Source organism: Martes martes, assembly GCF_963455335.1.
Source record: "Martes martes genome assembly, chromosome: 6".
Lineage (NCBI taxonomy): Eukaryota > Metazoa > Chordata > Mammalia > Carnivora > Mustelidae > Martes > Martes martes.
Window position 1 is genome coordinate 73119627 of NC_137893.1, and position 144179 is coordinate 73263805.

At 37.3% G+C, this 144179-nt stretch overlaps 2 protein-coding genes and 1 long non-coding RNA gene across 9 annotated transcripts; 1 reads left to right on the plus strand and 2 right to left on the minus strand.

Annotated features, from left to right (window-relative positions):
• Positions 1–8632: 8632 nt before the first annotated feature.
• On the minus strand, positions 8633–22907 carry LOC308345207. Its single transcript, XR_013967042.1, has 3 exons — positions 22361–22907; positions 18804–18963; positions 8633–9434 (listed from the first exon to the last, which is right to left on the minus strand). It is a non-coding gene; the product is annotated as an uncharacterized lncRNA (long non-coding RNA).
• Positions 22908–22911: 4 nt separating this feature from the next.
• On the plus strand, positions 22912–90838 carry ECHDC1 (ethylmalonyl-CoA decarboxylase 1). 3 transcript variants are annotated; one of them, XM_080807161.1, is made up of 6 exons: positions 22912–23004; positions 42366–42590; positions 46406–46548; positions 53261–53313; positions 54868–54948; positions 89832–90838. In XM_080807161.1, exons 2-6 carry the CDS (start codon positions 42368–42370, stop codon positions 90238–90240), a joined length of 909 nt encoding a protein of 302 aa, XP_080663287.1. In that variant the 5' UTR covers positions 22912–23004; positions 42366–42367; the 3' UTR covers positions 90241–90838. The 3 variants fall into 3 exon arrangements, with proteins under 3 accessions (XP_080663287.1, XP_080663285.1, XP_080663286.1); XM_080807159.1 differs by having other exon boundaries at positions 22985–23351; XM_080807160.1 differs by lacking the exon at positions 22912–23004 and adding an exon at positions 24005–24104.
• Positions 90839–91907: 1069 nt separating this feature from the next.
• Positions 91908–109954, minus strand: RNF146 (ring finger protein 146). Of its 5 annotated transcripts, XM_080807162.1 has the most exons (4): positions 108832–108928; positions 102618–103809; positions 99765–99872; positions 91908–93686 (listed from the first exon to the last, which is right to left on the minus strand). In XM_080807162.1, coding segments are annotated over exons 3-4 (1083 nt in total). In that variant the 5' UTR covers positions 99767–99872; positions 102618–103809; positions 108832–108928; the 3' UTR covers positions 91908–92605. The 5 variants fall into 5 exon arrangements, with proteins under 5 accessions (XP_080663288.1, XP_080663292.1, XP_080663291.1 ...); XM_080807166.1 differs by lacking the exons at positions 102618–103809; positions 108832–108928 and adding an exon at positions 109884–109954; XM_080807165.1 differs by lacking the exons at positions 102618–103809; positions 108832–108928 and adding an exon at positions 109872–109942 and having other exon boundaries at positions 99765–99867.
• Positions 109955–144179: the final 34225 nt, after the last annotated feature.

Genomic DNA, 144179 nt, shown 5'->3' on the forward strand with positions numbered 1-144179 from the left:
ATGTTCCCTCCTCTGAGTTTGTGCAGTATTTTGTCCATCCCTCTTCTCAAGTGTGTGTAATATCCTTTTTCAAAAAAGTATTCTATTTTTAAGTAATCCCTCTACCCAGCGTGGAGCTCAAATTAACAACCCTGAGATCAAAAGTCACCTGCTCTACCTACTGAGCCAGCCAGGTGCCCCAAGAGCATGTACTATCACGATGGCTATTTCTCCCAACAGAGCTGGCATCTTGAGGACTGAATAAATATTTGTCACATAAATAAAAGAGCTGTTTCAAAATTCACTTTTTTCCAGACTAACCAACTTTTTTTTTTTTAAAGATTTTATTTATTTATTTGACAGACAGAGGTCACAAGTAGGCAGAGAGGGAGGCAGAGAGAGAGGAGGAAGCAGGCTCCCCGCTGAGCAGAGAGCCCTATGAGGGTCTCGATCCCAGGATCCCAGGATCATGCCCTGAGCAGAAGGCAGAGGCTTTAACCCACTGAGCCACCCAGGCTCCCCCAGACTAACCAACTTTGATGCCCACAGCCAAAATGAATAGCATTTAGTAATTTAGTAATTTAGTAATTTCACCAACTCTTGACTACACATTTTGTTTTCTTTAAAAATTTTGCTATGCTAGATATAAGCAAAAATGTGTTTGCTTGTACAGTCCTTGGACTTGAGGAACTACAAATGCACTGAAGGAATTAGAGTTATAATGACAAATTACCCCAAAGTAGGAAATCATGGAACACTTAAAACTGGGGTAACATGTGAGTCTGAGTCTTAAAGGGAAGTAGTACTTTACTAGGCTAAAGTGTGGAGAAAAAGGCATTTCCAATAAGGAAGAGGATGTGCAAAGATATGGAAGGATCCAGTAGTACGGTTCATGCAAAGCATTAGAAATGAAGCTCTTCAGCGGAAGCAGGGAGAATTACAGGACTCGTTAATGCCCACTGAGCTGCCTGCCTTTCTCCATTTTTCTTGATTGCAGTTGTTGAGGATTTTAGAGGGTGATAGATTGAATTACTGACCCTATTCTTTATTTCTCCCTGTACCCACCCCTTTGCTATCTGCTTTTAAAAACTTATTCAAAAGCAATGCCTTTCCCAGCTCCTTCACCTTGTCCAGTGAGGTAAGAGTAGATGTAAACCAGGCAGGAACTTGAAATGCACTTGAGAAGGAGGGTTTGCCTTTTTGAAATTTTGCTCTTCTACCCTTACTATGGTGAGAGCTTCCTGTGGGTAGCTGCTGCCTCTTGCCTGGATTTCAAAATGAACACTCAGCAGAGCCACACCATGTGACCGATGGATCCAAGAGTGAAATCTGTGCTGATTGCTATATGCCCCTGAGATTTTGTGGTTCTTTTTATGCAATATTGTTGCAGTACTTAGTTGGCCCGGAGCATATTAATACCTCTTTTCACAGCCTAATTTCAGAATCAATTGAGAAAGAAGGAAGGCAGGAAGAAGAGTAGGCGAGAGGCAGGGTGTGAGAGAGGCAGGGGGGCAGGGAAAGAGCAAAGGAGCAGATAGAGAGCAAATATCTCCTTTATTATGAAAATCCTACCTTGAAGGATGAGGCTTAGGGGTATTTGAACACTGGGTTCATGATACAGACCCTAGAATCACACAGCTCTCCTGCTCCAGCTGCAGCACATTGTGCACACAGAGACTGAGCCTTTTCCTTGAAACTCCGCCAGGCCAAGAAAAGCAGAGTGGCTGTATTTGGCAGGCAGATCCCAAAGGCAGAAGGATGGGAAGGGTGAAATACCCCTATCTAGAGCCCAGTCTCAGGTTAACCCACAAGATAATTTCTATCAGTAAAAGTGCCTGATGAACGCCGCTTCTCAGCATTCTGTGAGAGTTAAATTTTAAAAAATAAATAAACAAAGCACCAATAGAGTGCCTGATTTAGACTGCTCAGCAAACTTACTTGCCCACGTTCTTTCCCTACCCTCTCCTGCCTGTATATCTATTTTCTCCCTCTTCCTTTTGATTGTCTTCCTGTCCCTCCATCTTTCCAGTTCAACTCTAAATTAATGATATATACGGTGTTGTATTTTACCAACTACATGTTCCTCAATTTACAGACTTAATGTATGAAGCATTTATTTCCTTCTATAGACATAGATCAAACTAAATTAAATTCCTTTCAAAAATGGGTTTGGGTATTCAATTGATCTTCATTATGGGGCCTTTTGCTCTTAACTATAAAAACTTCCATCCCCTCAATATGTTACTGTCAGATTTCTTACAGGTCTTCTATTTTTCACTTGTGGTTTTGTTTTTATAAAGAACACACTTATCCTAATTTAATATGTGTCTGAGCTTATCATGCTTTCAGTTTCAAATTTTTTCAGATTACATACCGGAACAATGTGGAGGCGCTAAACAACACTGTTGTGTTTCCATTTTCAATGCTCATTATTTTTTGGGGGGGTGGGGGGGTGGGGGGGAACTTAAACACTGATGTTGAGAAATTGACATGAGAGAAATATTAAAAAGCTCAGCATTGGACCTAGGTGATATAGTTAGTAGCAAGTAGGAAAGGAGGGGAGAGGAGAGGAGAGGAGATGAAAGGAAAGGAAAGGGAGGAAGAAAGGAAGAAGAAAAAAAAGGAATAAATTTAAAAGCTGTTACTTGCCAGGGTAATGTATGCATGAAAGAAGTGAATAAAGACTGTTATGAGAAAACAAAGAGGCAACAGTCCCACTTGCCTCAGAACCATGAGAGAGAAACAGGAGCACAGGTAAGAACAGCCTACAATGTGATGGGAGTGGGGTACAAAAACGTTTGAGGGGCGCCTGGGTGGCTCAGTGGGTTAGGCCTCTGTCTTCGGCTCGGGTCATGATCTTGGGGTCCTGGGATCGAGCCCCACATCGGGCTCTCTGCTCAGTGGGGAGTCTGCTTCCCCCTCTCTCTCTGCCTGTCTCTCTGCCTACTTGTGATCTCTCTCTGTCAAATAAATAAATAATGTCTTAAAAAAAAATTGAGTCCACTAACTAGGCAGTCTATGTGTGAAGATAACAAATAAAAAACTTCTGTAGAAGTCACAAGTTTAAAACCTTACATACCAAAATGGTTTAGGAAGACAAAACACACAGTATGAAGTTTTCAGTCTATCATCAACACAGATTTTGAAAGCTCTTTATTAAGGCCAAATATTTCCTAAGATTTGAGGAAAGTATTTTTGTTTTATAGATTAGTTTTTTTGGACATTCAATAGATCTAGCTTTTTTTTTTTTTCCTTTTGCACATAACTCCCCTGCGAAGGCCTGCAGCACCCTAAGCATTAGAAAAGGGAAAGGCAGAGCTGTTCCTCCTTCAAAAGCAATAACACTTGCTTCTTTTAAGGACCTGCTTCTCTGATCTCCCCATATTTAGTAAAGCAAGGAATAACAGGAAGATACATTAATAACACTGGCAGGTTTATGTAGCAATACCCAAAGGTGAAAAATAAAGAAATTTGGATACAGTGTGCAATTTGGAGGAAACTTTCTAGATGTTTTTTCTGGACTATTTAGGTATTTTTTAAAAAAATATACTCCTGACAGTAGTGAATATTAATTTCCATAGTATGGGACTTGTAAATTGATCTGTCTCTGATCCGTGTGGCAGGCTTGGGTTTATTCTGGCATCCTCAAATGGCTTCAGATCATGGGGTAAACATTTTTCTTGCCCCTCTCTTGAGCACTGTGGATGGAGGGAAGGAGGTGTGCACTGCTTTATTTCAATGAAGTACATGCCTTACATTTCCTCTTGTTTGAGTAGAAAGACTTGGAGCCATCATGCCAGAGTATCCAGGTGGGATTTAGAAGGGAACTCAGAGAAGCTCACCTCCTAGCCCGGAGCCAGATAACTCAACAATATCGTTGTAGTGGATAACTGATGCCCTTTGGAGTTTTGATCAGTTTTTCTAGCTGTTCTTGGTTAAGAAGGTTAGTCTATAATAAAATACTTTGCCAATACCAGAAAATGGAATACTAAATAGATACTAATAAATATGGACAAAAAATAACTTTTTATTGTGATGAGTCTTTCAGCAGGAATGGATTTTGAGCTTTATTGAATTTTGTTTTGGTTTCTAGTGAGATAATTATATATTTTGGCTTTGACTTATTGATTGAGTTAATTAAATGAATATATATTCTAATATAAAACTATTCTAGTATTTCTTAATTAGAGTCACTTAAAATAAGTGTATTACTTTCGGCATATGACTGAATTAATTTTGCTTAATTTTTATTTAGAGATTTAAGAATGTATGTTTATAAAGACTCACTTTAATTTTTAAGTGCAAGTTTGATTTCTTTTTTTTTTTAAAGAGTTTATTTATTTGACAGACAGAGATCACAAGTAGGCAGAGAAGCAGGCAGAGAGAGAGAGAGGGGGAAGTAGGCTCCCTGCTGAGCAGAGAGTCCTATGTGGAGCTCAATTCCAGGATCCCGGGATCATGACCTGAGCGGAAGGCAGAGGCTTTAACTCACTGAGCCACCCAGGCGCACTACAAGTTTGATTTCTTCAGGAATGAAAATGTGATGAAATCCCTTTGAGTTTTAAATGATTTTTTTTGTTCATACTTTTATTATTACATTGGTTTTATTGCGTTATATTCAGAGATGATGCCTATGCCACTTATGTTTTTTGTAATTTGAAACTTCCTTTGTGGCTCAATGATCAATCTTTGTAAATTTTCCATTGTTATTAAGAAATAAGTTGTAAAAAAAAAAAAAAAAGAAAGAAGTTGTATTGTTTATAGGGCACAAATTTGGGGAAATTAATATATTTTATTAATTATATCATCAGATTATCTGGAGATACAATTTCTGCCTACTTTATCTATCAAGGACTGAGAAAAGTATGTTATTTTCTATTAAAATAGAGTTTTGGGTGCTTTTCCTCTCAGTTAGAATAGTTTTGAGGTTTTGTTGTTTATTTGTATTGGGGGGGATGCCTGGGTGGCTCAGTCCGTTAAGTGTCTGCCTTCGGCTAAGGTCATGATCTCAGAGTCTTGGGATTGAGTTCTGTGTTGAGCTGTCTACTCAGCGAAGAGTCTGTTTCTCCCTCTCCCTCTGCTGCTCCCCTTGCTTGTGCTCTCTGTCTCTCTGTCAAATAAATAAATAAAATCCTTCACAGACCTGTACCCCTGAAACAAATAATACATTATATGTTAATTTAAAATAAATAAATAAATAAAATCTTATAAAAATAGTTTTGATATCATATATTTCAATGCAATATTTTTTAATACATGCAGATTACTCCTTAACCAATAAACACACATGCTGTTCCTTGTGAATTTTATCAATAAAAAAATGACTGCCTTCATCCTATTAAATGCAATTTCCTTGAATTCTTTCCTCCCTGCTAATTATATCATCAATTCTGTTTTTAAAATTATATCCATCTAGTATATTGTTTATGAACAACCCTGTTTTAGGAGTTCATAAAAAAAAATTTGGAAAAAACTCTGATGTAGATTCTTTGTAGCTTAAGCTTCTTTCTATTCAGTAGGAATTAAAGTATTTTTTATTAGACTTGTAATGCTCATTCCTACATTTTGAAACTGGAACACCAAAAGTTAGGTGATATATTGATGAACAAATTTGAAATCTGTATCTAAGAAGAATATCTTTATGATGAACTCAGTAAACTATGTGGTGACTCTGAACATGTAGATGTTTACAGGATGATCTTTATTAAAAGATAAAGAGTTCAGAGCAATAATTTTAGGTTACTTTAAAATTGCAATAAAATATAAAAAATCTCTGATTACCTCTACTTGGATTTAAACTGAATTAAGTATAGTAACATTAGTTGGGTTTTCTAGCAAATTAAACTGATGACCTTAAGTGGAAGAGAAAAAAAGAAAATAAAACTTAAACAAACAAGGAGTGATAAGATTTCCTGGTAGTGGGACACCCGGGTGGCTCAGTGGGTTGGGTATCCGCCTCAGGTTCAGGTCATGATTCTGGGGCCCCAGGATTGAGTACCCCATCAGGCTCCTTGCTCAGCAGGGATCCTGCTTCTCCCTCTGCCTGTCATTCCCCTGCTTGTGCTCTATCTCTCTGACAAATGGATAAGTAAAATCTTTAAAAAAAAAAATTTCCTGGCAACACAAGTGTGGTATTTATCGTGTTTTCTTTTGATTAATCACAAATGACTCTTCCAAAATGCAAAATAACAGAGAGTACACTATTTACAAGATTCATGATGTTGGTTTCTGCATATGTTGTACCTTGTACCAGTACCAGTTAGGATTCTTGTTCTCCAAAGTCATAGTACAAATAAGCACTTCTACCACCAGCATATTGGGGTTCCTATTTATTCACATCCTTGCCAACACTTTATATTATCAACTTCTAACTTTTATCTGTCTCATAGGTGTGAAAAGTTTAAGCATCATTGATGTGTTTATGGCCCCTTCATCTCCTTTGTGTGAACTCTCTGGATTCTTTCCCCATTTCCAAAATTTTTTCTTTTGTTGATTTGTAGGAAAACATTTTATATTCTGGATATTAACCATTTATCAATCATGCATTGTCAGGAGCTCAACAGAGCTGGGAGAGTGAGTTGAGCTATCGTGTATCATAGAAGCCTATTAAAACAAGAACCCCCAAACGAGAAAGATGGGCATTTAATGACTTACTCCCATGATATGAGCAGGAGGCTACAACTGGAGAAAGCACTGACTCCTCACTTCCCTTCTATTTCTCCCCATGGAAAGGTGCATCAGTTAAGGGCCAGGTAAATCAGCCCAGACATGGAAGTCATCTTCCTGTGGAGGGAGAACCAAACGAAATGCTCCATCAGTTTTATGAACCTTCGATGGGCAGAGGCTTAGGGGGAAAGGCTGGGAGTAGGAATGTACAGGCAGGTGGAGACAAGTGTCTTCTCTCTTCCCCTTCTCTCCCCCACAAGGTGGTCTCACCAGAGGTACCTGAAGAAGGCCTCTACCAGAGGCCTCAGATACAGAAACTTAGGAATTTAAGGCAAATATTCGAAGAGCACCACCCCATGAGGCCTGAGTGCTTGACGGCAGCTCCCTCGAAGACACCGAGGCCACCATGTGCAGGCTGCACACATCCAGTATGGGGAAGGCAGTTTCCTCCACGAGGCCTGTTGGGCAAAGCCTTTGTAATCGCCTGTGATCAGAGCTGAAAAATCGCACATAGCGTTTTAGCCAGGAGCTGGACTCCTCTTCTGCTACAGATGTCTTGTCCCTGTATGTGGTTTATTTTTTAACTCCTTAGCGAAGTCAAACTTCTTTATTCTTTTTTTGTCCCAAAGTCATAATTCTTACACATTTCCTTATCATATCTAGGAGTTTTAATCTGATAATTATTTTTGTGTATAATATAACATATGGAATAGCTTATTTTTCCATATGTATAGCCAATGATTTAACACCATTTATTAAATTGTCCATATTGTCTCTGTTGGTTAGCAATGACATGTGTCATATAAGAGCTTTCTGTTTATGTGTGCTTCTGTTTTTAGGCTTACTATTCTGCTCCTCTGGTCTTTTTTTAATTAATTTTTTTTAATTTTTTATACACATATAATATATTTTTATCCCCAGGGGTACAGGTCTGTGAATTGCCAGGTTTACACACTTCACAGCACTCACCATAGCACATACCCTCCCCAATGTCCATAACCCCACCACCCTCTCCCTACCCCCCTCCCCTCGGTCACCCTCAGTTTGTTTTGTGAGCTTAAGAGTCTCTTATGGTTTGTCTCCCTCCCGATCCCATCTTGTTTCATTTATTCCTTTCCTACCCCCCAAACCCCCCACGTTGCATCTCTACTTCCTCATATCAGGGAGATCATATGATAGTTGTCTTTCTCGGATTGACTTATTTTGCTAAGCATAATACCCCCTAGTTCCATCCATGTCGTCGCAAATGGCAAGATTTCATTTCTTTTGATGGCTGCATAGTATTCCATTGTGTATATATACCACTTCTTCTTTATCCATTCATCTGTTGATGGACATCTAGGTTCTTTCCACAGTTTGGCTATTGTGGACACTGCTGCTATAAACATTCGGGTGCACGTGCCCCTTTGGATCACTACATTTGTATCTTTAGGGTAAATACCCAGTAGTGCAATTGCTGGGTCATAGGGTAGCTCTATTTTCAACTTTTTGAGGAACCTCCATGCTGTTTTCCAGAGTGATTGCACCAGCTTTCATTCCCACCAACAGTGTAGGAGGGATCCCCTTCCTCCGCATCCTCGCCACTTTTGTTGTTATTTTACCTTGTTATTTCAGGGTGAGAATAAGTGAGGAGATGACAGATACTTTGAAGAGAGAAAAAAATGTATGCCACATCTTACTTATCCATTTATTTGTTCAACAAATAAGTATTAAACACCTCTCACCTGGCAATTACTACAGTACAGGGGTGAAGGAGACAGGCCTGGTCTCTGCCCTCATGAAACACAGAGGTTGGCTAAGAAGATATTTATTAAATATACACTCACAAGTGCACAGAGTATATATATTAAATGTATACTTATTAAATATACCATCAAAAGTGCATGGGTCTTTATAAGGAAGTATAAGGTATTTGGGGGTAAGTGTCAAGGTCCAATCAGGAAAACAAAAACTACCTGAATTCTTTTTTTTTTTTTTTTTTAAATTGAAATAGAGTTGACACACAATGTTTCATCAGGTTCGGGTGTATAATATAGTGATTAAACAACTCTCTCTGTTATGCTATGCTCACCCCAAGTGTAGTAGCTACCATCAGTTACCATACAATAATACTATTATAACACCATGGACTATATTATACAACTATATTATAATACCATGGACTATATTATAATACTGTGGACTACGCTGTGCATTTTAGCCCCTTGCCTTACTCATCCCGTAACTGGAAGACTGTATCTTCCACTCCCCTTCCTCTTTGCCCACCATCAGCTGGTTCTCTAGATTTACGAGTCTGTTTTTGCTTTTTCTTTGTTTATTCGTTTGCTTGTTTTTTTAGGTTCCACATAAAAACGGTATCATATGAAAAACCACCTGAGTCTTTAAAACAGCAGGACTGGGTGCCTGGGTGGCTCAGTTGATTATGCAACTGCCTTCAGCTCACGTCATGATCCCAGAGTCCCAGGAGGGAGACCCATATCAGGCTTCCAGCTCCACGGGGAGTCTGCTTCTACCTCTGACCCTCTCCCTTCTCATGCTCTCTCTCACTCTCTCTCTCTCAAATAAATAAATAAAATCTTAAAAAAAATACATACATAAAAATAAAACAGAGGGCTTTATTGCAGGGGAATGGTTACACAGGAGATGAGAAACTGAGAAGCCCAAGAGGACACCCTTCAGTTTCTCTCCGCAGTCCCACACTGGCAATACGCCAACTGGCAGTGAAGTTCATTCTTTTGCGAAATAGACCCAGACCAAGAAAGGAATTAGAGGACAAGTTGGTTCAGGTCCTGCACGGGGAATATAAAACAGGAATTAAGAATATTGAACCTAATGCTGGGAATATCAGTTTTGAATGCTCTACTCACTCCCTATCTCTACGTCAGCCTGGCTGTGTAATCACGCAGCCAGAAATGTTTGCGGGCAGTCTTTTTTTTTTTTTTTAAATCTTTTTATTTATTTGACAGAGAGAGAGAGAGAGAGAGAGATATCACAAGTAGGCAGGCAGGGGGCGGGGGTGGGGGGGGGGAAGCAGGCTCCCTGCTGAGCAGAGAGCCCGATGCGGGGCTGGATCTGTAGGCAGTCTTAAAATACCCTTTCTTTTTACTCAGACATAAATCTGAGTAAAGAAAAAAATGAGGTAGAAGAAGCTCTAAAAATGTATAAGAAACCAAAGGAGGAAGGGATTTTTAAAAAAATATTCAGTATATTCAGCATGCAGTATAGATATAAAAGAGAAACATAACAATTATTGAAGCACCGTAAAGAAAACAACCCACAAGATTTGGGTTCGAGTTATAACTTTTGCATTTAGAAGCTGTGAGGCCTTTGGCAATTTATTTAACCACCTCATCTCAGTTTCCCTATCGATAAAATGAAATCAGTGACACCTCCCTTGAGATGTGTTGTAAGGATTTCCATACAGTGGAGACTCACAAGTAGGCAGAGCAGCAGGCAGAGAGAGAGGGGGAAGCAGGCTCCCCACTGAGCAGAGAGCCCAACGACTTGGGGCTCGATCCCAGGACCCTGAGATCATGATCTGAGCTGAAGGCAGAGGCTTAACCCACTGAACCACCCAGGTGCCCCTATTAATTTATTTTTAAAGATTTTATTCATTTTTATTTATTTGACAGAACAAGCAAGAGGAGTAGCATGCAAAGGGAGAGGGAGAAGCCGGCCTGTTACCCAGGTGCCCCTCTTTTTATAACTTTAATACTAGGTCAAGGATTTTCTTCCTCTTTTGAACCCTTGCCATTACACACATAAATGACTCATGAGAGAGCTTTGTCTCATAATTTCTCAAGCTCCATATTTCTAAAACCTTTTGTCTCCACTTCAGTCAGTCTCACCGCTCTGAATTCTCCACTTTGAAGATTAAATCTCAAGGCTCTACCTCTTTCTAGATTCTTTGTGCCAGATCTGTTTCCTCCCATATTTCTTGCACTTAAGCTTTGCCATCAGATAGCCTCTGATTTCCCCTCCCCTTCTGGAGTCTCAGTACATTAGGGTGTCTTTTGTCTTCCCTTACCTCTCTATTTAGCCTAATCCCATGCTCATTTCAGTTCTGCTCTTCTTTCTGGCATCTTTGAGTCCCCAGTCTCTTTAACCTTACACTAACTTATATCAACCCATAAATCTTGATTACTGTTCCACTCACACTCTTCGCTTCTGTTCCTTTTAACATCTAATGTTACCATATGTCAAGATAGTGCTGACTGGATCTTTTAAAATTCTTGCAATTTTCATCTCGATTTCAGGAAACTTAGGTCCTTTTTGTGGACTCAATCATATTCACTGAAGAAATTTCAAAAAGTGTTTTTCTCTCCCCCCCACCCACCCAGTCTCTCAGTGGTCTTATTCAGTCCCAGTGGAAACTTTGTCTCATTTGACTTCTGTCTTATTTGACTTCTTTAACTAATATGCTGAGGCTATTAAATCCTGGGGCATCTTGATGACATGTTTATACACACCTTTTCTCAATAGTTGTAATCAGAATTCAAGGGTAATCAGAATTCAGGGTAGTGGTTGAGGAAAGAGAAGAGTACAGGCAAGTGGGTTTGAAAAACTCCCTTGTGTAGTAGGCACTGTTGATGCATTGTCCCTAATTTCCATGCATACCAGCATAATTTGCCACATTTAAGAGGCGCCTGGGTGGCTCAGTGGGTTAAGCCTCTGCCTTCAGCTCAGGTCATGATCTCAGGGTCCTGGGATCGAGCCCCGCATCGGACTCTCTGCTCGGCAGGGAGCCTGCTTCCCCCCTCTCTCTGCCTGCCTCTCTGCCTACTTGTGACCTCTCTCTGCCAAATAAATAAAATCCTCTAAAAAAAAAATTTGCCACATTTAGTTCTTGCATCTTTGTCAAAGAGCTACCTTTAGGCTACCAGGATCCACTTTGCTGAAGCTGACATCAGGCCAAAATGGTCAGAAATTGATACCCCCAGAGACACTTACCAGTGACTCACTAGTGTGAGGATATATAGCTGTCCTCCTTCCTTGGAAGGGAGAATTCTTGTACATGTCTTTTGCATTATTTTCCAGAGCTTCCCAGGGATTAGGCTCTACTTTCCCACTGTGGTAGCGTCATTAATGACACCTCCTTCTCTTCCCTCTTCACTTCATCTCATCTGTGTACCTGGTTACTTTCAATAATCTGCTAGCACTGAGCCCTTAGATTAGGTCTGCTTCTGAGGGAGGCAAAAAAAGGCACTGGAAAATTCTACTGTGCAATTCCCTTGCACATACATGAGAATCAATGCTTTAGCAAGATCAAAGCCAGATTTCATAACTTCTTTAAGTTTCCTGTCTTTCATCTCAAGACATGCTATTATACCTTTTTTTTTAATCAAAAGATATACAATGGCTTTTCCAATTAATCTTTCCTTCCATGTTTACTCAAGGGAAATCTTTAAAAAACAAAACAAAACAAAACAAAAGACCTCTCCACCCCTGTACTTCTCTATACTTTTAGAGCTACCCTACCTTGCATCAAAACTTCTAAAAGAGTAGTTTATAGCCTTTGCCTTCACTTCACCACTACCATTTGAGTTCTTAATCATTTTTGTTCTCTCTTCCCAATGTAATTAAAGTTACTCTCTCAAAAGTAACCAATTTTAGGAGTCCCATTTCTGGAATGGCAGCACTAGGAGCTTTATGGATTCATTCTACAGCCAAATAAGCATAATTGGTAATAATTATTCCAAAAGCCACAACTACTTATTTATCTATGTTTAAAGATTTTGTCCATTTATTTGAGAGGAGGAGAGAGACAGAGAGAGAGCACAGAAATCAGGGCACAGGCAGAAGCAGACTCCCCACTAAGCAGGGAGCCCAATGAGGGGCTCCATCCTAGGACCCTGAGAAGATGACCTGAGCTGAAGGCAGAGGCTTAACCCACTGAGCCACCCAGGTGCCCTAAAAAGCCACAACCATTTAATGTATATAGAAATTGGCATAAGGGCCTACAATAAATAAATATACATTTATTCAAGAAAATCTAAAACTCAGTAAGAATAATGAGAATCTGGAGCATTTGAATCACAATCTGTTCCCATCCTTTAGATTCCAGGTGACTTCATGAGAAGTAATAGTCTCCTGTTTGACCTAGCCCCTATTCATAGGATAGAGGCTCTAACATAAGTGTGTATGTTAGACTGACACCTTGATTTCTTTCACACCAGCTCTTCTGTAGGGTGAAAGTTCCATCAAGGGAGAGGAAGCCAAGAGGGCCAGAAGTGACTGCCTATACTCAGTACCTCTTCCTAAAGGAAGGGTACCATACATAGAGAAGTCTCTACCCCAGTTCCACAGCTCAGAGTTTTTTTTTTCTTAGAAGAAAAAGGTAGGTCTTTGAATAGAGAATTCTGTAGGTCTGCCAAAGGAAGTAACTTTATTTAAAAGACAGCACGAGAAAGCTCAAATCTAAAGGTGCTCTTAAAAACAATAAAAGTGTGTATCCAAAAAAATGGTGAGGATGTGAAGAAAGGAGAACCCTCTTATACTGCTGATGGGAATGCAAATTGGTGGAGTAACTCTGGAAAACAGTACGGTGGTTCCTCAAAAAAGTTAAAAACCCAACAATTGAATTACTAGGTATTTACCCAAAGGATACAAAAACATAGATTTGAAGCGGTACATGCACCCCAATGTTTATAGCAACATTATCAACAATAGCTAAACTATGAGAAGAGTCCAAATGTCCAACACTGATGAATCGGTAAAGATGATGTGGTATACATGCACACACACCACACACACACACACACACACACTAGATTACTCAGCCATCAAAAAGAATGGAGTCTTGGGGTGCCTGGGTGGCTCAGTGGGTTAAAGCCTCTGCCTTCGGCTCAGGTCATGATCTCAGGGTCCTGGGATCGAGCCCCGCATCGGGCTCTCTGCTCAGTGGGGAGGCTGCTTCCCCTTACGCTCCTCTCTCTGCCTGTCTCTCTGACTACTTGTGATCTCTGTCTGTCAAATAAATAAATAAAATCTTAAAAAAAAAAAAAAAGAACGGAGTCTTACCATTTGCAATCATGTGGTTGGAGCTAGTGTATTATGCTAAGCAAAATAAGTCAGCCAGAGAAGACAAATACCGTATGATTTCACTCATATGTGGAATTTAAGAAACAAAACAGATGACCATATAGGAGGGGGGAAGAAAAAGAGAGAAAGAAGGAAACAAACCATAAGAGACTCTTAAAAATAGAGAACAAACTGAGGGGTGATGGAGGGAAGTGGGTGGAGGATGAGCTGATGTGTGATGGATACCAAGGAAGGCACTTGTTATGACAAGCATTGGGTGTTGTATGTAAGTGATGTATCACTGAATTCTAGTCCTAAAACCAATATTGTTCTGTATGTTAACTAACTAGAGTATAAATAAAATTTTTTTTTTAAAATCTTCAAGAACAAAAAGAATGAAGGAAAAATGGACAGAGCCTCAGAGTATGTATGACACATTAATCCCACCAACATACCTACAATGGAATAACCAGGAGAGGGGAGAGGAAGAAAAAAGTAAACAAATAAATAAAACCACAAAAAACTTATTCAAAGAAGTAATACCCAAATTTCCCATATCTGATTAAAAAATTAATCAGCACACCCAAGAGGTTCAACAAACTCCAAGTAGGAAAAACACAAAGGGTTATACAGAGAAACACCATCGTCAAATGTTGAAGGATTTTTATCTAAAGACATCTTTATCTAAAGAGGAAATCTGGAAGTAGCACAATGAAGCTGAAATATAAAGACAATGTCAAATAAACAAAAATTAAAAGATTTCACTGTAAGAGAACCCAACTATCAAGAAATACTAAAAAAAACCACACCAAAAAAACTTCAGGCTGAAAGAAGTGACCTCAGAAAGTAACTGGAAATCATATGACAAATAGCAAAGAAAAAGAGCACTGGTAAAACAATTGTGTAATTATAAGACATCCTATAAATGTATACTATTTCCCCTTTCTTCTCTTAATTGATTTTAAAAGCATCTACATAAAACTACATACATATAAGTGTATTGTTAGGTTTATAACATAGAGAAATGTAATATACTTGCTAATAACAGCAAAGAGGAGATTGGTGGGAACAAAGTTGTATTGAAGTAATGATATGACCCCACATGGACCCCATAACTCCAATGTATGGGATAAATGAAGGGAACCATGAGTGATAAATAAGAAGGTTAATATAATAAACACTATAAATATATACTTGCTCTCCTTTCTTCTCTCAGCTTCTTTCAAAGTCTTACAATTATATACATCAACACTTACAACAATGTACTATTGTGATTGTAACATTTACAGATATAATATGTATAAAAATAATGGCACCAAAAGGCAGAAAAAATAACTCTAAAAAAGTAACATTTCTGTATGTTACTGGAATTAAGTTAGTATAAATCTGAAGTAGACCTTGATATGTTAAAATGTATATGGCAAGACCTACAGCAGCCACTAAGAAAATAACCACAAAACAATGAAAAAAGGAAATAAAATGTAATACTAGAAAGTATTCATTAACGGAAAGCTAAGAAGTAAAGAAAAAATAAAGGAATAAAAATTATGTGACAGAAAGCAGAAAGTAAAATGGCAGATTGTTATTTTACAATAAACAACACTCAACTACATCCATAACATGAAATGTGAGTGAATTAAACAGTCTGATAAAAAGGCAGATTGTCACACTGGATGAAAAAAAACAAGAACAAAGTGTATGCTCCCTAGGGTAGACACCTTTAGATTTATAGACACAAATAGGTTGAAGGTAAAATGATGGAAAAGATATATCATGTAAACAATAAGAAGAAAGCAGGAATGCCTATACCAATGTAAGACAAATTGGTCTTTTAAAAAATGTTACAAGAGATAAAGAGAGAATTTTAAGAATGGTAATAGTGTCATCCTTAGGAAGATATAACACTCATAACCATATATTTACCTATAATTAAAGCCATAAAATACATGAAGAAAAAATTAACAAAATTGGGAAAAGAAATAAACTTAGAGAAATAGAAATTCAGCAGTAATAGTTGAAGATGTCTTTATGTCACTTTTTCTTTTTTCCTCCCTAGCTTCATGGAGATATAATTGGCAAATAAAATTTTATAAAGTATACCATGTGATACTTTAATATGCATCTATGTTGTGAAATGATGATCACAATGAAACTAATTACGTATCCATCATTTTACATAGCTATCTTTTGTGTGTGTGGTGAGAACACTTAAGATCTACTCTCCGCAAATTTCAAGTATACAACATAGTATTGTTAACTATAGTCACTATGCTGTACATTAAATCTCCAGAATTTATTCATCTTACATAACTGAAATTTTGTACTTTTTGACCAGTTTCTCCCCCACTTTCCTCATCCACAAGACCCTGGTAACCATCTTTCTAATCTGTCTCTGTAAGTTTGGATTTTTTTTTAGATTCCACATGTAAGTGATATACAACATTGATCTGTCTCTAACTTATTTCACTTAGCATAATGCCCTCATGATCCATCCATCATGTTGCAAACAGCAGGATTTCCTTCTTTTTCATAGCTCAATGATATCCCATTGTGTGTATGTATGTATGTATACGCTATGTAGATGTGGTATGTGTATATATTCTTTCTCCATTTATCCACTGATGAACATTTATATTGTTTCAATATCTTTGTTAATGGGAATAATGCTGAAATGAACAAGGCAGTGCAGATATCTCTTCAGGGTCCTATTTTCATTTCCTTTGGATATATACACAGAAGCGGATCACTGGATCATATGATAGTTCTATTTTGAAATTTTTAAGGAACCTTCCTACTGTTTTCCGGTGGCCGTGCCAGTTTACATTCCCACCAACAATGCACAAGATTAATTAATTAATTAATTAATTATTCCAGTTTTATTGAGAAATAATTGACATACATCACTGTGTGTTCAAGGAGTATAACATGATGATTTGATTTACATATATTTTGAAATGAAATGATTACTACAATAGGTTCAGCTAACATCCAGCTTCTCATACAGACAGAATAAAAAGAAGAAAAAAGAGGAAAAAAATTTCCTTGTGATGACAGGTCTTAGGATTTACTTTCTTAACTTTTTTCTATATCATATAACAGTATTAGCTGTAATCATCATGTTGGACATTAGATCCCTAGTACCCACTTACCTTATAACTTAAGTTTGTATCTCTTTTTTAAAAGATTTTATTTGAGAGAGACAGTGATAGAGATAGAGCCTGAGGAGCTGGGAGGAGGCAGAGGGAGAGCTGATGCGGGGCTCTATCCCAGGACCCTGAGATCATGACCTGAGCCAAGGCAGATGCTTAATTGGTTGAACCACCCAGGTGCCCCAAGATTTTATTTTTTTAAAGTAATCTCTCCACTCAATGTGGGGCTCAAATTCACAATCCTGAGATCAAGAGTTGTGGGCTCTACTGACAGAGCCAGCCAGGCAAGCTGGCAGTTTGTACCTTTTGACTACCTTCTTCCAATTTTCTCCTTCCCCCATCTTCTACTTCTGGTAACCACAAGTATCTTTTTCTGAGTTTGGTTTATTTTTAGGATACACATATAAATGAGATCATGCAGTCTTTGTCCTTTGTTGTCTAATTTCACCTTGCATAATGTCTTTAGGGGCCATCCATGTTGTCACAAATGGTAGGATTTCCTTTTTTATGACTGGATAATATTCCATTATATATGTATTATCTATATTCACAACTTCTCTATCCATCTATCCATCAGTGCATAGTTAGGTCATTTCCTAATATTGCCTTGAATATTATAAATAATTTTGATATGAACATGGGGGTGCAAATATCTTTTTGAGTTAATGTTTTTGTTTCCTTTGGATGTATTCCCAGAAGTGAAATTGCTGAATCAAATGGTAGTTACATTTTTAATTTTTTGAGGACCTCCACATTATTTCCATAGTGGTACATGTTTTCCCCAAGTATGCAAAATCCTTCTTCTAGCTCCTAGTGTATCCTTCTCTGCTATTAAACCATTTGTCAATAGCTTATCGGCTTTCCTTGTCTGTAAGTTTTTGTTTCTGTTTTTTCACACAAAAGACACCACAAAGCCTGGCTCATTTGTCCACCCCAAAGTGGATAATAATGGGCAATTGTGGTGACCACATAACCACCAAGAAATGAACAGAGAGTATGGAGGCAACATTCCTGTTAGTATTATAGGAGAGTTTTAGGGTCCGCCATATATTGACATCTTATTAGGAGAAGTCTCCAAAACACTTAGTAAAATTGTATTAAGCTTTTTTTGTTGAACATCTCCTTGAAAAGAAATATCTGCACTTTAGCTGAAGTATCTTGCAAAGCATATGGCTCTCAAATATCCTACTCTAGAGCTAAGTGAATCTAGGAATGAAACCATACTTCCAAAAGGGCCTTTTCCATAACAGCTGAGAAACAATTAAGTGCCTTCAAATTTCAGATGTGGTTAAGTTCATACATAATGATTTAGTTGGTCAGTATACTTTCTGGGTTCTGACTATTAGGTTCAAAGAACCTATTAGAACCTATTGAACCTATTAGGTTCAAAGAACAAAGTGAATTGCTACTAGGCATTCTGTCTAGTTGGGTAGTCTTGTTGTATCTAGAGGGCATAGTTTCACTCTGGCCATGAATTTTTGGACTATGTTGGGCCAAGAACTATGCAGACCATCCAGGGTAATCTTTCTATCTCAGGATTCTAAACTTAGTTATTTACAAAGTCTGTTTTGCCTGCCAAGATAATTTATTCAGTTTCTAGGGATTAGAAATGAATGGACTTGAGTGTTGCCATTATTCTGCTTACCACACAAGCACTATCTGCTAAAGAGTAAATACAACTTAGTAAAAATGTTTTCCGTTTCCCTATCATTTGAAATATTCATAGTTGGAGATTAAAACTGATTTCAAAAAAGTAACCAAATCAAATACTGATATTGCCATTTTAATGGAGTTCAAAAATTTTATGTATTTTAAATATTCTGAAATTAATCTCAGAGTAAAGAGTATATATTATATGAGTGTAAATGATTTAAACTCCCCTAAAAGGTAAAAACTCTTAGATTGAATTAAATGCTGCTTATAAAAGGCACATCTTTAAAAAGTGAGAGAACATTAACAAATCATTAAACATCAATTTAAAATACTTACCAAGGGGTGCCTGGGTGGCTCAGTGGGTTAGGGCTTCTGCCTTCAGCTCAGGTCATGATCTCAGGGTCCTGGGATTGAGCCCCGCATCGGGCTCTCTGCTTGGCAGGGAGCCTGCTTCCTCCCCTCTCTGCCTGCCTCTCTGCCTACTTCTGATCTCTGTCTGTCAAATAAATAAATAAAATCTTTAAAAAAATAAAATACTTACAATGTGGAGAAATCTTTATGTATTTTATTTTGCTAAATATTACAGATTTTATAGGTATATACATACATATATGAATGTGGACATATATATAACTAGATACACATTCCCATAGATAGAATATATCAATCTATATTTTAAAAATATTCTCAAATATTAGCAGTTATATCTATGTGATAGGTTTTTTTCCTAATGCCAACCTTCTTTTAAAAATAGCTGGGAGGATACCAGGGAGTAGCTCTTACTATTCAGGAAGTGAGGCAAGCAAAAATAGTATTCAGCATTGGTTTTGCAGCAAGTTATTGTAGAGGAAGCCTGCACCCTGAGCAACAAGAGTGGCACTGCCATCTCCTTCCCTGGGAATTATACTCCGCATCTCAGCATCAAGCTGCCTTATCTTTGAACTGTATTTGTGAACATCTGTGATGATGTGGGGCCATGAGCAAATGGTCAAGATAGAATTCTTTTTTTTTTTTTTTAAGATTTTTATTTATCTGAGACACGGAGAGAGAGAAAGAGAGAGAGAGAGAGTGAGCGTGAGCCAACTGGGGGAGGGGCAGAGGGAGAAACAGACTCCCTGCAGAGCAGGGAGCCCAAGGTGGGACTTGATCCCAGGATCCTGGGATCACGACCTGAGTTGAAGGCAGACGTTTAACCAACTAAGCCACCCAGGCGCTCTCAAGATAGAATTCTTGACATTTTCCATGCAAAAGGTAGTTTTATTATGGCATGGGGACAGGACCCATGGGCACAAAGAGATGTAGTTTTGTTGTATGAAGCTGATGGTTATATGCTTAGTGCTCAAGAAGCAGGGGACATGCAGGGAGTTTATTAGATCATAAAATGTCTTCCTCCAATTTCTAATCATAAAACTACTTTTGTAGGATTTCTCTGGTGCTTATCACTCAGTTTGATTTTTAACTATCAGTGAGATGTTCAGGCAGTCATAAGGGCCTTTAAGAATGGAGCAACCAGTAAATATTTGATCCTTATGAGAACTATGCAGGCTATAGGTCAACCTTCTGGACTAAAGGTGAACATTTTTCTGCTTCTATCCCTCATGATGTGCTTTATCTCAATTTATATTGTGCATCTGTTAACAAGATGTGTTTTAAGTATCAAAAAAGCCTACAAGAGGTTCTATTTTGGGCCTGGGGTTGCTCAAACATTTTTCCATAAATTAATAGTAATTTCTTCTTTGCTTTATGCCATTTTGCCTTAGGAAAGGTTTAATGGTAACTTTTAGATAGTGGATGATCTCTGTATTGAAAGTTTTAACTATAAAACATGATATGGAGTAAAAGGAAGAAAGCAGTTTAACAGTCAAGTGAAGGAAGGGGAAAATACCTGGATATGTATTTCATAAAAAAGCAAATGATTAAAGAAATTGTCATCCAATATTTGCTTATTGAGCCAGTAGTTAAAAAATAACTCAGTACGACCTGCTAATATTACAGTGCATTACCTTTTAGTTTGTGGTGTGGCACACCATTATTAGAGTAAAATGTATTTTGACACTAGGTTGTATGTGCAAGTACACTGAAATGCTATACATACAGATGAACAATCAGAATGCTACTGGAAAAGAAAAAAAGTTAGAAAGACTAAGTCTTGAAGTAGAAAACCTTTCCCTTTTTCTACAGGATATGGGAAGCAAGTACCAGATATTTTGGTCTCAGCCCTCCCAGCTCCCATCTGCTTGTACTTACCAACCTTTGTTAAATTCTTTTTTTGTGTGTTTTAACCTCAAAATAGGTTCCAATTTATGGGCTTGACACCAAGACCTGGACTTTGGTGCCCACTCGTTTATACTTGCTAACTTTTGTCTTATATTTTCCCCTAAGCTCTTCTTTCCAGCTTTCTTTTTGACTCAGGCAAAGGAATCTCTCCCCAGGGGATGGGGATTGTCCAGACAAGACCTCCTGCCACCCCACCTGCCCAGTCCACCCACACCATTTAAGCTAAATATGATTTATGCCTACACAGATGGACCACAGAGTGACCTCTAGAATGACCTACAATGATCTTTACCTTATTATAATACTAATCTACACCCAAGAATGAGCCTCAGCCTTATCTGCATAACACATAATGTATGTATAGACATGTTTCCTTAGGCTCATACATGACCTTATGACTGCCTATACATAGGATGACAAGGCTTCCCTATCTAAATATTCATCCTAACCCTAAACAAAAGGAATCCATTTACCCTCTTTCAGGGAATCAATGGCTTTGGAAGCCATTCAACACGATCTCATTTGCTGCAAATAAGTTTTCTTTGTGTGACAATTCAACCTGTGCAGTTTCTATTACACTACCCAACACCACCAGACACCTCACTGCAAATTCCCATTCCCTCCTATTACACTTGTACACCTGTGGGTAAAAAGACACTACTTAAGCACTATTGAAAAAAGAAATGCTGTTATATCTGTTAGCATATTAGTGATAGGACTGAAAATGCATAAATGCCCTCTTTTTGGGCCACCTTCCTTGAATTTTCACTAGTTGCCAACCTCCTTTGTCTCTTCCAAATCCCTAAGGTGCTTTGGACCTCTTTTGATAGTGTGTGTATTCTAAAAACTTTTAAAACATTGTATCTCCTCAGCTTGTTGGTAAATTCTCACAACTAGCAACTAGCAACTGAATGCTGGCAAAAGGACAAGGCATGAGATAGTTATCATCCCTAAAGAAATACTTTGTTTGAACTTAAGAAAGACACCATCAGGGAATCTAGCCAAAAAATGTTAAAGGTCAAACCTCTTAGCCATGGCTGCCATCCTTGGAAAGCTGCAGTCCCATACACCTATATAAAGAACTTGTGCAGTACCATATATCCACATACAAATTAATGGCAAAAACAATACATCTAGGGGCACCTGGGTGGCTCAGTGGGTTAAGCCTCTGCCTTCGGCTCAGGTCGTGATCCCAGGGTCCTGGGATCGAGCCCCACATCGGGCTCTCTGCTCAGCAGGGAGCCTGCTTCTCCCTTCCTATCTGCCTGCCTCTCTGCCTGCTTGTGATTTCTCTCTCTGTCAAATAAAAAATTAAAAAAAAAAAAAAACAAAAAAAAAAACAATACATCTAGTTACCCCCACTCTACAAACTAATTCTCCCAAATCACCATTTAATCAAGTGGATTTCCTGCTCCAAGGTGTAATGGCTGCTCATTTCATATTAAACTGAAATGAAATACTTTCAATATTTGGACTTCTTCCCGTCGGTCCAAACTTGGTTCTCATTTCTTCCCTACTATCCACTTCTCCATACCTTAAAACTTGCTTATCATCTCCTCTTCTTGGCACTTTCTGTTCCTCCCACCAGATGTTCCCTAATTTAGTAAGATCTATACCTTCCGAAACTCCTTTTGACGATCCTAATCCTAGGGGAAAATGGCCTTCCTTTGCAGCTGTCTTCCAAAGACAGTCCTGTTTGCTCCATAGGATAGGTATTGGCACAGAATTCTAGGCCTTCTGAGCCTTCCAAAAATCGTATCACACGCAGAGCATATGTTGAGTAATCGTTAAAAAAAAAAAAAAATTAAAAAGAAGAAGAAGAAGACGACGACGACGACGACGACGACAAATACTTCCCCCGTTCAGCAACGCAGAAAAAATGTTCAAGAAGTAAAAGCTTTTGGTACTTTCCTCTCCCCTTCTGTTTCAAAATGCCCCAACCTAGCTTTCTTCTCCCTCCACTCTTCCCACGTATACAGGAAGCCTGAAAAATAAATGGAGTCTGCAGGCTTTGCGGGACCAGCCCTTAACTCTGTGTCACAGAACCGAAAACGCGAAGCGGGTCCATTAACCCCAGGTTCGCTCACGACCCAAGGGAGGGTCTACACAGGCCCGCCGCAGCACGGCAGAATGGGCCCTCGGCGGCGGGGCCGGATTTCCGGGATCAGGCGAGCCGGATGGACAACGGAAAAGGACTCTGGGAAAGGAGGGGTGCGGGCGAGGTAAAGAGGCTGCGAAAAGGGACCAGGACTCGAGACAGGTGAACGCACGCGGCGGAACGAAGGGAGGCCGGGCAAGGGGAGAGAGTCTGGGGGAACGGAAGAAGGGAGCGGAAAGCGGAAGAAGGTCTGGGGGGAGAGGAAGGGGTCGCTGTCCGCCCTGCGGCGTGCAGGACTGAGTGGCCGCAGGACCGTACTTGAAATGTCATGCGAGAGAGGACTCTAGCTTGTCGCTGTGTAGTGGACTTTAGCGCTTCTCCACACGAATTCCAAACAGAGACCCGTCCCGGGCTCAGCGGCATGTTCCGTGTGAGGCTATCGCAGAGGCCCTCTGCCCTCTGCTGGGCGTGGGGACGCAGTGCCCAGAGCCGGGCGTGGACTTTGAGAGGTGAATGAGGGCGGCGGGAAAGGGACTAAAACTGTTCTAAGGAACGGGGCCAACCGCCAAGATGAATGTGTTCAGAATAGGGAGGCGTGATTGCAGCACACTAATTTAAATTCTAAATACTTGCCAGGTCATGTGCTGGGTGGGTGAGGTCTCCTAGGACTTCTGAATTTGTCCTCTCTGTGTATTACTTTGCCTAATTAACACTTACATTATTTGTTTGGTGCATTCGATTTTTCTACAACAAAAAATGTCCAGATCATTTTTTGGTGTGGGCTCTTTACTTCCTGAAATTCTTCAGAGCCTCGATAAGATAGTCCTTAATGCTCCACACACCCACACATGGGTCACAAATACAGGGGATTAAAACCACAGAGAATTTAAATTACTTGTTGAAAGGTTTGATAAGGAACTTGAAGAAAACAACCTGTATCGACCCCCTTCCCTCCTCCTTTCCCTTCTCCGCTTTTATCCGAGAACGGCATGTTTACCAGCTGTTGCTGTACGTGCTGGAGGTAGAGAGATAAACTGGACATTGGCAAGTTTAACAGAGGATCCCCTCAGGGAATCACTCTATTGGAGGAAATAACAGGGGGGTGGGATGTAATTATGAAATCTTCTGGGAGTGGGAGGAGTGGTAAATCGGCTGATCCTTTCCTGACATCCTGTTGCCTGACGTGAAGGATAAATAGGTAACAGTAGGTTCCATTCTGGGAAGAGAAACCAGCTTGCAGGGAGCGGTGGAATCGAAACAGGGTGAGTGATGGGAGTAAGAAATAGGGTAGGTGGAGAGTTGGTTTGTGGACAGAGTCTCAAGCCTCCTGTGGCATTATGAATTCTTAATACTTGTATGCCAGATTATTATTGATTTATATTTTTTGTCAGGCACTGCTCTAGGCATTGTAAAGACCTTCTTACTTTGCAAAATGCAATGGGGATGTTCAGTTAAAAATTTATTACATGAGGCTTAATAAAAAAACTGTGCAAGCAGACAGTATTTTTATGCAGTCCAAAGAATTAAAGGAGATGAGGTGGAGTTACTGTGAGGAAAAGTGTAACAGGTGAGGAATCACAATTATATAGGTGATGAATGAGGAGCAAAAACCTGAAGGATTTGAGAAACTAGAAAGTTCATTTTGGCTATATGAAGAAGAGGGGTGTGTATGATGGCATGTAAATGAAGCTTGAAAAGTTGGTTATATGATGACGGTCTAAAATGAAAGCAAAACTTGAAAAACAAGTCATGTAGTGACAATCTAGAATATTTCTGACTTTTGTTGTTTACCACCTCCCTCAGGTTAATAGTTTTCTTGTTAAGTATGCATCTGTTTTAATTTTCTGGATTTAGTAATTCTGACTTATGGTAAAACAGATTGCGTATGGCTTTCATGAGAAACCTAGCTTATTCCCCGTGCAAGGAGGGGAACTCTTTAAAACCTTTGCAGAACTTTAACAAAAATGGAAGAGAGTAACACATGTAGTCTTAGATGTCCATAGGGCTCTCCTCTTTCCCTTTTCCCGTGGTGTGGTTAAGAGCTTATTCAGCTGATGAGACTGTGGCAGAACAGCAAAGCATCCTGCATGACAAAATTTAAACATATGCTTTGTCCTGAAGAATATTTATAAAAGGTAATTCCTCAGAACTTTTTCATTGCCTTATGATTCTGGAAGAGTCCAGAATGCTGATTGTTTAACCACATGCTTACACAGAACCTGAATCTCAACCTTGTTTGTTCACGTATACTTTCAGATACTATAGTAGTTTATTAGTGGCTGATATTTTTGTCATCTCCTTAGCACTGAACTCTTGTCTGATTTGGTCTTTGAATTTAGAATTGAGATGAAAGTATACATAAATAGGTGATAATCAAATTTCTAGAACTGGATTTGTAAACTTGAGGTCAGCAAACCTAGGAGGCTTAAGCAGTGCCCTCAAGTTTTTGTGGTACTCTTCTGTGGCATAGACAAGGGAACATGAGGAGAGGAGAGAAAAGAAGGGTGAGTTAGTAGTGGAAGGGGGATAGGAATGAGGAAGAAGAGAAAAAAATGGAATTAACAGAAGGATATGTAAAATATTTATTATAAGATTTACTTGGGAAATCAGCATATCAAAGATGTCTAGTGAGGCAAAAATATTAGTTACATGTATATTTAATTTTGTAATGATTTAAAGATAAGGAAATAATAGATCTGATGGCATTATACTAACTGCCCTTCTGTTGTTGGATATTGGAGAGGTAATATATGAGGACAGAACAGGCTCCTTACAAGAGAGAAGATATATTGTTCATCGATTTTGTTTTTCCACAGTAATTAAAAATGCTAATGATTTTGTAAGTCTTATTCCTTATTTTCTAGTTTATTTTCTAGTTTCTTTGTTCTTTTCCCTAAACAAAATACTGTGGAAAACAGCCAAATTTAGTTTTTGAAAATAGCCATCAAAGTCCTTATTAAGTTTATTTTGGCACCTTTTTTAATGTTGAAGGCATGGTAAATATAGAGAAGATCAGGACCTCTGCCTCAGTTGAATTTTCCATTGAGTTTCTATTCTGTGTCTGATATCTCCAGGGACACAACATGCTTAGAGAATATCCAGGCAAGAGCTTGGATGTATTACCTTTGGCTCTGGCTCTGTATATATACCTTTCAGTTTTGTGAACTGACCTGATTAAGTGATCTTGAGAGCTTATTTCCCTAGACTGGAAGCTGGTATAAGGAACCCTGAGCCCTACTCTATTTGATCTTCTTTAAATGGAATAAGATAAAGGCAGCTCCAGATTTCTTTTACCACATAAGCCTCTAGAGAGACAGACAGACAGACATAGAGACAAAAAGGAGAACAGAACTAAGAAAATCCAAAAAGCAGTAGTTCCAGGGCAGATAGTTTCACTTTGTTGCTTAGTACACAAAGCCACACACTGAATTACTTGTTTTTGGCTCAAAACCCCTATCCTCCTTTGGAAGGTGAAGAAGAGAAAGTGAGGCAAAGTAGGTCAAATCTCAGGTTCCCTCTTTAAGTTTGCCACTAACAGTTACTAGATGTTAACGTCAGTACCACTGGGTAAATTGTCTCTCATCCCAAGAAAATTAGAGAATGTAACAGGCTAGACCTGACCTAAGATTCCTCTTGTGAGAGAAATTTTACATAAAGAACAAAGAATATTACTAATCAGATCCTTGTAAAATATGTATTGCCAACTACACATATTATAGATAGCTAGAATGATGTCTTATTATTTATTACTTCACTTCTTAAAAAGTATTGGTATTTTTATTAATGAGACAATAGAGATTGTGTTGTATGCAAAGCCATTTTGTAAACATGAAAAGAAAATCATACCCTTGCACATTCGTAGCTACATATCCTGGACTTAGATTTCATAGAAACCCAACAGTGAAATAAATTTTTCTGTTTTGCAAATAGAGATCTTACATTTAGTTTAGAAAATGATGGGTAGGTACTGTCGTGCCTACACAGTAATAACCATTTAAGGTTCATTTAGTTCCACAAATATTAAATGTGAAACTGTCTGCTAAAGGCTGTGAATAAAATGCAGTCCTGCCCTTAAAAATTTTTTAATGTACTGGAGGGAGGAGCTTCATTTCTAATTCTCTAACGTACTTCAGTAAGGACTCTTTAGTAGTTGTCAGACCTGCCAGAGTACGTGGGCACTGTATTCTTTGTTTAGTATCTTTATGGCTGTGTGTTCTTTGTTTGCTATCTTCAATGTAAAGAAATAGAGTATTTAGGAAACTAGTTTTGAAAATGGCCATTTAGAAGATTGGGAGAGATTACTGGTAAAGGCAGAGGCAGCCCCCAAAGTTTGGAATGATATTCTTCAGTTAAAAAAAAAAATTGAGAAATGTTGTATACATACATATAGTGAAAAATGCATAAGAGGGATTTAAAGAACAATAACAAAGAAACAACAAAGAAAATAACTGTGTATCCCTTACCTAACTTAAGGAAAAAAAAAAAAAAAACGTGTTTTCTGAAACCTAACTTTTTAAGTATGTGTTAGGTGACTCAGGCAATAGCTTTCTTCATTTTTTAATATCTTCATTTATTTTCATGCTGGCCAGCTGACCTGAGTTTCAAATCAGGAAATAAAAATAATAATACTTTCTGGAAGTAGTATATGAACAATAGTATTGTATAGTTTTATAACCATCTCATAAATACTTTGATTTAATCAGATAGCCTATGTACAAAATATTTTCTTGTCCGTTCAAAAGCCTTATGGTTCTAGCTGTGGAGTTACATGGAATTATGTCTAAAGTTTTAAAGGTTTTTATAAATTGATAAGTTATTTAAAAATAAGTATTTATTTTGGGGCGCCTGGGTGGCTCAGTGGGTTAAGCCGCTGCCTTCGGCTCGGGTCATGGTCTCAGGGTCCTGGGATCGAGTCCCTCATCGGGCTTTCTGCTCGGCGGGGAGCCTGCTTCCCTCTCTCTCTCTCTGCCTGCCTCTCTGCCTACCTGTGATCTCTGTCTGTCAAATAAATAAATAAAATCTTAAAAAAAAATAAGTATTTATTTCAAGAAAAAGAGTGAGAACTTTGGTTGAGAGCATTTTTGTTGTTTTAAAATTTGACAGAAGGTAAGCTTTAATTGTGAAAAGGAAATGTGGGCTTTATTTTTTTTTTTTCTTCTAGATTTGTTTCATGGAGGGGAGTGGAACTATACAATTTTCATGCTAATAGATGAGCAGTAACATAATCTTCTGAAGAAATGACACTCTGAAAATATGTAAGATGAGAGTATTTAAGGGTAGCTCCCTCTGCCAATATTTTGGCTATAAGGCACTACAAAGAAAAGCAAGCCTGAGTTTATGTTTTCTTTTGGTTACTGTCCAGGGGACCTGGAATATTGCCTGATTTTTGTTGTGGTTCTTCTTAGAATTTTAAACCTTGGAAAGAATGAAGACAAATAAAATACCATAACTTTTTGCAGGTGATTTAATGTCTTTGGATCCTTTTTTGCCTATAGAAAATCCTTAGATTTCTTTTTCTTAGATTTTATTTATTTGAGAGAAAGAGAGAGTATGAGCAGGGAAGGAGCAGATGGAGAGGGAGAAGCAGACTCCCCACTGAGCAGGGAGCCTGGTGTGGGACTTGATCCCAGAACTCTGGAGTCATGACCTGACCTGAAGGTAGATGCTTAACCACCTGAGCCACCCAGGTGCCCTGAAAATGCTTAGATTTCATGATGGAAGTTTACTGATGAAGGAAAAAAAAATTCTTTTATGATGTCAAGACTATATTTTAAGTATGCTGTAAATCTCTAATAGAGCTTAATAAAAGGAGGAACTTTATTCTGGTTTTGATTAGATAGTTGAAGTATATTTGCTTTTTGTGTGCATATTTTGTTTCCTCGATAAAACTAAAAAAAATTTTAGGGTAAGTTACTTTTTTTTCTCCTTGAAACAGTTAGCAAAGGGGAGATAGCTAATCAGAACTCAATAAATAGCCATTTAATTGTTACCAATTATATCTTACCAAATGCTTTTATCATATGTATGTGTGTTTATGCACTAGGATCCCAGTCTGTGAATTTCTTGGCCATCAAAACCTGTACATAGGTGTCATTTCCATGCAAAGAAACTATTCAACCTTTTATTTTTATTTTTATTTTTTTTAAAGTAGGCTCCATGCCCATTGTGGGGCTTGAACTCATAACCCTGAGATTGAGAGTCACATGCTCTACCAGTTGAGCCAGACAGGCACCCCTCAAGCCCTTTTTTATTTCTTAGAATGGAATTATTGCCTATTTTAAATAATTTGACAAAGAATACTATCCTGTTTTAAAATAATTACTAATATTGTCAAAATTTGTACTTAGAAAAGCAAAGAAGGTGTTACAGCTCTTTTTTTTTTTTAACAGTCTTGAGAATTTTAAATTTTTCTTACACATCATGCCAAGAATTCATAAGGAATAGGTTCCAACAGCTCAGGCTCCTGTCCATTGGTTCTTTCAAAATGTGCTTTTCTGGGTGGAGCAGGCTGATGCTTCAGTTGAACCCAAATGCCTTTCTCTTTGGCTTCCTTCTTTTTCTGATCAGTTTCCTTCACATTCTTCAGGAAGCTATTTTGGCTCTTTGAATGCTTAATGTGCTCAATACATGAATTCTCATGGCAAGAATCTTACTCTTGTTTGTTTACAGCAGTGCCAACAGCATGTTGGATAACGTTGTAGACTCTTCCAATTTTGCCATGTAACATCTGTGGGGGCTTTCCTGTTTGAACAGTGGTCATCCCCTTGATGTCTACCATATCACCTTTCTTGGAGATTTGCATGTATGTGGCCAAAGGCAACTCCAGGTTTTCTAAAAGCCTAGGGAATGTACTGTGGCTGTCTTTCCTTTTTTCCTTTGGCAATTTTGGCAAATTACTGGAAGATGGCTGCTACCATTACAACTCATTTTGAATGGTACATTTTGGTATATTTCACTATTTTTCCCATGGACTTTGACTCCTGAACTTGTGTCTAAGGGTAATGAAAGGGGAGTGAAAAAAACCAGTGGTTGGTTTGCATGGTGGTGGAGCATAATGGTCAAAAAAGAATTCTTGAGCCGTGTACGGTACAACTTACTTTAAGTAGCACAGACTCGGGACCCTTGGGCAGAAAGAGCTACTACACTTTTACTCTATGAAGCTGGTGGTTATATGCTTAGTACTCAAGCAGGTGTATTAGATCATAAATGTCTTCTTTGAATTTCTGCTTATAGTCATAAAACTACTGTTGCAAGGTTTCTCTGGTGCTTATCATTAAATTCAATATTAACTATCAGTGAGAGATCTGGGCAGTCTTGAGACACTCTAAGAATGTAGCTACCAGTGCAGATTTTATCCTTATCACAACTATGAGGGCTATAGGTTAACTTTCTGGGCTAAAGATGAACATTTTTCTGCTTCTATCCCTCATCTGTTGGAGATGAGAAAATTATTCACATGGCTGGAGCTTATGAACATGAATACATCTTGTCATGAAGATACTGGTTTTGTTAAATTTGTTTCAAGCCCCAATGCTTGTCATTCTCAATAAATCCTGAGATTTTTAGTGTAGGCTTCTTTTGCCAGCTCAAGAGATCTTGAGGCAACTTGATATTTACATATGGGTGATAATCTAGGAAGCCTCCAAATCCTTGTGTTTTTTTCATAACCACTTCATACTTAGTAATAACATTTTATTTTTGAGTTTTTCCTCTCCAGTCCCACTTCCCATAGACCTAAATTTTCTGCCTTTATTACTTTATTTCTTCTTCAGTTTCATGCTCAAGTCATGAGAAGCCACCTTATTTTAAATTTTTTTCAATCTCTTTGAAAATGTGTACATAGATTTATGCTTCTGTGGGTGTACATTTGAGGTATACAATTCATTTATTATTAAAAATAAATGAAAATATCTTGAAATTAATTGAAATATTTAACAGTGCTGTTCTATGTACTTGAGATCAAGCATACTTTCAACAAAAGGATTTGCTCTTGTCCAGGACAGTTTTGCTTTCAGTTAAAGATTATTAGTTCATTTGACCAAAATAGCTCATTTTTAGTGATGCTAGATAACTAATGACCATAATTATAGAGGCACTTCCTTTCCTTAGACAGAGCTTTTACTCTCCTTTGGAAAAGCAGGCACCTATGCCTTTGAATCAGGCATAAGTTTTGAGAACTGGGGCTATGCAAAGGAAAGAAATAAGGTAGATATGGGCAATAACATGCAGTAATATTTGCAGGAAAATTATTTATTTCAAATGAATCATTGTTTACAGCGATGCCAATAGCATGTAATAGTAATTGTCAACATTTAGAGATTGCCTCATTTTCTTCAGTTTTACAGTATCATGTAATTTTCCTATCTGCCCAATAATTTTATGTAGTACCAATAAAGTACCTTTTATTGCACTAATACAGGGAGTGGGAACATCTATAATATAACTTTATTCTGCATTTGTTCTGTGTCATTACATATTTCTCTGTTATAATTGGATTCTTTTGTTCATTTTGAAATTTATTTCAGAAATCTTGCAATATCTCCTAAGTTAACTGAAAATTTCCTTTAATGTTACAGAATTATGTTTGATAAGCATTCCTTTTAGGTTTCAAGATCTTCAAGAGGCTTTAGATGCCTTAAAACTAATTCATACCATAGAATCTGTCATCTTAATTATATCATTTTCTAATCTGTTAGGACTGGTGGTGGGATGGGAGAATGGTATAGAAGTAAGCATATTACATGAGTTTTGGAAAAGGAATATAAAATTGGCACCAGGTGAAGGTATTAAAGGTCATTTTAAGTACTTGGATATTTTATTTTGCAACTTGTAACTTTTGACTACTTTGCTTGGTTGCTTATTAGGTCTGTTTTGTCACTTTGACTCAGACCGGTATTACTCATAGTCCATAAGTGGGCCCCTTTTGCTTTTATTATTCTTTACTGATAGGTTAATGTTAATAACTATAGCCACAGACAAATAGTGACTTTTTGGGCAGGAGAGGAAAGGAGCATGGGCATGTCTGGGTTTTTTTGAGAGAGAAGGAGAGGGAGGGAGAGAGAGCATGAGGAAGAAAGTGAGGGGAGGGGCAGAGGGATAGAATCTTTCAAGGGGACTCCCTGCTCCCAACCTGGGACTCCATCCCACAACCCAGGAGATCATGAGATCATGTGATCATGAAATCATGACTTGAGCCAAAACCAAAACTGGGATGCTTAACTGACTGAACCACCCAGACGCCCTGGACATGTTCTATTCTAAATAAACACTTGTCTGCTTATTGCCATGCATATGAGCACTTCGCATCCTTTCCACTTATCCTGCTTATTTTCTTTTTAATTTCTAGTCATTTTAATTCCAGAATGCAGAGACAGTGCCTAGATCTACTACAGCCTAAACTACAATAAGTAGAGCCTCTTTTCCTGGTCCTCTTTTCCTATACGTTTTAGGAATGAATTGATAAAAATCTAAAAGAATTTGATTCTGGTTACAATCCTTGAAATCTTAACCCTGTTAGGAATAACCCCAGCAGTTGTTAGAAATAATTTTGAAAGCTTTTACATGGATAGATGAATGTCCAAGTTGAATATAGGTGAGGGTTTCTAAGAAAAATTTTAGTAGGTTCCAGAGTGCTAACTTCCACTTCTAGGTTAAGTAACGTCTGGGTTCAAAGAACTTGTTATAGTTAAGGTGCTCTTTTTTTTTTTGAAAGATCTTATTTATTTATTTTAGAGAGAGAGAGAGAATGAGAGGATAGAGGTCAGCGGGAGAAGCAGACTTCCCGCCGAGCAGGGAGCCTGATGCAGGACTCGATACCAGGACTCCAGGATCATGACCGAGCCAAAGGCAGTCACTCAACCAACTGAGCCACCCAGGTGCCCCAGTTAAGGTGCTCTTAATGTCTTTTAGGGAGTGCTTTAGAGGGCTTCTTTTTTTTTTTTTTTTAAAGATTTTATTTATTTATTTGACAGACAGAAATCACAAGTAGGCAGAGAGGCAGGCAGAGAGAGAGGAGGAAGCAGGCTCCCTGCTGAGCAGAGAGCCCGATGCGGGGCTCGATCCCAGGACCCTGGGATCATGACCTGAGCCGAAGGCAGAGGCTTTAACCCGCTGAGCCACCCAGGCGCCCCTTCAGAGGGCTTCTTACTTAGATTGCCAGTGGTCTAAGATCTCAGCTTTTGTGTTAAGACATTTGAAAGTTATCCTGTAAATTTTCTTTAAAATACTCAGGGGAAGCAGAAGTGGGACATATGTGTCATATGTGAGATGGCTGAAGAAATCACTTATAAGAGCAAATTTAGGAATTTAGGCTTTAAAGATGATTAGGTACTTACCAGGTCAGTGAGGAAGGAAAGACATTATATGGGGATGTAATAATATAAAATAGCAAGGTAAATTTGTGGAATTCTAGTTGTTTGGTATCCATATAGACTATGTATAGAGATGTTATGAGAGACTTAAGATACCAATAAGGGCCCAATCAAAGTGAGCTTTGGACTTGATCCTTTTGTTAGTAGAAAGCTACTAAACAACCCTACGTTTGGAATAACTTGACCAGATTACAGAGATAGCTCTGATTTTAAGGAATAGTGTGAAACTAATTGGTGACATGTATGTTATATAGTGAGGTTTGAACTATGTTGATAGTAGAATAAAGGATGGGAAAGATAAGAAAAAAGACATTTTACAGGTAGGTTGCATATGGGAAATGAAGGAGGGGAAGGAGATTTGGTTTTCTGTGGCCTACAGGGTTGGTGATATTATAGATATTTAAGGGAACGAATAAAGAAGGAGCTGGAGAAGTATGACTTCAGGTTTTGACGATGATTTTTGAGAAGCCTGTGGTACAGCTAGAGGTGAGGAGTAAGGAGATATCTGTTTGAGTTAGGAGTACGCAGGTATAAGGTTTCTACTGGAGATGGTAATGTGGGATTTGTTGTTTTATGTGTTTTAATAAATGCTACAGACTAAAGAACTCCAATAAATCAATCATAAAAAGGCAAATAATAGAAAAAATGGGCAAAAAGCTTTAATAGACACTTCAGAAAATATATGCAAGTAACCAGTAAGCATATGAAAATGGAGCTTGCCTTCATTAGTCATCGTAGAAATGCAAAGTGAAGGCACAATGACATATTACTCTTTAGAATGCCTAAAATAAAAAAAAAAAGATAGAAAAAGATGTTAGCAGGTGATGGTAAGATTGTGAAACAACTAGAACATTCACTAGCTGTGGAAATACCGGTTTATATTGGTACAACCATTTTGGAAAACTCTTTGGTATCTTTTCAAGTTGAACAAATGAACACATTGAATAATGGGAATCCAGCTGTGGGTGTGGGTGTGTGTGTATGTAGGTGAGAGAGAGAGAGAGAGAGAGAAAGGAAGAGAGGAAAGAGGGGAGAGAGACAGGTGAATATTGATATGTAAAGTTTGCTGATACTCCCACCATGCTCAATTTCAAGCCCCCAATGGTTTAAAAAACCAACTTGCAAAATTCTTTAATGTTTAACAATCAATATGTCAGCTGCAGCCCAACAAAATAATTCAATTTTTAGGTATAGCAAACAGAAATATATCTATCTATTAGAATAGATAAATTGTGATATATTCATATAATAAAACACAACAATGGGAGGAATAGAATATTTAGACTGTAATTACACATAATAACCATAACGGATGTCACAAACACAGTTGAAACCAGGCACAGAAGAATATATACTATTCAATTTGTATAAAATCCAAAAACAACAAACTAATCTAGGGTATTAGAAGTTAGGGTAATTATTATCCTTATAAGGAGTTGTGACTGAGAGAGGACACAACAGACCTTTGAGCTTTGTATTGTTTTGTTTCGCTTTTACGTTCTGTTTCTTGATCTGGGTGTTATTGACTTGAGTGTATTTACCTTGTGAAATTCATTGAGCAATTAACTTATGATTTGTATACTGTTTTGAAAGTATGTTTTATGTCAACAAAAATGCTTACAGAGGGCAGAGATGAGATTATCTGGGATGTATATATACAGTGAGAAGAGAAGAGTGACAAAATGCTGGGGAATGCAAGAAATCATGAATATGTTCCTATTTCTTTACCCATATTCCTTAGGTTTCCTATTAAAGTATTGCAGAAGGTAAGAATAATGCTGAGAATGAAATTTCTATTAGAGAGTAGGATTGCTCCTGTAGCATTCCTGCATAGAGACTGTTTCCAAGGGGACATTGGACTGAATTTATTCTTTGATTTTGCAAAAGCTAAAGAGTTGGAGGAAGAAGAGCTTCTATCATGAGAAAGACTTGCCAGGTGGCAAGAGATGGTGCTAAACACAGAACAGCAACATTTTTGTAAACCTTCCCAGTGTATTGGATTCCAGTAATACACCATAACTACATTATCATCTCTCAGAATAGACTGAAATTGTATACTTTGTGAGTTATTTGGTTTGGGAAGGAGGGGAAAGGGAAGGATTTCCATACCCACCGTCTCCTCAGAGTGCTTTTAAGAAGTAGGGAAGTAGGGGAGGAGTCAAGATGGCAAGGAGTAGCAGGCTGAGATGACATCAGGAAGTAGGAGTTCAGTTAGATAGTTATCAAACCATTCCGAACACCTACAAATCCAACAGGAGATCGAAGAGAAGAGCCACAATTCTAGAACCAGAAAATCGACCACTCTCTGAAAGGTAGAACCTATGGAGAAGTGAATGCGACGCCATGGGAAGGAAGATAGACCACAAGGGGAGAGGCCAGTTCCCGGCAAGCGGTGGAGCAATGGAGCACAAAATCAGAACTTTAAAAGTCTGCTCCACTGAGGGACATCGCTCCAGAGGCTAAGCGGGGGTGGAGCCCTTGCGGCAACAGTGTGGTCTCTGGTCCCACGGGGTCACAGAAGGATCGGGGGTGTCTGTAGCAAAGCTTGCAGGTATTAGAGTGGGGAAGCTGGCTACAGAGATGGAGCCGAGGAGTGAGCTCTCAGCTCGAGATTACCTTAAACTGTGGTCCATGGCACAGTGGGGCCACTGCTTTTTGAGCAGAGACCCCACAAGTGACAGATTTGGGAAGACTCACCTTCCTTCTCTGGAGGTAGGAATCTGCTGGGTTTGTAGACTCCAAATGGGACTGTGTGCCAGAGACAGAAACGCTTAGTCACAGGCTTGGTGAGCTCCAAGCGTGGCCAGAGACCAGGGAGATGGGGGTGATTGAGTGCTTTTCTCCAAGGGCACACTGAGGAGTGGGGCCCCGAGCTCTTGGCTCCTCTGGGCTGGAGACTGGGAGGCTGCCATTTTTATTCCCATCCTCCAGAGCTCTATGGAAAGCATTCAGGGAACAAAATCTCCCAAGAGTAAACCCGAGCAGATTACTTAGCCCAGCCACTGGCAAGAGCAGTGCATTCTGCCTTGGGCAAAGACACTTGAGAATCACTACAACAGGCCCCTGCCCCAGAAGATCAGCAAGAACATCCAGCCAAGACCAAACTCACTGATCAAGGAGAACAGTGGAATTCCAGAGGAGGGGAAAGCAAAGCACAGAATTCATGGCTTTCTCCCCATGATTCTTTAGTCTTGCAAAGTTAATTAATTTTTTAATTTAATTTTTTATTCTAATTTTTTTAACTTTTACTCTTTCCTCTTTTAATGTTTTTTTAACTAGTTTATCTTAATAATACCTTTCTTATTAAAAAAAATCTTTTTGAACCTTCATTATTCTAGTCATATTTTATCCTTCATTGTATCTAACTTTATTTTTTGTAAACATATAGGGTTTTTTTCTTCTAAAAAAATTTGGGATACAACTTCTGATAGATCAAAATATACCCGAAATCTAGCACAGGGCTTTGGTCTAATCTCCAGCCTGAGCAAATTCTCTCCATTTCTTTTTCTTTCTTTTCCCAACCAACTTATCTTCTCAACTCATTTTTTAGAATTTTTTTTTTAATTTTCATTTTTACAGTCATTCCATCCCTTCATTGTGTTTATCCGTGTGTGTGTGTTTCTTTCTTTAAAATTTTCGGAGGTAGTTTCTTCTAAGAGACCAAAATATACCCCAAATCAAGTAAGTGGCTCTGTTCCATTCGCCAGTCAAATATATATATACATATATATACACACACACATATATATTTTTTTTTAATTAAAAAAATTTTTTTGAACTTCTTTTTACCCCCTTTCTTCTCCCCACAATTTGGGATCTCTTCTGATTTGCTGATTTGGTTAACACACATTTTTCGGGGGTCTTTGCCACCCTTTTAGTATTTTATTCTCTCGTTCACATATTCTTATCTGGATAAAATGACAAGGTGGAAAAACTCACCTCAGGAAAAAAAAAAAAACAAAAAACAAAAAACCAAGAGGCAGTACCAAAGGCTAGGGACCTAATCAGTATGGACATTGGTAATATGTCAGATCTAGAGTTCAGAATGATGATTCTCAGGGTGCTAGCCAGGCTTGAAAAAGGCATGGAAGAAACCGTGTCTGGGGAAATAAAAGCCCTTTCTGAAGAAATAAAAGAACTAAAATCTAACCAAGATGAAATCAAAAAAGCTATTAATGAGGTGCAATAAAAAATGGAGGCTCTTACTGCTAGGATAAGTGAGGGAGAAGAGAGAATTAGTGATATAGAAGACCAATGGTGGAGAATAAAGAAGCTGAGCAAAAGTGAGACAAACAACTACTGGACCACAAGGGGAGAATTTGAGAGACAAGTGATACTATAACACGAAACAATATTATAATAATTAGGATTCCAGAAGAAGAAAAAAGAGAGGGGGGCAGAAGGTATATTGGAGTGAATTATTGTAGAGAATTTCCCTAATATGGTAAAGGGAACAAGCATCAAAATCCAGCAGGTGCAGAGAATCCCCCCTCAAAATCAGTAATAAGTCCACACCCCATCATCTAATAGTAAAACTTAAAAGTCTTAGTGACAAAGAGAAAATCCTGAAAGCAGCCCGGGACAAGAAGTCTGTAACATACAACGGTAAAAATATTAGATTTGCAGCGGACTTATCCACAGAGACCTGGCAGGCCAGAAAGAACTGGCATGATATATTCAGAGCACTAAATGAGAAAAACATGCAGCCAAGAATACTATATCCAGCTAGGCTGTCATTGGAAATAGAAGGAGAGATAAAAAGCTTCCAGGGCAAACAAAAACTGAAAGAATTTATAAACACCAAACCAGTTTTACAGGAAATTTTGAAAGGGGTCCTCTAAGCAAAGAGAGAGTCTAAAAGTAGTAGACTGCAAAGGACAGAGACAACATCCAGTAACAGTCACCTTACAGGCAATACAGTAGCACTAAATTCATATCTCTCAATAGTACTCTGAATGTAAATGGGCTAAATGCCCCAATCAAAAGACACAGGGTATCAGAATGGATAAAAACAAAAAACAAAAAAACAAAAAAACAACAACAAAAAAACCCATCAATATGCTGTCTACAAGAAACTCATTTTAGACCCAAAGACACCTCCAGATTTAAAGTGAGGGGGTGGAAAACAATTTACCATGCTAATGGACATCAGAAGAAAGCTGGGGTGGCAATCCTTATATCAGATCGATTAGATTTTAAACCAAAGACTATAATAAGAGATGAGGAAGGACACTGTATTATACTCAAAGGGTCTGTCCAACAAGAAGATCTAACAATTTTAAATATCTATGCCCCTAACATGGGAGCTGCCAACTACATAAACCAATTAAAAACAAAATCAAAGAAACACATCGACAATAATACAATAATAGGGACTTTAACAGCCCCCTCCCTGAAATGGACAGATCATCCAAGCAAAAGATCAACAAGGAAATAAAGGCCTTAAATGACACACTGGACCAGATGGACATTGCAGATATATTCAGAACATTCCATCCGAAAGCAACAGAATACACATTCTTCTCTAGTGCACATGGAACATTCTTCAGAATAGATCACATCCTGGGTCACAAATCAGGTCTCAACCAGTACCAAAAGATTGGGATCATTCCCTGCATATTTACAGACCACAGTGCTCTGAAGCTAGAACTTAATCACCAGAGGAAATTGGGAAAGAACCCAAATACATGGAGGCTAAAGAGCATCCTACTAAAGAATGAATGGGTCAACCAGGAAATGAAAGAAGAATTGAAAAAAATCATGGAAACAAATGATAATGAAAACACAATGGTTCAAAATCTGTGGGACACAGCAAAGGCAGTCCTGAGAGGAAAATATATAGCGATGCAAGTCTTTCTCAAGAAACAAGAAAGGTCTCAAATACACAATACCCTACACCTAAAGGAGCTGGAGAAAGAACAGCAAAGAAAGCCTAAACCCTGCAGGAGAAGAGAAATAATGAAGATCAGAGCAGAAATCAATGAAATAGAAACAAACAAACAAACAAAAAACGATAGAACAAATCAATGAAATTAGGAGCTGGTTCTTTGAAAGAATTAATAAGATTGATAAACCCCTGGCCAGAGTTATCAAAAAGAAAAGAGAAAGGACACAAATAAATAAAATCATAAGTGAAAGAGGAGAGATTACAACCAACACCAAAGAAATACAAACAATTATAGGAACATATTATGAGCAACTGTACACCAGCAAATTTGACAATCTGGAAGATGGATGCATTCCTAGAGACATATAAACAACCAAAACTGAACCAGGAAGAAATAGAAAACCTGAACAGACCCATAACAGTAAGGAGATTGAAGCAGTCATCCAAAATCTCCCAACAAACAAGAGCCCAGGGCCAGATGGCTTCCCAGGGGAATTCTGCCTAGCATTTAAAGAAGAATTAATTCCTATTCTCCTGAAACTGTGCCAAAAAAATAGAAATGAAAGGAAAACTTCCAAACTCATTTTATGAGGCCAGCATCATCTTGATACCAAAACCAAAGACCCCGTCAAAAAAGATAATTACAGACCGATATCCTTGATGAACACAGATGTGAATATTCTCACCAAAATACTAGCCAACAGGATCCAATAATACATTAAAAGGATTATTCACCACGACCAAGTGGAATTTATTCCAGGGCCACAAGGTTGGTTCACCTTCCACAAATCAGTGTGATACAATACATTAATAAAAGAAAATAAAAGAAAGAACCATATGATACTCTCAATAGATGCTGAAAAAGCATTTGACAAAGTATGACATCCTTTCTTGATCAAAACTCTTCAAAGTGTAGGGATAGAGGGTACATACCTCAATATCATCAAAGCCATCAATGGAAAGCCACAGTGAATATCATTCTCAGTGGAGAAAAACTGAGAGCTTTTCCACTAAGGTCAAGAACATGGCAGGGATGTCCATTATCACCACTGCTATTCAACATAGTACTAGAAGTCCTAGTCTCAGCAACCAAACAACAAAAAGAAATTAAAGGCATCTGAATCAGCAAAGAAGAAGTCAAACTATCACTCTTTGCAGATGATATGATACTATATGTGGAAAACCCAAAGGACACCACTCCAGATCTGTTAGAACTTGTACAGGAATTCAGTAAGTGTCAGGATATAAAATCAATGCACAGAAATCAGTTGCATTTCTATACATCAACAACAGGACAGAAGAAAGAGAAATTAAGGAGTCAGCCCCATTTACAGTTGCACCCAAAACCATAAGATACCTAGGAATAAACTTAACCAGAGAGGCAAAGAATCTGTACTCTGAAAACTGTAAAGTACTCATGAAAGAAATTGAGGAAGACACAAAGAAATGGAAAAATATTCCATGCTCATGGATTGGAAAAACAAATATTGTAAAAATATATCTCTGTTACCTAAAGCAATCTACACGTTTAATGCCATCCCTATCAAAATGCCATCCATTTTTTTTTCAAAGAAATGGAACAAATAATCCTAAAATTTATATGGAACCAGAAAAGACCTCAAATAGCCGGAGGAACGTTGAAAAAGAAAGCCAAAGTTGGTGGCATCACAATTCCAGACTTCAAGCTCAATTGCAAAGCTGTTGTCATTTGGACAGTATGGTACTGGAGCAAAAACAGACACATAGATCAGTGGATCAGAATAGAGAGCCCAGAAATAGGCCCTCAACTCTACAGTCAACGACTCTTTGACAAAGCAAGAAAGAATGTCCAGTGGGAAAAAGACAGTCTCTTCAACAAATGGTGTTGGGAAAATTGAACAGCCAGATGCAGAAAAATGAAACTGGACCATGTCCTTACACCACACATGAAAATAGACTCCAAATGGATGAAAGACCTCAATGCGAGAAAGAAATCTATCAAAATCCTTGAGGAGAACACAGGCAGCAACCTCTTTGACCTCAGCCACAGCAACTTCTTCCTAAAAACATCACCAAAGGCAAGGGAAGCAAGGACAAAAATGAACTGTTGGGACTTCATCAAGATCAAAAGCGTTTGCACAGCAAAGGAAACAGTCAACAAAACCAAAAGACAACTGACAGAATGGGAGAAGATATTTGCAAACGACATATCAGTTAAAGGGCTAGTATCCAACATCTATAAAGAACTTACCAAAGTCAACACCCAAAGAACAAATAATCCATTCAAGAAATGGGCAGAGGACATGAACAGACATTTCTGCAAAGAGGACATCCAGATGGCCAACAGACACATGAGAAAGTGCTCCACATCACTCAGCATCAGGGAAATACAAATCAAAACCACAATGAGATACCACCTCATGCCAGTCAGAATGGCTAAAATTAACAAGTCAGGAAACAACAAATGCTGGCAAGGATGCGGAGAAAGGTGAACCCTCCTACACTGTTGGTGGGAATGCAAGCTGGTGCAGCCACTCTGGAAAACAGCATGGAGGTTCCTCAAAAAATTGAAAATAGAGCTACCCTGTGACCCAGCAATTGCACCACTGGGTATTTACCCTAAAGGTACAAGCGTAGTGATCCGAAGGGGCACGTGCACCTCAATGTTTATATCAGCAATGTCCGCAATAGCCAAACTATGGAAAGAACCTAGATGTCCATCAACAGATGAATGGATAAAGACGATGTGGTATATGTGTGAATACACACACACACACACACACACACACACACACACACACACACACAATGGAATACTATGCAGCCATCAAATGAAATCTTGCCATTTGTGATGATGTAGATGGAAATAGATAGTATTATGCAGAGTAAAATAAGTCAATCAGAGAAAGACAATTATCATTTGATCTCCCTGATATGAGGAATTTGAGAGGCAAATTGGGGGGTAGGGAAGGAAAATCGTAAACAAGATGGGATGGGGAGGGAGAAAAACCATAAGAGATCTTAATCCCACAAAACAAACTGAGGGTTGCTCGGGGGAGGGAGAGGGTGGTTGGATTATGGACCTTGGGGAAGGTATGTGCTCTGGTGAGTACTGTGAAGTGTGTAAACTTGGCGATTCACAGACCTGTACCCCGGGGCTAATAATACATTATATGTTAATAAAAAATAAAAAAATTTAAAAGAAAAGTGAGGAAGGTAGTCCCAATTAAATATAATATTAGAAAAGTGTTCACTTTGACTATTGCATATTTTTCTCTATTTTCCAGAAATGGCTGGAAATCTTTTGAAGACATCATCTTTGACTGTAAGGACAAATTTACTGCATCAAATGGGAGGAATATCACTTTATAATACATCTCATGGGTTCCATGTGGAAGAATTAGAAAAAAAACTTCGGCAGTTTCCTGGTGGATCCGTTGACCTTCAGAAGGAAGACAGTGGTATTGGCATTCTTACTCTGAATAATCCAAGTAAAAAGAATGCCCTCTCAGGTATAGAGATCCTTCTTTTGCTAAAGAATGACACTAAATCTAAGCTGCTATCATATGATTTTTGTCTCTACTCTGGTGACAGAATTCTTCAAAGTTGTGATACTGTTACAATATGCATACTCACACACAATACCCAAAACTGTCACATGAACCAGGAACATTTTTACTAATTGTATTTTAATCCTTTTTTAAAAATCCATCAATATGGATGTTGATAGAAAGGAAACTTTCAAATTAATCTTGATTATTTTTTCCCTTGACTTTTACTGACTGGGTAATGACTTCATTTGTTTATGTTTAGCTAATGTCCCTGGGAGACAAGGGGAAGGAGCTTTCAAAGATTTTTGAAAACAGAAGAGAGAAACCTATACATGAAAAAAGAAATTACTTTTAGTTAAAATGTTTTTTTTCTGTGACTTGAAATAAGACTGTCATTTTAACCATGTAATTCCAATAATCAGTGAAAACACTGCTTGCCTATGTGTTACCTCATTCCTGACACTTAGATACTGGTAAATACCTTCTATTTGCTAGGTAGCATTCTTGGGCATGCATGAATTTCCTATTTAAGGGACCCAAAAGTCCAGGACATGTGGTACTTTGTTAATAAACACCAAAGTTCAAATTTTAATTACACTATGTTATGAAAGAGCTAATGACTAACACTGCTGACTGTCTAGCGCTCCTACTTTTTTCAAGGTGATTTTGGCAGTCTCTATTTGTCAGTGATGTACCTCATGGGTGGTTGATAATATTATGCAAGCGCTAATGAGTAACCTTTGCTGACTACCCAGTTAGGATGACTTTGACAGTTTCTATTTTTCAGTTATGCACTCATCTTCATGGGGGGTAAATTATATATTATAGTATTTGAAATACTGGGCTTAAAAATGTCTCAATAAATTTTCATACCTATAGGCAGAAGTCAATAGACTGTAAACTTTGTAAATTATCAGTGGTGGGTCTTTAAAACACAAGATGACTTTTCTTTCCTTTTAGCATAATTCAGAGATGTCTTTCTCTCTCTCTATTAGTGTTATCCAATAGAAGTATAATGCAAACACAGGGGCACCTGGGTGGCTCAGTGGGTTAAAGCTTTTGCCTTCAGCTCAGGTCATGATCTCAAGGTCCTGGGATTGAGCCCCACATCGGGCTGTCTGCTCAGCGGGGAGCCTGCTCCCCCCACCCCCACCCCCCACTGCCCACCTCTCTGCCTACTTGTAATCTCTTTCAAATAAATAAAATCTTAAAAAAAAAAAAAGTATAATGTGAACACAAATGTGACCCACATATGTAAAATGAAATTTCTAGTAGCCATATTTTTAAAAAGTAAAATAAAAAAAGGAAATGGTTGGGTCCCCCAATAATGGGCCCGTGATTAAAGGAGCAAGACTGATACAAAGCGAAGGTCAAGCAAAGCTTTATTTCTCACCAAGCATCGAGAATCAAACCAGCGTTTGGGGCCGTGCCTCTTACAGAGAGGGTGAACCCTCCCTGCCTTACAGACTAACTTTTATAGAGCAAATGCCATGTGGTTGGGCCTGGCCACACACAGGTGGCCAATGAGATTTTAACACACAGAGGAAGCTGCACAGTCATGCTAGGCCCCACACGGGTGGCCAATTGAATTACAATTCACCCCATAGTAGCTATTTGAACTAGTCAGAATTGGCACCCAAAAGGTGCCCAAAAGGTGGGGCCCACACTCCTTGGTAGCTAGGGAGACAGTATGCATGCTTTACTGATTGGATGTCTCCACCTGACCTGACCCACCCTTGTATTTGGGCTTTGTTACCTGCGACTGGTTTCCTGGACTTGCTTTTAGGTGACTTCCCCTGAGGGGGCAGGGTCAATTTAAGTTTTACTGCATAAACAACAAAATGGCTATTCAACCGGGGTGGGGCTGCTCTGGCTGAATAGGCCCTTACAGAAACAGGAGAAATTAATTTTAATACACTTATTTAACCCAGTATTACATAAAATGTTTCTTTTGCTAAAGAATAACACTAAATTTAAGCTGCTATAGAGAATAAAACCCAATTTTAATATTAGCTTAGGATAAGTAAAATTAGAAAGGTAAGACTGCTCTCAAAAATTAGACTAGAATAATAGTTTTAATTTACTGAGTAGCTATAAATAATTTATATTAGTAAGTAGTATCCAAATATAACTAAATATTAATTAATCATGGCTAATGTTTAAACCAAATATGAACAGAGATGCTTTGATTTGGTTAATGGTGTTTGACCAAGTTAGTCTGGGAGAAAATGAGTGAGCCGGCAACCCCACGGTCCTGGTTTGAAAATTACCCAACCAGGTACTTCATTAAGGTTCCTTCCAACTCTTAAACTTAGTTTACAAAGTTAAAAAGATGAGTTCAAGATTAAGTACTGGTATAGATATCTCATACTCAAAACCAACATTACTTTTTTAGAAGCTTAACTCTTAGGGATGATTGAAGAACCATATTTACTTATATAGATTTATTCTTAGCCTAAATGAGTGGTGGTTTTGTTTGGTTTGGTTGGTTGGTTGTTTGTTTTTGTAAAAAGCTACTAGACTGTATAAATCTTTGGAGAGCAATAACTATATTTCTAAAACATCCAGGACATCCTTGGGTAGGGCTACTATTTTAATTAGGTCATAATTTAGCCATTAGAAAGGATAGCTGCATTAGTTACTTGTGAATCGGTAGCATTAACATTATTGTGGAACCATTTCATTATTGGTTAGTTCAGGAAATGGCAAAAAGAGTAAAGTTCTTGACATCATGGGATTTATTTTCCAAAGTAGTGTACATAGTTAAATGGGGCTTATATAGTAAGTTTTGGAACCTTGTGGTACAGATTATTTGAAGGTTTTAATCCTCTGTCATGATCTTTATATTGGCTTCTAAAGCATTTTCTTAAGCAGAGGAAAGAGTAAACTTAATCATTGATAGCATTATGAACTTTATGAACTTGGAAGATCACCATGGATAAGAATTATAGTTCCTGCTATTTCCTTTTTAAATTTGTCCATTATAAAGAAACTCCAGTAGAATTTTGGGATGATACTAAGATAAAAATTTAACCTGTAAATCATAGAATTGATAGTTGGTAGGTATCTTATTAGCAGCCTATAATGTACTTTCATAGCATACCTTGGGTTAGAGCGTAGTTTGTCAGCTCTGGAACAAGATGATATGTACTGTCCCTTTCCTGACCTAACATCCTATTGTAATAGTTCTTATTTGAAGAACTAGGAATAGGAATAGGAAGTAGAGTAGGAATCTTAACCTTTGTTTTATGTACCATATACCCAATAGATTGTTAAGATCTAAGTCTTCTGGGGCAGTACCATATCTGAGTTAGGAATATAGGCATCACTCTTGTTATGAGCTTGTTAATTTTATAATCCTTGTTGAGCTTGTTGACTAAGACAATGTGTACTACTGTCAAGTCAGGTCTATATTTGGCTTTTACCCTAAGAAATATTTTTTTCTTACCACCGTACCCTTTATTCATTCCAATTTTCCTATTCCTGGGACATGTATGATATATTCTCATTTTCTGCCTAACCATATATTTGTGTGATTTCTTAATTACGACAGTGAGTAAGAGAGAGAGGTTACTAATATATTATAAACTCGAAAGCAGGGACTGTCAAGGATACCTCTTTAGTGTATACCCCATGGTACCACCAAAACAGACATTTGAGAGACATTCAGTTAATATTTGTAAAATGTAGGATCTATCTGACTCCTGATAGTTTCTAAATTATTTATCTTTTTCCAGTATCTTATGTGCTTTGATTCCCCCTCATCTCTCTGGCAGGTGTTATGATGCTACAACTTCTGGAAAGAGTGATTGAATTGGAAAATTGGACAGAGGGGAAAGGTCTCATTGTCCGTGGGGCAGAAAATACCTTCTCCTCAGGATCTGATTTGAATGCTGTGAGAGCATTATTGACTCCAGAGGCAAGTATTTATAACTATATATAAATACTTGACTCCAGAGGCAAGTATTTATATAAATTATGCACTAGATTCCATATGTTTATCAGATATCTGTGACTGAGATATTTATATTTTACATATGGTTATTATGATAGCTACTCTTTAAGAGCTTTCTGAGGATCAGAGGTTTTGGTTTTCTTCTCAAAGATGGGGTTGCAAATACTTTGAAATAGTGGGGGTGGGAGGGAGGGACAGGAAGATTAGCAATCACTAAAGCCCATTAAAATCAGCAAGAGTTTGAATTCTTTTAAGTGGAAGACCCTTAGCATCTCATGATGAGGAATTTTATATGAGGTATATATATAAAGTACCCAGCAAAGCTTTGGCACATAGTAGGCTTCAGCAAATGGTAACAGTTAAAGCATTTGCTTCTGAATTACCCTGAAAGAAAAGGAATCCTAATTATCTTCCATTATTAGTTGTCTTCCATTATCCTCCAAGGAACCTAGGAACTTCCACCCATATATCCAAGGCAAAAAAAAGAAGGGAAGAAAAAGGAAAAAAATAGAAGTATTTATAGCCATTTAATTATAGTTGTGGGATGTATGTATGTAATAAGGTTTAAGTGGTACTCCATAAGTCATACTGACCTATATAGTATATAATCTGTATTTGCATAAAATTGTGAGGAAAGCGCTCTCTTTTGGTAATTTTGATAGACTTGGATTTGAACTCTGGTTTCAATGCCTTCTGGGTAAGTGATTGGGCAAATCACTTAATCTTTCTAATCCTTATTTTCCTAATCTAGAAATGAGAATTCTGTATTTCATAGAGCTATTGTGAGGATTATAGCTATTCACAAGGCTATAATGTATATAAAATGCATACTAGGATAGTGTCTGAAAGAGTTAGCTCTTATTTTTATTTCAAAGATGTAAGTATTAATAAACATTATCCAGGAGATGATCCATTGTAGCAACACTGTACTTAAAATTTGCTTTGTGTTAAATGATTAGAGCACTAAGCTGCAGATTTGACTATATGGATTTTTGCCCAAGGTCATCTCAGAATTAGCTATATGACCTGCAAGTTATTTGATTATAATTTTTCATCTCTGGAATGATTGAATTCCTAGGTACCTTACTTTGTTCATAAAAGATAGTGGATAGATATAATGAGATTATATTATTACAATATTGTTGCTATTATTATTATTATTATTGTATGAGATTATTTTGGGTCTGATGTAAGTTGGGTAGGAAAATACCCTAAAAAATTGAAAGGTTATTTTGCTTTCTTCTAGTTAAAGGGTTGTTTCTGTCTCTTTAGATCATATGGCCAGGATTTTTTATTTTGTATACACGTAAAAGCTAGAAGTAGAATCATGCTAATTTCTATATACCTGAGAAAGAACCATGAATATGTGTAAAACTGAGATTTTTAAATGGCCTCAGGACTTTTGAGCTTCATGCATCTTTATGAGTTGCAGCTGCATGTATCAATGCATCTGCCCCACACAGCTGAGGTATTCTGAGACTCTTAACATTGAGTTATGAACAGCCTTTCTCTAAGTGAAGATTTTCTTTATCTAATACACTTACTCTTTGTTATTGCAGATGTTTCACTAGCATTTGCTTATATGGTAAATTTGCTTTTCTGAGGATGATGAGATAATTAGAATAGATGATAATTCTAGTGATTGGATTATAGTCCCTTCTGATTATAATAAGATATTTGAAAGTGATTATTAAATGGCTTTTTTTAAAAAAGATAATTATGTTGATGTTTTTGCCAGTGTATTTTTTCAAAGTTTAAAAAATATTTTATTAGTGAAAATTACCTAATATAAATAGAAGTAAATACAGTAAAACCCTGATGTACTCATAATAGCGTTAGTAACCATCAACATTTTATTATATTTATCAGTCCACTTTTTAAAAAATTTAGTTGGTATCTTAAGAAGTTGGTTTCATTTTGTTATTTTTTGTTTTATGAGTAGAAAAAAGAGCTCCAACTGTCCCTATTAGGCAGTTAATCCTTGGTTGAAAAAAGTTGACGCAAGGAGATGGACTAGGATAATACACACATTAGCCCTGGAAAGTTATGGGACAAAGAAAAGAATAAAATAGAAAAAAAAAATCTAATGCATTAACCCAATTTTAAGAGTTGGATTTGATGTCACAGATGTTTTTTTGTAGACTATCAGAAGTCTTTTTTCAGAAGGCAGAAATCATCAAAATCCAATTATAATCTTCAAGTTACGGGAAAACAAACCTACTTATTCTGCAGTGAATGGGTATAATTCCTCGAGGAAAAGTCTGACATTTTAGAAACCTTTAGACTCTTAATCTAGAGCTTACAGGTAGTAGTTTTCCTTGGCTCCCTGACCTTTCAGTTACTTTCTGCCAATCTGTTGGCCCTTATTTCTCCGTTGCTTAAATTTCTACAGTGACCTCAAATGAAGTGCTCATCTGACTTCTTTGCTTTTGCTACTACTGTTGTACAGTTTTATTTTAGCCTCATTAATTTATAGACAAAATTATTCTAATTTTCTCTAAACCCTCCCATGTATTTTGAGGAAATTAATAAATCCATACAACAGGCACTTAGGGAAAAAAGTGAAAGGCTCATTTATGGTTCTAAGATAAGTAAGATACTTTTATAGGCTGAGCATTTTTCCACTCAGGATAAATCTGGCTCAGAGTAAATAAGACATTAATAGTTCCTTTTGACACTTTGGCTGAGCATTGTGCTTCCCATCTTTGTTATACAAATAAGAGCTGGAGGAATAGGTTTCGGCCTCAGGGTATCATTTAGCTGGATGAAAATATCACTGTCTGCGGCAGTTCTTAAAACCTTTTTTGTTACTTTCCAGCTCCCAGCTTTCTTTCATCAGAGCAGATCTAGCTTTTCATTGCTCCTTTTTTTTTGACTTATTCTATCATAAACTGGGTTTTATCTCTCATTGGCTTATTTTCTTCCTACAGCCCAGGAAAGGGCCCAAGCATTTAACCATTTTTGGTCCAGTGGCTTTGGGGGACAAATCTGATCTTTTTTTCTTCCTAGGTCATGTCTGCTGGTACAGTGTAATCTCTACTTTATGAAACATTTAAAGCCAAAGCATATTCATTGTCTGATTGCCAGTGCTATTACTGATATTAATAATAGCATTATTAATATCATTAGTGCTAGATAATATTTATGATAGATAGATAATAGATAATATTAGTGCTAGATAATATTTCTTGTTCTATTACTATATATCAGACACTAAGTTCTTTATGTGTCAGATTTATTTAATCATTACTTAATACCCTAATGAGATAGGTACTATTATTATAGGTGAGAAGACTAAAGCACAGAGTGGTTAGGTATCATGCTCAAAGCCAAACTAGCCAGTAAGTAGTAGAGCCCAGATTCAACCTAGGCATTTTAGCTCTAGAGGCTGCATTGTTAACAAATTGTTCTATACTGCTTTTAAACATTTTTAGTGTAACTTATCTTTTGAATGATTTTTTTTTTCCTTTCTCTCTTTTTTTGAGGATTTTATTTGTCAGGGAGAGTGAGCAAAAGCAGAGAGAGAAGTAGGTTCCTTGGTGAGCAGGGAACCCGATGCGGGACTCATCCCAGGACCCTGGGATCTGAGCTGAAGGCAGACACTTAACCAACTGAGCCACCCAGGCACTCTTGGATAAGAATTATAAGAGTATACAGTCTAATACCTGCTTCACTTTCATTTCTACCAATTCTAGATGCTTCTGCCAGAATTTTAAGTACTCTATATCTAGTATAATAGAAAATAGGCCTATTAAAATTAATTTATTGAGATAATTTAACAGGCTTTATTGCACAGATTTTTTAAAAGATTTTATTTATTTATTTTAGAGAAAGAGGGCAAGTATGAGCAGGGGGAGAGGCAGAGGGAGAGGAGAGAGAGAATCTTTTTTTTTTTTTAATTTTTACAGTGTTCCAAGATTCATTGTTTATGCACCACACCAGTGCTCCATGCGATAAGTGCCCTCCTTAATATCCACCACCAGGTTCACCCATCCCCCCAACCCTCCTCCCTTCCAAAACCCTCAGTTTGTTTCTCAGAGTCCACAGTCTCTCGTGGTTTGTCTCTCCCTCTGATTTACCCCAGTTCACTTTTCCTTTCCTTCTCCTAATGTCCTCCATGTTATTCCTTATCTCCACAAGTAAGTGAAGCCATATGATAATTGACTTTCTCTGCTTGACTTATTTCACTGAGCGTAAGAGGAGAGAGAGAATCTTAAGTGGATATTCTACTGAGCTTAGAGCCTGCTGCAAGGCTCTATCTCAATACCCATGAGATCATGACCTGAGCCAAAATCACAAGTTGGCTGTTCAACTGACCGAGCCACCCAGGCACCCCTATTGCATAGATTTTTTTTTTTTTTTTAGGATTTTATTTATTTATTTGACAGAGAGCGAGCACAAGCAGAGGGAGAGGGAGAAACTCCTTCTTGATGAGCAGGGAGCCTGATGTGGGGCTCAATCCCAGAACCCCAGGATCATGACCCAAGCTGAAGGCAGATGCCCAACTAACTAAGCCATCCAAGTGCCCCTCTACTCTATAGATTTTAATAGACTATAAATCAGTCTAGTTTTAAACCTTCTAGCTCTTTGTGCTTGTGTTAATTTTCTTTTTAATTTATAATATGGAATGACCTTTGTGATAAAGGCTTTCAGTTAGGAAGTTTATATTTATGTTGGTTTTTTACCTTTCATTGAGTACATTTGTTTTCTAGAATAACATAGTTTTCCATCTGAAATTCATATGATTCATTTAACTTCAAAAGCAAATATATGCAAAAAATTGTATTAGCTTCTGAGGATAAAGAAGGCATTTTGTCAACTTCTAGAGGCTTATTGTGTAGGCCTAGCAAATGCCATCTTCCCTTCCCCTCTATAAAGCCTTCCCAACTACCCTGACCCAATTGAAATGAATTTCTTCTTATTTGGCACTCTTCTCAGTTTGTTAAGCATTTCTTAAAATACTTTGTGTAATATAATGTACTTTGATGCAGTATAGTTAGGAAATGCATTCCTAGTTAGGAAACAAGGCTGTTGTCATAATCTAAGTAGGAGTAACAAGTCTGAGCTAGGGTAGCAGCAGTGCAAATAGAAAAAGAAGGGATTTATATTGGAAATATTTCAAAGGACTTACTTGGTAAATAATTGGAAGTGAACTGTAAAATGGAAGAATCAAGGTAAATACTAAAATTCTGAGCCTTATTGACCAGAAGACCCCCCCCCCCCTTTTTTTTAAGAACTCACTTACATTTATGTGATCATTTACAGAGTATCTAGGTACATTTTCATCTTTCCAATCATCATTTAAGTAAAATAGAACAAGTATTTTTTATTTGTCACTCTTTCCTTTTAGATGAGGAAACTCAGTTCAGTTAAGACTTGCTCCAGTTCATGTTATTATTAAGCAGTAGCTCTAGGATCCAAACTCAGCTCTTCCCACTCCCATTTGATTTTGCCATGCTGAATTTGAAGTCTTGGCAGAATGTGAAATTTCTAGGAGGTTTTGGGAGTCCGCATGAAACAAGAGTTGAAGCAATGGGGATGGATGAGACTTCCAAGGAAGAATTTGTAGATAAAGAAGAGAAAGAGAATCATGGATTGGATCTTGGGGAATACATGAATTTACTGGTATTAAATTACTTATTTAGCTAAAAAAGAAGAGGCAAAGAAGAAAACTGGATAGGAACAATCAAAGAAATAGGAGGAGAATCAAGAGTGGAAAGTATTGCTAGAAACTATAAGAGGCTTTCAAAATACAGAAACTGTTCAAAGCAAGATACCCATGTTATAGAGACAGGAAGATAAGGTTAAGGAAGTCGTTTAACAAATAGAAGATTATTTGAAACCTTTGAGGGGAGTCTTTTGAGGGAAGGCTGAAGACTAGATTACACTAGGTTGAAGGACATATGTGAGTTACAAAAGAAGAGACAGTGAGTTTAGACTACAGTCGACCCTTGGACAATGCAGGGATTAGGGCCCCGATCCTGTGCAGTTGAAAATCTGCATATAACTTTTGACTACCCAATAACTTAACTTCTAATAGTTTACTGTTGAGTGGAAGCCTTACCAATAACATAAACAGTTGATTAACACATATTTTGTATGTTATATGTATTATATACTATATTCTTACAATGTAAGCTACAGGAAAAAAAGTTATTAAGAAAATCATTAGGAAGAAAATACACATTCACACATTGACCACATTCACAGTCCTGTACTATAAAAAGTCCACATGTAAGTGGATCCATGCCATTGAAACCTGTGTTGTTCAAGGGTCAACTGTACTTTTACGAAATTTGTTTTTTATATTTTTATATTCTTAGGGAATCAGAATTTGGGATAATAAATCGGTACCTCTTACGTCTCTTTCTCCCAATTACCCTGAGTAGAACTTCACACTCTTCTGCAGTATGTGATCTGACTCACATGTGTAAGTCTTTGCTAATAACCTCATGTAGAGCTGAACTCAAGGGGTCCTAAGAGTGCAACAAAATCTAATACTGCATCATTTGCATTTCTGACAACATCAAAGAGTTTTAAGTGAAAACCTCATTTTAAAAAAAAGTTGGGTATATTTTTGCCTTCATTACTTTCTAAATCCTGAAAAAAATGGGAAAAATTTCTTATATAATACACTTATATTATACTTTGTGTTTATGCTTATTCTTTTTTAAAGGATGGACTGGCCTTATGTATGTTCATGCAGAACACCTTAACAAGATTGAAGAGGTAATGTATCTTCTTTTTAAAATATGAAATCTAAAAAAACAAAAAGAGCTCTTCATTGTTCTGTTTTACACCAGTTTAAAAATACCTGCTTTTCAAATTATATTTATTTTAATGATGAACTATTTATTTGTGCTATATCTAGAATAGTCATTTAATTAAATATTAGTGAAGTATGCATAGGTATTTAAAAGATAAGAGAAGGGAGAGATAAAAAAAATTTTAAGACATAGCACTTTTCCTAAAGAACTTAACAAAATTATAAAAACTAAGATTCCATATTATTTAGCATACTTACTAGTTGAGCATCACTCTATTTTTGGTGCTCTTCATATGTGAGAGCCTAGAAAAAATAATGGAATCAAAATGTTATTCTAAAATACTTTTTTTCATTGCTTTAGTTCCTCTTCACCTTCCTTTCCCTATTAAACTTGACTTTTTCTTAGATAAATCTTAAAGGTTTTTTGATCCCTTTTATTTGGAAGCAGAATGTTTTAATATATTTTCCATTACTTTAGGTGTGCAGTTTTGCATTTATTTAGAACCTACAAAATATTCCATACTTTCAAAGCATATGGATTTACCTTGTAATACTCACACACTCCTCCAAAGTGGGTCTTTGCAGATAGGAAAGGTGAAGAGATTTACTTTTACCACAGACCCATTCCTTTATATATTCTTAGTTTATCGATCATTTCAATAGGTAATAAAAAAGGCATTTGGTAGGAATCTTTATAATAACACAGTTTTGGAGCTCAGTCTTCTCTACCACATTTCCTCCCTTTGGATATAGCCTTAATTTTGCCATCTAACGTGACATCAATGAAAATGGAGTAAGATAAGATCATAAAATTATTCTTGATTGCCAGTGCCTGAGGAGTTGTAGGAGCTGTATATTACATAAAAAAACATTCATTTAGGGACGCCTGGGTGGCTCAGTTGGTTAAGCCGCTGCCTTCGGCTCGGGTCATGATCCCAGCGTCCTGGGATCGAGTCCCACATCGGGCTCCTTGCTCCACAGGGAGCCTGCTTCTCCCTCTGCCTCTCTGTCTGCCTGTGCTCACACTCTCTCTCTCTGACAAATAAATAAACAAAATCTTTAAAAAAAAAACAAAAAAAACCCCCAAAAAACCAAAAAAAAACATTCATTTATTTAGAAGAAAGTTACAATATATAGTTAAAAAATATAGTTAGTGATATATAAAAATATATATAAGGTATATATATCATATAGTACTTACATACTTTATATATTTTATGTATATTCATATATAAAAATATAGTTAATAGTTTAAAAATAATGATTCAGGGACGTAGTTTGATAAACTTACATAGCATTTAGTATGAATTATTTTATCTTAAGAATTATACTGTTTTATTCCTCATGATACACACAGTCAGGGTTCCACTGTCCTTTGAGGTATGTTTGTTATTATGAACATAGTTCAGTAATTTTGTTTCTACTGCATCTCAAGTTTTTTTAGGTAATATTTGTAAGTTAATATTGAAAGGAAAAATATTGACATCCATTTTTTCCTTTTTTCCTTCAATAAACAGACTCCCTTTAATAAGTGTTGCACTGATTCAAGGTTGGGCGTTGGGTGGAGGAGCAGAAATTACTACAGCATGTGATTACAGGTAAGGTGAAAAGCGCTTTACTCCCTCCACAAATATAATCAATATGCTCAAACTTATTTTTTGCTCAATATAAATATTATTTATATTCTTAAACAGGATGATCAGTTAGTGAATATTTTCTTCTTGTCAATTTTTTAAAATTTAAATTCAGTTAATTAACATATATTATTTGTTTCAGAGGTACAGGTCTGTGATGCATCAGTCTTATATAATATCTAGTGCTCATTACAACACATACCCTCCCCAGTGTCCATCACCCAGTTACCCCATCCTCCCACTCCTTCCGCTCCAGATGAAAACAGAACAGTATTATAAATGTATTTTCTCGTCCTTATGGTTTCTTTTTCTCTTTCTTTCTTTCTTTCTTTCTTTCTTTCTTTCTTTCTTTCTTTCTTTTTTAAGATTTTATTTATTTTAGAGAGAGAAGGAGAGAATGATCAAGGGTAGGGGCAGAGGGAGAGGGAGAGAGAGCATCCCAAGCAGACTCTGCACTAAATGCAGAGCCTGAAGCAGGGCTTGATCCTAGGACCCTGAGATCATGACCTGAGCCAAAATCAAGAGTCGGATGCTTAGCCAACTGAGCCTCCCAGGAGCCTCTCTTCTTTATGGTTTTCTTAATAACATTTTTTCCTCTCTGGCTTACTTTATTGTAAGAATACAGTACATAATGCATATAACATACAAAATATGTGTTAATTCGCTGTTTATGTTATCAGTAAGGCTTTTGGTTGACAGTAGGCTGTTAGTAGTTAAGTTTTGGGAAGTCAAAAGTTTTATGCAGATTTTTGACTGCATGGATGGTAAGTGCCCCTAAACCCCACACTGTTCAAGGACCAACTGTATTTGACTTTATTTTTTTTTGTTGTTTTTATTGTTTTTATTAACATACAATGTATTATTTGCCCCGGGGTACAGGTCTGTGAATCATCAGGCTTACACACTTCACGGCACTCACCATAGCACATACCCTCCCCAATGTCCATAACCCAGCCACCCTATCCCTACCCTCCCACCCCCCAGCAACCCTCAGTTTGTTTTGTGAGATTGAGTCTTTTAGGTTTGTCTCCCTCCCGATTATATTTGACTTTAAATAACTATCTAAGTCTCAATTTCTTTATAAAATAGAAATAATCTCTGCTAAATGTTTATAAATGTTTATAAATTTAAATGATCTAATGAATATGTAGATACTTAGCATAACACTTAACCAGGGTACACACTGATGCACACGTGATATTGATTAGAGTCTTAAGATTACCTTACGACTCTTACACTTTTACAGAAATGCCAGTGTGGTAGTATTTTGGCATAGTTTTAAACTTACTTTTATTTTATTTTTAGAGAGAGGGAGAGCACACAGTTTGGGGGGGAGGGGCAGATGGAGAGGGAGAGAGAGAATCTCAAGCAGGCAACACAAAGCAGGGCTTGATCCCAGAACCCTGAGATCATGATCTGAGCCAAAATCAAGAGATGGGTGTTTAACCAACTGAGCCACACAGGTGACGTGGTATAGTTTTAAACTTATTAATTCTCCTTTCACTGGAGATGATTTTCAACTTTAAGGATAATCCTGTCCTCACTCCTTTTTTCCTATTTATTGTACACTTGAGCCTGGAAGGAGAATGTTGGAGCATATACTAAGAGGAGACTTTCAGTGTTTAAAATTCTGACTCTCCCTTTCAGACACTAAAGAGAAAGCCATTCCTTTCTGGCATGTAGGGCATTAGACTAGAGGAAAAATGGCTGATTAATTCAGCTTTTTCATTCCCTTTCAGCTCCCTTAGTGTTTCTTTGAATCACAAACTTTCTTGTTTTTCAAAGTTCAGATTATCAAAGTATATAAGCTAAATCTTGTAATCTATCCACGGTATTAGTCTACGGCCATACCACCCTGAACGCGCCCGATCTCGTCTATCCACTGTACTAAAATGCTATGAAAATAGTCATGGTGATATAAAAGATACCCATGAAAAAGAAAGAGAAAAACCTATAATTAAGAATGCTTAAAGGTGTATATTATTTAATCAAAGACTTCTCTCTTCTAGCCTTCATTTTAACAAGTCTTAAATCACTTTTATAGTATAATTTACATTCTGTACTGTGTAACCACCTCCACATTCAAGATATAGAACATTTTTATCAACTCCACATGTTTGCATGTACTGTTGCCCAAGCAATTCCCACCTTAGTCCAAGGCAAACACCGATCACTTTTTCACTCTAAATAAGATTTGGGGGCGGGGGCACCTGGGTGGCTCAGTGAGTAAAACCTCTGCCTTTGGCTCAGGTCATAATCCCAGGGTCCTGAGATAGAGCCCCACATTGGGCTCTTTGCTCGGCAGCAAGCCTGCTTCCCTTTCTCTCTCTGCCTGCCTCTCTGCCTATTTGTGATATCTCTCTCTCTCTGTCAAATAAATAAAAAAGAAAAAAATTTTTTTTAAATTTGGTTTTTTGGCTTATTTTCAGCTTTTTCTTTTATAAATAGATTCGTTCAGTATATATTTTTGTGTGTGAGTCTGGCTTCTTTCATTCAGTGTAATTTTTTTGAGATGCATCAGTGTTGTACTATGCTATATTTTTTAAAGGTAATTCTAGTTAGTAGACGATACATATTTGGGTGTTGCTTTTTTTCCCAGTCTCATAATCTCTGCCTTTTAATTGGAGTGCTTGCACCATTTATATTCTTCACTATTGATATAATAGGGTTTAAACCTATCATCTTAGTCTTTGTTTTCTGTTTGACCCATCTATTGTTTATTCTTTCTTACTTTTTCTTCCTGCCTCTTTCTAGATTATTTTTTATGATCTCATTTTATCTCTAATACTGACTATACCTCTTTTTGTTATATATAAAATATGTAGTTTTCTAGTAATACATTTATATATAAACAAATATTTTAATAGTAGTGTGAATTTGCTATGTATATTAACATATATTTTTATGTATTTATTACATATATTTCTATATACAGGCACACCTTAGAGATACTACAGGTTTGGTTCCATCTATACAATAAAACAAATATTGTAATAAAGCTGGTCAAATGAATTTTTCATTTCCCAGTACATATAAAAGTTATATTTACATTATTTTGTAGTCTGTTATATGCAATAGCATTATGCCTGAGAAAACAGTGTACATACCTTAATTAAAAAGTACTTTATTGGTAAAAAATGGCTAACCATCATCTGAACTTAAGTGAGTTGTGATCTTTTCACTGGTGGAAGGTTTTGCCTCAGTGTTGTTATTGGATAAATGAATAGGGTGGTGATTGGCTGAAGGTTGGGGTGGCTGTGGCAGTTTCTTAAAATAAGACAACAGTGAAGCTCACTTCATTGATGGACTTTTTCTTTCATGAACAATTTCTCTGTAGTATGCGATGCTATTTGATAGCATTTTTTTTTTTTTTTTTTTTTTTAGGAAACAGTGCTGTTTAGTTAGTTAGTTAGTTGGTTAGTTCAGTTAGCCACCATATCGTATATCATTAGTTTTTGATGTAGTGTTCAGTGATTCATTAGTTGTGTATAACACCCAGTTCTCATCACAAAACAAGCCCTCCTTAATACCTATCACCTGGCTACCCCCCCCCCACCTCCCTCCCCTCTTAGACACAGTTTGTTTCCCCAAGTCCATAGTCTCTCATGGTTTGTGTCCCTCTCTAATATCCCCCGCTTCAGTTTTCACTCCCTTCCCTTATGGTCTTCTGTGCTATTCCTTATGTTCCACATATGAGTGAAACCATATGATAATTGTCTTTCTCTGCTTGACTTATTTCACTTAGCATAATCCCCTCCAGTTCCATCCATGTTGATGTGAATGGTAGATATTCATTCTTTCTGATGGCTGAGTAATATTCCATTGTGTGTATATATATACCATATCTTCTTTATCCATTCATCTGTTGAAGGGCATCTCAGCTGCTTCCACAGTTTAGCTATTGTGGACATTGCTGCTATGAACACTGGGATGCAGGTGCCCCTTCTCCTCACTACATCTGTAGTTTGATAGCATTTTACCCACAGAACTTTTTTCAAAATTGGAGTCAGTCCTGTCAAACTCTGCCACTGCTTTATCAACTGAGTTTATGTAGTATTTTAAATCCTTATTGTCATTTCATATGCATATGCAGGTATACATTTATATATACATATACTTATGTGTATAAATACATTTATAATGTATAACTATATGCACACATATATGTTAATGTATTCTTGAGGTATTTAAGGAATAAGGAAGAAGAGCTGATTATTGATTATTAGAATTTGATGCTTGAAAAAATATATCTTAATTTAGATGGTGCAATATATTGTGTCATAGTGTTAAAAAATGAACAGACTTATAAAATTGAAGGTAAAAATGGAGAATCATTTAAATGCTTTTCTTCTGTTATCTGTGTGAAAGTGAGAATTAAACAGATTATTGAAACTCATCCCAGTGCATTAAAAAAAAGGGCAATGTATCAGCGCCAGAGCCAAGATGACATACAATAATTTTGTAATCAAAACAAATATAAAATGCTTTTGCAGCTAAAATGGAATTAATATATCTTTAGTTATTCAAAATTATTGCTTTAGCACATAAGAAAGCTTTAAAAGGGTAGTCAAAGGCTGAATCTCAAATTTCCACTCAGATTTACATCTCTGATACTGCTTTAGTTGTTTGAGTACTTAGGGATTTTAGTTGAGATTTGTTTATGCTTTTATTTTGTTTTTAAGGTAATATTTAATGACTAAAAGTATTCTAAAATCATCCTTTTACATTCTTTTCTTTCAGAAAAGCTTATTACTCAGTATGTTTTTTGTAACTTTTATGGTAATAGTTAAAGATATAAATAAGCATCTGTCTCATGTTTTTAATATATAACTCTCCCTCAATATATGTAGGAGGATATAATTTTATCTTTGGAGATATTATATTGGTCAATAATTTGTACTGAAATTTTAATTTTCTTTGTCAAGATTGTTCCCTTGAGATATAAAGAAATTTGAATTACTAGAACTAACAGGATAAAATATTAGTTACACATTTTCAAAGTTTAAGTTATGGTACAGCAATTTTAAATGTGATTTAATAAAATATCACACAAAATACAATAATCTCGGTCTTCCTTTTTGTACTTTAATTTTAACAAGCATCAAGCCTTCATGAGTTTAATGTTTTCTGACCAGTCAGGAAACCAAGATTCATTTAATAAATAATCAAAATGCATTGAGTGTAAAAGTGTAAGTCAGTAGGCTTTCCTAGAAGATAAGAGAAGGCACAAGACAGGCTTAAAGCCTTGGAAACAAGGCTTAAAGCCTTGATACCCGCTTCTGAATGGAGTCATCTGCTGCCTAGTCAAAGCAAATGCCCTGGTCCTCTTTAGATAACTAATCTTCATATTTAAGGGATATAGATCACTTCTGCCAATATAAGAGTATTTCATTAAGTGAAAACTGGGTTTTTATATGAATTTAAAAGTATATTAAGTCTAAAGTATATATAAATACAATTTATGATATAAATTATAAATTAATATTAAAAGTATATTCAAAAGCCAAGGAAGAAATTAAACCTAAAAGGGCAACTACATTTATGAACTTACTTCATATGAATCTGGTCTATTCCCCTGAAAAAGTTTGCCTGTAAAATAGACATCCTAAATTCTAGCCATAATAATTCTGGGAGTGTATTCAGTAGCTCTAATAATCACTTTACTCCTTGAAAAAATCATTTTTTCCCACAAATTGTAGAAAAATCACATGCATATGACTCTAGTCAATACCCAAGTCAGTTTTGTTGTACTTATAGAACCAAAGGACACCATAGCAATAATTCAGGCTGAAGATGGGACTGGTAAAGTAGAGATATCTTAGGCAACTCTTGACATTTATTGTGAGATATTTGAGTACTGATACACGTACTTTAAGTTACTTATTTCAAATATATTTTAAATTAATGGGAAAAAGCAATGCTTTTTCTGTGGCTGTGGCAGTTTCTTAAAATAAGACTACAATCAAGTTTGCCACATTACTTCACTCTTCTTTTCACGAATTATTTCTCTTTGGCGTGCAAGGCTGTTTGATAGATGATTTTACCTACAGTAGAACTTCTTTCAAAATTGAAGTTGGTCCTCTCCAACCCTGCCACTGCTTTATCAACTAAGTTTGTGTGATACTCTGAGTCCTTTGTTGTCATTTCAGCTATCCATATAGCCTCTTCAAAAAGGGTAGTTTCCATCCAAAAAACATTTTCTTTTCCTTCTTCTTTTTTTTTTTTTTTTAATTTTCTTCAATTATTTGAGAGAGAGAGAGAGGACAACCTGGAGGGGAGAGACAGAGGAGAAACAGACCCCTGCTGAGCAGGGAGCCCAACACAGGGCTCAATCCCAGGACCCTGGATCATGACCTGAGCTGAAGGCAGATACTTAACCAACTGAGCCACCCAGGCACCTCTCAGAAACCGTTTTCTTTGCTCATGCATAAGAAGCAACTCCTCATCTATTCATCATTGATCATGAGATTGAAGCAATTCCGTCGTATCTTTAGGCTCCACTTCCAATTCTAGTTCTCTTGCTAATCCCACCACATTTGCAGTTACTTTCTCCACCGGAATCTTGAACCTCTCCAAAGTCATCCAGGAGGGTTGGAATCAACTTCTTCCAAACTCCTGTTGATGTTGACATTTTGACCTCTTCCCATGGATCATGAATGTTCTTTATGGCATCTAGAGTGGTGAATGCTTTCCAGGTTTTCAGTTTACTTTGTCATGACCTATCAGAGGCATCACTATTTATGGCAGCTCTAGACTTTGGTATTTCTTAAATAATAAGACTTGAAAGTCAAAATAATATCTTGATCCATAGGCTGTAGATGTATGTTGTGTTAGTAGGTTTGAAGACAACATTAATCCCATACATCTTTGTCCGAGCTCGTGGGTGACCAGCTGCATTTATCAGTGAGCAGTAATATTTTGAGAGGAATCTTTTTTTCAGAGTAGTAGATTTCAACAGTGGGTTTTGAAATATTCATTAAGTTGTGTCATAAACAGATGTGCCATCAGTAAGGCTTTGTTGCTTCATTTACAGAGCATAGACAGAGTACATTTAGTAGATTTAGCATAATTCTTAAGGCCTCTAAGATTTTGGGAATGGTAAATGAACATTGGCTTCAACTTAGAGTCACCAGCTACATTAGCCTCTAACAAGTCAGTCAGCCTATCCTTTGAAGACTTGAAGCTCTCTAGCTATGAAAGTCCTACATGGCATCTTCTTCCAGTAGAAGGCTATTTCATCTACATTGAAAATGTGTTTAGTGTCGCCACCTTCATTATCTTAGCTAGATCTTCTAACTTGCTATAGCTTCTACTCAGTGCTTGATGCTTCGTCTTGCGCTTTTATGCTATAAAGATGACTTCTTTCCTTAAACCTCATGAACTAGTCGCTGCTAGCTTTAGACTTTTCCTCTGCAGCTTCCTCCCCTCTCTCAGCTGTCCTTGAGTTGAAGAGAGTTAGACCCTTGCTTTGGATTAGGCTTAGATTTCTGGGAATGTTGTGTTGGTTTGATCTCTATCCTGACCACTGAAACTTTGTATCAACAATAAGGCTGTTTTGCTGTCTTATCATTTGTATTTTCAGTGGAGTAGCACTTTTAATTTCCTTTAAAAAATTTTCCTTTGCATTCACAAGTTGGATAACTGGTATAAGAAGCCTAGCCTTCATCTTACCTCAGCTTTTGACATGCTTTTCTTAGTAAGCTTAATCATTTCTAGCTTTTGGTTTAAAATGAGACACGAGACTCTTCCTTTCACTTGAACACTTTGAGGCCATCTCAGGACTGTTAATTAGCCTAATTTCAGTTTTTCCATTAAAGAATAGGGAGGCCCAAGGGGAGGGAGAGAGATGGGGAATGACCAGTGGGTGGATCAGTCAGATCACACAACATTTATCAGTTAAGTTTGTGGTCTTAATATGGGCATGGTTCATGGTATCTCAAAACAGTTACAATAGTAACATCACAAATCACTGATCACAGATTACCATAACAAATATAATAATGATGAAAAAGTTTGAAATATTATAAGAATTATCAAAATGCAACACGGAGAGATGAAGGCAGCAGACCTATCAGAAAAACAGAGCTGATAGGCTTGCTGGATGGCAGGTTTGCTCTCAAGCTTCAATTTGTAAAATCACAATATCTGCAAAGTGCAATAAAGCAAAGCACAATAAAATGAGGTATGCCTATGTATAAATATATGTTTGTGTATACATACATACTATACACACATATATATGTGTGTGTATACATACTATACATACTATACATACTATACACACATATATATGTATGTGTGTATGTACATATATATAAAATAAGAATACATTTCTAGAAAAATGAAACAGAAAACCAAAATATACAAATTTCTGGAATTGTAGTGTCTGGCATATATAGAAAAATAAATATTTCTAAAATACTGAAAAATATTTTCTCATTTTATATACATACACAAACACATATGCATATATCTATAGATTTTTTTTTTTTACTGGTTGGTTTAGAGTTAATATGATGCATTTTAAACTTATCACAGCCCACCTTCAAATAATATTATGCTGTTTTTCATAAAATACAAGAACACTACAGTATATTCCTTATTTCCTTCTGTCCTAATGCTATTGTTATCATACATTTTGCTTCCACACTTCACAAATTATTATGCATTTAAGCACATCAGAGTTTTTAACTTCATGAATGAAGATAATGAAGATAATGATTTCCTTAACCAGAAAGTCTTCTGTATTAGATACGTTTTATTCTTTGTCATTTGGAACTCAGTTACTTGTAAGACAGCTGGACCTATATTATATCCAGATCATATTTTCACATTGCACATTGTTCTTTTAGTTTTTTGAGAATGTAGTGAAAGCTATGAACCCTGTCTTAGGAAACTTTGCATGAAATCTCATCCATGGGCCCCTGGTTTAGAACCCCTGTTTTTGAAGTAGGTTTTTCTACATGTATACTATTTTTTTAAAAGATTTTATTTATTTATTTGACAGAGATCACAAGTAGACAGAGAGGCAGGCAGAGAAAGAGAGGAAGGGGGCTCCCCGCTGAGCAGGGAGCCTGATGTGGGGCTCAATCCCAGGACCCTGGGATCATGACCTGAGCCAAAGGCAGAGGCTTTAACCCAGTGAGCCACCCAGGCGCCCCTATACTATTTATTTTATGATTATCTTTTTTGTATATTTTTCTGACTACTGAAGTGGTTTTGGTAAGGCCTTAAATATTTGGGGTTTGTATGTATAAAACATAAATGTTGAGTTTAGTGACCTGTTACAAAATGGGAACCTGTTACCATGATATAGGTCAAGAACGGGAGTATTGTCAGCACTCCTGAAGTTGCCTGTAAACCCCTTCTAAGTAACAGCCCTCTCATTTCCATCTAGGGGAAACTGTTACCCTAAATTTTATGAGAATTAGCTTTTTTCCTAATGAAAGTAGTTCTTACTTTCCTTATTTCCTAAGAAAGGAAATTATCCTATAACTGGTATGTTCTATTTTTCTTCTTTTTGAACTCTATGTAAATGGCATCATATAGTAATAGAAATAGTATGAGGAGAGATCCACTAAGTTTATTCATTCAAAATATTAAATTATTTTTCTTCTTTTTTATAATTTATGACTCAGGTTCCAATTTATCAGTTGAAATATATCACTTTGTATTCACATAAATATGTATATTAAAGTACTATTGGTGTATAAGACAATTTTTTTAAAAGACTTTATTTATTTATTTGACAGAGATCACAAGTAGGCAGAGAGGCAGGCAGAGAGAGAGAGGAGGAAGCAGGCTTCCCGCCGAGCAGAGAGCCTGATGCGGGGCTCGATCCCAGGCCCCTGAGATCATGACCTGAGCCGAAGGCAGAAGCTTAACCCACTGAGCCACCCAGGCGTCCCTGTATAAGACAATTTTTAAAGATCCTAACCTCTTTGAAAACTAGTAGTTCTTAATTGAGGAGGAATCTTACATACAGTGAAAAATGGTCATTTCATATGACAGTGCCCTCTGCTGTCATCAGTGCAGATTGCATTGGAATACTACATTTGATTCTGTAAAGAGGAAGTGGTCATTGCCTTTATGGACAACGTGAGACTAAATTTAGAATGTTCTATGTGTGAAAGGATTAAATACTTTTCTCACTTAAACCTGAAATACAGGTACTTATATATAATTTAAATATATACTTTTGAATATATTGTAAATATTACATAAATACATAATTTAATATATTTAAAGAATATTCTAAACTATATGTGAATGCGCATTATTACACTTAAAAATCCTCTACATAAAAGTAAGTACAAATTAAACTTTATAGATATCCTCTGGATATCTTTAATGTAGAGCCCTGTGTTCATCTGTAAGCATTTATTAGACTTTTGCATTATCCTTCATAGTCGTTCCTGATCTGTGTTTGGGTAGTTAGGGTTTAGGACAAAAGGCAAAATCACAGGAAAAATAATCAGAGACTACTTAATCTTTTAGACTGCTAATTTTCCTTGCTTGCTATTTCATTCTCTAAGTGAAAGGAGTGTCATGTATCTTAGGGTCTCATAAAATATGTACATTATTGGTTGTGAGATGTCTGACTGTGCTTGCTCTCATCAGATCTAGTAATATGCCAGATACATTCACCTTCCCAATGAAGACATGTTCATTTGTGGATCAACTACTTGGTATATATAGGCTCTCATATTAAATTACATTTAGTTGAGTCATTCATGAAACATACGTTTAGCACCTATATGTACTAGACAAGAACTTTTCAAGAACTTTTATATCTTCGGATTTTGTTTCATTTTTATAGTAATATAGTTTTACTGTATTTTATAAAATTATTGATTCACAGTTGACAAGTTGAAAAACAAATGGTAGGAACTGATCCTTCCCAATAGAAGTTTGAAAAGCACTGTCTTTGGCTGTTCAGCCCTTTTTAACCAACCTACCCAAAACATACGTTCTTAGAACTTAGAGGCTGATAGGGAGGACTGCATACTGAACTACCTCACTAGCCACAGTTACAAGGAAGGGTTAAGTCAATACAAGTTACTCTAGCTGATCTTTCCCCCAAGTTTATCAGTACTTTGTCAGTTATCTTCTGTGACAAATTGCTTTAATTATTCTAAAAATATCTGCTTATTCCAAAAGAACACCAAAAGCTTTCATAGCATTCCACTAAAAAGATAAGTTTCTTCCTTAAGGATATATGTTGGCCCTTTTTTAGCTTGTTTAACTTTCTTACACTGGAGAATTGGCTGGAATTCACTCAAGTAGGATTTTCATTTCTGCTGCTCTTCATTACCCATGGGAAAACTATTTCAGAAGATGAGAGATACACTGAATACAAATATTCCAAAGAAACAAGCTCCTGTAGCATTCTTGCTGTCCCCAAACCCTGAATACACCAGCTGATCATACACATAATGAATTAATATTTCAGAATAGTTCAGAAGCACCCAGGTCTGCTTGGCATATATAGACCCTTATATTAAATTGCATTCAGTTGAGTCATAATTTTCATATAAAACATTCTTAGAGAAAATGGCATTTTAAGAACATTTTTAAGGGGCACCTGGGTGGCTCAGTGGGTTAAGCCTCTGCTTTCCCCTCCGGTCATGATCTCAGGGTCCTGGGATCAAGCCCCGAGTCTGGCTCTCTGCTCAGCAGGGAGCCTGCTTCACCTTCTCTTTCTGCCTGCCTCTCTGCCTACCTGTGATCTCTCTCTGTCAAATAAATAAATAAAATCTTAAAAAATATAAAAAAATAAAAACGTTTTTAAAAGCAAAACACTAACTTACGAATTCAAAATTGGCATTCCTCAGTGCTCAGAATCTAGTCATCCAAACATGTTTTCCTTTTAGTGATAAAATTGATGTGAGGAAGTAAAAAGCTAGAACTGTGATAAAATAATTCGCTTCTAATTTTTTAATCTATCCTGACTAATTAAAATATTTAGAATGAAATATAAATTAAGAAAATACTTATTTGAGTATCAATTTTCTATTGCAGTCATAACAAATTGCCAGAAATGTAGTGGCTTAAAACATCATTTTACTCACAAATGTATAGGTCTGAAGTCCAGCTGGACTCAACTGGTTTCTCTAACCCTGCTCACAAAAGGCCAAAATCAGTATGTCGACCTTGGAGACTCAGGGAGAACCACTTCCAGGCTCATCCTGATTACAACTGGCAGATTTCAACGCTATGCATTTGTAGGACTGAGGTCCCTGTTTTCCTTGCTTACTATCAGCTGGGAACCAGTCTTTGCTCCTAGGGGATATCTGCATTCCTTGTCATGTTTTCCATGTGACCCCCCTACGGCAATGGTGGGTTGAGTTTTTCCTCATTTACCTTTCTGCTACATCTCTGTAACTCCAGTTGGAGAAAGTTCTCTGCTTTTAAGAGCTCATGTGGTTAAGTTGGGCTAACTCAGATAACCTCCCTATTTTAATGTATGTAATCTTTATTACATCTGCAAAGTCTCTTCTTACGTGAAGTACACGTGATGCACATGTTCCAGGAATTAGGGCGTGGACATCTTTGTGGGGGCATTCTGCCTACAACATACAGGCTTGGCATAGAGAATATAGTTGTCACGTTTCACCTATTTGAGCACTAATGAAAACTGGTAACTTTGTTATTCTAAGTTACCTTTGTAAACTACTTTTATTTTTTTTAACTTTTATTTAGATACTTTTTGGAAAACAGTAATAATTCCTATATATGTCAAATTGATAAAGGTTCACTTATGCGGGCCTTTTTAAAAAGATTTTACTTATTAGAGAGCGCACAATCAGGGGTTGGGGAGACGGGGGAGGGGCGGAGGGAGAGGTAGAAGCAGATTCCCCACTGAGCAGGGAATCCCATGCAGGCTTGCAGTCTTGATCCCAGGACCCTGGAATCATGACCTCAGCCAAAGCAGATACTTAACTGACTGAACCGTCCAGGTGCCCCATATTTTAAGAGTAATTATAATATGGTTTCTTAGATTGGCTTTAAACACAAGATTACAGAATGTGCTTTAGGAGGTACTTAGAACACTCATTCCTTTATTCCACTTTCTGTCTTATTCCACGTCACTCAAAAATGGGAGTGGGCAGCCAGAATGACTGAAATTAACAAGTCAGGAAACGACAGATGTTGGTGAGGATTCAGAGAAAGGGGAACGCTCCTACACTGTTGGTGGGAATGCAAGCTGGTGCAGCCACTTTGGAAAACAGTATGGCAGTTCCTCAAAAAGTTGAAAATAGAGCTACCCTATGACCCAGCAATTGCACTACTGGGTGTTTACTCTAAAGATACAAATGTAGTGATCCGAAGGGGCACGTGCACCAGAATGTTTATAGCAGCAATGTCCCCAATAGCCAAACTATGGAAAGAACCTAGATGTCCATCAACAGATGAAATGGATAAAGAAGATGTGGTATACATATACAGTGGAATACTATGAAGCCATCAAACATGAAATCTTGCCTTTTGCAACGATGTGGATGGAACTAGAGGGTATTATGCTGAGTGAAATAAGTCAGTCAGACAAAGACAATTATCATATGATCTCTCTGATATGAAGAGTTTGAGAGGCAGGGCGGGGAGTTGTGGGGGTTAGGGGGAAAAATGAAACATGATGGGATCGGGAGGGAGACAAACCTTAAGAGACTCTTAATCTCACGAAACAAACTGAGGGTTGCTGGGGGTTGAGGGGGTAGGGATAGGATGGCTGGGTTATGTACATTGGAGAGGATATGTGCTATGGTGAGTGCTGTGAAATGTGTAAGCCTGATGACCGGTACCCCTGGGGCAAATAACACATTATATGTTAATTTTAAAAAGTAAAGGTGGGGAAGGACAGAGAGAAAAGAAAAATCCTGAAAACTACCCTAGAAAAGAGAAAATGATGGACTCAGGCTGCTTGGCTTTTAGCATCAATTTTTGGCAAGGGAAATCATGTAATTTTTTTTTAAAGATTTTATTTATTTATTTGACAGAGAGAGACCACAAGTAGGCAGAGAGGCAGGCAGAGAGAGAGGGAGATGCGAGCTCCCTGATGAGCAGAGAGCCCAACACGGGGCTCAAACCCAGGACCCTGAGATCATGACCTGAGCTAAAGACAGAGGCTTAACTCACTGAGCCACCCAGGTGCCCCCATGTAAATATTTTAATGATGTATCTAATATTTAATTTTTTGTTACTGAATTAGGTGCAAGACAGAAACTAGAATTGCATTTTTTTGTTGTTTGGAAACAATTACAAACTTAGAGGAAAGTTCAGGAATGATACAAAGAATTTCCCTATACCATTCATTTAGATTACCAGTTTTTAACATTTTGATATTTTGTTTTTATTTTCTATCTCTCATATATGTGTACGTATATCTATGTATCTATGTGTATATATTTTTTCTGAGAAATTTGAGAGTAGGTTGCAAACATCTTGCCCTTTTAATCCTTTATACATACACATAATTATATATATATACACACACACAAATAATTATATATATATAATTTTTTTAAGAACAAGAATATTGTCTTACATAACTACAGTACTGTTGTCAAATGCAGGAAATTTAACACTGATGCAGTACTTCTATCTAATATACTGTCTGTTTACCAATTTTGTTGGTTAGACAGTAATGTTCAGTATAGCATTGTTTTCCTCCATTACAGGATCATGTACTGCATTTAGTTTCAGGATCTCTTCACTCTCTTTTATTCTGGAAGAGTTCTCTAGCCTGACTTTAGTCATTCACAACATTGATATTTTAAAGAAAATAGGGGCCAGGTTTTGCTTTTTGTTTTTTAATAGATTGTTCTTCATTTTGAGGATTTTTGATATTTTCTCATTATTCAGTTCAGTTTTTGTGTCCCTGGATAACATCCCTGAAAAAGTGGTATTTTATTCTCAGGGTATCACATCTGGATGCACACAAGTGTTTTTTCTGCCCATCATTGGTGATGCTAATTTTGATCACCGTGTCCAAAGTGTTTGGTTTCCCTACTATACATACTCCTTTCCCCCTTGAGAGATGCTTTAAGACAAGTGTAATACTGTGTTTCTCACCAAACTTTTTTCACTGGATTTTTGCATTCCCTGATTACTCTTTCTGAAACCATCTTTACTATGATGGTCGCAAATTTGTGCTTTTCTAATTCCACCATTCACTCCATGTGTATCAGTTGTCTTTGGTAAAGGGTAAAGCCCCCCTTTACCCTTTTCCCTCTGTGTGTGTGTGTGTGTGTGTGTGTGTGTGTGTGTGTACATTTGTCATCAGTGTGAACTAATAGATTCCTGTTTTTCTTTTTCAGTGGTTTATGATTCATTACTGTCCTTGATTGTTTTGATGCTTTAGTTGTCCCAGATTTGGCCAGTGAGAAGCCTTTCAAGCTGGCTCCTGTATCCTTTTGATAATGCTCCATCATTCATCCATTCATCCATTCGAGTACTTCCTACTTTCTGAGTACAGTATTGTAGGCATCTTAGATCTTCCTCTCCTTGACCCTAGATTCAGACATTTCTCACAGAAGCACTAGTTTTTTGTTTGTTTGTTTGGTTGGTTGGTTGGTTGGTTTTGTTTTTTTAGCACTGGTTCTTTAAGTAGGGGATAGTTTAAAAAAAAAAAATACAACAAGATCTGGATGCCTGGTGGTATTCTCATTGCTACTGGCATCTTTGTTTCTGGACTGTCTTAGCAGACAAAGCTAGGGCATGCATTAGTTTAATGCATTCATTCATTAGAGATTATGCATTTATACTTGATATCTCCCAATCCAGTCTATTCTCACGAAGCTTGTTCTTGTCTCCTCCATTCCATATTGTATCTCCTCCAACACTGCTCCCAGTAACATCACTGTATTTACTCATTTGCTTAATTTATAATGCACATGAGGTAATTTTAGAATTGTTGTGTCTATACCGCTGTGAAAAGAAGCTACTAAAAAGAGTTCAAGATTTGCCTGTTGTCTTTTGGGGTGTTTTTGGTCTCCTAGACTAAGGGTAAATAATCCAAGTATTGCACTGTGTTCAGAAGTTACTTGTACTAGTTCCCTGTTGTTTTTCCTTCTTCAGTGTGATTATGTTAGTTATTAGAAGTTCATTTAGTTTCAGTATTCAGTGTTAATTTTTTTCTTTCTTCCCATCCTTGTTGCTTGAAGTTGTTTTTCATATGTACAGTGTTGCAATGAATAACTGTACTTTTTTAGTATTATTAATGGTATGTTTTAAGGATAAATTCTAGGAGTACTGCTGAATCAGGTAATTTTTTTTTTTTAAGATTTTATGTATTTATTCGACAGACAAAGATCACAAGTAGGCAGAGAGGCAGGCAGAGAGAGGAGGAAGCAGGGTCCCTGCAGAGCAGAGAGCCCGATGCGGGGCTCGATCCCAGGACTCTGGGATCATGATCTGAGCCGAAAGCAGAGGCTTTAACCCACTGAGCCACCCAGGCGCCCCCCAGTACTGCTGAATCAAAGGTTAAATGAATGTTTAGCTTTATCAGATATTGCCAGATTCTTTTCCATAAGGAATAAACAATTCTTAGAGTTTTCTGTGTTCTGTTTGACTTAGCCTTGCCTGCAAAGGCTACTGTTAAGCTTTTGAATGTTTGCCAGTCTAATGGGTGAGGATAGTGTTTCTGCATAGTTTTAACATGCATTTCTCCCAGAGTAGGTTGAGTTGATCATATTTCCAGTGGTTAAGAAGCATTTTTGTAATTTTTGTGAATTACCTATTCATTTTTTGCTTATTTCTCTATAGAATATTTGGCTTTTTTACCCTTAATTTTTATAAGTTCTTTAAATATTAGGATTATTAGCCATTTTTTATGTCATTTTGATGATTCGGGATATTTGTCCTTTTTTAATGTATTTGTCCAGCTTGTTGTTGTGTCTTTTGACTTTGCTTATGTTTTCTTATTTATTTATTTATTTTTTCCAATATTTCATTTATTTATTTGACAGAGATCACAAGTAGGCAGAGAGGCAGGCAGAGAGAGAGGAAGGGAAGCAGGCTCCCTGCTAAGCAGAGAGCCCGATGTGGGGCTCGATCCCAGGACCCTGGGATCATGACCTGAGCCAAAGACAGAGGCTTTAACCCACTGAGCCACCCAAGTGCCCCTGTTTTCTTGTTTATTTTTGCCATGAAAGCATTTATTTTATTGTAGTCCTATTTATCCATCTCTTCTTTTATTGCATTGGGATTTGAGTACTTTTTAAAAAGCTTTCCATATGTTCACATTATAGAGGAATTCACTCATGTTTTCTTCTAATACTTGTATAGTTTTGTGTTTCATGTTTATATATCTAATCCATTTTTGAGTTTATTTTTATGGAGTGAATAATGAATGTTACTTTCTCTGTTTTCCAAATGGCGATCCTTTGTCTCAATACTGTTTCTTTGAGAAGGCCTTCTGTGGATATCACTGTCATATCATATACATATTATATATTCAGCTTATCTTATAATAGACACTAGATCTTATCATATACTAGATTTCCACTTATAGTTGCATCTATTGGTAGATCTCTCTTCTGTTACATTGGTTTGTTTGCCTATTCATATACCAGGATGCTATTCTTATATATTTTTAAATATGTCTAATTATTTTTAATATGTTTTAATATGAGATAGGGCCAGTCCCTGCTCATACCTTTTTTTCAATTTATTTTCCTTGCTCTTCTTGCATATTTATTTTTATAGGAGCTTTCATATGAATTTATCTACCTCCAGAATAGAAATAGGTGTTGATATTTTTATTTGACTAACATTAAATTTATAAGTTAATTTAGAGAACTGATATCTTGATAATATTGAGACACACACTAAACCGAGAGCAGGAGATGTCTTAACATTTGTTTCAGTCTATTTTTATGTCTCTTAGGGAAGTTTTATAATTCTCTTAATGCATTTAAAAATATTTCCTTGCAAGTTTATTTCAAAGTATTTTGCTCTTGTTGCCATTGCAAACTGAGTTTTCCCTTCCTTTATGTCATCTTATTTCTTTTTTCTTTTTTTTTTTTTAATTAATATAATACATTACTTGCCCCGGTACAGGTCTGTGAATCATCAGGCTTACACATTTCACAGCACTCACCATAGCACATACCCTCCCCAATGTCCATAACCCAGCGACCCTATCCCTACCCCCCACCTGCCAGCAATCCTCAGTTTGTTTTGTGAGGTTAAGAGTCTCTTATGGTTTGTCTCCCTCCCAATCCCATCTTGTTTCATTTTTTCCTTCCCTACCCAGCACAACCCCTGCCCTGCCTCTCAGATTCTTCATATCAGAGAGATCATATGATAATTGTCTTTGATTGACTTATTTTGCTTAGCATAATACCCTCTAGTTCTATCCACATCGTTGCAAATGGCAAGAGTTCATTTCTTTTGATGGTTACATAGTATTCCATTGTATATATATACCACATCTTCTTTATCCATTCATCTGTTGATGGACATCTAGGTTCTTTCCATAGTTTGGCTATTGGGGACATTGCTGCTAAAAACATTCAGGTGCATGTGCCCCTTCAGATCACTACATTTGTATCTTTAGAGTAAATACCCAGTAGTGCAATTGCTGGGTCATAGGGTAGCTCTATTTTCAACTTTTTGAGGAACCTCCATACTGTTTTTCAGAGTGGCTGCACCAGCTTATGTCATCTAATTTCTTTCTTGTATATAGGGTGAACATTATTTTTATGTTAATTTTATATGTTGCTACTTTCCTGAATTTTTCTGTTGTTTGAATTGGTTTTATCATTGATTCTTTAGTTTTCTAATTATACAATAGAGATAGTTTCATTTGTCCCAATTATTATTTCTCTGATAGTTTCCTATTCTTTTTTTTTTTTTAATTTATTTGACAGAGAGAGATTACTAGTAGGCAGAGAGGCAGGCAGAGAGAGAGAGAGGGGGGCAGGCTCCCGGCTGAGCAGAGAGCCCAATGTGGGGCTCAATCCCAGGACCCTGAGATCATGACCTGAGCTGAAGGTGAGGGCTTCTGAGCCTCTAGGTTCAGAGGCTACTGAGCCACCCAGGTGCCCCTAGTTTCCTATTCTTATTGTTTCAGTTAATACCTGCAGTACAATATTAAACAGTAGTAGAGAGATATGCCATCCTCGCTTTGTTCCTGGTCTTTGTGGACATACCTCTAGTATTTCCCCCGCCGCACCTTTTAAAAAATATTTATTTATTTTAGAGAAAGAGTGTGTGAATTGGGGCAGGGCATGGGGCAGAGGCAGAGGGAGAGGGAGAGAGACAGTCTCAAGCAGACTCCCCTCTGAGTGTGGAGCCTGACAGAGGACTTGATCTCCCAACCCTTAGATCATGATCTGAGCTGAAATCCATTCAGATTCCTAAGTGTCTGAGCCACCCGGGTGCCCTTAATGTTTCCCTTTAAGTAAGATGCTAGCTTTAGGATTGAGGTTTATATTTGTATATAGATTCATGCTGAAGAATTATCCTTCCATTTCTATTTTTTCAAGAGTTTTGAGGTACTAAATTTCATCTATGGACTTTTTACCATCTATGAAGATAAATGGTTGTTCTTTTTAGACCTATTAATATGCTTAATTATAATAATTGCTTTCTAACATCAATTAAAGTATAAAACCCTTTTACTCAGGGTGTGGGATTTCCTTAATATGGTGTTGAAATCTGTTTGATAATATTTAGGATATTTGCTTGATATTTGTATTAGTTATTTATTGCTGAGTAATAAATCACCTCAAAACATAGCTTAAAACATGAACATTTATTATTTCTAGGGGTCAGAAATCTACATATGACTCGGCTGGGTGCCTCTGGCTCAGAGTCTCTCATAAGGCTATAATCAAGATGTTACCAGGACTCAGCTGAGGGAAGATTGATTCAAAATTCAAAATTCAAAAGCCACTCAAGTGGCTGTTGGCAGGCCTTAGGTCCTCACCGACTATTAGCTGGGAATATTAGATTCTTGGGCTTGTCTGGGCTTGCCACAGGGCTACTTATAACCTGGAAGCTTGCTTCCCCCAAATTGAGGGTTCTGAGAGAAAGAGAATAGACAAGATAGAAACCCACAATCTTGGAACCTAATCTTGGAAGGGACGTACCATTTCTTTTGCTGTATTGTTTATTAGATGAGAGTCACTAGATCCAGTCCACACTCAAGGCAAAAAAGATCACATGTACAAAGATGTAAACACCAGCGGTCAATGATCATTAGGGGTCATCTTGGAGACTACCCCACTACAATATACATAAATAATATTGGTCTAATTTTATGTTATGTGTTATACATAGCAGCTTTAATTATCAGTGTTACACTTCATTAAAAAATTGGGGAGTTTTCTTCATTTTCTATCTCAGAAAACGAGATATGTATGATCTGTATCACATCAGAACTACATGGTCTGTAAAGATTTGGTAAACCCTATGAAACCATCTGGGTCTAGTACCTTTTTGCTTTTTGATAAGTCCAATGGCATTATAATTATTTTACCCTTATAAGTTCTTTATTGTTTTTGTATTTTGCTCGGAGACCCTGAGTTTTCTCTATCTATAAAGTCTAGTATTTTATTAGGATATGTCTGAGAGTTGATTCTTTAGAGTCAGTTTCCCCAGGTATCCAGTGAACTCTCAATATTTGTTGTTTCAGTTCCAGTTATTCATATATTATTTGCTTTTTTCTCTAACTTCTTTTTCTTTTCTTTCTTTTTTAACCAATTCTCATTCTCTTGGTTGTTTTCCTACTTTTCTTTGGTGCCCTATATTTAATTTTTATTTAAACCTATTCTTGTCTTTGTCTTCTATTTCTTTCTGGAGCTCAGTCAACTCTCATTCATTTATCTCCTAGCCCCTTTGCCTTTTTTTTCTTTTTTCTTTTTTTTTTTTTTTGGTGTGTGTGGGGGGTTGATTTCTATTCCTGATTTTTAAATTTCTAAATTCAAGGGGTGCCTGGGTGGCTCAGTCATTTACATGTCTGACTCTAGATTTCGGCTCAGGTCATGATTTCAGGGTTGTGAGATTGAGCCTTGCATGGGGCTCTATGCTGCGCATGGGAGCCTGCTTAAGATTCCTTCCCCATTTGCCCCCCGCCTCGCCACTGTCACACTAACTCGCCTGCACTCTTAAAAAAAAGCATTTAAATTTCTGATTCAGTGTTTTTCTTTTTCCTATAAACTGTGCTCTTTGAAGACATTGAATGCATTTTGGAGTGGTCGTTACTAGTTTTTCTTCTATTTCATGGTTTTACATGGGGAGGGAGGTGCTTTTCATCAGCAGAAATATTTGAATTTACATGTTCTGCTTTATTTTTACAGTAGCTCTTTATAGAATTAGCTTGATATTTTCTATTTTTGAGTATTTTGTGGCTAGGATTCCTAATTTGAGAGCGCCAATTTCTCACAGTTTAGTTTTTGAACAGACGCATAGTGACACAGTGGAAATGGAAGAGAAGATAGCATGGCTTGTATCTCTTTTGTTTCTATAGAATTCTTATTTTTCCCCCTCTAATTGTTTTCTTTTATTTCTTCAAGGGAATCACTGCTTCTCTACTTATCTGGGTCTTTTTTTCAGAAATTGTACTTATTCAAGCTATCAATTTTAGCCTTACTCATTTTTAAGCTCCTTTTCTACAGCCAGTGCTGTGAACTAGCAAATCCCCAAATTGTACTCAATTTTTTAGAATGTAGTACCAGATTTTCTCATTCTGGGGGTGATTTTAACTGTACTTGCTCAAAGTCTTCCATTTCCCTGTCCTGTTTTACATGGATAAGCTGCCTCGTTATCACTTTGTGCCCATTGGTTTACAGCAGCAGCAGGAAATCATTTTTTAGTTGGTGTTTATTTCTGTAGTTAAAGATAATTTCAAGGATGCATTATTCTCTGTCTCTGAGTAATCTTGTTGGTGTGGCTTTCTTTCACTCCTTGTTAATTTGTAATTTGGGAGAGGATGCCTGGAAAGATCAGGAATCAATCAGCAGCAGTCTTCTAGACCAACCCCTGAAGTTTTAGTTTTTAGAACTTAGCAGATTAATCAGTGAAGTTTTCCAAACATTTAAGAAAGAAATAACATCAATCTTACATATATTCTTTATTTGAATAGAAGAAGAAGTTTTACTTTCCAGCTCTTTTAATGAGTATAATATTTATTCCAAAACCTAGAAATGACATAATAGGAAAGCAAATTACAGACCAATCCTGTAAACATAAATGTAAAAATCTTAACAAAATATTAACAAATTTAATCTAATGATAAAAATGATAATGCATCATCACTATGAGGGGCTTTTTCTAGAAATTCAAGGTAGGTTTAACATTAGAAAACCAATTAGTATAATATACCATATTAACAAAAAAGGGAGACAGATCATTACAATCTGATAGATGCAGAAAAAGCATTTGACAAAATTCAACATCCATTCGTGATAGAAACTCTTAACACACTAGGAAGGAACTTTCTTAGTCTAATAAAGAACATTTACAAAAATCCTACAGGAAACATCTTCGTAATGATAAAAATACTGAAAGTTTTCCCTCTGACATAAAGAACAAGGAGAGTACTATCGCCACTTCTGGTCATAATTATACTAGATATCCTAGATTAAAGAAGTTATAAGGATTGGATTCTAAGAAATAAAGCCTTATTATTCACATATGACATCATTGTGATCTAAAAGAATATATAAGCTAATCTTTTAGAATTAATAAGTGAACTTTATAACTTTTCTGGCTCCAAGGTCAATAAAAGCCAATAGCATTTCTATATTACAGCAGCAAACAGATAAATAACAAAATTTAAAAAAACAATACATTGAGAGTAGCATTAGGAAAAAACCTAACACGTAGGAACAAATCAAAAGGCATGTCAGAATTTTACATTGAAAACTGGAAAACAATACTGAAAGAAATTAAAGAATACCTAAATAAATGGTGAAATAGAAATATACCATGTCCATGGAATAAAAGACTCAATATTGTAAAGATTGACCTCTCCCCCCCAGTAATCCACAGATTCAATGTAGTTCCAGTAAAAATCCCAGCAAGTTGGTGTATACGTGTGTGGGGGGGTGTGGGTGTATCAGCAGTCTCTAAAATTCATATGGAAAGGCAGACTGCCCGGAAGAACTAAGAAAGTCACAAAGAACAAAGTTAGAAGGCTTATACTATCAGATAGCAAACCTGTTATAGAACTAAAGTAATTTAAACAGATGCTTTTTGTACATACAATGGTAGAAAAACTGACCAGTAGAGTTCAGAAACAGATTGAAAATATATGGTTATTTAATCTAAGACAAATGTGACACTGTTCGTGCATTAGGGAGGAATGGTCTCTTTAGTCAGTGTATTTATATGTATAAAATCCATTCAAGATGAATTGCAGATATAAAAGTGAAAGGTAAAACAGTGAAGCTGTTTAAAAGAAAACAGGAGAATATCTTTGTGGTCTTAAAGTAGTCAAAGATTTCTAAAACAGGACACAATAATCACTAACCATAAAGAAAAAGATTGATAAATTAGACTATATTAAAGTTAATAGCTTCTATCAAAAACATAAGTAAAAGCATGAAAATGCAACCTGCAGAGGGAGAGATTATCTCAATATATGTATCTGACCAAAGACATAGAATAAATAAAGAATTCCTTCAAAGCAGTAAGACAACCCAGTTAAAATAAAGGGGCAGAAAATTCCAGTTTTTCGGAGGATAGCTGAGTAGCCAAAAAAAAAAAAAAAAAAAAAAGCCATAAAGCACTAAATTTCATTAGCCATTAAAGAAATGCAAATTAAAATCACACATTTTTATTACACTCCCACAAGAAAAGCTAAGATGAAAAACAGAATATAGTAAGTGTTAGCAAGGATGTGAAGCAACTGCAGCTTTCAGAAAATACTGATGGGAGTGTAAGTTGGTACAATGGACAATGCCCAGTATCTACTAACATAGAATGTCACATATCCTATGACACAGTAATTCTATTCCTGTGTATCTGTGGCTAAACAGAATAATGGCCTTCCAAGCCCTGGAACCTGTGAACATGTTATGTTATATGGCAAGGAGGAATTAGGTTGCAGATAGATATAAGGTTGTTACTCAGCTGACTTTAAAACAGAGGGATTATCCTGGTTTAATCCCCTACCCTGGTGGGTAGACCAGTGTAACCACAAGGGTCCTAAAATGCTATAAAGGGACACTGACAAGTTCAGAGTCAGAAAAGGGGGGTTAGTGATAGAAGCAAGATCTGAGTTGATACAGCGTGAGAAAGATATAACCCATCAGTGCAGGCTTTGAAGATGGAGAAGTGTGGTCACAGGCCAAGAACTGTGGTCAGGCTTTAGAAACTGGAAAAGGTAGGGAAATGGACACTCCCCTGGAGTGTCCCTGGAGCCTTCAGAAAGGAATGCAGCTCTGCTGAAATCTTGATTTTAAACTAGTGAGTCTTTTATTGGGCTTTGTAATCTACAAAACTGTAATAGAAAGTAGGAAACATCACAGTTCTGGACTTCAAGCTGTATTATAAAGCTATAATCATCAAGACAGTGTGGTACTGGCACAAAAATAGACACACAGGTCAATGGAACAAAATAGAGAACCCAGAAATGGACCCTCAACTCTATGGTCAACTAATCTTCGAAAAAGCGGGGAAAAATATTCCATTGAGAAAAGATAGCCTCTTCAACAAATGGTATTGGGAAAATTGGACAGCCATGTGCAGAAGAATGAAACTGGACCGCTTTTTTACACCATACACAAAAATAAACTCAAAATGGATGAAAGATCTAATTAGACAGGAATCCATCAAAATCCTTGAGGGGAACACAGGCAGCAACCTCTTTGACCACGGCCATAGCAGCTTCTTGCTAGGCATGTCTCCAAAGGCAAGGGAAACAAAAGCAAAAATGAACTGTTGGGACTTCATCAGGTTAAAAAGCTTTTGCACGGCAAAAGAAACAATCAATAAACCTGTAAGAAATGGGAGAAGATACTCGCAAACAACACATTAAAGGGCTAGTATCCAAGGTCTGTAAAGAACTTATCAAACTCAACACCCAAAAAACAAAAAATCCAGTCAAGAAATGGGCAGAAGACATGAACAGACAGTGTCTCCAAAGAAGACATACAAATGGCCAAGAGACATATGAAAAAATGCTCCACATATTTTGGCATCAGGGAAATACAGATCAAAACCACAGTGAGATACCACCTCACATCAATGAGAATGGCTAAAATTAACAAGTCAGGAAACAAAAGGTGTTAGATTAGGAGAAAGGGAAACCCTCTTGTACTGTTGGTGGGAATGCAAGCTGGTGCAGCCACTCTGGAAAACATGGAGGTTCCTCAAAATGTTAAAAGTAGAACTACCCCGAGACCCAGCAACTGTATTACTTGGTATTTCTCCAAAGGATACAAACAAGGTGATTCTTTTTTTTTTTTTTTTAAGATTTTATTTATTTATTTGACAGAGAGACAGATCACAAGTAGGCACAGAGGCAGGCAGAGAGAGGAGGGGGAAGCAGGCTCCCTGCCGAGCAGAGAGCCCGATGTGGGACTCGATCCCAGGACCCTGGGATCATGACCTGAGCCGAAGGCAGAGGCTTTAACCCACTGAGCCACCCAGGCGCCCCCAAACAAGGTGATTCTAAGGGAAACATGCACCCCAGTGTTTAGAGGAGCAATGTCTACAATAGCCAAAATATGGAAAGAGCCCAGATGTCCATCAACAGATGATGTGGAGTGTGTGTGTGTGTATAATGGAATATTACCAAACCATCAAAAAGAATGAAATCTTGCCATTTGCAACAATGTGGATGGAACTAGAGGGTATTATGCTAAGTGAAATAAGTTAGCCCAAGAAAGACAAATACCATATGATTTCACTCATATGTGGAATTTAAGAAATAAAACAGATGAATATAGGGGAAGGGAAGGAAAAAATACAAAAACAAAGAGGAAGGCAAACTGCAAGAGACTCTTAGCCCAAGGAAACAAATGGGGGGTTGGTGGAGGGGAGGTGGGTGGAGGGATGGGGTAACTGGGTGATGGGCATTAAAGAGAGCACTTGATGTAATGAGCATTGGGTGTTACATGCAACTGATGAATCACTAAATTCTACCCCTAAAACAAATAACACTATATGTTAACTAAATTGAATTTAAATAATGAAAAGAAACCTAATATAAATCCAATAGAAATGCATACAGATGTTCATCTACAGAGAGGTTCTAGAATGTTCATGGCCACACCATTCAAATAGCTAAAAACAGGAAACAATCCTAAAGGTCCTTCAACAGCGGAAGTGATAAATCAGAGTAGACAGGGTTAATTGAATTATCTTAATGGTTTATGTCATCACACTGTGATAATCTGACAAATAAATTTTCCATATAGAAATTACCTGCCAAATATTGAGCATGTTCTTAGTCAGAATATACTGTCTTTTGTGATACTGGACATAAAACTGAAATATTATTATTTCATGCAGAAGTTTACTATTTGATCATAGAATATTTATTAAAAGTTAAATTATGCATGGAAATAATTCTCACTAACTTCAGGATATTAGCTGCCACTGGAGAAAGAAAGAAGTCAGGAAGAGAGGGAAAAGGGATGAGAATAGAGTTCAGAAATAAATGTGGCAAAATGTTAACATCTGTAGAATCTGGGTAGTGAGTACTTGAGTATGTTATTTTCTGTGTATTTGAAATATTTTGTAATTAGGGAAGTTCTTAACAGAATACATTAATTCTACCAACTATGATACATACCTTTTTTTCCACAGTTAGGTCTTAATTTCTTAATTCGATTTCTATACCCATGTTGTCCTTTAAAGTGACAGCACAGCAGGGGACCAATCATGCCTTTATACTCTGGTTTTTTGAAGTTAATATTGGAGGGAAAACGTCTTGTTTTGGGTTCTGGAACTCTGCACGTCTACGGTCTACACTTAATGAAATCTGGATTCCTCAACAGGTTTTAGAGTGCTTTTAACGTTCACCTAAGAGTAATAATGCTGTAATTCCAGCAAATCCTCACTTTTTCTTCCTAATAGAGATTGTTTTCCCCATGAAGTCTTTACTTACTAACAACTAAAATAATAAAACAAAAGGAATCCTTGAATAGTTAGCCAGAAGTTACCTAGAAGGTGAAAGGTGAAAAGGGGGTGACAGTGATATTGGGAGCCAGCTGTTGTAGTGCAGGAAAATTAACAGCACAGTGGAATGAAAGGAAAATCAAGTTTAAGTACTTCCGTTATGCTTTTTACCAGGTGATCTGGTAGACAGAACAATGGCCCCACAAAGCTGTCTGCTCACATTCTCTTCTTCCTCAGAACTTATTATAAGTTGACTCTGGAACAGCACAGGTTCATATTACATGGGTCCACTTAAACCCGGATTTTTTATAGTATTGTAAATGTATTTCCTCTTCCTTATGGTTTTTCTTAATATTTTCTTGTCTCTAGCTTACTTTTTGGTTAAAATATAGTATATAATACATATACAAAATATATATTAATCAACTATATGGGGGGGCCCCCTATGCATGGGGTCAGTGTCCCTAATGCCAGTGTTTTTCAAGGGTCAACTGTATTAACATTTGGCAAAAGGGACCTTGCCAATATAATTAAGGTTCTGAAATTGTAAACAGATCATCCTGGATTATCTGCGTGGATCCAGTCTAATCACATGAGCCTTTAATAAATAAAGACATGAGGCAGAATGGGAAGCAAGAGAGATTAGAGGCATGAGAAGGCATCTAAGATGGAGAAAGAGACCTTAAACCAAGGAATGCAGGTGGCCTTTAGAAGAAAACAACCTAGGGGTGCCTGGGTGGCTCAGTGGGTTAAAGCCTCTGCCTTCTGCTTGGGTCACGATCCCAGGGTCCTGGGATCGTGCCCTGCATTGAGCCCTGCATCGGGCTCTCTGCTCGGCAGCGAGTCTGCTTCCCCCCACTGCCTCTCTGCCTACTTGTGATCTCTGTCTGTCAAATAAATAAATAAAATCTTTAAAAAAAAAAATAAAAAGAAGACAACAACCCCCCAGTTGAAAGCCAGCATAGAAACAGGGACCTCAGTTCTAAAATCTCATGGAACTTGATTTTGCCAACAATCTGAAAAAGTCTCGAAGTTGATTGATACCTAGAGATCCCAGAAAGGAAAACAGTCTTGCCGTATATTTAAATATACTTGAAAACATGAATTTAATAAGTATAAAATATTCCATCAGTATGGATGTACTAAATATCCTCCTTTGGTTGTTTCAAGTTTTTCTTTATTATGACTAATGCTGTGATAACTACCTTATATAAGGCTTTACCACATTTCAGATTATTTCCTTAGAATAAATCCTGTTAGTAGTTCAAGTACTTAATCAAAGGATATGAAAATGTTCAAAGTCTTTCATACATAGTGCCAAGTTATTCTTCAGGAAGGACTCTGCCACTTTACCAGCAATACCACTAATACCAGCAATAGATGAGTATCTGTTTGAGAGCATCCTGTCTTTTACTGAGTATAATGTTTTAAAACTGCTTTCTAATTTTAATAACCAGAAATTAAATTTTAATTTGCATTTTTAAAGGTTTTTGGTAGCATAAATTTTCATGTTCGTTGGGATGTGTGTGTGTGTGTGTGTGAATTGTCTACATTGTCTTTTCCTGTTTCTCTTTGGAAGATCAAGGATTTAGCTGTTTATATACAGGATGAAAAACACATTTTTATTCCTCCATCACCCTAGTGAAATAAAATTCTCAGCTATGCAATTTAGAGTCTGCCTGATTTGTGTCCATTCTCTAACACTGTTGTCGCTAATCTAAATAATAGATTAGCTCCATTTAACTCCATAGATTAGCTCCTATTTAAACAACCCCCCCCTTTCCCCTTTAAATGTTTACCATCTACTCGTGCTGAATCCTTCCAAGGAGATTGCTCCAACGTATTATCTCCAGGTCCTCGCTTTGCTCCTTTTACCAAAAAATGCAAAACACAATTCCATCGTGCATCTTAAGGGCTCCAATCGTCAAAAATAGGGGGAAAAAAAATCTTTGGAATAGCCAATTAAGTTGAATAAAAAAAAAAAATATCCACACGAATGCGGTTTGGTTGGGGCAGGAATCCACTCCTATGTTCCTGGTAATCTGATCCCGCTCCATGAATCCTTGTAACTGATCCTCCCTATCCTATCCACATTATGATTTGAATCCAATGATCCAGCTCCAAGGATTGGGATCCAGTGAGCCCTCTCCAATCCAAACCTTTATAACCAGCAAAACCAAAAAAGAGGAGGCAAAATGTTAGATACTGTAATCAAAAAAGGTTTCTGGGGAATGATGAGTTATGTCTGTCATCAGTTTAACAGATGTACATCAATAACTGTCAAATTCCCCAAAACAAGTTTCTGAATGGTGTTCAGATAAATTTTAGAAACTTAATCATCAGGTATTCGCATTTCCAGCTGCTACCCATTGGATCAAGGTATATGACAAAGAAAGGGAGCTATAAGCATGCTTATCCCAAGGGAGCTACTGCAGGTAGCCCTTTCCTTTACATATGAACTTTATTTATAAATAAAAAAACAAAATATCTATAATATACATTTGCACAGAGACAAATGTGCACACCGTGTGCACACACATATCCCACAGTAATTAAAAATCAGATTTCATTTCAGATGTGGCAGTGCCTGTTCTTTGAATATGAGATGTCCACCTTAGGAAGCAATCACATTGCCTGTGTTGGCTTGTTTTGCAGTTACCACCATATTATGTGGAAATTCTTACTTTAGATCCCGTAATATCAAGAAAATTCACCTCTGAGCAGGCTTACTTACTGAATATTAAAATCAGAGTTGATATCCCAAAACATTTTCCTGTCTGCTCTTCCCTCACTCTACTATCACCCCTTCCATACACGAATACAAAAGTTTACTCATTCAACCATATACTTCCTTACTCAAGCAGTCTCTGGATAGAATAAATGGAGCCTCATGAGACCAATCACTTAAGAGTAGGAAATCTACTCACAGAGTAGATTATGGGGAAATTATGGAGAGCATCTGTGGGTTCTTGCCTTCTCGTTTTCATAATTTGTCATGGGGTATGATGTCAGGTAGAAAGCAGGAGGGAGAAGGCGCCAGGGAAGTACATGTGCAAGCAAATCAGTGCTGACGTTTAAGCATGAGTTAAAGTATTGTTTGTGATCAGAGATGCTCTTGCTACTTATATACTTTTTATATAACATATTTCCTCATGTCACCACAACTTGTTTTGTTGCCTTTGGCTCTTAACATGCACTGTAGGGGCGTCTGGGTGTCTCAGTCATTAAGCTCCCTCCTTAGTGGGGAGCCTGCTTCTCTCTCTCCCACTCCCCCTGCTTGTGTTCCCTCTCTCATTGTGTTTCTATCGAATAAATAAAATCTTTAAAAAAAATGTACTATAAAAGGACTAGCAGTTTCTGGCCCTAAAGCTTATTTAAATCAACGATTCCAAACTTTAGATTTATGACATTGTTATTAATTTATAACATGAATGCTTTGTTTAAAATGTAAAAATATTTATGCTTTTACTTATATTATACAGTATTCCTTAAGTTAATCTTAGCTATATGTCTATTTTTTTTAATCAACTTGGACTCTTTTGTTTCAGCCTTATCTATAGAACACAGTATTATTTCTACCTTTACCTGTAGATAAAAATTGTATATATTTTGTAGTCTCTCTTAACAGATACTGAAAAAGTATACCATCATTTGTTGGGCTTCCCAGTGTAAGTACAGATAGTTCTTTTGCTTTCAGTACTTTAGGGATCAAGTCTTTTTAGTCCAGGAAACAACTTCATACTACTTTTCTAGCAGAAACACTACGGTTACTTGTAGTGACCGACCTATTAATGCAATCAGCTTCATACAAGCGAGTACACATAGCTTAAGAGATGTCAGGCACTGTGAGGCTACAAAATATATATAACTTTTATATTCCAAATAAAAGTATAATACTGTGCTCTACTATAGATGTGGCTGAGGCAGATTCAGAGCCTTTTTTTTAAACATACACAAATGCAATCCCTTTAAGATTTCTTCTATTCAAATGAATTGTGGCAAATATATTCTAAGCACTTTTCATACTCATTTAATATTCATAATTCTATGGCATAAGTGCTATAATATCTAATTTATAAGCAAGCATACTGAAGCCCAGGGATGTTGAGTGGTTTAATCTTCCTCACCCTCTCTATACCATGTGTCTTTCTTTGCTGTATTCCACAAGGTGTAGTATGCAGTCAGTCTAGCGGCAGAGCCAGGAGGTCTGGTTCAAGTCTGTGCACTTCGCATCAAAGCCTTGCTGTCATCCAACATAATTATTTGTTTCTCAGTTCTTTATAACAGGGTTTACTAAATGTACTTTTACTTAAAAATAAACATTTTAAAAAACATTTTCTATTTCTTAAAAACTTCCTTTTTAAGTAAAACTTGATAATTGCTTTAAAATTTTTCTTGGGGGCCCTGGGTGGCTCAGTCAGTTAAGGGTCTGACTCTTGGTTTCAGCTCAGGTCATGATCCCTGGGTTGTGAGATCAAGTCCAGCCTCAGGCTCCATGCTCTTCAGGGAGTCCGCTTGAGATTCTCTCTCCCATCTCTCCCTCTGGCCCTCCCCCTGCTTGCATGAGCATGCTCTAATAAATAAAATCTTTAAAAATACTTTTTCTGGAATACATTTGTTCAAAGATCTGCAACTTATAGCACTAGTAAGTTATAGCTATAATAGTAGTTATTATAGCTAACTTACTAGCTATAATAGCTTATAAGCTATAATAGCTTATAAACTATAAGCTATAATAGCTAGTAAGTTAACTATAATAACTACTAAGTTAGCTATAATAGCTAATACTAGCACACCTAACAGTACTTTCAGGTATCATCACTGATTTTACAACACCTGTTGAAGGTGATACTTTTTATTACCGGTAGTTTATTGTTGCATACACACGGTAATGAGAAGCGTATCGACATTTGATTAATTTCTTCATCCCCTTTCTACCAAGATGTCACAGATTTTAAACATTGCCAATAACTATAGTGATAAGCAGAAGATACTTGTAATTCTTTTTCTTGACAAAATAAGGGAGTTTAGTATCATTTTATAAATTGAGTTTGCTGATAAATCGTCAGAATTTTAAGATTTAGGTCTTCCAGTTTTCCGTATAGATTATTGCTTTCAATAAATTTTATTACAGGTGGTATAACTGCATCTAAAGTCTAGAAGTAATTAGTGTATAATTCTGTAAGGCCTATCAGGAAGCTGTTTCTATTTTTGGATATTGGACATTTTCTTTGTAGATTATGGTTATCAACATTTAAAATTTTATATTTAAACTTAAAGTTTTAGATTAATAGAGTTTTGTGATCTCTCATTGCTAAAGTAAACTACCGGGGTGCCGGGGTGGCTCAGTGGGTTAAAGCCTCTGCCTTTGGCTCAGGTCATGATCCCAGGGTCCTGGGATCGAGCCCCGCATCGGGCTCTCTGCTCAGGAGGGAGCCTGCTTCCTCCTCCCTCTCTGCCTGCTTCTCTGCCTACTTGTGATTTCTGTCGAATAAATAAATAAAATCTTTAAAAAAAAAAAAAACCTATTGTGATCAAATTCTGACATCCATTTTTGACATATCATACCTAGGGTGTGTGTACTGATGTGTTGTCATTTATAAATTTTTTGGTAGTATTTGCTAATGTACATTAAATGTATGTCAGCAGATAAACATACCCTAGGCGTGGTGTGTAAAACATGGGTATCAGAGTTTGATCACAACAGGTAGTTTTTACAAAGATTATCTTAAGATTTGTTAGAGTTGTAAAATATGATTTCAAAAAGTATACCTGACATTGTAAAATATGGCAGAAGAAAAAAAATACATGGTATAGAAGGAGTCTTTTTTAGAAGCAGAGAATTCCAAATATAAGTGTGCTTACATAGATAATAACTTTTGTTGTCATAAACTCATCTACATTATCCCCTCATTTGGGGCTTTAACCAACTTTTATATGTTCAGCTGATTCTAAGTGACATAATCTTTTTCTGTATTGTAGGCATATTTCTGAGCCAACATGTGTCAATTCTAGGATGTAATTTAGAACCATGACACACTCAGTTTATGTGGTGAAAGTTTTATAGAACTGTGTTCCGTATTAACAGTATTCCTATCTCTAAGACTACTAAGTCATTATTTCTATAATTTCTATTCCACTTTCTTAATTTTTGACATTTTTCTTCTGTTTATTGTAACAAGGCAGTACTCCTCTCACAGTTTTGGGGTAGATTCAATTCATAAGAGATTTGTCTTTCTTCCTTTCTACTTAAATTTATTGAAAACTACTATTTTCATGGCTATTTGCCTTTAAAAGCAATTGTTCATAATTGAGGCAGATTTTCTCTTGTAGGAGTTCACAGCTGTGAAGAGAAAGTTCTCTGTCCCAGTGAGTTAATAAATAGGCTTTTGTGAGAATTTACTGGAATATTTTTCCTCATTAAAGAGTCAAAGACTAAGAGTCTGTTGTTCTTGGTGCTGATAGAATCAAAACACCTGCAGCTGAGCATTTTACACTTTGAAAAGCAGAACATAAGGCTGTCTTTTGCATAGTGAGTAGTTTGACAGCTATAATTTTTGTTAAAAAATTAAAATTCAGACATGACCTTTGTTCCAGATAACAGTGAAAGCTCATTGAAGTGTGCAATCAAAATAAAACACAGGCAGTATTTCCTACACAGGATAGCTTTGTGCATTCTGTTAATAGTATACGGATATTTAACTGGCAAATATGAAGCCATATACTATGTCCACTGATTTCTTTGCGTTAATACTCCCCTTTCTTGTTCCACTTTGCTTCTTAATTACGCTATTAATAAAAACCTTGTTTGGGGAAAATGCATCCCTGCTATAGGAAATCATCATTCTTAGTCCAACCCCTGCCACTGTCAGCTTTCTTAATGGCAAGCTGTTTCCATCCTAGTCTTGCTGTTATCTGTACTGTGAGGTTAAGAGCACACCTAATAAGCTAACCTTCCTGGGTGTAAGTTCTGGCTCTGCTGTAGTGGCAATGGCTTTGAGTGGGCTATTTAGTCTCTGTGGCTTCAGTTTCCCTTTGTAAATGGGGATATTACTATACCTCATATCCTTGTTCTGAGGACTAGTTAACATTAGTTAACACTGCCAATACCCATCTCCTCAGTCTCTAGTCCTTTGCCCCATTTTTTTTTTTTTTTCTATAGCACTTATCACCACTGGTCCTATATTGTTCAGTGTCTTTTCTCCTGTCAGGAATGTGAACTGAACACACGGTTTTATTTTGGTCATTCCTGTAGTCCCACACCTAGACAACCTGGCATAGGTAGTGCTTAGTAGTGCTTAGTAGGTATTTGCTTGAAGACTGTAGAAGCTGGGTTAAGAACTAGTTGTTTTTTTTTTCCTGACAACTATTGACCTTAACTTTAACTGTGCATTTTTTTTTTTTTTCCACAGTATGACCCTAGCATTCCCTACTCCCATATTTTCACTTAGTCCAGATTTTCTCTTTAGGCCACCACTCACTTTAGAAAGATACTTTGGGGTTTTAGAAATAAACATAAAATAAAAACTAAATTCTTATTTCCCAAACCAAAGGATAAGTAGCACAATTAAAATGCTGATATCATTTTCAAAGGGAATTATTAAAGACTGTGTAGTAAACTGAATTGTATACTTAGCCAGATTCTTTGAACTTTCAGTTTTTAATATAACATATATACCTATAAAGATCTATGGAGATTTCAGATTAGATAATGAAGAGTACTTTATGACTAAAGCACATATACTTAATATTTTTTCTTTTCTCTTTTGCAGATTAATGACTGCAGAGAGTGTGATCAGATTTGTCCACAAAGACATGGGTATAATACCAAGCTGGGGCGGTGCTACCCTACTAGTTAATATCATTGGCAGTAGGCAGGCTCTCAAAGTGTTAAGCGGGGCTCTCAAATTGGATCCAAAAAAAGCTCTAGACATAGGAATGGCTGAAGAGGTCTTGCAGTCTACAGATGGAACTGAATGTCTAGGGGAGGCACGAGAATGGCTAATGCAGTTTACCAGAGGGCCACCGGAAGTAATTAGAACTTTGAAAAGATACATTTCTTCAGGCCAAGACCTTTGTTTCGAGGAGGCATTACAGGTTGAAAAAGACCTAGTAGGAACAGTTTGGGGTAGCCATGCACATAAAGAGGCTACTGCCAGGAAAGGAAAATGTAATAAATAGTTTTTAAAAATACGATGTACTACAAGTAAAACCCCAGTGATTAACATTTATATAAGTTAAATACCAGAATTACTTTGAAGGCTACACTAGTATTTGATTTGTTTTTAATCATTTTTTGAATAGGTGAACTTATTGACCTAGTTTCCAGTATATTTAGGTAATTATCAAGTAATCTGAAACATTTAGCTAAAATATCCCACACTTGGCTTAAAAGTTGTCATCAATTCCCACACTAGTTCTTACCCTATAACCAACCAAAGACCAGTTTTTTAAAAGGAAAAAACTTTTCCACAAAACCTACTCCTGGATTATTTTTTATATAGTATTTGTTCTGTCTTACCTGGAAATAATTTACAAAGATAATGAAACTTGCGCTAGAGAACAAAAGTGGAGAGGGGTCAAGGACAGGATATGAAAAGGTATGATCAATCATTTTCTTCTGCTCTAAGCAGCTAGGAGGTAAAGAATTGGGGAGGGGGCACCTGGCTAGATCAGTTGGTGGAGCATGTGACTCTTGATATTGGGGTTGTGAGTTCAAGCCTCACACTGGGTGTAGAGATTACTTAAAACTAAAGAATAAATTAATTTTAAAAAAGAATTGGTGAATGGCTCTTACTATTTTTTTATGGTTCTTCTTTTAAATAAAAAAGCTTCCCACCTTACCCTCCTACAAATTTGGAGCTTTATTTGATATTTTAATAACCTAGTTTTCTATTTTAAATTCTCTCCCAAACAATAGCCATCATGTGGAAAGTCTACTGACTCTACAAAATTGGCCATTATGTGTATGCCCTGGAATTTCTGAGCTAGTAATAAGTACTACTGTTTACTTAATAATAAAATTTAACTTTACATCAAAACTTCCTAAGATGTCAAAAGGCCTCAATGAAGCATCTTCTAACATTTGCATTATATATCAGATTTCTATTTTCTTCTGAAAAGTAGCTGACCTTTCTTTTCCATAACTAACTATATTCTAAAAGTAGACTTAATACAAATGTACAACTCAAACTTTTATGATCATCTCTATAATACAGGCTCTAAAAAGCATGTAAGTCGAAGAATTAACTCCCAATTCTAACCTATCACAACAAGAGATAAAAGATACTTTCAAAATAAGGACAGTTTTTATTTGCTATGGTAACATTCAATTCACATTTGAAAAACATATTAAAAATAACTTGTATATGCTTCAACACGATCCTACTGTTTTGAGTTAAATATATTAAGACAAACTCACATTACCATTTTTCAGAAACAAATTCTGGATTACCAAGTTAACCCAAGACTTCCTATTTTACCACAAATTCTACGTTTTATGTTAAGTAAATTTGTTTTTACTAATGCTGTTTACAAATAAGCCTACCATTTAATTCATTAGTATCAGACCACTAGTGAAGACTGGCAATGAAAATCTAATATGTATGGTCTCTACTATCAGTTATATAAGAAATTCAAGTCTCATGAGTTTTAGGTTTATTTCCATACATACTTATTCCATGCAATTGCTTGTAGATTCTGTTTAAATATTCTCTGAAAAAAAAAAACTTTCCTGAGTAGGTGACTAAGCTGAATACAACCATTTCAAACCACCACCTGTTTACTGACCTTTGGCCGCAAATGTCAAAATGTTTCCATCCTCTTTCCAGACTCAAACAACAGACAAATTATTTTTTGATAAACTCTAGTATTTATTAAATTATAAATTCTGTAACCAAAAAGAAAAATGCAGGTCAAGAGAAACCTCAAACTACAAGGACTAGACAGCAAAGCCTATGGGAAACGCCGTGAAGTATGTTACAGACAAGATTCTGAAACATGAGTTATTAGCTGTTTTCTTTACATTTCCATTTCAGTAACTTTACTATTTAATAGCTGTTATTCATCTATTTTAAAATCCCAGATTCACATTTATTCTCACATTAATTAAGCTTCCTGTTCATACCAATACCAACATCTCATAGATGCCAAATTTGAGTAATGGTTTTACATCAATCCATGCAGAAAAATAAGACGCAACGCAAGAGTCAGATGAGGACTGTTAATGCACAGATAATATACACACGTTGGCCAAAAGAACTGAAGAAATTTAAAAAATATATAAAATAAACAGACCTCAAGAAAACTGGGTTATTACTAAACCGCTCTCAACTACTAACGCCAAGTTCCTTATATTAAATAAATTCCTCAACAGACATGTTAGACATTTTAATTACAAGTCTGTCTTCCCCACCCCAACTTTCCTTTCCCACCCCTTTCCCACCCCAACTCCCAAAAATGCACTACCAGCGATGAGTATAATGTTATGTGGGCAGAAATTTACAGATAACCATTTTAACTTTGAGCATGGAGCAGAAGACTTTATTTAAACTTCAGTTACTGTGCACTGTCCATCAGGCCTTCTAGATCTGACACCAGCATTCACTGTTCCACCCCCTGCTACTGATAGATCAGTTCCTGATCGATCTGATCGATCAGATACTGTCTGGTTTGCATTAGGAACCAAAAGTCTCTGTTGGGTCAAAGAGTGTTGTGCAACAAGCGCAGATACATCCTCACTATCACTACTGGCATCTGATTCGGTTTCTTCAATGGAGGTGTCTGGTGCCGGTACCCTGCCTGAAGATGGCGATTCATGATCTTCTTCTCCTTCCCCCCTATGACTCCTTTCAGCTATGCTGTCTCCACTGAGCTGCAAATGAGCAAAAGAGTCTTCCAGAGAAGTGCTTGCATCAGGGGATGGTGTTGCAGGGCTTGTTAACTGACCATCTACTGATGTCAGGGGCCTTACAGAAGACACTAGAGGCTGAATGGAAGAAGCTCCACTCTGTGCTGATACGCTGTCCGCTCCGTCGGCAGAGCTCTCTCGTGCTAGGTTTACGGTATTAGCGTCACAGTCCAGCCTAAGTCCAGCTACTCCCTTCTTTGGTATATCTATTATATCCCGCTTAATCTTCCTGCGACGTCCATGTTCATTTCTCCTGTACTGAACCATATTTTCAAGATCAGCAACATACAGAAACCCAGCAATTAACATTTCAGTGCTCTTTTTACCTTTGGAAAAAGCGTCTTCCAGTTCTCTACTAGTGCGCTCATCATACTGCCACCACCCATTTCTTCCTTCGTAATACCATGCATATTCACCATTTCCTCTACTCGCGGCCTTGAGTTCTTCTGGTGACAATAAGGTTGGCTTGTCAAGGAAATCTTCAGGGATTTCTTGTCGACAGAGGGCACATCGCTTTCCAAGCCATGAAGCTCCCTTTACACACAGATAGCAGAAAACATGCTTACAAGGCAGACTGACTGGGTGAACACATGTTTGCAGACAAATGGCACATTCAGGGACAGTTAGAGAAGGTGTAGTATTCGCACAGGACTCATTCGCTTTCCTGTTCGTAGGAAGCATGTTTATTGAGTGATCAATTTCACCACAGCCAGCCATCCTAAGAAAAGGAGAGAAAATACATGTACTATTAAAATTGTATTTCAACTCTTCCAATATAATTTGACAATTCAGATTATTATTAAGCACCTATTATATACATGTGCTACATAGTGAACAATGGGAAAACAAAAATGAAAGCCCACCTGCTTATGGAGAAGACTGACATTAACAAAATAAATACACACATGGATGTTAACAGTACAATTCTGGTAAGTGCTAGGAATGAAGTACATGGTAGTGAGCCCTAGATCTAGATTTCTAATGGTTGATTTTAGGTTTCTTCCCGGATGTCTTGAGAGCAAAAAGGAAAACTGAACTCATTATCTGTTTCTTCCTTATTTACTCCGTAAAAGCTCCACCCTCCACCCCATGACACCATTATCCACCTGCTTTTTCAAGCCAGAAATCCATCACTGAAACTGCCCTTCTTCTACTCCTTGCATCCAAAACATCAGCAGGTCTTACCAATTTTATCCTAAGTATCTCCTGAATCCACCTACTATGCATTTCTACCCTTCCCTAGCCACCAAGTAAATACTATTTATCAAATAATTGAAAATGCCTTTTAACTGGTCTAGCCTTACCTCTTGCTTAAAAAGTTGATTTTAGGATAAAGACTAGGATCTATAGGCCCTGCAATGGTCCTGTCCCCCACCTCTCACACCGGCCTCATCTCTATCAGACGTCCCCTTGATCAGGCTTCCAACCAACTGGCCGCTTCCTTCGATAGGTTTTCTCTATATGAACATTTCTTTACTTCCTGCCTTCCACATCCCCCATGGACTAACTACTACCCATCTTATCCCTCTTGAGGAAGTCTCCATGACTAGGTCAAATCACCCCATTTTTTTTCATTCCTAGCACTTATCAGAATTGCAGTGTTACATTTATATGTATGTTTATTTTGTTAAATTTAAGTCTTCCCCATAAGCAGGTGGGATTTGTAAAGGCAAGACACAGATCACTTTGGCTTGTCTCTGTATTCCCATACAAGACCTGGCAGAGAGAGAACACTCAAATATTAGCTAAGAAAATGAATGTTTTCCAGTGGAGAATATAATGCCATCATATAAAATAGATGTTTTGAGGGGGTGCCTGAGTGGCTTGCTTCCCCCACCCCCTGCCTGCCTCTCTGCCTACTTGTGATCTCTATCAAATAAATAAATAAACTCTTTAAAAAAAAAAAAAGATGTTTTGAGTTTTATTTTTTAAGATTTTTATGTATTTGTCAGAGAGAAAGCATGCATAAGCAGGGGGAGTGGCAGGTAGAGGGAGAAGCAGACTCCCCACTTAGCAAGGAGCCCCATGCAAGGCTCAATCCCACGACCCTGGGATCATGACCTGAGCTGAAGGCAGAGGTTTAACCAAACCCCCCGAATGTCCCTTTTATTTCACTTTAAATAACATTAATTTAAACCACCTGGCTGACAAATTTTTTTTTAAGAATTTACTTGTACATACCTTGGGAATGTATAAAAATTCTGTCAGTGCACTTAAAGATCAACTCAGAAGCAGCACACTGAAGACTATAATGATAAATTGCAGATGGCCAAGGGAGAAAGGTGATGTGAAATAAGGCAGCTATTACACAATGAAACCGCTGCTAGATAAGAAATCTAAAAACCTGAGTCTCCCTCTTCCTTACTCTTCAGCACCCAGTTAAATCCAGTCTAAATTTCCTTACCTACAAATCTGAGTTTATAAAACTTGAGTGAGAACAGCCAAAAAACACAAAAAACACAAACAAACACCAAACAAAAATACTTGTAATCACTAAAGCTTCACAAATGTTACAATCCTGTAAAAAGGGAGAAAATGACATGAATGTTGAAACTGCCTTAAAGCGAAAGGGAAAGGGACAAGATTTGTTAAACTGGATGATACTGGGCTTAAACACTCACATAAAATTTGTTAATTTCTGCCTTACTGAGTCATATGAACATTTATTAAAAAATTACCATAGTCCATATATGATGCTGAGGTTTTTTCCTTTTCCTTTCCTTTCTCTCTTTCTTTCTTTGACACAGATAGAGAGACTGAGAGGGAACACAAGCAGGGGGAGTGGGAGAAAGGAGTAGCAGGCTTCCTGCTGAGCAGGGAGGCTGATGTGGGGCTCGATCCCAGGACCCTGAGATCAGGACCTGAGCCGAATGCAGACACTTAACAACTGAGCCACCCAGGTGCCCAGGTGCTGAGTACTGAAGGATCTAAAGATACATGCCTACTTTGTTAAATAAGGAAACACACATGCAAGCAAAGCAGATAATCACAATATCACAATATGGCCTAATTCCTGCAATAACATGTTAGGATGCTTATAAAAAGTAATAATGAGGGGGCGCCTTGGTGGCTCAGTTGGCTAAGCCTCTGCCTTTGGCTCAGGTCATGGTCTCAGGGTCCTGGAATCGAGCCCCGCATCCGGCTCTCTGCTCAGCGAGAGCCTACTCCCCGCCCCCCCTCTGCCCCCCCCACCCCGGCCTCTGCCTGCCTCTCTGCCTACTTGTGATCTCTCTATCTCTGTCAAATAAGTAAATAAAATCTTAAAAAAAAAAATGAGAGAGAGGTTAGAAGATGGACATGGCTATAAAGTATGGGGTGCAGAGGTGTCTGGGGAGTGGAAGAATTTGAAGGCAAAGACATATACATGGCCCTGGGTCATATAAGCAATGGAAAAGCAAGACATGAAGTTACAAAGGTAATCAGAAGCTAAATCATGAAAGTCTTTTTGTGCCCGGCTAAAGAAACATCTGATTTGATTTTTATCCCATAGTACTAGGAAACCCAGATATTTTAAAAGGGCAGAAAATGACATAGGAGTGCACCAATGATATGTAAAAAGACTGAGAAATAGAGGTGAAGGTCTCACAGAGATTGGCAACCATTAATTAACTGCTGCTTAAAATGATTGACAGTCTCTCTGTACCATTGATTCTGCTGTTTTAAACAAGGAATAAGAATTTCTGCCTTTTTCCAAGATCAAGCATTCAAAATTGGGTAAAGTGGTTACAAAAGGTATAGTCAGTAAAAATATTTATGCTCATCAAAACTTGAGAAACAATCCTCTTAGGCTTTAAATCACAGCACATCCAGTCCAACAATCTATTCTCTTACTGCTTTCTCCCGTGTCCTTGGTTCTACAATACACAAGGTTCAAAATGATAGCAAGTTTTGGAAAAGATTGTATCTGTCTAGAAAAGGAAGTGGCTCACAGTCTCAGTGGAAAGAACGGATCACTATGAAATACTTGATTTCCAAACTTTTTTTCAACCTTTAATTCCATTTCCAATCAACTCCTTTACCAGAAACTCTAGGTTACACAAACTAGTAAACTGTAACTTTTTCCCAACCTATGTAAGTTCTACCAGATATGAACTCTTACATGTGTTAGGCACTTAAAAGAGTTTCAAAGTATTTTGAAATAAATACTTGCCTTCAAAGATCTTGTCACTTAACAATCTAAGTTGTAAGTGAAAGCACTTGCTTCTCAACTGGTTAATCAGTGCTGCCTACCTATTTCCCCAGAAAGAACTGGCCGTGCACAATACATTTTGTTAGGCTCCCTACAACTCGTATGTATTTCTTAAATACAAAATCTTAGTACTTCCCAAAGTGACAAGAGATAGAATACCACATATTTCAATTTATATTTGGCAAAAGATTCAGAATACTTTTGTCTGTTCCAAAAAACTTTATACTGTGGTAACCGTCTATGTACATTACTTTCAATTCTGCCAAATATAAGCAGTACCTAATGTACCTGTAAGAGGTTTTGAAAAAAATCACACTCACACTGTGCTTCTGGGTCTTCAGCTTTCTCACCAGTAAAGTTGGGATAATTCACATTCAACTCAAAATTATTGTGAAGTGAATAAATTAAATGAAAGTATAAACCTGTATACGAAAGCCTCTTTTAATTCATCAGGTCCTATTGCTTCATTTAAACCTCAGTATAACTTTAAACATTTTGGGAACAGAAAGAACTAAAATTAGATACAGAATGGGAGCACAAGTATTCTTACATCCCTTTCAATTTAGGTTAAATAAATCAACCGTTAATGAGATTTTTTTTTTTTAAAGATTTTATTTATTTGAGAGAGAGAGCAGGAGGGGAGGGAGAAGCAGACTCCCTGTGGAACAGGGAGCCCAATGCAGGGCTCAATCCCAGGACCCCAGGATCATGACCTGAGCCCAAGGCAGATGATTAACTCACTGAGCCATTCAGGCCGTGCTCCCCTCTCCCCCACTTTTTTTTTTTTTTTAATTTTATTTATTTGAGGGAGAGTATTGTTTGAAATACTTTACACCTAATCCTCAGATTACCCTATAAAATGGGTCCACTATTTTCCTTATTTTACAGATAAGGAAACTGAGATACAGAAAGCTCAGGTGATATGCCCAAAGTCACAGGCTCCATTCGTAAATGACTGAGCCAACTCCGACATCTCTTCCTCCCTACCCCACTTTGCCACATGGGATTGCTCCCTGACTCCCCTAAGATACCCTGATATTTAGGAAACTGTGCCCCTCCCTCATTCCCTTGGCTTGAAAAACATTTCCTAATTTTCTCAGCTTGTTAAAATTCTGTTTATTCTTCAAGATCAAGCTAAAAGTTCTCACTCTGGACCATCAGATGGACTAAATCATCTCAGTTCCAAAAGCATCTTATTATTACCTCAATATGGCATTTCTTCCACTGTTTAATTAATATTTATGGTTCACTTCCTAGACCATAGCCTAGCTCCTTGATGACCAGCACCTATAATATTTAACCTACAGGATTTAAACACACACACACACAAACACACACACGGGCAGATAACATATGAACAAGATTAAATAAAAGACATATTTGCTCCAATTTTATTTTTTTTAAGATATTTTATTTATTTATTTGACAGAGAGAGATCACAAGTAGGCAGAGAGGCAGGCAGAGAGAGAGAGGGGGAAGCAGGCTCCCTGATAAGCAGAGAGCCTGATGCGGAACTCGATCCCAGGACCCTGAGATCATGACCTGAGCCGAGGGCAGCGGCTTAACCCAGAGCCACCCAGACACCCTATTTGCCCCAATTTTAAAGAAAAATGCTTATAGGTTTCACTTTCCTTTTATCCGATTCTCAACACTAAGAATGATATTGCCATACTTTTAACATATAATTAAAGCATCATATTGAAGTAGATAGCAATAGTTACATGTAAAACTGAGAGAACATCTGAAATAATACCTACAGGTTGGATAATGTTCATATTAACTTAGAAGATAAAAATATGTTCATCATGTAAAAATATACATCAAGAATAGAATGACATTCAAAATGGGCAAAATCATGGTAATGTAGTATTTTAAAGCATATTTCACAAAAACTAAACAACAGGAAAACACAACTGGCAAAACTGGGGGCTAGAGTGAACTCAATATTAATTAAAATGCAGTTACATATTAAATTTTTTAAAAATCAACTAATCAGGGTGCTTAGGTGGTGCAGCTGGTTAAATGTCTGACTCGTGGTTTCAGTTGAGGTCGTGATCTCAGGGTTGTGAGATCAAGCCCGTGTCGAGCTCTGCACTCAGCACAGAGTCTGCTTAAGACTCTCTCTCTTTCTTTGTCCCTCTCTCCCCCACACTCTCTAAATCTTTATTTTAAAAAATCAGTTTAAAGAACACTTCAATGTAGTTAAACAAACTTTTAATAACTAGTGTTTTTAAGTTCCATTAAGTCCCTCTTATTTATAGAATGTGATACTGTCTGCCTAGTTTGGTTTTTAAGTAAATTAGTATGAAAAGAGAAAGTAGAACCGAGAAGATCTAAAAATTCCCAGTTTTTTAGCCTTCTATGAGAAAATTCTTTTGTCTTGTTTCATTGACTTTTATAGAAATTTCTCCTGGTAAGATTTCTGGATATCTACATTAACAATAATTTAATGTAAATAAAATTACTAACTCAATAAAACATCTAAAATAATACAAAATGCTCATTTTGTATAATTAGAACTAAATATAACATATACTTGGCTAATTGCATTTTATCCGTTCATTTAATTTCCTGCATCTTTGGGACAAACCATGATGCCATACTTACATTTCTATTACAGATCCCACAGCTGTCTGTCACAAAAATGAACAATCATCTTCACCGGCAGTCAAACAGTGTGAGGTATTTTGTCTTCCATTGCTGGTTCATGCTGTGCTGCAAAAAAAATTATTTCATCAACTTCTACACAGATTAAGATCAGTAAAATTAGTCAATTATGTACGATCTTTTAACAAAATTAAGTGACAAATTTTATCGTAAAAATGACAAAATTTCAAGACAAGGATACCTGCTTTCACCACTGCTATTCAACACAGTACTGGCAGTGCCATTCATTTCTTATAGGCTACTCAAAACAGAAACTGCCCATTGCAAAAGAATGAAGTTGGACCCCTACTTCATACCACATACAAAAACTAACTCAAGACAAACCAACTACCTAAAAAGAGGTAAAACCATACAACCCTTAGAAGAAAACAGAGGGGTTTATCTTTAGGAAGTTGGGTTTTGCAATGGATTCCTAGATATGAATGACACCAAAAGCATGGGTAATAAAAGAAAAAGCAAATTGTGGACTTCATCAAAACTAAAACTTCTGGGCTTTAAAGGACATTGTCAAGCAAGTTAAGTCAACCTACAGAATGGGAGAGAATCTTTACAAATCATGTACTGGTAAGGATTTCATATCCACAATACATTAAAGAATGCCTACAACTCAACAACAAAAGGACAAAAATATTTTTTGAATGGACAAAAGATTTGAGTAGATACTTCTTCAAAGAAGATGTAGAAATCGCCAATAAATACATGAAAAGATGCTCAACATACTATTAGTTATCAGGGGAAATGTAAATCAAAACAACAAGAACTACTGCTTCACATCTGTTAGGATGGCTATAATTAAAAAAAAAAAAAAAGGAAAACAGTAAGCATTGGCGAGAATGTGGAAAACTGGAACCTTTGTACATTACTGATGGGAATGAAAACTAGTCCAGCCACCATGAAGTTTGGTGGTTCCTCAAAAAAATTGAACAGAGTTACCATATAATCCAGCAATTCCACTCCTAGGTATATACCCAAAGGAATTGAAAACAGGGACAGAAACAGATACTTGTACACCAATGCTCTCTGCAGAATTATTCACAAAAGTCAAAAGGTGGACACAACCCAAGCACCCATCAGCAGAAGAATAAACAAAATGTGGTATACAAATACAATGGAGTATTATTCACCCATAGAAAGAAAGGAAGTTCTGATACATACTATAACATGGATGCACCTTGAAAGTATTTTGCTAAGTGAAATAAGCCAGACACAAAAGGACAAGTATTAGGATTCTACTTAAATGAAGTATTGAAAATAGGCATATGCAGGGGCATTTGGGTGGCTTAGTGGGTTAAGCCTCTGCCTTTGGCTCAGGTCATGATCTCAGGGTCCTGGGACTGAGCCACTCATCGGGCTCTCTGCTCAGCAGGGAGCCTGCTTCCCCCCTCTCTCTGCCTACTGCTCTGCCTACTTGTGATCTCTGTCAAATAAATAAATAAAAATCTTAAAAAAACAAAGAAAAGAAAATAGGTATATTCAGAGACAGAAAGTAGGTAAGTTACCAGGGGCAAGGGAGAGGAGCAAACAGGGTTACTGCTTAATAGCTACAGAATTTCTGGTTAAAATGATGAATTTGTGGAAATGTATAGTAGCGATGATTGCGCAACACTGTAAATGTAATTAATGACAATGAGTTGTACATTTAAAATGGCTAAGATGGTGAATTTTATGTTATTTATATTTTATCACAATAAAAATGTTTTTAAAGTCAAACAGGTTCTATATGGACAAATTAATCCACATTCAATATATTCCATAGCCACTGCCTTTCTACAAGAAAGTAGTGTGTGAAAAGACAAGGCTATCACATTAACTAGAACCTCCTGCTATGTATATGTATATCCACGTTTGCAATCGTTAAGCCAAACTTCTCCCAAGATGCCTCTTATTCAGGGAATCCAGAAGCACCAAACAAAACATTTCAGCCATTAATCCTTCTTTTAGTATTCTCTCCTGCCACTTCATGATGCCCAGTGCCGGAGGCACATCACAACACAGAACTCAGAATCAAGCAAACGTAAGGATTAAAAAGATTTAAGCCTCACAGTAGCAGCAAGAGGGAAGACTTGAATTCTTCCAGTTCCATGTGCCTCTCACAATATTGGGTTTTAGTGTTTAAAGATAAATTATTTATCTTTTATAGAAATTTTTCCCGGTGAGATTTAATATGAGCCAGCTTATTCTACTTAATGTTTAACAGAACAATCATCTGTTTTAGAACCAGAGGATTTTCAAAAGTAACTGACTCAAAAAAAGTTTCTAAATAACCTTTTCGTTATACAGACTTTGGAAACTTAGTCCACACATTATATGGGCTCCACTGTCCTGACTACCCCTACTCCCCACCCCAAACCCTTTCACTTTACCCTTTAGGTGCCTACAACTTCCATGGCACCACAGGAGATGCCATTCATTTCTCTCCTACAGGCTACTCAAAACAGAAACTGCCCATTTTTACACACAGGACAGGAGGAAACATTCTACTATTCTATCATTATTACTCTTAACAAGAACAGTATTTCTTTGAAGGCTCACCACTGACTATGTAATTACCTACAGCTCTTCTAGCTTAACCTTTAAGGCACTGACTTAATTTTCACTATTCATCATCCTCTCCATCCTAACTTCTGACACATTACTGTGAGCCAGTTTAAATATGACCCATTCCAACTCCTAACTAAGAGGTTCTTAATCTTGCCCCACTGAGGCTGCTTATTAGAGATATACATTCTCAGGCCCTAACCCGGGACACTCTAGGCCAGTAGACATGGATGGCGTTTAAGCCAGGAATCTCACCTTAAGTGAAAGTGATGCAGGTAATCCATCGAATCCAATTTGAGAAAAACTGTACTCCGTTTTCAATTCCTATTATCCTAAATTCAGTGAATTTCACCTCCCTGTCCATCCAGCAAAAAAATATGATAATACATGTGGAACTATAAGCCACCTACAGTGCTACCTCTCTAAAATTGTAATCTCCGTTTTAGATTACAAACTCTGGTCCTTCCAGTTAATTTACTCATTCCCACATCTACTCTTTAATTTCAAAAGGACCTCTAGTTTCTTGACAGCCTTCTTTTCTTAGGCAGTTGACAGTCTCATTTCTTTTCCTGCCCAATCTGGAACCCAGCCATTTTAACTTCTTTCTTAATAGAATACTTATCTTTCACATCTGTCTCTCATCTAAACATTCCCCACAAACCCCCATGTCTGCACGAATCTTACAAAGTGACATCTCAGCTTCCATACTTTAATCAAGGAATGCAAACAGAGAAAAACAGAAAATCCTTTTCTCATCTCTCCAACCAAATTCTGTCAACTTTTATCCTTAACACCTTTGGAATCTATCCTCTACTCTCTTGCCATTGCTAGTGTCCTAGTTTAGACATGTATCACCTCTCACCTGAACTACTGTTCAGTCTATCGTGCTTCAGTAACACCCCTCAAATTTAAGCCTCTGAATGATATGCTAAAAAGGCAAAATGGGCCTCCCATATGTGAAGCCCCATTTTGGTTCTTCAATCTATACAATAAAGCCAAAGCTCCTAAGGACAGCACTCAAAGGCTTTTGACCTCGAACGTAAATCTCTCTCTAGTCTTACTTATCTCCTACCACCACTCTCATGGATTCATAACCTAGTTATACCAAATTACTCATACTTCCCTAAACCTCCCTTTTGTAGTTTTGTACTTCCTCCTCCTAATATAATCTAGCTCTTTAACAGCTTATGAATTTTACTATACTACCACTTTCTCAGACTATCTCCCAAAATTTGTTCCCTCTACTATATTTTGTACATTCTCCTATTACTGTATGGGGATAACCCATACACTGAAATTATTTGTTTGCTTTTGACTGTTCTATTAAACCATCAACCTCCTGAAGATAAAGACTGTCTTTTATCTCTAAATGGTCAGTACACTGCCAATCAGGTGTTGTTGACTTGAAGTGTTATTTCTTGAATGAAGGAATAACTTCTTAAAGTAACTGTTGAGAAAAATAAAATACTGAAATAAATTTATTCACATAACACCATTTGAGTTCTGTGAACAAGGTACCCAGCCACTAAAGATATAAAGATACCCAAGTTCTAATCATTTCTTTAAAGAGCTTAAAATATAACAGAGGGAACTTAGTACATTTACAAATATAAGATTCAAGCCATCTTTATATCTTTTGACAAGCACATCAATCATCTACGGCTTTGTTCACTGGCAATGAATTCTCCAGAATGCGGATTAAAAAACAAGAATAAAACCAGTTTTAGTAAATCTTGCAAGCTACAGTGACTTTTCCAATTCCTATATCCCATGGATAATTTTCAAAGTGGACCCTAAATGGATAACAGTTAGGGGGAGGAAAATAAACTAAAATCTATGTAGTATTCTAGATCCTAGCTATACAAACTGTGTCCCCAACAACTATATCACCATTTATCTGGGAGTCCCTTACAAATAAAAAATCTGGAGCCCCATTCCATACCAACAGAATCAGATCTCCAGGTGGTTCATATGCATACTAAAAAGTTCATGAAGCTCTCGATAACCTTAAAACAACCCTGTGTATGTGACTACACCCATTTTGTAAATGAGGAAACCCAAACCCATAAGGATTTAACCCCAAATCACAAAGCTATCAATATTGGGAGATGGGAAGTGTTTCTTTAAAAAAGTGTTTTAAAAACACTTTTAAAGTGTTTCTTAAAAAAAAAAATCTTTTCTTTGGTGTACTCTATCTCAGAGAAAAAGTCTAGAACAGCATCACCAAACAGAAATATGATGCAAGCCACATTTGTAATTTGAAATTTTCTATTAGCCACGTTAAGAACAATAAAACAGGTAAAATTAATTTAAATACTTTAACCCCAAATATTTAAAACATTACCACTTCCAAATGTATTTCATATAAATTATTAATATGGTATTTTATATTCTCGTGTATATACTCTTTGAAATTTGGTATTTATTTTATACCTACAGCACTAACCCAGTTCAGACTAGCCACTTACCAAGTGCTCAACAGCTATATGTGGCTAGTGGCTACCATATTGGGCAATGCCAGTTTAGAATGTCTTGCATATTAACAATCTTTTGACATACAAAACTGGCAATTTATTACCAGAATTGTTGAATAAAGAAAATGAACTCCATGTTACTTTCTTCACACCTTTGCTGACACAGATAAAAAAGAAAACTGCATTTTGTGTTGTAATCAAAACTGACAGGTTTCAGTGACACCAATTCTCCCAAGCTGATCCATCCACTATAACCTCTGAGAATTATAATGCCAAGTGGACATAAGACAGGGCATAGCATGTAAATATTCAGAATGGTCATATGTAGTAGTCCTTTGAAAATTTCTAATTTGTAATTGAAGATTTTTTTTAAATGAGGGGAGAGGGAGGCTTTTCCTTTCATCCAAAGATATAAGATAAAATAGTGAATTCTAACTATAAGCCAGAATTAATTTGGTAAACATAAATAATTCAACATATATAATTCTTGCTTCAATGAAGGATTTATAAATTATACACCAAACTCAATATAATTTATGAATTACTATAGTAAAATTTACCACACTATTTTGATATGCAAATACCAACTTTCTTTAGGTGAAAATTTCTACAGAAAAGAACTATTAGGAAGGTAATATAAAAAGAGGAAAGATTTGGGGCACCTGGGTGGCTCAGTGGGTTAAAGCCTCTGCCTTCAGCTCAGGTCATGGTCCCAGGGTCCTGGGATCGAGCCCTGCATCAGGCTCTCTGCTCAGCAGGGAGCCTGCTTCCCTGCCTATCTCTGCCTGCCTCTCTGCCTACTGTGATCTCTGTCAAATAAATAAAAAAATCTTAAAAAAAAAAAAAGAGAGAGTAAAGATTTGAAACTACATTACATATTTCTGCCCCTTAATAATTCTAGGGGAAAAAGATGACAGACTAAATTTCAAAATATGTAAGAGCTTAGAGATTGTCAGTGAATTTAAGTCATTTACCCACTCAACCAATTAGTAAATAAGTATAACTATAAATGAAGTAATACCATACTATTTATAATCTGTGACCACTCAACAAATTCACACTTCTATTATTTGCATATGCTGTTATCTTCTCTGAAAATATCTAGGACTAATTACAATTCCACTTTTCAAGTCAGTCACAAAATCAAAAAACCACCATTTTTCTCCACATAACAGATTCAAATAAATGATTATCTTTTCAAAAGAACTTATCAAAGAAAAAGGTAAGTATATAATAGCTAAAATATCAAATTATAAGGGGCGCCTGGGTGGCTCAGTGGGTTAAAGCCTCTGCCTTCAGCATCCTGGGATCAAGCCCTGCGTAGGGCTCTCTGCTCAGTGGAGAGCCTGCTTCCCCCCCACCCCCCACCCCGCCTGCCTCTCTGCCTACTCGTAATCTCTGTCAAATAAATAAATAAAAATCTTAAAAAATATATCAAATTATAAAGATTTGAAGACTTCCTATATTTTTCCAATTACTGACAGCTGTTTAATACAAGTTTTTACTCTTTAATTCAAAATACACAGAACAGAAAATGTTCTATATAAAAGCTAGCAGTGACAGAAAAGAAAAATACTTCAATGAACCTTCCAACTTGCGGTATACAGACTCAAAAAAAAAAAAAAAAGGAAAAATCAAAGACCAGTGAACGAAAAAATAGAGAGACGGGATGTAATTTAGCAGATACATATTAGTATTTCTTAAGAGTCTCAAATTGAGAGAGGTACCTAAATGCCCTAATGTTTCCATTTTTAGCTTTCCCTCTCATCCCCTGCTAAAACTCAGCTTAGAGAAAACACAGGTCATACTGGGAAACAGAAGTCTTTAATCAAAAATCATTTCAACTAAATGGGGGCCAATACTTGGTATGATTTTATTTTACCCATGTGGAAAAGCCTCTGAGTCATATGTTAAGAAGGCAAATGGGCTTCCCATATGCGAAGCCCCATATTGGTTCCCCAGCCTATACAATAAAGGCAAAGCTCCTAAGGACAGCATTCAAAGGCTTTTGACCTCAAACCTAAATCTCTCTCTAGTCTTACTTATCTCCTACCACCACTCTCTCTCTCAGATTAATAATCTATTTATACCAAATTATTCATACTTCTCTAAACCTCTCTTTTGTAGTTCTACACTTCCTCCTCCTAGTATAATCCAGCTTTTATAATTTATGAATGCTACTATACTACCACTTTCTCTGACTACCTCTCCAAGATTGTTCCCTCCACTATTTTTTGCACATTCTTCTATTACTGTATGGGGATAACCCATACACTGAAATTATTCAAGCCCAAAATGAAGCTTGAACTCAGGACCCTAAAATTAAGACCTGAGTTGGGATCAGGGGTAGGACACTTAACCAAGTGAGCTGCCCAGGAGCCCCAACACTACACTATCTTAAAGAATTACTTCCTTTATTGTTTACTACTCCCCTTATAAAACATTACTGTATGGCAATCTATGACCTTCACACTCCTCATATTCAAGCATTAAACCTTTACATCTCCCCACCAACTGTGGCCTCTGCATTTTATTTTAAGCAAAAACATGAAATGCGAATGTGAACAAATACTGTCTTTTGATTTCATCAAACAGACGTTTCAAAGCCTGCAGCCATTTTGTAAATGAGAAAGGCTCCGTTGCTAATTATATGTGTGACCCTGGTCAAGTCCTAACTCCCATGTTATTTAACCCTTCTCTCTTTTTTCTGTAATTCTAAATGCTTTAACATAAATTTAACAGGTTTTATTTTAATTAATCCAAAAGGTAGTAAGCCATAAACACTAAATATTCCATAAATAGGCACAGGTGGCTGTAGAAAAATGTTAATAAAATGGTTTCCATATCCACAAAGATTATTCCTTATCCAACCTGTTGTTTCACAAATTCATGTTCCTTAGACACAATCAAGAACAAGGGAGGGGAATGTAAAAAAAGGTAGCACCCTCTGTTACTGACACTGGAAAAAAAAAAATTCAACTACTCAGCTGACAGTACGTCAGGCATTTCATGCCAGTAAGTGGCTAATACATAAAATAATCTCTAAACAGACTAATACTGTGAAAAGAAAAGACTAAATACTAACTTTTCCTTCCATATTAAGGTAAAAAATCATTTCTGGATCCATTAAAAAAAAAAAAAAATCTGTCCTAGTCTTCTAACAATTCAAATCAGTGGAAACTGAAACAAAATACTTTACCAGTTGACACGCTACTCCTAAAAGAAAAACGCCATTTCCTTTTTCATCCTGATGTCTGATGTCTAGCTGTTTGGAAAAATAGTTTCCCTGATGATTATAATTCTACCAAGTTTTTAACACGCAGTAAATAACAAAAACTTTCAAAGGTTTACCATTATTTTAATTTTGCCTACAACTTACATTGCCCCATTTGAAAAATAAATTCTAAATCAAAGAGCAGGTTTAACAAAATGTTTCAATTTAAGATACACAAGGCTAAAACAAACACACCCAAAAATCTATTTCTAGTGTAGCATTCACTTTTCTGGTTTTCTCTTTAAATTTGCTTGACCTATTTTCATGTGTTTTTGGAGCACTCAGACACTCAAGACAAACAGTATTTGCTGGTCATGAAAACAGCAGAGCCAACATCATAAATCCAATTATTTCTGTGGGTAATTTCTTCATGTGTCCTATATTCCACGTCTTTTTCAGAGTCTAAACATAGATTCATTTGCTAAAAAGACAAAAAGTCTTAAGTCCTCCAATTTCTGTAATTATACACTGTTTTCAGTGCCAATGTTATACTTTCTCATCCTATTTAAAAAGTACACACACTGGAGGGGAGGGAGTGCGCCCAGGCGCCTGAAATGTCAAGCTATAAAGACAATACTTTTTCTACCATTTCTTGGCTTTATTCTTCCCTCAATTCCACACTGTTCCAATATTACAAAAATATTACTTAAAATTTAAGTACTTTTCGAAATTTGGTAAGTGTGACTAAACTGGCACTTAGGATAGAAAAATAAAAACATACACGAAATGATGAACAAGAGAAAGCTCCAGTTGCCAAAATGAGTGTGTAAACGCAAAACAGTTTTACAGCCTACTCTGGATTCCTACGGAAAATAAAACAGCGACAACAATGGAAGACCCGTACTCTTTTAGACGGGATGGGGTGGGGGGGTAGGTAGGGAGAGAATTCGTACTCAGCAACCAGAACAAAGCAACAGCCTCCGCTTTTAAGATGCACTGAGCGTTTTTTGGGGGGGGGGGGCGCTTAACTGGTTAAGAGATCTCTTAATTGTTCCGAAGATTTACTACTCATCAAAACAACGAGAATACGCAGCGCTGGGCTTAACCAGGGCAAGGTGGAGGGACTGCTCCTCCTGTTAGGCAAGACCCAGACACTGAGCAGGAGGAGGAGGGAGAGAGGGAAGAGAAGGAAGTAGCCAAAGACACTCCGGAAAAAGACAAAATGCAGGGAACTGTACGCCCCGGCTGCGATCTGACCTAAGACCCGGGGAGAGGCCTCCACACGGGAGACAGGGCGCAGGATACCCTTCAAACTATAGCCGCCCTTAAATCTTGAGCACGGAAGGTTCCCCAGTAGAGGCCTGACACCACCACCAAGGGAAGAGGAGAGGAACCGGGTTGCCACCGAAGGCAGAGACGAGGACCCCGGCGGAAGAGGCTGCGCAGTAATGGCCGCTGCTCCTCCTTTCGCACCCCGACCGTGACCAGCTCCGGGCCGTCGCCCAGGGCAGGGGCTGCGGCGGCAGCGGACAACGCAGCGCCCGTCACAGTCTTCTCGCCTGCGACAGCAACCAAGGTGGGGGCGGCGGGAAGAGCTGAACTGCCCCATCACGCCTGGGCGCCGAGAGCCGCGGCCGCGCCGGCCCAAGGGCGTCCACCTACGCACCGGCCCCTGACCTCGCCGCCGCCCCTCTCAGGCCCGGAGTGCTGGGCCGACCCGGAGCGCGTCGCTCCTGGAGGTGACACCGCGAACCATCACGCCTTTCCCTGGGCTAGGACGTCAGAGGGGCTGACTTTGACCCTTCCCCGCAAGAACCTCACCCTGACTCCAACCTCTCTAGCCACAGCCGCAGCCGTCTCGCAGTCTTTCCTCCTCGGCCTCGGAGCCCGCAGCGGCCGGGAACGCGCGCGACGGTCACGTGACGGCCCGTCGCGTCGCGAGGGGAGCGGGGCCGCGCGGGGCGGAAGTAGAGCCTCGTACTGAGACACTCGCGGTATCCCTTCCGCGCTCGCGGTATCCCTTCCGCGCGGTGTTTCCCCGCGACCCAACAGTGAAGCGAGGGGTTGGGTATCTACTTTTTACTACCTTTGGAGACCTGCAGTTTCTGTCTGGATCGTTCTAACTGCTTTGTATTGTGCTTTACTTGTAATTAGGTGCCCGAGATCGAAAGAATGCGGTCCACCAGTGAGATTTGGGGCAAAGCAAGTAAGACGCGTGTAGAACCAGCAGGTGGTGCTGCTCAAAAACCCCGTTTCGAGACCCAAGAGAAGCCTTTGGGCGCCTCGCTGGATTTGGGGGTACAGAGTCCTTGGCAGAGTACTGCTTGTTCTCTTAACAGCCAGAACGAAGGGGTTCTTTGAGAGTTGTAGTTAATTCACCGTCTGAAGGGTTGAGCAATTTAATCGAAAAAAAAAATCTTAATTTCCTTTTGGACCCATTTTTCTTAGACTAGAGCATAGGTAGCTGGAGGAAGAGATTAGTCAGAAGAATCTAAAACTAAAGGAATTGCTTATCTTGTTGCATTTGTGTGGTTTTAACCGTCAAAACCGTGGTGGTATCCTCCATTACATTTTAGCATATACATTGTCTTTCTCGGAACTGATTATATTTTCTCAATTTATAGTAAAAAGGTGGAATAGCATGCGTTTTGTCTTTAAAAGAGTATATATTCCAACATTCCATGGCAGTATCTTACTTGCAGTGCTGCTGCATTTTTAAAACGTCATTAACTATTGAATTAAGGTTGGAATTTTTTAGTGACTATATATGTAGATGTGTTTACATATTCTTTTATTCTGAAATCAATATATTTCGAGATTTTTATTAATATATATCAATATGTAACTGGTTCTTGAAGAGTGCCATCTAGCCCAATGATGCTTAGTGTAAGCAAAATAATTGTTTTTTAAAGATTTTATTTATTTATTTGTCAGAGAGAGTGAGCACAGGCAGAGAGGCAGGCAGAGGCAGAGGGAGAAGCAGGCTCCCCGCTGAGCAAGGAGCCCAATGTGGGACTCGATCCCAGGACTCTGGGATCATGACCTGAGCCGAAGGCAGCTGCTTAACCAACTGAGCCACCCAGGCGTCCCACAAAATAATATTTTTTATAACTTCTGTAAGTGTGATAATGTTGAAGAGCATGTTCTCCAGCCTTAAGCTTAATCCTCTGTCTTACTCCTTTATCCTACACACCCCACGAACAAATAATACCAAAAATTTGACATATACTTGAAAATTCCAGCTTTAAGATATAATACTAACTAACTGTGAACGGCACCATTCTAAGCGCTTTACACATATTAGCTCACAATAAACTATGAGGAAGATACTATTGTTATTCCCATTTTATAAAAACAGACACAGCCGGGATTTGAATTCAGTCAGGGACCATAAGAGTTCGCCTCATCTAATGCTTATTTTATCAATTAAGAAGTAGATATGACAAGGTTACATGATTTAAAGACTTTCTTGTTCAAGGTAGAGTGGAGATCGGGACACAAGCATGTTTACTGATCCATAAATACTTTTAATTTAGAAAAAGTTATTCACAAGTCTTCCATTGCTCTGGAGTATATTTAGAACAGTTTCTGTAAATAAATATTATAATTGATATTCTGTCTATCCGTCTGCACACAAGAAAGGAATTAATAAGAATCTCACTACAATGCCCTTTCAGGTTTCAAATTTTCTCTCACCTACACCTCTAATCTTAAATTGTCGGTGAGAAGCTCCATCTTTCCACATCCAAACCCATCTTTAATTCCTCTTTCTCTTATGTCCCTTATCCATTTTGCTAATAATCTTGATTTTTCCTTCAAAATACATTCAGAAAATGGCTAGTTACCACTTCTGCTACCACCTACACCATCTCTTGTTTGGATTATTGCAGTAGCCCAGGGATTGGTTTTCTTGCTTCTGTTCTTGCCTTCCTCAAAGGGAGGTTTGGCTTCAACATAGAGGCCAAAGTAAACTTACTAAAAGAACGTCAGATCATGCCACTCCTCTCTCTGTTCATAGTCTCTCATGGCCTCCCAAAACAAAGTAAAAATCAAAGTCCCATACATGGCCCTAAGATTCTCCCCCCGTTACCTCTCTCGCCTCACAAACTCTACAGCTTTCTGTTCCAAAAAGACACTACGTAAGCCCTCAACCTCAGTCTTTGCAGTTGCAGTTTTCTCTGCTTACAGTGCTCTTGCCTGTAATGGTTTCCTTTCTGTCTGTTCCCAAAAACCATCCTTTCAATCAGTCCTCTTCTTTCTACCCTATTTTAAATCATGGCATCTCCTATTCCCAGTATTTCTTATCCCCCCCCCCTTTACTTTTTTTTCTCTAATGCTTATCACAAAGTAAGGTATGATTTAGTTAGTTTATCTTTATTGTGTGTCTTTCCACACTAGAACATAAATTTCTTCTGGGTAGGAATTTGTGTTCTCTTTTGTATCCTAACTGCCAATAATAGGACCTGACATATTAGAGAAACTCTATAAATATATGTTGAAAGAATGAATGAATAGTACACACACATTTATATCCCAAACAATATATAAATGAATAAAAACTCATTATTTGTCAGCAATTTCATATAAAGAGAATTGGATAATAGTATATACCCCATTTCTACCAGCCACCTGAAAGATACTGGTGAGTTTCTATCTATAAATAATATATATGGTACAGCACTTCTCAATGTTGTCAAAAGTGTTTTTTTTAAATATTTTATTTATTTGGCAGAGAGAAATCACAACTAGGCAGAGAGGAGGAAGCAGGCTCTCTGGGGAGCAGAGAGCCTGATGCGGGGCTTGATCCCAGGACCTTGAGATCATGACCTGAGCTGAAGGCAGAGGCTTTAACCCACTGAGCCACCTAGTCGCCCCTGTCAAAGTGTTTTAAAAGTGATTCATTTCTGGGGCACCTGGGGGCACAGTCAGCTGAGCATCGACTCTTGGTTGTGATCTGGGTGGTGAGATCCAGCCCAACACTGGGCTCTGTGCTCAGCATGGAGTCTGCTTCAGATTCTCTCTCCCTTTCCTTCTGCCGCTCCCCCTCATGCTCTCTCGCTCTCAAATAAATAAATAAATAAATATTTTTTAAAAAAGAGATTGGTTTCCAGTATTTGTTAAAATGCTCAAACTTTCAAGTGATTTAAAGAAATAAATCGGACCTAGCTGATTGAAGGTATCTCTGTAATAATGTTACAGTCACTGGCATTCTATTTTGATTCATTGAATCAAAGATAAAGGAGTTGCAACAGAGTGCTACAAAGTGCTCATTATTCCTAACCCATTGTGTATTTCCCACAAGCACATAAAATACTTTCATGAAAATCAAGTATCTCTCTGGGCACTCCCACTTCCTCCTACTGTCCTCCCAGCACCCGTAAGTGTTTGATGTTATTTGTTTTGCTTAATAATTAAAGTATTCATCTTGTTTAGTTAATATCTGAAGACATCCATAAAAACACACATGAGAAAATATGTGTTACAGTGAAAAATCTGTTGAAAACCACTGATGTAGCTAGTCTAAGGGCACTGGTTTTTAAGGTGTTTTCTAATATTCCCTGGGGGTCCTTGAGATCTCAGAGGGCTCCAGAGGTGAACATTATTTTGATAATAATACTAAGACTCTAGCTGCCTGGTTCACTCAGTTCCTCAACCCCCTGCACCTTTGTATACTGAAGTTTTCCAAGGTTACATGACGTGTGACGTAGCAACAGACCCAATGTAGAAAGATGTATTAGAATTTGGCTGTATCAATTAAGCCAGGCTAAAAGGTTTACAAAACACAAGATAATGCCACTCTTCTCACTAAGTAAGCTTTTTATTGGAAAATATAGTTTTTTATTCGATATGTAGATATTGAAAATATTTAGATACTATGTTTACACTTAATGGTGTTATTACTTTTTTAAAGTTTTTTTTATTTGAGAGAGCGAGAGAGAGTGTGTGCGCGCGCGCGCGCGCGCACAAGTGGGGGAGGGGTGGAAGGAGGTGGGCGGGGAGGAGACTCTCCACTGAGTGCAGAGCCCAATGCAGGGCTCAATCTCAGGACCCTAAGATCATGCCCTGAGCCAAAATCAAGAGTTGGATGCTTAATTGAGCCACACAGGCACCCCAATTTTTTTAAGCGAATAAATATTTTAGATAGTTCTCAGTTTTACTTTCCCAGTAGAATTCCCTTGTAAGTAATAGCAGTTTTACTTTATTTTTCCTTTACCTAATGTGATAATCAGGGCTCTCTCTTTAACTAGTTATCAATGTTCCTACTGTGGCCCCAGGAGTTACAACCGAATTCTGACAGTAGTATTCTTGGGAAATAATACAACACAAAGCAGTCACTGGTGAAAATTTTACAGTTTGACTGTAAAGTCAAGGCTGCCTTTCCTCACTCTGGTTGTATGAACACATGATGTATGTATTGATTTTTAGATGTCTTATATTGACAATATTAGCTATTATCTCCCAAATCCATGCTTGTTTTGTTGGATGACATGACCACTCATCGAGTATAGTATTGACTGATAAGTGCTCTGTTTTATTTTTTTGACAGAATTATTTGTTGTTTTAAAGCTTGATTATTATTTTAATAAAACTGAAACAGTGCACCTATTACATAAAAGGAAGTAATTTACATTCACACAGGCAGCAAATATGTTTTGCAATATCACATTTTCCTCAAAATGACTAGAATTAAGGAATCAATGTTAAATGGACTTATAATCATGCATTTGGGCTTTTGTTTATTTATGGACCCATATGCATACCAATTATCAGCTTAATAAAATTATAACCTAAAAACTTGAAATATTTTTGCATAGCACTGTATCAGTCAAAGTCCAATTTGGAACATAGAAACCACCTTATGTATTTCAAACAAAGGGAACTTAATACAGTGAATTGCTTGCAAATTTTGAAAAAATGGAGGAGCCAAAGAAGGAAGATGAGCGTTCTGTGAAATCAGTAACTAGAAAGTCACTAAGCTCTCCTGAGGTCAAAGGCGCAGAGGGCTTTCTAGTGTTCCTAAGGCCACTCGTATGTCCCTCAAGGCTGCTGGAGCACATCTATTTGGCCTGCAGCAATAGCAAGCCAGGAGTTCATAAGCTCACCAAGGCTGCAGGAATCCAGGGTCTCATGGCCACCAGGACTTACCTACCCCTGCCACTGCCAGAGCCAGGACCAAGGAAAGAATCAACTTCCCCTTTCCACCTCCTATTTGCATATGAGTGTCTTCCACTTGGTAGAACTACACAGGAAACCAACAGTCAGTGAGTTCTGGAAAATGACTTTTTGGCTCCCTTAGATACCAAGCAATATAGAAGTGCCAGTGTGAGGCTGGGCATCAACAGATAAGGTATTTGCTGCTACTATAACCAGTATTGAGTGTCCCCTTTTGTTCTTCCTCATTGTCCTATGGACCTTCCATATGGGGTCTATGAGATTCTGGGAAACATTGTACCATTCTTATAAATGGAGCATGAAACTGGACTAAGTGAGTATATACAAACTCCGGGCTAATGTCTATAAGGTATGGGCCTTTGACCTAAGAGTGCTAGAATGAAATTCTGGTACTTTGACAGAGAGCTTTGGGATGCAGACCCTCTGCTCCTTTAGATGGCATTCAGTACAGAGGCCACACCTTGGGTTGCCTCCTTCGTGTTGTTAACATGAGGAAAACCACCCTGAAGATGAAACTGATAGGGACAGAACAATTGGACTGAGAGAATGCCAGAAGCCTCATTGAAGCACACTTCAAGGCTGCCTTTTTTCTAAAGTTCTCGATTATGTAAGCTCATATGGCCCCTACATTGTTTTAGTCAGCTTGAGTTCACTTTTTGCATAGTATTTGCAATAAAAGACATCCTGATACATGATACAGTTCCTAGATCTGGCAATAAAGAGTCTCATGCTCTAGCTACAAACTTGTATTTCTGGCTGTCACACTCTGTCATTCCTTCTAAACCATTAGAAATAGGCAAACTGAAAAAAAATAGTTTGTTTTGTACAACTGATAGCATCTTTCAACTTTTGATAGAGTACATAGCTTTTTAAAAGTGATGAGAAGGAGAAATTGCATGATATTTTAAGGTTGATCAATAGATACACAATAAACTTTATATCCACAAGAGAAGAATATAACTTATATTCAAGTACCTGTATAATAATTATGAAACAGAAAAGGAAAGAAAAGAAACTCATGTACTTAAACTACAAAGAATATTTCAATAAATTTCTCAAGTCATATTTTCTGATAACAGTGTAATTATACTGGATATTAATAAAACTTAAATGGGGAAAAATTACCTATCATTTCAAAGTTTAAAGTCTCTAAATCTTGGACCAACTATAAAATCAATATTATAATTTGAGACAATCTTAAAGCAAGAAAAAAAGGAATCCAATGTGTCAGCAATTTTTTTTTTTTTTTTAATTTGACAGAGATCACAAGCAGGCAGAGAGGCAGGCAGAGAGAGAGAGAAGCAGGCTCCCCGCTGAGCAGAGAGCCCGACGCAGGGCTCGATCTCAGGACCCTGAGACCATGACCTGAGCCGAAGACAGAGGCTCAACCCACTGAGCCACCCAGGCACCCCGAGTCAGCATTTTTTTGAACATGGGCAAAACTTAACAGAAAATTTCATAGTCTTATACTTTTCTATTACTAAAAATAAAGAATAAAAACAAGAATTTTTTAAAAGGACACAAGAATAGAGGAATAAAATCCTAAATATAAAAATGAAAGTAGAATTGATAATCCAAAAGTTTTGTTTGATTTAAAAATAAAAGTAAAAAGATAAAAACCACAAATACGTATTATTAAGAATGAGAAAGAAAAACAGCCATAGATATGGGGGAAGATAGCATTACTAAATAACAGTATAGTAATAAATTTGAAAATTCCAGTGGCACAAGTAACCTAGAACATACTAATATTGATACAGAGAGAAATTTTTCATATACCTTGGATGAACTGTGCCTTCTACGTGGAATCCCTCTATGGTCTGAATGTTTGTGTAAAAGGGCTTAGTGGCTTAGTGCTCTTGTAAAAGATGTCCTGCAGAACTACCCAGCCCTTCTGCTTGTGAGGAACAAGGAGAGAGAGGTCTGCAACTTGGAGGAGAGCTCTTATCCAACCTGGTACCCTGATCTCATCTTAGAGCCTTCAGAACTGTGAGTATTAGATTTCTGTTGTTAATAAGCTACTAATCTGTGCTATTTTGTTATAGTAGACCCAATAGCTAAGATAAATCTCTTTGGATCTGTGGTGCTTACTTCTTATCAATGATGTCTCAACTTTGATATCACCTCAGAGAGGTGGGTTTTTTGTTTTTGTTTTTGTTTTTTTGGAGTGGATTTTTTTCTGTTTTTGTTTGTTTGTTTGTTTGTTTGTTTCTGACTACCCATAATTCTCCACTTCCCTCAGCCTGTCACATCCTATAACATCACACTTTAAAAAATTTTTTTTTTAGTTAGAGGAGCCTGAGTGACTCAGTCAGTTAAGCATTTGCCTTCAGCTCAGGTCATGATCCCAGGGTCCTGGGATATAGCATCTTCCCCCACCTCTCCCCTGCTCTGGGTGAGGGGGGTTCCCTGCTCAGTGGGGAGCCTGCTTCTCCCTCTCCCTCTGCCATCCTCCCGCCCCCCTTGTGCTCTCTGGCTCTCTCCCTCTCTCTCTGTCAAATAAATAAAATCTTAAAAAAAAAAAAAAAAGAAGATTTATTTATTTATTTATTTATTTGAGAGAGGGAGTGTCAGAAGAGGCAGAACCAAAAGGAGAGAGAGAACCCCAAGCAGACTCCCCATGCATGGAGCGTGGAGCATGGAGCCCAAGGTGGGATTTCATGACACTAAGACCCTGACCTGAGCCGAAACCAAGAGTGGCTGCTTAATGGACTGAGCCATCTGGGTGCCCCTCATACCACACTCTTAATCTCACCAGAGTATTTTTCCTTTTTTTTTTTTTTAAAGATTTTATTTATTTGCCAGAGAGAGAGAGAGAGTACACACAAGCAGGCAGAGAGGCAGGCAGAGGCAGCGAGAGAAGCAGGCTCTCTGCCGAGCAAGGAGCCCGATGCAGAACTCGATCCCAGGACCCTGGGATATGACCTGAGCCAAAGGCAGCAGTTCAACCAGCTGAGCCACCCAGCTGTCCTCAGAGTATTTTTCCTTACTTGATATTGTAAAAAAATTATTTCATGGTTTGTTATCTGTCTTTGCTTCTGAGAATGTAAGTTTCTTGAAAAGAGGGGCCTTGTATGTCTTTACTACCCAAAGTTCATAGAACAGAGGCACATAGTTGATAACAATAAATGTTATTTATTTTCTACAAAAAAGTTAGTACTATGAATTATCTGAATAAAAATCAGAAGTGAATTACTAAAAGAGCAAAAATAGCTGCATTGGAAACTTTTGCTAAGTAAATAATGTTTTAGGTAAATAAAAATGACTAGAATCTTAAGACATATATCCAATAATTATGGAATTACTTAAAAAAACACTTTCGGGGTGCCTGGGTAGCTCAGTTGGTTTAGCATCTGCCTTCAGTTCAGGTCATGATCCCAGGGTCCTGGAATTGAGCCCTAAGTTGGGCTCCCTGCTCAGTGGGGAGTCTGCTTCTCTCTCTCCCTCTGCCCTTACACCCTTCCATCATGCTCTCTCTCTCTCAAATAAATAAATAAATAAAATCTTTAAAAAATTAATAGTTCCAAATCATGACAGTTTTACTGTTGAGCCCTTGCAAGCTTTTAACAAATAAAACCCCTCCATGTTACATAAAATATTTGCTAGCCAGAAAGTGATGACCAATTATTCAATTATATGTTTAGAATGCTTAAAAAAATAAATTTTAAAATTCTTAGAACTAGAAAAAACTTAAGTCAAATATTTAGAAACAAAACAAATACACAAAAATTTATATATTACTTATATTAAAATATTAAAGTAAATATTTTGTATTAAATAATTTGTATTAAATTTTGTATTTAATGTTGTTTTAAAAATTGTGTTTTTTTGTTTTAAAAATTATTTGAAGTAATAAGGACTTAATTTGCAATTAAAATTCCAAGTCAAAATCTGAATGTTGTTGGAGATGGACAAATTATTCTCAAATTTACCCAAATGTGTGGGAAATAATAGCTTCTAGTATACAAGTATACAGTGCTTGGTAAAGGAAGAATAAGAATTTAAGAAGAAAGGCTATGTTTTCAACAGTTTTGGGAGGAAATATGCCTACTTGGAGGGAAAAAATGTATTATATTTACCTCTTATATGATAAAGCAAATATTATAAGCTGGTCAGCCTTGTGCCGTAACTGGGCCACAAATATATACTGTTTGTTGCATGGTATCTTAAAATCAGAAAAATTTTCAACAAAATATAAATGTTTAAGAAAAACTGTAAAAAATAGTTAATCAGAAAATACAGCAATACTGGACCCTCATCCCCAGATGGCCAGAATTGGCATGAACAGAGGAGTGGTGGCCCCCTGTGTTCTGCAATTTGGCACAATTCTTCCTACTTCTTGTTCTATGCCAGCTTGTGTCACGCATTTATATGAATGGCTCCACTCCTGTAGGCATTTGAAATTAAAAACTCCAGATGGACCAAGAGTTAGATATAACAGATAAAATCATGAAATAAATTAGAAAAAAACCACAGGTGGATATTGAACTGGTTCTTATGAATTGGCTTAAGCCAATTTGATTTTGTACCACTCTTCAGTTATTTTTATTAGTTAACAGTAGTCTCCAGGGGTTACAGGTTGGTGAGAATTAACTATTCCCCCACAACCTCTATCAGGTTATAAAGAAAGCAATTCTCAGACCAAATTCTTCTGCACATGCAACCATTTATCAAATTATTATTAGTAGGTAAAACACCTCATTAGGGATCAGGTCTTGGAGCCATAGCAAACAGGATATAGGATTCCCTTGATTTTTCTACACTGTTCAAGCAAGAGGAGAAGGTGTCTCTGAAATTTGTATCCAATGCCATTAATTCCATCCCTAAGAATCCACCTCACCAACAGAAACCCTTTTCCACCATTCATATATTGATTAGCAAAATATCTGGTGGTGGTCAGAGAGGAACTAGCTGAAGCAGTCCTATGTAGTCTCTGGAGTGTGACCTTTCTAATTGAAAGCTAGCTGATCACCCTTTATATGATTTATATGATTGCAGCAAATGACTGCATATAACGTGTAGCCTAAGCCAAGTAGCCCCAACCTCATAGCACACTGTCCATACCTACATCTTTTAAACTGATTTATGGACATAATATTGTCTTTTGCAGGAGAGTACTTTCCAAGCATGAAAGAAATAGAAGAAATTACAGAAAAAAAACCCAACAATATTTGATGCCACAAAAATGGCAAGCTTCTGTACAACAAAGATACCTTAAATTAAATGCAGAATAAAAAACTGTTGGGAATATTAGTAGCAATTATTTCCTAAGTGAAATATGCATCATGTTTATTATATATACACATATACATATGTGTAGACATTATATATGTACACGTGTTTCTGTTTTTTTCTTTGTCTTTTTATATGATACCTGATTATGCGAGAATGGATACGTGGATTTTCACTAGCTGTGCAGATATATATGCTTGCTGGGCAGTAAGCGGATTCTTTCATTCTGGCATGCTCATCTTGCTTCTGTGTTATGCTGCTGCTGCTGGCTCTCTCCAGTGTTTCTCTGCTGGCCACAGACCATGTACTGATCCCCCTGGAGGAAACTCCATCCTAACCTTAGGCAAAGAAAACTCTCACGCAATTCAAATAACTGGAGTATTTTGTTTTGTTTTTGTTTTGTTATGGGGAGGGCATTTTTTGGTTTGGTTTTGTTTCTGCCATGTCCCAGTTATCTGCCACTCATTCAAGGTACCTTCTTCCTTGACCTGGGAGGATTCTCAATTACCACGATGGGTACTGGAAGCTTGAGACAGTGGCTTATCTTTCTTCATTGTTGTTGTTACTATCTTGGTGTCAGCAGAATGCCTCCAGCCCTAATAATTTTCTACTCTGGTATTAACCACTTCCTAGAACGATTAATCAAGAAAATCTCTCTCTCTCTCTCTCTCTCTCTCTCTCTTTCTATATATATATATATATATATATATATATATATATATATATATCACAGTCTTGCACCAAGGTATAACTGATAATCACAATGTCATTGTTTTCCATTGGTACATTTCCCAAAACCTGTGTTATTTGTTCATGCAGTGGACATCTGTTGTTTATGGCTGCCAAAAATCCATTTCCTCTTTTTTTGAAATGGTGCCCTAAACTTTCTTTGGGAAAACTACTTCTTCACTATTGGATACAACAAAGAACTATCAATCAAGATGTCCTCATTTCCCTTGGCCAAGGGATGGACATGTGACCCAGGCTATACTAATCAGATGCTTTCCTCTCCTTGGAATTTAAAGCTCACATGGAATGTGGAGAAAGGTGGAAAAAGCACTTGGAGCTGATCAATCCCATCTGGCTGTGACTGTTTGTTTCCTTCCAATTTCCCCATAGATACTTTGGCTCCTCACTTTTCCAAGAATGACTCTGACATTGTGTAAAAAGGTCTCATATTCTTCAATCCTCCAGTATATTCCTCTGTGCTTGTTGGGATGGTTTGATTTTTGTTTTTTGCTCTTAATTCCAACTAATACAAGTTCTACTCATGATTGCATTTTAATGTAAGATGGTTTTTTTCTCCAAAAACCTGTTACTTCGTTATATCTATCTACAAGGAGAATTCCAAATTGATTTTACGATACCACCCTCCCATCTGGTCTACTTTTCTCTTAGATGCTGGAACTATTTGCAGGATGGTGCTAAGAACAGACCATACCTGGAATATGGTTATTGAGGTCAAAAGACTGTCATAACTCATTTTCAAATTCTAATACTTTCATTTTTGCCTTTTATTGCCACAAATCAAAAGTGCTCTTTGAGTCCCTGATGGGAAGAGAAGGAAAGAGCTGAAAGCAATGACTGTGATATGGCCATGTTCCTTTCCACTCTTATTGCCACCTGGCAGGAGTGACTAGACCAATGTCGGTGTAATCAGGGCTGAGGTTTCTGAGTCTGGAGTAAAAAGATTGAATTTCTCTTTGGGGAATTTCTTCCCTTCTTTGTCTCTTTAATCATCCAGGTCTAAGGCAAAAACCTACCAGTGAATTAATAGAAGAAAAAAAAAATATATATAGGTCTCTGACCCTGGTTCCTGTACAAAGCTCCTAAAATCCTTATAATTTCCTAGGCAACAAGAACACTAGGAACATCTTTTGTTCTGATACTTGATGTTTAATCCCTGTTTCTGACACAGAGTTCCTAAATCCCTTGAAATTTCCTGGGTGATAGTGGTGTCTTTTATTCTAATGAGATGACTCTCCATGGACTCTGGGATAGGGACTGGTCACCAGGAAGACCAAGACATGATTAGAAGCTTGGAACTTTCAGCCCCATGCCCCATAATTCAGGAAGGGGCGAGGGAGGTGGAATTGAGTAAATTATAATCATACCATAAGAATCCCAAAAGTATCAGGTAGAGGGAGCTTCCAGGCCAGTGAACACAGGAAAGTGTTGGGAAAGTGGTGCTCCTGGAGAGGGCGTTTAAACTCTGCAACCTCCCAAGTAAGTTTTCCTATGCATCTCTTCCATCTGGATGCTCATTTGTCTTCTTTATCATATCTTTTTATAATAAACAGGTAAACGGTAAGTAAACTGTTTTCCTGAGTTTTGTGAACTGCTCTAGCAATTAATTGACCCTGAGGAGGGTGTAATGGTGTAGGATTGCTGACAATACTGACTCCATCTTTGGCCCTCCATCTTGTTCATGTTTGTTCGGTGATGTCTCTCGGGGCTATGCATTCCAGGCCCCTGGAAGATTAATATACATACTTTAGCAATGCCCACCAAGACTTGTTTGGGCCTCCCACTAATCCATTAGAGATAACATAGTCTTTCCCCTTCCTGACTCACAGGTGGTGCCACAAGATCTAACTGAAGAGTAGCTGTCAGTTAGGGGCATGCAACCCTCTGAGGTGCATGCAAACCTTTTGATCTCACTACAGTGCCCTTCTGCATGTCCCCTCACTCTGTAAAATCTGTGGACTAAGGTCTGGCTTTTGCAGGGAATAACTATGCAGCTACCATGCATCGTTCTCTACCCAGTGCTCCCTGTCAGTAAGTTATCCTGAATAAAACTGTGTAAACTGTATGGAGAGGCCTGCTTCATTTCTGGTCTTAAAGTACCTTTTCAGTCTGGGAGATACTTCACCGTCTCTCTTCCACCTTCTAACAGATGGGAACCTTTAAGTCATAGCTGATTGACCAGAAATACAGACAACAACCTGGGCTTGCTATTGGCCCCTGAGGCTGGGGGCCATCTTGTGAGACAGCCCTAACCTGAGGGATCTGATGCTTTCTCCAGGTAGATAGGGTTCAAATTAAGTTAAACTGTAGGTTCCCCCAGCTGCTGTCACGGAATTTCTCGGTGTGGGGGATTCTCCCACCACAGCTTGTGTTAGTGTTGTTGGTGTGATAATCATGTCAGAGTAAAGGAGAGACCCAGGAGTAATGTAGATTTTCTTTACACTACCCATTATTCTCAGAAAAGCCATTTTCATATTTATATATTACATGCTTTATTTTTCTATATGCATTGTAGGATTATTTCTAAATTCCATGAAAAATCCTGTTGGGATTATATTGGATAATACTGGGTCACTAGAGTAATTTACTATAGGGTTGCCCCGTAAAATACAAGATGCCCAATTAAATCTGAAGTTCAGATAAATAACAAATTATATAAATATAAACAAATAAATACCTAAATCTACATGTGTATGTATCTAGATAGATGATAGATAGATAGACATATCCATGAAATAATTTTATTTATTTATTTATTTGACAGAGAGAGATCACAAGTAGGCAGAGAGGCAGACAGAGAGAGAGGAGGAAGCAGGCTTCCTGCTGAGCAGAGAGCCCGATGTGGGGCTCGATCCCAGGACCCTGGGATCATGACCTGAGCCGAAGGCAGAGGCTTTAACCCACTGAGCCACCCAGGTGCCCCCATGAAATAATTTTTTAATGTAAGTTTGTCCCATACAATATTTGGGAGATAGTTATATAAAAGAGTTATTCATAATTTACTTGAAATTGAAGTTTAACTGAGTATTTCTATTTTGGGTTTGCTAAATCTGACAACCCTAATTTGGGAAGAAATAACATCTTTAAAATATTGAATTATCCTTTTCACAAGCACTCTATACTCTCCATCTATTCAGTGTTTAGTTTACTAAATAATTAGGGTTATATATTTTGCTTATTTTCTTAGATTTATTCCTAAGTGACTTAAAAATTTTAAAGTTATTGTGAATGAGATCTAACTTTATTGTAGGAGTCCTGTTGATGTTTGTACAGTAATCTCACATTGAGCAATCTTCTTGAACTTTATTAACTTGTCTACAAAGTGTTTGAATTTTTTTGTATTCACAATAAGATCACCAAGAAAGAATGAAATTTCTGTCTTTCTGGTTGATATCCTTTTATTTCTTTTATTTTTTATTGCACAGAGTGGGACTCCCTGATACAATACCGGATAGAGGTGGTAATAGTAGGTATCTGTCTTTTCGTAATTTAAAAGGCATGTATCTATAATTTTATCAAAATATTATAGTTTTTAAGGGTTTTAAAGATAATTTTGATCAGGTTAAAATTTTCTATTTCTAGTTGGCTAAGAGTTAATAATAATAATATAATATTATCGTGAGTAGGTATTTAAACTTACCAAAAATACTTCTGTACCTATAGAGATCATCATATGGCTTTTCTCCTTCAATTTATTACTGTCACAAATATAGTAACTGATTTCCAGATATAAAAACATCTTTTGGTTCCTGGGATATTCCCAAATTAGTCACGGCCCACACTGACAGAGACAAACACGTACAAGCACTGGTGGATTCCATTGTTAACACCTTAGCTAGAAGACTTATATCCCATGTGACATCAGCCTATAATTTTTCTTATAGTATTTATGTCTGATTCTTTTTTTAAAATTTTTTACATATTTATTTTTGAAAGAGAGAAAATGAACAAAGGGAAGAGGCAGAGAGAGAAGCAGAGGGAGAAGCAGGTTCCTTGCTGAGCAGGGAGCTGGACATGGGGCTCCATCCCAGGACCCTGAGATCATGACTTGAGCCCAAGGCAGATGTTTAACCGACTGAGCCACCCAGGTGCCCTTTTACATCTGATTCTGGTTGGGAAGCTATATTGGCCTCATAGAGGAATTTTTTCTTTATCTAGTCTCTAAAATAGTTTGTATGACTTTAGGTTGATCTTTTCCTTGAAGCAATCATCCTCAAACTGCAGTGTGCATCAACACACAAAGTCTGTGACCTCGCACCCGGAAATTCTAATTTAGTAAGTATGAAGAGTAGCTCTAGTCTAGCTCACTTTTTGGTCTATTTAGGAAGTTATACTTCTCTGAGAAATTATCTGCTTTTCCCAAGTTTTCCCTTATGCTCACAGAATTATTAAAGGTATTCTCTTATAATGTTTTAAATTTTTACTGCATTGTGTACTCTTTTTCAATTCTGATAGTATTTGTTTGTGACTCCTCTTCAGTGGTGTGCTAGAGCTGGCTTGGACTCGCTGCCCAGAGCCAAATCTGTCCATCTCTCCCCAATCTGTGTATGGCGACATCATGTTGATGGATTAAAATCAGCAATAATGGCAATATTTACACTATGGAAGTCAGAAATCTCACAAATTGAAGCATACCCCCACACCAAAGAGAGCTGGTTTAACACAATACTCTTTCTCTCTGCATCGTCCTCTGCTCTTTCCCTCTCTTCCTGTCTCTCCCATCAATCTTGTTACATATTTTTCTATTTGTTAGTCTTTTTCAAAAGGGTCTTTTTGGTTTACCAGCAAGGGGGAAGGGCAGGGGGAGAGGCAGACTCCCTACTAAGCAGGTCCTTGCAGGACTCTGAGATCATGACCTGAGCTGAAGGCAGATGCTTAACCAAATGAGCCACCCAGATGCCCTTCCTGTTACTACTTTTCTAAGTTCTTGTTTGAATAGCTCATTAATTCTTAGTTTTTCTTGTTTTGTAATAAATGCATTTTAAGACTATATATTTTCCTCTAGAAACTTTAAATTGCATTGCACAAACTTTACTATATTGGGGTTTAGTTGTTATTTGCGACTTAAAGTTTAATAATAAACACTGTCTATTATGATTTCTTCTTTGACTTGTGACTTACCAGATATTTGTTACAATAATTTTGATTTATTTACCTTCTTAGGCTGTAAATTACTGGTTTTTCATTCTCTTCTGGTAGCAGAGTAGTTATGGAATGTGGTGTATGTGAATTGTTTGGAATTTATTGAGAATATTTTGTGGTCCAGAGCCTGATCAGCCTTTGAAAATATCTCATTTGAACTTGAAAAGAATGTGCATTCCCTAACTGTTCTCTCAATTATTAATTTTGTTGTTAGTATCTTTAAAAATGTTTTTTAATATTAACTATCAGTTACTAGGCTTTAAGGATCAGTTTCTGAGAGAAGGGTGTTAAAATTTTCCATTATGTTGATGCTTTGTCACAGTTCAATCTTCCTGCTTGCCTTAAAACCCTAGCACCTACATGGATACCTCATGGAACACTCCATACTCAAGGACATCAGCTTCACCCTCCCCCTCTATTAATTGCTTTATTTCTATGTTTCTGGCTCCTGGAGTTTTCTTGTTTTTCTTTCAAACTAAGAGTTGTATTATTTCATCCAGAATTTTCATTATAGTCAGAGAGAGCCATCTCAGCTTGCTGTCTGCTCACGCTCTTCTGCTCTCCCCTTCCAACAATAATTTCTTTTTACTGAGATGAAAATTCCAACGTTTAGCTTCCTTGATTCTTTTCTTCTGTATCTTTCTTACTTTTCATTTGCTTTTTTTTTCTTGGATACACCCTCATTTTCTTGTTGTTATTTTGTACTTTATTTTATAAAAGCACTTAAGACTTGACTTCTTGGTGAAGAATTTTTTTTAGGAGAGGAATGTGTCTTAAATAGAATTTGCTTAGTTTACATTTGTAACCTTGTTATTTTTTTTCTTCTGTAGCTTTTCAAAAATTTACTGAGGTTTTACTTGCACAAAATTATGCACTCAAAAAATTTTCTTATACAAAAGTATGCCTGAAAAGACCATGTGACTGTAGTAGAATTTAGTCAACACACAGTTATTATATAAATCTCATTAATGAGAATATTCAGTTATACCCTATTTTTAGTTTTTTATCTAATTGATCATAATGAACTGAGAATGACATGACATTTAGTTACTCCTTTTGTGCTTCTGAAAATGTTTTCTTTAATATTTTGTGCAATATTCTTAATAGTATTTTTTCAAATAGTAGTTAAATCAATTATTTTAAAAAGTGGTGTGATATATAAGAGATGCAATGATATATAAAGTTATGTGACTTTTTTTTAAAGATTTTATTTGTTTATTTGACAGAGACAGAGATCACAAGTAGGCAGAGAGGCAGACAGAGAGAGAGGAGGAAGCAGGCTCCCCGCTGAGCAGAAAGCCCGCTGCAGGTCTCGATCCCAGGACCCTGAGATCATGACCTGAGCTGAAGGCAGAGGCTTTAACCCACTGAGCCACCCAGGCATCCCTTATGTGACTTAAAAAAAAAAGATTTTATTTATTTATTTGACACAGAGAGAGAGAGAGAGAGAGAGAGCGAGCGCACAAGCAGAGGGAGTGGCAGAGGGAGGGGGAAAAGCAGGAGCCCAGGCTTATGACCTGAGCCTAAGGCAGACATTTAATTGACTGAGCTACCCCAGTGCCCCTAAAGCTATGTGACTGTTAAATAGTCATTGTGGCTTTTATACTTTATTGCTATATATCACTCATTTCCTATAATTTTTTGCTCTAATTATAATTTGTTATTTCAGGATTCCATGAACAAATAAATAATTGCAACATTTATATTCTACATTGTCCATTTATATTTAATGGTTAAGATGATCAGTTCTGGAAACAGAAAGATCATATATACATCTCTTATCTGTGATATAATCACTGTGTATCTCTCTAATTGAATATTTCCTCAATTGTAAAATGAAAATGGGTGTGAAGTTTACTTTATAAGATTGTATTAAAATTAAATATTATATCATTATATGATTATTATATGTAAGGTGCATAACACTACATTATACATAACCCTATAATATCTATCATCTATGTATCTACCATATGTGACATAGCATTTAGAAAATAGTGAACATTTAGTAAATGTTAGATCAAAAAAATGAAGATAATTATCCCTAAAGTAGCATTCAAATACTGACAAATAAATTTAAAAAACAAACAAACAAACAAACAGGAAGCTAAGCATATCCCAGGTTAATAGCACTGAGTCTGTGACTCACATTGTTAGTGAAAATAAGGTAGGGTTTTTTAAATTTAGGCAAAGTATAATTCTATTAATAAATAACATTTGTTTTGTGGTTTAGTTTATAAAGTAGTCCAAATTTTGAAAGTTTTGATAGAATTATGTAAGCATTAAAAACATATCTTTCAATTTTGAGCAGGATAATATTGTGCTGAAGATAGCTTTAAAGAACAATCTATTCTGCACTGATAGGCAAGAGATCTGACATGGGGTGAGAGTGGAGCCAGAAAGATCAGATAGAAGTTTATTTTAATCTAGAGCTATATGATGGCAAGAGATCTGAGAGACAGAATTGAGAAAAAAATAGGAAACTTGCCAAAGAATAACATACATCTTGGTGAAAATCAACAGTTTCCAGGGTTTCAAAGTAAATTTTTAAAAATGAACTCCTTCTCACATCTACACATTCTCAGAATTTTTAAAGGGGAAATCAGTTTCTACTTCTATTTGAAAAATAAGTATTTTTCCATTTCTGAGCACATCATTATTTGTTAAAAAATAATACACTTTAAAATTTTAGATGAGAACTTTCTCTTCCAGTGAAGATGAACTAAGAGGGGTCAGATATTACCCACATCCATGTCTTCAACAACTTTAAAAAGAGACACATAAGAAATAAAAGTTTTTGGATATTAGCTACCAAACAGCACAGAGTTGTGACCCCTAAGAGAAGAGAAGTAAATAGTATGAGCCCTATGATTTACTAGTAGCTTAAAGAGAGTTTTCATGCCACAGTAAAGTTAGGAACCCAAAAAGAACCCAAGAGTCTTGCTAAACTGGAGAGTAAAAAAATCAAACTTTAGGGAGGCTGAGTTAGTTAAATATGCTGGTGAGATTACTGGAGAGGAAAGAACTGCACAGAAAGAGTTCCAGAGATTTTTAGAGGGATCTCTTGAGTCTTTAGCTGAAAAGTTATCTACATATAATAAGTAAGAGGTTTTGAAAATTATCTGAGGATCACATAAAGCATCACCATGAAGGAACAGAAGAATAATTCCTAGAAATCACACAGGTTTGGGAATTGTTCATGTTCTTCCTCGAAAATTTGTGAAGATCAAATAATACAAAGCTCATCTGATAGAATCCTCAAAAGAGTATTATCTTCATGGGGCTACATTAGCCCCAGACTGAGGGCTACTCCAGACACTGTTCTAATGAACTCCTATTCACCCTGTTGGTAAAGGAGGGGTCCCCCAACCTAAACGGTATAAGATTGTCAGACACATGGCACCCAACAATGGACAGAAGAGATTGGCAGTAGTTTGTGGGCCACATATACTCACAGTTTAGGAGGGGACACCAAATTCTAGGCAGGGCTACATGGGGTTGCCCTTGGGAGCCAAGTAACCCCAGTGTGGCTATGGGAGGCAGGCTTTGTAGTTACAAGAGGTGTCCCTTGGTTCTTATGGGATGTTGTGATCTGCTTGTTTGAATAATTTTGTGAAGTGGCAATGAGATGAGTCAAGTTAAGTTGAGGAACAAGTATAGGGCAGCTGGTCCAGCTGATAAGGGAATTAACCAGAGGGAGAGCCTTTCCCAATGTGTAAAGTGCATATCTGATGAGAGGAACAGGAGAACACACAGCTAGGCCTGTGGGGACCTGTGAGCCTCAAAGGCAACAAAGCAGCATTTGAAATTTTAGTTTTTACACTACAACCACACTACACTAAAGTTTAAAGAAAACTCAGAGTGATCTTATTATAAGTAACTTTCCTGTTATGTAACCTACCCATAGCTTACATGTTACAAGTAACATGCCAGAACAAAACTTAACACGATTTAAAGTAACATGACAAAATAGAACAACTGATACTATAAAATCCACAATCAAAATCAAAATTAAAAATTTTCTGCAAATGAGTAAAAAATTATGACCCGTAACTATTAGAAAAATCAATCAATAGAAATTGATCCAGAAATAACAGAGATGTTGAAATTAGCAAGGATATATAAACAGCTCTTGTAAATATGACCCACATGTTCAAGAAGGTAAAGCAAAACATGAAATGATGAGGAGAAAATCTTTTATATAGAAGCTATAAAAATGACTGACAGGGAACTTCTAGAGTAGAAAAATAAAATATCAGGTATGAATAATGGACCGTATGCAATTAAGAACAGTCTAAATACAGTAGAAGAAAATATCAGTGAACTTGAAGACATGGCAATAGAAACTATCCCTAATGAAGTACCAGGGCTAGAGGGGGTAGGGGAACAGATTGAAAAAACAAAGAATCAATGTCCAGCAGGACAATATCTAGCATCCTAATATGTGTGTAATTGAAATTCCAGAGGAAAGGGATGGGGTGGGTGAGAGTGTCAGAAAAACATTTGAAGACATAATGGGTAAACATTTCCCAAATTTGATGAAAACTATACACCCACTGATCCAGGTAGGACAATAAAAATTACTCAGAAAACCACATCAAATCACATCATAATCAAATTATGTAAAATCAGAAAAAATGAGAACATCTTAATAGCAGCTAGAGAAGAATTCATATTACAATGGAACATATCTAAGAATAACAGCAGAAATAATGGAAGCAGTGGCGGGAATACCATCTTCAAAGCACTGAAAGACAATATGGTCAAGCTAGGATTCTTTAGCTAGTGAAAATATGTTCAAAATACCAAAGCAAAAGAGGGGCACCTGGGTTGCTCAGTAGGTTATGTGTCTGCCTTCAGCTCAGGTCATGACCTTGGGGTCCTGGGATGGAGACTTGCGTTGAGCTCCCTGCTCAGCAGGGAGTCTGCTTCTCCTCTTCCTACCTACCCCACCAATGTGCCTGCCCAAATAAATAAAATCTCCAAAAAAAAAAAAAAAAAACCCCAAAACAAAATAAAAGTTTATTTCAGACTAATGAAAGTTGAAAGAATTCATACCACCAGATATGTACAGCAAAAAATGTTAAACAAAACAAAACAAACCTCTTTGGGCAAATGGAAAATGATACCAGAAGTAAATTTGGATTTAAGTTAAAGGATAAAAAGCACCTGAAATACTAAATAAATGAAAGATGAATATTTTATTCTTAACTCATTTCTTTTGTTTGTTTGTTTGTTTGTTTTTAAGATTTTATTTATTCGATAGACAGAGATCACAAGTAGGCAGAGAGGCAGGCAGAGAGAGAGGAAGGGAAGCAGGCTCCCTGTGGAGCAGAGAGCCCGATGTGGGGCTCAATCCCAGGACCCTGGGATCATGACCTGAGCCAAAGGCTGAGGCTTTAACCCACTGAGCCACCCAGGCGCCCCTCTTAACTCATTTCTTCATCTTCTTAATATATGACTGTTTAAAACAAAAATAATAACAATGTGCTATGCAATTTAGAGCATTCATAGAATAAAATGTATGACAAAATAGCACAAAGGATGAAGGAGAAATAGAAGTTGATAGTTTTTTGGTTCTTAGGCTATACATGAGTTTTTAAAAAGTTATTTGAAGGTGGACTATAATGTTGATGTATAATGTAAAGCCTAAAGTAATCACTAAACAAATAAAAAGGAGGAGGTAATAAGTTAGTAGTAGGAATAAAATAGAATAAAAAATAATACACAATTTAAGAGAAGGCAGGCAAAGGGATCAATTTGCAGATGGGAAACTAAGATAACAATAGTAAGATAATAGATTTAAACCCATTAGTACTGATAATTCTATTTAATGTAAATGACCTAATACACCAATTAAAATGCAGAGATAGACTGGATTTTTTTTTTTTTTTAAAGAAAGAGCCAGCTATGTGCTGTTTACAAGACATGGAATTTAAATAGAAAAGAGCAGATGGGGGTGCCTGGGTGGCTCAGATGGTTAAGTGTCTGCCTTTGGCTTAGGTCTTGATCTCCAGGTCCTGGGATGGAGCCCTTGGGAGTCCCCATATCAGGCTCCCTGTTCAGCAGGGAGTCTGCTTCCCTCCCCCACTTCTCCCTCTTCTGCTTGTGCTCTCTCCAACTCTCTCTCAAATAAATAAATAAAATCATTTAAAAAAAGAAAAGAAAAGAGCTCATAAGTTAAAAGGAAAAGCATGGCAAAAGATAAACCATGCATGGAAAAATAAACACCATGCAAAGGCTAATCAAAAGAATGACAGAGGACTTTCACTTCTGGCCATGGTGAAGAAATAGGGATGGAGTTTACTTACACCTAAGGAACAAATAAAAAATGTATAAATAATATGAAACAATAATTTCAAAACATTGCACATACAGTTACAAGGAAAGTGATTTCTGACAGATGGGAAACAAATAAGGTGAGTACTATGTTATCCTTATCAGAGTGCTTTGAGAGAGTTTCCAGGTCAAGGAGGGAGGAAATGGTCAGATTCCTTGAAAGACATTAATTACTAAAGCTCATTCATGAACAAATAAGTAATCTAACTACTCCTATATCTGTTAAAGAGATTGAAATTGTAGTTATAAAACTTCCCACAAAGACAACTCCAGGCTCAGATTGCTTACCTAGTGAACTCTAACAAATATCTAATGGAAAAACAATATTAATTCCACTCACACTGTTCTAAAAATTAATGAGTAAGGAATCCTTCCCAACTTGTTCTATGAAGCTACTATTAAATGCATTCCAAAACCAGACAAAGGCATTCCAAGAAACATAGCAAAACAAATAAGAAAAATTACTGATCAATATTCTTCATAAGTATCTTTATAAATGTTCCAAACAAAATTTTAGCAAATTGAGCCCCAAAATATATTAAATGGATAATTCATCATAACTAAATAGGCTTTATCCAAGGAATATAAGGCTGATTTAACAGAAAATATATCAATGTGTTCCCTATATTGGAAGCTAAAAAGGAAAAGTCGTGTTGAAAACTTATCTCAAACACAGAAAAAAACACTTAAAAAAATTCTACATCTATTCCTCATAAAGTACTCAGCAAAGAACACAAGAATACTCCCTCAACTTGAAAAAGGAAATCTATAAAATCCCACCGCTAACATAATACTTAATGGTAAAAGAACAAATATTTGCCCTCTAACTACATCAGGAACAAGACATAGATGTCTGATCTTCCTAAATGCGTCATTGGAGGAGGAATGGCTTCATTGTGATGGAGTAGCATATCTGGAGTGAAATTTCCTGTGTATAATTGTGTGTACACATGCAAGAGCCTGTGTGGTTATTGCTCAGTGATAGGACGAATAGAAGGGTCTGCACAATTCCTTCCTAGCAGCCAAAATAATGCAATGTTTCCTTGCTTCTTTTTATTTAATAACTTCCGGCTAATTTAGCTATTTGTAACAAGTGACTATAGTTTGGATCCCAAATTCCACTCAGCATTAATTCAAACTCCACCTAGTGTTAACACAAAACCATTTTGTTTTATTTCAAGAGAAAATGACTTTTTTGGGGAGGGGGTTAAAGCACATTGAAAGAACATTGATCAGGAATTAAAGATTCTGGTTGTGATCCTGGTTCTGCCATTTAAGCAAGAACCATATCCCTTCTTGGCCTCAAGAGCTAGATGGAAAGACTCCTCAATTCTCTTCTAGCTTGGAATTTTAATAAATGTCTATAATATCATCTCTCAAACTTGAGCGTGCATCAGAGTCCCACAGACGGTTTGTGAAAACACAGATTTCTGGTTTCTGCATCCAGAGGTTCTGACTCAGCCGATGTAGGTGCAGCCAGATAATTTGCATTTCTGACAAGTTCCAAGGTCGGGCTGCTGCTGCTGAGGTCCCTCAGGCTACACTTGGAGTAGCCCGGGGTCACCAATCTAGAGATTATGCTAGTTGCAGTTCTGTCTCAAGACCCGAGATGCTGTGTTCTTGGCATAAAATTAGCCATAAAATACTTCAGTAAGGCTATATGTTTTAAGTAGCCCATTATAAAAAATACTTATGTTGCTGTAAAAAGCTAGCATTTATTTTATGTTACCGTCTGTTTTGCGTGGGTTAATGAAGTACGCGACTGGTTCTTGTGTGTGCGTTAGCAGATTTAAGTCCTCTTATTGAGTATCTTTTACATACACAGTCTTTTGATTTGCGTTTTGGTTTGTATTTTTAACATAGGTTTAGCGTCTTCTGCCTTCAGGAGCTCGCAATCAAGTGGGAAATACAGGCATAAACACAAACAATTCTTAAATAAAGCATCAAATCAAAATGTTAAAATTATTTTTTAAAAAGTACAACGTATGCCCCTTAAAAACAAAGGTGTATGAGGGAGAGATTAATTCTCATTGGCGGTTACAGAGAAGAGGAGACAAATAGTATGTGATGACTTGGAGACCAGACTGGGAATAAACAGAAAAGGCCAGACGAAGGGATGTGAGGATGTATTTATTTTAAATACTCTTTTATATTCAAAGACAACTAGCCTAAGGGGAACTTTCTTTTGAGGTACTATATACATTTTTCAACTGTATTACTTTTAACTACGTTTACAATAATCAAGAAATAATTTTTCCTGAAAGAATATGCCAAGAACAGTCGTTATGGCCATAAATAATGTCACTTTTAATCTACTACTTTCCATTAACAACAATAGCTTCTCAATTTTTATGCTCATGAAGAATGGATGAGCAAACATATCAGAAACCAGACACTGGTCAAATCAAATTTAAAATAGAATGAATTCTGGGGCACCTGGGTGGCTCAGTGGGTTAAAGCCTCTGCCTTCGGCTCAGGTCATGATCCCAAAGTCCTGAAATCGAGCACCGCATTGGGCTCTCTGCTTGGCCGGGAGCCTGCTTCCCTTCCTCCCTCTCTGCCTGTCTCTCTGCCTGTCTCTCTGCCTACTTGTGATCTCTGTCAAATAAATAAATAAAATTAAAAAAAAATTGAACAAATTCTGAAAATAAATACTGGTAAAACCCATAACATAACATATATTTTCTGACTGAATGACAATACATAAATATGATTTACACTGGTAAACTATAAATGCATAATATGTGTGTAATTATGTAAGCTGCACATACAAAATAATTAAAATATTCAGAAATTAAAGTGCTAGAGGCACAGAGGTTTAACCAGATCCATAGGCTGCTTCTTTGGGTCTTATTCTTTTATTCTAGTTCCCTACTGCACTATGATATTAGAGTTGACATAATATTCATAATGATTGCTACTATTTATTGAATGACTATTCTGCGCTAGCCATACAATATACATTTTCTTGAATAATCCCAACAATCCTAGAAAATAAGTACTGCTAAATTCATATTAAATATGGCTTAAACAAGTCATTTATTTTGCAAATGGTATGGTGGATTTCTACCTGACTCCAGAGCTTTTGTGAACATCACCTATTTTGCCTTGAACTATTCTATTTTGACCTGGGGACAAAAAGAAAATCTTGCTAATATAATTACGTAATTGTCAGTGCTATTACTATTCATGTCTCCACTCCTACCTTTGTGCATGATTCTTGATTAGCAAATAGGAGAGTCTTCCTGACTGGGGTTATGTACTATGAACGAATCATATACACCTCAATATATTCACAGATTGAAGATACTTCAGAAACATGAAGGACAATGAAAATTATTAGAATTTAGATTCTTAGAAACAAGGCTGTAGAGTCTGAACAAGAAAGTCGTGTGGGCAGTTAAGACAATAGGTACAATATAACATGTAAGAACATGCAGACAACCCTTTGGGCCAAGTAATTGTAGCATACTTAGTTCCAAACAAAGTGTGTGGCTCTGGCCACACAGTATGTCCTTTTATTTCTTTCCTTTTCCATAATTATCCAACCCTCAGATTCACTAGTTACCTCAGAGACATTTTCTGCTCTCTAAGTTAGTTTCCCATGGCCCTTCCCTGTGGAAAGTGTTCAAAGTTTGAATCCTTGCTGGCTTCTCAGACATTTGTGCATTACTGGCCGGTTTCTGTTTGAAGGGTATGGCAGATGAAGGATAGCCACAAATTCTTTGATACTCCTTTTATCAGGAGACAGGTTCTATTTCTCCTCTTCTTGAATCTGGACTGGCATGAGGCGATTTTGACTAGTAGAGAGAGACTATGTGAAAGAGACTACGGCAGTTCTAGACCTTGTTTTTATGAGGGTAGTAGCTCCTGCTTTGGGCTCCTAAAGTCCCAAGACACAAAATTAGAAGTTGTACTGCCCTGCTGGGGAGACCACAACTCAAAGAACTGTGGGTAGTACCTACACACACGTATATCTGTATGTGGATGTGTGTACATTTAACCCTTGAATAACGCAGGAGCTGGGGGAGCCACCCCTGCCCCAACCCAATGGAGTTGATAATCCACACAGAAGTTTTGACTCCACCCAAACCTAATTTCTAATAGCTGCTGTTGACTGGAAGCCTTACTAATAACATAAATGGCTGACTAACATGTATGTATTCTGTATATGTATTATATACTGTACACTATACAATAAAGTAAGCTAGAGAAAAGAAAATGTTATTAAGAAAATCATAAGGAAAATACATTTATAGTATTGTATTATTAAAAAGTTTGCTTGTAAGTGGACCCACATAGTTTAAACCCATCTGAAGTATGAAAATAATAGTGCCCAACTCACGGAGTGGTGGTTGGGAAAATACACACCTCCAGACACATGTATGTCTATATGTACAGGTGTATATGTACATATGCATATGTGTATTCAGATGATATTTGGCTGAAAATAAGCACTCTCTAAGCATTAGATATGATTGCAAATTTGATTTTCACTGTGTCTCCTTGTCTCCATTCCCTGTCCCCCACTCTTTTCCTCCTGTTCTTGTTTTTTTTCCTCTAGAAAGTAACTGAAATGGAAATTTTATAATTTTTTTGGAATAAATCAATAGAATTCAACATTCCCATTAATATTTTAAAAATGAATAGATTCCAATTCATTTCTCTCTTTTAAAAAATTCCACCACTGGTCAACTATACTTCAATAATAAATAAAAATTCCACAGTTAGATACAAGAATCTTTAAAGTTATATGAACACTGACTTTTTTTTTCTCTCTCTCTCCTCTGGTACAAAGACTGACTATATAAAAAGATTCTTCATCCAGGCTTAGTTTGGGGAGGATTTCAACATTGTGTTTTTGTGGTGACATCTGACAGATGATATTCCTTTGAGGAACAGTTCTGTGGGTGGACTTGGAGCCCTGTGCCATTTGTGATAGACCATGTCCAAGTTTATCGTTTTCTCTTCTATTCAAGACAGCATATTGTTTTGGGCCAGGCTTCTCAGAAGCATACCAACCCCCAGACATGTGAATTGTAAAGGAAGTTCTCATGGGAGACACCAGGAAGGGAGTAGGGCTAGCAGAACGGGGAAGCACAGGAAGCCAGGGAGGAGGCTCAGCCTGCTTTCCAGAGAATGTCAAGTCCTCTGACAGGTAAAATTCACCTCAGCATTTGTCCTGATTGGAGGGGAGAGAGCTGGGCATTCCTGTTTTTGTGTCAGTAAGTAATTGGCTGAGGGCTGGTGAAGCGGGAGGTACAGAGGCTTTCAGACACCTTCAGATCTTTGGCTCCAAGTCTGTAGGCAAAACAGCTCCTGCTGGCCTCAGGCAGGTTTACAGAAGTGTCCCAGGCACTGGCTAGAAACTGGCTGAGGGCCACCCGGGGATGCTTGAGGGGATCCAAGGAGGTTTACATGGAACGCTGAGTCTCTCCAGCCCTACACAAAATGAAAATGCAAAAACGAGAATGCCAATATTTTAAGAATAAAATCTGAATCAGTTCAAATTTACTCTTAAATTTTAGTTACTCATAGGTATTCGTGCTTTAACACATAGCAGATGGGATCCTCCACATCTGGTTGTCATAGTCCTGAGTCACTACAACACAGTTTATATGTAACTGGATTAGACAGTAATTCCTTTTTTTTTTTTGAGATTAATAACTACAATCTCTCTGTGCCTTAACTCAAACTTATTTTCCTTAAATTGTAATTGTACATACAAGCTGGCACAAGTAATAATGATATAAGAAAGAGAAGAGGAGCCATTCCAAGGTTAACACGTATCACAGGTTCATTAACATTTTCAGGTCAAGAAGACCTACATGAGATGGCAAGAACTAACTTCTGACTGTGTTGAGCTCTGCCATGATCGAGTACACCAAGAAACAATAGGAGTTAAGAGGGGGCCCACTCTTTCCAATTCCTTGACTTCAGATGTGCTATGTGGGCTATGAAACCCACTCCCAGCTTTTCAAAGGCCCTCCCTGACTCATTCCCAAGGCACAGAAGAGGCTGAGCAGGGGGTAGTGAGGTTTGTATCTGGCAGCTTGAGTCTCTGTCTTCTGATCCTCTTTTTGGCCTCTCTGGGACACTTGTGAATCTACTGCCTTTGTGGTTAGGCTCCTGCCAAGAGAGAAGGAAACTGAATTTTAACTAGGTTTAACCTCTACGGTGTTGTGGGTGAAATTGTTAAATAGATACTTTCTCAACTGTTGTAGTCAATGTTGACCTAGGCCATGTCATCCTTGATAGTCATGATTTAGTCAATATGAAAGTTATCAACCCAGGTAGAGATAGCCCCTCTTGCCCATGTTTATGGAATATAATACCAAGGCTCTCTGAGAACTCTTTCTTATTTTTCTTTTCCTTTTTTTCCCCTCTTCTTTCTTCCTTTCCCTTCTTTCTTTTTTTCCCTCTCTTCCCATCTCTCCTTCCCTCCTTTCCTTCCTGTCCATCTACCATCAATCCAAGAAAGAGACAGGGAGAGAGAGGGTGAAGGAGAGGAGAGATCATGTCAAGGTTAAGAAGTAAAACAGGCTGAACGTATTTTATAGAACAAATTAGAGAAGTCAATTCTCTATAGAAATCAACTGATACTGAAATTTGAGCATGTAGATATAAAAGAAAAAGACTCTCTAAAAATAGTAATGAGGGCTTTTAAATAAGACATAAATCCCAATGTAGGTGGCCTGCTAAAAACTATCACAGTCATAAAAGAGAATATAAGAGGATTCCGGATTGAAGCACAGATACTATATATCCTCATTTATATGGACTAAGGGGGTCTTATAAACTCTTTAGTAAGAAAGGAATTAGAAACCAATTTTTGAACTCCACTATACTAGGATATCAGAACCCCTCATATATATGTATTTAGTTGTAAAGTATATGAGTGTGTGAATGTGTGTATGTACGTATATGTGAACTGCAAAAGATTTTTATGGAAAGAGATATGGCTAGCCAGGACACAGCATCACAAGCACCTTAATTTTATTCTTAACAGATACCCAAACCCACAAATAAAACAAAAATGAAAACCATGCTCCAAAAACAAAACCAAAGAACATCTTATTGCTATGGGGTATCAGCTCTAAACTCCTTTGGAGGACTCCAGTGGGTGGGCTAGCCTTGACTGTACACTGATTCTTTTGATTTGGCTAATTGGGCCTAAGGAGCCTAGGATCAAACTCCTGTGGAAGGCTTACTTGCTTTCTTTGCTTCTGCTTCAAAGTTTAAATCTGATTTCAGAATGTCAGCACTCTTTGAGTCAAGGAAATCACACCGTCTAGCAACAAACAATGGAAGGAAGCCGAGAAAACCCAAGAAAGTGTTTGGCCCAAGGCGTAGGGCAGAACTGGTTGGATTCCCTTCCTCTGTGTTTTTTGGGTTGGCTGGGAGAGGAACTCAAGGGAGCTCCACTGGCCGTTCTTACGCAGCTGGGTGGAAGAACTAGCCAGGGTTATGCAACATCCATCAGATAAAAGCCCAGTTCCATTATATGAGGCCAGAAATATAATGTCTCTGCAAACTGTTTTCTTTCCATAAAACCAAACAAATTGAATACTTCTCTTAATCAAGAACATCCTTAGTTCCTACGAAGAAATGAAAAATTCCTTAGGTGGCTCTCACTCACAAATTTTTCCTAAAGAAATATTAGAATTCTAAAATATACACAGAAACCTCTATTCTCTTTTTGCCTCTTATTCTGTTCAGAACTTCCAAAGCTTAAGTATGTCAGCTCCAAGTCTAGCTGACCACTGTCGAGTTTACTCACTAAGTAGCTTTCCTCCTTCCTCATGTACAGCGCCTATGCATTTCTGTTTTCAGCCACCAGGCTCACGAGGGGACTGACGGTGATTGGTCCATGCACAGAAATAGTCCACAAACTGGGCAAATCAGAGTCCCTTTCCAGGAATTGAATCTCTTTCTATCTCTTCTCTGGTCAGGAACTATTAGGCATGATTGAATAGCTGGGATGCATTCCACCGATTCACCATAATGAGAAATCCAGGAAAATAAAGCTGACTTCCCCCTCCCACCCCCACCCCTCCCTGGAATAGAGGTGTGAAGTAGGGAGAATGTCCTGAGAATATTACTAGAACTAGAAGATCCTGTCAGTGTCTGGTTTATCCCTGAGGCTAGTTCAACACCCGTTCTTCCAAAGTCTTCGGTTGTTAGGTATTTTTCTAAGTTCTGACCATCAAATGAATTTCCAATAAAATATCCCCTTTTGCTTAACCTAGGGCAATGTGGGTTTCTGTCACATATATCTGATACATTAAGACTTTCATTTGTTCCTTTTTTTTTTTTTTTTTTTGCATAAAAAACTGCTATACCAGTTCTAACTGGGGCTCCAACTTCAGATTCTATACTGGGAACTCTAGTTGATGAGGCCGGCACACATGAAGGACCTCTTTTGTCTCAACTGGGTTAGCCTGAGCGGCCTAGAGCAAAACTGGCCCAAAGTTGCGGACTTGACCTACTCCACTCAAATTCGTTCCCCGGCTCATACCACACGACAGAGACTGCTGGTTGCCTACTCCAGTTTCCATTTTCCTTTTCTTCCTTATAATGGAAACTCTAAATTTTAGTTGGAAATAAGCTGCCTGGAAAAAAAAAAAAAGTCTTCGTTTTCTAATTTTCCTTGCAGTTAGGTGTGTCATGCAATCAAGGTGACTAAAAAGTCAGCAGAAGGTATTTTGAGTTTGTTTGTTTGTTTTGCTTTTACAGACTCTGAAGACTCTTCTTAAGGGCCAGCTGGGATATGCTCTTGGCCTCCTTTCTTTTTCAAGTCTCCTTCCTTTCGGTTCATTGTTATCTAGTCCAGCTGGAATCTGACCAGGTCCTTCGGACCATGAGGTTGAAGGCACGAGCTGAGGTTTATGGAACCTGGGTTTATGGCATCACGGAGCCCCTACCAGCCCTGGAACATGTATCTTTAGGCCTTTTTTTTTTTTTTTTTAACATGACATAGAAATAAACTCTCTTGTTTTAAGTCACTGTTACTTTTTTTTTTTTTTAAAGATTTTATTTATTTATTTGACAGAATCACAAGTAGGCAGAGAGACAGGCAGAGAGAGAGAGGAGGAAGCAGGCTCCCCGCTGAGCAGAGAGCCAGATGTGGGTCTCGATCCCAGGACCCTGGGATCATGACCTGAGCCGAGAGCAGAGGTGTCAACCCACTGAGCCACCCAGGCGCCCAAGTCACTGTTACTTTTTTATACGCAGACAAACTAATTCTAAGTGATGAACCATTCCAGTTGGAGAAAATTCCAGTGAGATCACATCTACTGGCAAGAGGGTTCCCTAAAAGGGACCCCAGTGATCAGACTGTCACAGATATATCTTAATTGCACCAGTAGGACCGTGGTCCACTACAGTGCTCCAAGCCTTGAACAAAATTAGACTAGGGTTCTTCTTCACTGTAAACAGAATTTAAGGTAGGCTGATGAAAGATGCTTGAGTTCTCCCTAAAACCAGCATATTTATGTTTATGTGTGCTAAAGAGTCCCAACTATACAATTTCATAAATGGGTCTAGTCATTCTCAACAAACATTAATTTCTTAGTAATGTTCAAGATCTTCTTCTAAAATTGACATCTGAATACTATCACCGATCTGCGAAATGCTCCACAGTGACTGACCGCTCTAACCGTATTTAGCAAAGATTGCATCTATTTGTTTCCTTACTTGTTTGGGGTTTTTGTTTTTTTTGTTCTTCCAGTACTAACGACAAGCCCTGTGAAGACTGAAACCACTCTGAGTTTATTGTCAGCAGAGCCTAGCACCTCACAGTGTGCAGCCGACAGTTAATGAAGTGTTTTTTTTTTAATTAAAAAAATTTTTTATTTTTAAAGATTTTTATGTATTTATTTGACAGACAGAGATCACAAGTAGGCAGAGGCAGGCAGAGAGAGAGAGGAAGGGAAGCAGGCTCCCCGCTGAGCAGAGAGCTTGATGCGGGGCTCGATCCCAGGACCCTGGGATCATGACCTGAGCTGAAGGCAGAGGCTTTAACCCACTGAGCCACCCAGGTGCCCCAGTTAATGAAGTTTTAAGTGAGTCACAGAGACTGATGAAGGAGGTAAAAGTTTACAAATTTGAGAAACCCTTGGGGTAACATTTTCCTGTAATGGCACGTGGACTGAACTGATGATTCAACATAGTCAAGATTCAGGTGTGTCAAAAATATTAAACCAGCCAGCATTTTTGATAAAATCTTCTTTTAAGTGTCCTTTTTGTAGGAGTGGGTGTCATGCTATGTTATCTTCAACAGGCAGAATTTTAAGAACCCCCCCCCATGACCTATAACCGTGTATAACCTGCACCCTATGAGTGGGTAAAACCATGACTATACCAGAATTTCACTTTTATGTTTAGGTGACTGATAAATCTCAAAATGGAAATTATACTCAGTGAGCTTGACCTAATGGAATGAACTCTTGAGATTAAAAAAAATCAGATTCACTCCAGCTGGCCCGGAAGAAAGTGAACATCTATGTTGTGGACTGACTTTGGGAGCCACATGGCGAAGACCTTTAGGTGGCCTCTGGTCACCCACCATCAGGCAGAAAAACAGTGGGGACCTCAGTCTTAGAACTGCAAGGAGCAGACTTCTTCCAACAATCTAAATAAGCTGGGAAGAGAATGCTGAGCTCCAAATGATAGTGGTCTCGTGGTCAGCACCTTGAATGCAAATTCATGAGACCCTGAGCAGAGGCTCCAGCTAAGCCAAGCCCAGACTCCTGGCCATGGAGAATTTGAGATCATAAATTTGTTGCTTCTAAGGCTGTGGCAATATTGTCATTACAGCAATGGAAGATGAATACAAACACTTTCACACATATTATTTTATTCTTAGAGCAATACACGGATTTATGTTTATCTCAGTATCTGCAGATAATGAACCTCATTTCAGAGAGTTTAAACACCCTGCCATTGTTTATCCACCAAGGAAGTGCATAGAATAGGAAGAGTTTAAAAAAGGCCATAATGGGAATGGAATGGAAATACCTGTCTTGTGCGTACAATTGACAGAGCTGGCGGGGAACTGAGAAGTGCAGACCCTGCCACAAGGGGATATGTTTGCTCCCAGCCAAATGACAGTGGCAATTAAATCTTTTCATTCCAATCAAAGTAGAGTAACCTAAGCTAAATTTTTTAAATTTTTAATTGCTTGGAGATCAACCACCACAGCTCTGTCCATGCTTTTTAGTCTGACAGATTAGTATTTATTTGTACTTTTGTATTTCTATTCCTATTCTCATTTTCCCATTATTTTATTGGAAGGGTTTTTTTTTTGTTTGTTTTTGGGGTTTGTTTGTGTGTGTGTTTGTTTGTTTGTTTGTTTTGAAATCTCTCCCAGTCCTGTACAGCATGAAATTTGACAGGGAGAATGGAAGCAGACAAGAAAGAAAGGAGGGAAAAAAGGAAGGAAGGAGGGGCTTCTGGGTGTCTCAGTCATTTGAGGGTCTCTGGTGGTTGGACCAA

Bases quoted from the DNA above. Each gene is read 5' to 3' on its own strand.
- ECHDC1 (XM_080807159.1), top strand. From the start codon at position 23,171: ATGCGAGAGAGGACTCTAGCTTGTCGCTGTGTAGTGGACTTTAGCGCT. The intron at 23,352-42,365 runs GTGAATGAGGGC...TCTATTTTCCAG, and splicing joins CCGGGCGTGGACTTTGAGAG to AAATGGCTGGAAATCTTTTG. The intron at 53,314-54,867 runs GTAATGTATCTT...TTCAATAAACAG, and splicing joins ACCTTAACAAGATTGAAGAG to ACTCCCTTTAATAAGTGTTG.